This window comes from Schistocerca piceifrons, chromosome 8, assembly GCF_021461385.2.
Source record: "Schistocerca piceifrons isolate TAMUIC-IGC-003096 chromosome 8, iqSchPice1.1, whole genome shotgun sequence".
NCBI classification, from domain to species: Eukaryota; Metazoa; Arthropoda; class Insecta; order Orthoptera; family Acrididae; genus Schistocerca; species Schistocerca piceifrons.
Window position 1 is genome coordinate 152138935 of NC_060145.1, and position 144179 is coordinate 152283113.

A 144179-nucleotide genomic window follows, 5' to 3' on the forward strand; every position below is an offset into this window, starting at 1 on the left:
CATTACCAACAAAAACTGTCTGCCTGTGTCCATTCATGCGAATGGACAGTTTGTTGCTGGTCATTCCCACATAGAATGCATCACAGAGTAGGCAGGTCAGTTGGTAAATCACGTGGGTGCTTTCACACGTGGCTCTGCCTTTGATCGTGTACACCTTCTGGGTTACAGGACTGGAGTAGGTGGTGGTGGGAGGGCGCATGGGACAGGTTTTACACCGGGGGTGGTTACAAGGATAGGAGCCAGAGGGTAGGGAAGGTGGTTTGGAGATTTCATAGGGATGAACTAAGAGGTTACGAAGGTTAGGTGGACGGCGGAAAGACACTCTTGGTGGAGTGGGGAGGATTTCATGAAGGATGGATCTCATTTCAGGGCAGGATTTGAGGAAGTCGTATCCCTGCTGGAGAGCCACATTCAGAGTCTGGTCCAGTCCCGGAAAGTATCCTGTCACAAGTGGGGCAGTTTTGTGGTTCTTCTGTGGGGGATTCTGGGTTTGAGGGGATGAGGTAGTGGCTCTGGTTATTTGCTTCTGTACCAGGTCGGGAGGGTAGTTGTGGGATGCGAAAGCTGTTGTCAGGTTGTTGGTGTAATGGTTCAGGGATTCCGGACTGGAGCAGATTCGTTTGCCACAAAGACCTAGGCTGTAGGGAAGGGACCGTTTGATGTGGAATGGGTGGCAGCTGTCATAATGGAGGTACTGTTGCTTGTTGGTGGGTTTGATGTGGACCGACGTGTGAAGCTGGCCATTGGACAGGTGGAGATCAACGTCAAGGAAAGTGGCATGGGATTTGGAGTAGGACCAGGTGAATCTGATGGAACCAAAGGAGTTGAGGTTGGAGAGGAAATTCTGGAGTTCTTCTTCACTGTGAGTCCAGATCATGAAGATGTCATCAATAAATCTGTACCAAACTTTGGGTTGGCAGGCCTGGGTAACCAAGAAGGCTTCCTCTAAGCGACCCATGAATAGGTTGGCGTACGAGGGGGCCATCCTGGTACCCATGGCTGTTCCCTTTAGTTGTTAGTATGTCTGGCCTTCAAAAGTGAAGAAGTTGTGGGTCAGGATGAAGCTGACTAAGGTGATGAGGAAAGAGGTTTTAGGTAGGGTGGCGGGTGATCGGCCTGAAAGGAAATGCTCCATCGCAGCGAGGCCCTGGATGTGTGGAATATTTGTGTATAAGGAAGTGGCATCAATGGTTACAGGGATCGTTTCCAGGGATAACAGATTGGGTAAGGATTCCAGACGTTCGAGAAAGTGGGGGGTAAGGAGACATTCCGGTCCCGGGAGCGGGGGGACATGCCTTGGGGGGGAGGAAGGGACGGGTGTGCGCTCACACACACACACATGTCCATCCGCGCATGCGCGGACGCAGGCGGACATTTGCAAAGTCCATTTGTCTTTGCAAATGTCTGCTTGTGTGCATGTGCGGATGGATGTGTGTGTGTGTGTGTGTGTGTGTGTGTGTGTGTGCGAGTGTGTACCTGTCCTTTTTTTCCCCCTAGGGTGGGTCTTTCCGCTCCCGGGATTGAAATGACTCCTTACCCTCTCCCTTAAAACCCACATCCTTTCGTCTTTTCCTCTCCTTCCCTCTTTCCTGATGAGGCAACAGTTTGTTGCGAAAGCTCAAATTTTGTGTGTATGTATGTGTCTGTTTGTGTTTCTATCGACCTGCCAGCGCTTTCGTATGGAAGTCACATCATCTTTGTTTTTAAATATATTTTTCCCATGTGGAATGTTTCCCTCTATTATATTGAGAATAAAATTATACGTTTTCCGTCACTAATAAAGAACATAACAGAGCTAAGGGATTTTAGAATAAATCTAAGATCATTTCTGATAATCCACTGCTTATAAAAAAAAAAATTACAGACATTCTCAGAAGCATTTGCACTTCACAGAAGAAATCAATATTCATTGCCAAGTGACAGACAGCATATGCTGACGTCAGAACAAGAAAAATTTCATGTTCTGACTGCTTACAGTGTCATAGTTTCACCTGATGTCAGAAAGTGGTGTAACTATGTTTTTTTTTCTGATAGTTATTTACTGTCTTAGCTCTTTTGCATTCATTTCTTCTTAGAAAGTACATCATGATATCCAACAGGTCAGGGTGACTGATATGATTGTAGACAACAAAGAGCGCTGTGATGGCTACACTTAAGAATAAGAAATACTGTACAAGCTTCAATAGTGGGCCTTAATCTGTGAGAAAACACATACTAAAGAGCTCATAAAATATATTAACTAACGGATACCTTTAAAAAAATGGTTCTAAAGCTACATTGCTTCAGATAATTGGTTTTAATCTGAGAAGAGATGTGTACAAAGAAATTCAACTAACTAACAATATGTAAAGAAAGGAACATACACACACAAATAACTAAATAAAATCTGAACTCCAAAGACAGTATCATTATCATATTGTTCAGGTAGGTTACAGGCTTTAAGCTACTAAATTTGTATTCATTTGTTCATTTATACACACTCACATACACAAAATGAGTGGATAAGTTGACAGACATATGTCTCACATTGTTCAGACATGCTGCAGTTTCTAACAATTCCTGTCTTCTGTAAAAGCAGTAGTTTATTAGAAGTAGTATTTGATTTATTGTAAAATCCTTTAGCCCCATGATGTTCCTTGTTTGCACTGGAAAACTGCATAATTTTATTTTTATATATCTAATTCCTTTGCCTGGACAACCAGTCCATCAGAAATAATCTTCATTTAGTGCCTTGTATCAAAGTGTAGAAGCCTGATAAATAAAAAGACCAAACTTATTATGTTGACACAGGAAAGTGAAAGGTCACACATACCAGAAGAGGAATCATGCTTATCAAGAAATCACTTGGAAAGTATTGAAACATTACAGGTATGTCAAAATAAATACAAGAAAATGGTATACTATTGCAGATCCCTCTCTCTGCTGCACCTTGTAAATCACTTTTTCTTCAAATTTGTTGATTGTATTTTTTAGCCCATTTATTGACATGGGGCCCTCTTTGTAGCTGTTTCTGTTGGGAACACTCCCACAATGCAGCAGTGCTATTGCTGTGTTGTGATAAAACAACATTACCAGCAGTGTGCAGTCTTTTTTCTGAACAGCATTGAATTTGTTATATCAAACTTCAACCTGCAGTATGACTGAACAATGTGAGCCACATGTGGCACATGTCTGTCAACTTATCCACTCATTTTGTGTGTGTGAGTGTGTCTAAATGGATAAATGGGTATGAATTTTGTGACTGTAAGTCTTAGAGCCTGTAACCTACATGAGTAATGTGATAATGATACTGTCTATATAGTTCAAATATTCTTTAGTTATTTATGTATGTATGCTCTTTTTTCAGCATATTCAGTGAATGCATGGATTAATGAAGATACCTATGATGTTTCAGCATCCTGTGATGTATGTAGCTTACACTACAGCACTCAGAATACCATCAGTTTAATTATATCCACCTGGTATATTCTGTGAATATTAACCTGAATGTGCTATATGTGCCATTTACTCTAGAGAGAATATGACAACCAATGCATGTCTTATTTGTTTTTACACTTGTCTCTGTGTCTATGTAGACTACACAATACTGCCAAAATTACAATAAGAACTATACCTTAAAAACTGTATGATTCATTAAGACAGTTAAGTTGTGTATAGAATAAACTGGTCTGAACATCAGTTATCAATCAATACTTTAGTGGCAAACAACTTAAACTTAAAAAATGAGAATGTAATAAATATGGTCGACTTGAGATCAGGATGCAGTACTTCAACATTAACTACATTTGAAGTCATGGATGTGAATAGAAAAACTGTTGTGTATGACAAAACCTAGACATTACTGAAGTCATGGTGCCATTCATTTTGAGATGATTTCTACATCTATTGTATCATGTGCCCATTGTGTTGTTATTTTATTGTTCTTCCTCAATCAAAACCAATAGCATGAAACAAAGAATATTTAAAAGTGATGTTTTTAAAAAAAATCTGTTACTTAGTGTATTTTTTGAACTCTTTGGTATGTATTTTCTCTTAAGTTAGTACCCACTGTGTGAAGCACATACAGATCTCTTAAATGTAGCCATCACAGCACTCTCTGTCATCAGCCATCATATCATACAATCTCAGTTGTTGGATGTCATCAGTTGGCACCATAATGTAAAGTACATATCGTGCATACATGATCTTAGGCTTAATTTTTTGGGTATACAAGTTTTGAATTTTAATGTTAGTTTAACAACATTATGTTGCTATATTAATAGTATACATGTGTATTAGTGTTCCACATAAATTTAGTCACTTTTGTGATCTGTAGTTAGTAGAATATTACTGTTATTGCCTAGCTAAATTTTGTAAAAAAATATTGTAAACAACCATGTGTGAGAAGTGTTTGAGGTGCCATAGGAAAGTCAGTTCTGGGGTTCTGTGCAGCTGTTGTGGCAGATGGTTACATTGGGGGTGAACGTAATGGCATGGGAATCGGGGAGTAAATGGGTCTCTTCTGTGGTATTGCAGATTACGTTCAAGGGATAGCAAAATAGTGGAACAGGAAGGGAAGATTAGAACCTTCCAGGCTGAATTGGGTAGTGCTAGGAATGAACTGATGAGGTTAAGCTTAAGGTGAAGACAGGTGGGAAGTGGTAGCAAGGGGCAGGGGACACAGAAAGAGAACAGTATCAGACAGTTTCATGATTGGCACAAACAATATATTTGTCTTTCTTCCTCAGTCAGCTAAGGAAGAGGCTCAAGTAGATGTAAGTGTAGTCATCACTCAACAGACTTTCACTAGGAAACCAACTGTTGAAAAAAAAAGTAGAAAGTAGGAGGAAAGTTCTGTTGTTAGGTAGTAGCCATGGAAGAGGTGTGGACCAGATTTTGCAGGAAAAGTTGGGTGACAGGTATCTGATCATAATTATTTTTGAGTCCAGTGCATGTCATAGCCAAATGATAGAGGATGTAGGATCATTGTGCAAGTGTTTTACAAAGCAGGATCATGTTGTGGTAGTGGGTGGAGCAGGATACAGTACTGATAGGGATCAGGGCTACAATATTGAGTGTGACATGGTAAAAATAGCATCTGCAACAAACCAAACAAATGTTGGTTTGGCTCTTGCTTTCATGTGGTAATACTGGCCACTATTGAACATCTCTGTCAGCAGGGTCAATATGGAGCTAGATCAGCTGCTTCAGGCAGCTGCTTTGTCAGGCATAGGTTTCGTTCCTGTTGAAGGTATTGGTAGGCAGGACTTCACAAGACATGGCCTGCATCTCAATAGGAAATGGAAGGGTAAATGGCTGGAATGATAGCAAAATCTTTAAGGGGGGCACTGAAACTCATGGGAGTACTTTTTTAGGCTAAGATTAGTGTCCAGTCACCCTACATTGATTGAAATTAAGTTTAATGAAAAGTTCAGACTGGCAGGTACTAGAGATGTGAAAGTATCACAAGATTCTCATAAGTGAAAACTAATGTTAGTATCTCACAAGATTCACATAAAAGCACAGTGAAAAATGATGTTCTTATGTTGCATAAGAATGCCAGGGGATTCAAAACAAAGTAGATGAGCTTCTTGTTTCTTTAGAAGATTTAGAAGCTGAAGGTGGAACAGATGTACTATGTCTGTCTGAACACCATATAGTCACAGGTATGGAAATGGTAAATGTAGGTGGATATAAGCTGTCAGCACATGTAAGTAGAGAGACTATGGAGTGAGGAGGAGTTGCCATATATGTTAAAATCAGTCATAGGGTGAAAAATTTCGAAACTAAAAAATTTTGCGTAGAGCAACACATAGAAGCATGTGCATGTGAGCTTAAATTAAATAATGGCACTTTTATAATTGTAACCATGTATAGGTCCCCACTGTGAAATTTTCAACTATTTTTAAAAAACGTGGCTTCTTAGTTGTGTTTCCTGTCAGACAAAAGAAAGCAAATTATTGTTTGTGGGGATTTCAATGTAGATTTTCTGAAAGAGTCTGATAGAAAGCTTTTCTTGAAGTATTACTTGGTTCTTTGAATTTGACATCAGTTATTGATTTTCCTACTCAGGTGGCACAGGAAAGCAGCACACTGATAGATAACGTTTTCATAGACCAAGATAAATTTAAGCAAATAAAAACTTTTCCTGTTAAGAATGGTCTGTCTGATCATGATGCACAACTAGTTACAGTATATGATATAGCTCCATACAGTAATGCAAAACAGTCCTCCAAAATAGTTCATTCCATTAACGACTTAACAAATTAAAATTTTAGGGGAAGCTTGCAACAGTTAGACTGGGATGAGGCATACAGGGAACATGATGCTAATTGAAAATTTAACCTATTTCATGATCCCTTGTGAGTATATTTGAAAACAGTTTCTCTAAGAAAACAGTGAAATATAATTGTAAGAAACCTTATAAAAAGTGAGGGCTTAATAAAGGGATAAAAATATCTTGTAAACAGAAAAGGGAAATGTATCTTGTAGCTAGGAGGAGTAACGATCCCAAAAAATGAAACATTATAAAAACTACTGCACTATATTAAGTTTATTTATTAAGAAGTCCAGAAGTATGTGCATTATGTCTGAGATTAGCACATCTGATAATAAAATTAAAACAATTTGGAATATTGTGAAAAGGGAAACGGAGCAACTGAGAGCACAGGGAGACTGTATTTCTATCAAACACAATGAAAAGTTTGTTAACAAGCATTCAGAAGTAGAAAACATTTTTAATAATCATTTTTTAAGTGTTGTAGAGAAAATAGGACCTAGCTATTCATTAGAAAAAGCAAGGCTGTATGAGGCAGTAGCTATGCAATTTGATAAAATTAAAATTCAACCCTCCTCTCCAACTGAAATAAGGTAAATTATAAATTCACTCAAAAGTAAAAGCTCACATGGAATTGATGGCATTTCCAACAGAGTACTAAAAGCTTGTTCCCAACTAATAAGTAGGATTCTCAGCCACTTATGTAGTAGCTCACTGAAACAGGGCATTTTTCCAGATGGACTGCAATACGCTATTGTTAAACCATTGCATAAAAAAAGAGGATAGATTTGATGCTAAAAACTACCGCCCAATCTCACTTCTGACAACTTTATCCAAAATTCTTGAAAAATTAATGTATTCAAGAGCAGCATCACATATTTGTAAAAATGAAGTACTAACAAAATATCAGTTTGGTTTTCAGAAAGGCTTTTCAACAGAAAATGCTATATATGCTTTCACTGACAAATATTAAGTGCAATGAATAACCAAATATCACCCATTTGGATATTTTGTGACCTCTCAAAGCATTTGGTTGTGTAAATCATGAAATTCTTCTAGATAAGCTTAAGTATTGTGGTACGAGTGGGACAGTGCACAAATGGTTTGATTCATACTTAACTGGAAGAATGCAGAAGGTTGAAATTAACAGTACAGATAGTACTCTAACTGGGGAGGTATCAAGAATTGTGTCCCACAGGGTTCAGTCTTGGGTCCCTTATTGTTCTTAATATATATTAATGACTTGCCACTCTGTATTCATAAAGATGCGAAGTTAGTTCTTTTTGCTGATGATATAAGTATAGTAATCACACCCAAGAAGCAAGAATCAGCTGAGGAAATTGCAAATAATGTCTTTCAGAAAATTATTAAGTGGTTTTCTGCAAATGGACTCTCACTAAATTTTGAGAAAAAACAGTTTATACAATCCCATACAATAAATGACATAACATCATTGATAAATATAGACTATGAATGGAAATCTGTTGCTAAGGTAGAATACTCAAAATTTCTGGGTGTGTGCATTGATGAGAAATTGAATTGAAAGAAACACATCAATGATTTGTTGAAACAGTTAGGTTTAGTTACTTATGCTATTAGGGTTATTGCAAATTTTGTTGATAAACATATCAACAAATTAGCCTGCTATGCCTATTTTCATTCACTGCTTTCATATGACATCATATTTTGGGGCAATTCATCATTAAGAGAGAAAGTATTCATTGCGCAAAAGCTTGTAATCAGAATAATAGCTGGAGCCCACCCAAGATCACCTTGCAGACATTTATTTAAGGAACTTGGGACATTCACAGTACCTTCGCAATACATATATTCGCTTATGAAATTTGCGATTAATAACCCATCCCAATTTTCAAAAATAACATCGAAGAGCATAGCTACAACACTATAAGAAAGGATGATATTCACTATTTTGGATTAAATCTCACTTTGGCACAGAAAAGGATGAGTTATGCTGCCACAAAAATCTTTGGTCATTTTTCCCTGTACTATTAAAAGTCTGACATATAGCCAACCAACATTTAAAAGTGAATTAAAAGAATTTTCTATTCATGATCTATGGACCAAGGATTAATGTATGTAACTTCAGAAATGACTGTGGTTTGTGTTACTTAACAGTATTTCTACTCAGTTCTTTGATTTCAAGTGCAGTTAATGTTGAGGTACTGCATGCTGCTACCATGTAGACTGTATTTATTACAGTCTCATTTTTTTAGTATTGTTAAGTTGTTTATCACTGCGTACTGATTGATTGCTGATATTCAAACCAGTTTATTCTACACACAATTTAACTGTCTCAATAAGTGATAGAGTTTTTAAAAGTATACTTCTTATTGTAATTTTGTGGCATTTATAGGTTGTGTAGACTTGAAAATTGTCAAATGTAAAAGCAAATAATATAGGCATTTCTTATTATATTCTCTTTAAAGTAAATTACATGTATAGCACATTCAAGTTAATATTCCCAGAATATACAAGGTAGTTATTTTTAAACTGATGTCGTTGGAGTGCCTCCAGTGTGGGCTGTATACATCATAGGATGCAGAAATAATATTTAGATTAGATTAGATTTACTTTCATTCCAATTGATCCATGGTGAGGAGGTCTTCAAGAATGTAGAACATGTCAGAAAAACAATAATACTTGTCAGAAAAACAATAATACATGACAAATATTTACAACTGAAACAAATAAGCTAATGTACCTTCCACAGGTCCCAAGTGGAATGATCGTCATTTTTTTAAATGAGCACTATATGAAAGAATCATTTTACAAACTCTAATGCACTGAATTTAAAATAAAAAAGGTTTTTTTTATTTATAAGGTAATAAACATGTAATAGAGCTACTATAATACTTATTTACAATGAACACATTACTGCACTGAAATGGTGCAGAAGTTAGATTGTACTTACACACACACACACACACACACACACACACACACACACACACACACACACACACACCATAATGACACATTTAATTAAGGAACAAATATATTGGAAAACAGTAGTTAGCATTCCTAGTTCCTAAACTGGCCTCTGCAAGATGTTCTTGAGTTCACACCACATATAACTCTTACTGCACGTTTTTGTGGCCAGAAAACTTTAGCTTGGCCTGATGAATAACCCCAAAAAATAATCCCATATGATGTTTATGGAATGAAAGTAAGCATAGTATGCCAGCTTTTTCATTTGTATATCCCCTATATCAGACACAATTTGCATTGCAAATAGAGATTTGTTAAGACACGTCAGCAGTTTTGTGGTGTGCTCCTCCCAGTTGAATTTATTATCAAGCTGTAATCCCAAGAATTTAACACTGTCCGCTTCTTCTATCTGCTTGTCATCGTATGTTAGGCATATACTCGTGGGACATGCCTTACAAGTTCTGAACTGCTTGTAGTGTGTTTTTTCAAAGTTTAGTGACAAAGAATTGGCTAGGAATCAGTGATTAATGTCCACAAATATTTTATTAGCCAATCTTTCTAAGACTACATTTGATTTGCTATTTATTGCAATGTTCGTATCATCGGCAAAAAAAAACAAACTTGCTATTGCTATCTGGTAATGTTACTGATGAAAGGTCACTGATATACACAAGAAAAAGTAAGGGCGCTAAAATGGAACCTTGTGGTACCCAAAATGTAATTAGTTCCCGGTTGGATGATGCCTGATAGCTTAATAAATGTCTCTTTCCTAATAGCACAACTTTGTTTCCTGCCAAAGATATAAGATATGAACCATTTTGCAGCATTTCCTGTTGCACCATAATATTCTAATTTACTTAAAAGTATATTGTGACTTACACAGTCAAATGCCTTTGACAGATCACAAAATATATCAGTTGCCTGCAATTTTTTGTCTAATGAATTAAGCACAACTTCATTGTAAGTGTAGCTAGCCTTCTCGATATCAGAACCCCTTACAAATCCAAACTGCGACTTTGACAGTATGTTATTCAAGATAAGATGGCTATAAAGCCAATTGTACATTTTTCTAAAATATTTGAGAATGCTGAGAAAAGTGGAATTGGATGGGCATTTGATACTATTTCTGTATCTCCCTTTTTAAACAGTGGCTTAACTTCAGTATATTTCAACCATTTAGGAAATATTCCACTGATAAACACAGATAGCTTAATATGTTACTTAACTCAGAATCACATTCTTTAATTAACTTTGTTGATATTTCATCATACCCACTAGATGTTTTTGGTTTTAAAGATTTTATGATGGAAATTATTTCTGCTGGGGTAGTGAGGGTCAAATTAATATTATGGAAGTTACTTGAAATGTCTGGTCTGAGGTATTCCATAGCAGCTTCTACAGAACCTGACATCCCCATCTTTTCAGCAACAGTTACAAAATGTTTGTTAAAAGTTCTGCAACACTATATACATCTGTCACCAATGTATAATTACTCTTGATGCTATTTGTCCCTCTTCATGTGTAGTTCTACCAGTCTCCTCCTTCACTATATCCCATATTGTCTCTATTTTGTTATCTGATATGATAATCTTTTCCTTGTAATATATTTGCTTTGATGTCCATATTACAGTCTTTGATATTTTGCAGTAGTTCTTGTAATGTGCTATAGCACCAACATCAGAACTGTTTTGGATTGACAGATACAGTTTTCTTTTTGTTTTACAAGACACACCTATTCCTTGAGTAATCCATGGCTTCTTTGTAGACTTTGCTACCTTGGTTAGTTTTGGGGGAAAGCAGTCTTCAAATAAGGTAAGCACTTTATTAGCAAAAGTGTTATATTTTTCATTCATGCCATGAGCACTGTAAACATCATTCCAGTGAATGTCTCTGAGGGGTTTCCTAAAATAACCAATTTTTGGCTTATTGATTACCCTCTTGAGCTCAGATTTAACAGCTTTTATATCCTGTTCAGTATTAACATTTAACAGAAGGAACTGCATGTCATGGTCTGAGAGGCCATTGACTATTGGTTTTGTAATATAATTTTGTTCATTGGACTTTTCTATAAACATATTATCAATGGCTGTTTGTAAGCAATTGGCTACCCTAGTAGGGAACTTTACAGTGGGAATTAAGTTGAAAGATAGTGTTACTAACTCAGATAAGTTCTTATTGGGAGAGTCTTTAAGGAAATCTACATTTAAATTACCAGCAACCACTACTTCTTTGTTTTTGGTTGTTAAAACATAGACCACACCCTATTGCTGCAGAAGCTTGAAAGAGGTATGCCTAACAACTGGCTTAGATCATATCTTACTGGCCACAAGCAAGTAGTAGAAATACATTTTCACAAAGAAAATAAATCAACAAGACACTATTCTGATTATAAATCAGTAAAATATGGAGTACTGCAGGGCTCGGTACTGGGTCCCATCCTATTTTTGATATATATAAATGACCTAACATCAACCAACCAGTACCATAGCACTATCCAGTTTGCAGATGACACAAGCATATTAGTCAGTGGGTAGACTGCAGAGATACTACAGACAAGACTGTCTGAGGCATTAACAAATGTTGTAAACTGGTTCAACCAAAACAAACTAATAATAAATAAAAGTAAAACAGTAGCATTAAATTTTCATGTCAAGAGAAACACTGAAGAGGATATAAAAATTCAGATGTCAGACACAGATATTGCAAGTGTGCCTAATACAAAATTTCTGGGGGTCTGGCTACAGGATAATCTTAGATGGGAAACTCACATTGACAACATATTAAAGAAACTAATTACCATGTGTTATTTAATGAGAGTGCTAGAGAACTGCTGTCATAAGGACTGTTTAATGACAGTTTACTATTCTAATATACATTCTGTCCTAAAATATGGGATCACTTTCTGGGGTAACTCACCATCCTGCCTAAAACTCTTCAGGATGCAAAAAAGAATAGTGAGAATCATGGCTGGAATAAAAAGGAACAAACCATGTAGACCATTATTTAAAAGGATGGGGATTCTTCCCCTTCCATGTATTTTCCTATTTGAAAGTGCAATGTTTATAAAGAAATATATAATAACAAATCCTAGTATCCTCCCCAAAAATGAAAATGTTCATCATCATAATACAAGACAGAAAACTGACTTTCATGTACTCCATACAAAAACCAGTTTGTGCCAAAAAGGAACATTACACGGTGGAAAAATTATCTACAATAAACTGCCAAGAGAAATTAAAGTAAAGACTGATGTAAAAAATTTTAAAGCAGCATTAAAAGAATATCTGTTGGCACATTGCTTTTATAGTGTGGAAGAGTTCCTCCAAAATTCTCAAGAGTCTAAGTGATGATTATGCAAAGACTGTAACCATTAATACTGGCCTATAAATACATTCAGATGTAATTCTCAAGTTTCTAATGGGGTTCAAGTATAAGTTGTATACTGACTTGCCCAGTATATGAAGTAAAATTCTGTGAATGTAATTCTCTAGTATACATGTCAATTCATAGTGTAGAAGAGTTCCTCAAAAATCCTTAGAGCTTAAGTGAGGATCATACAAATACTGTAATCATTAATATTGGTTTATACATGTATTCCGTTGTAAACTTCAAGTTTCTAATGTGGTTTATTTATAACTTACACATTGACTTGGCCAGTATATGAAGTGCTGTAAAATTTTGTGAACATAATTTTCTAGTTTCTAAAGTGTTTTAATTGTAAGATATACTTTGACCTGTCCAATATCTGATGTGCTGTACTGTACATGTAAGATTTACTGGACCAATAAATACAGTACAATACAAATGGGCCAGTACAGCTTCAAGGTGGTTTGTGAACAGATTAAAGTTACCTGCAGGTGCTCGATATACACTTAATATCATGAAGGACTTTTTGTGAAATTCTGCTTCTGTTGAACATGCTTCCATATGCTGTTCTATGCAAAATTTATGAATGTCTATGTTCTTAAATTTATGACAGCTCCTGATGAATGTGGCAACTCCTCCTTTATCCATTTCTGCGCTACAAAAGTAAGATGCTAACCTAAACCCTGTAACACTTAAAAGTTCTATACCAGTGGTCACATGATGTTCTGAGAGGCAAATTATGTCAGCTGGGTTTGAAGACTCTAATTCATCTGTGCAGATAATTAATTCATTAATTTTATTTCTCAGTCCTCAAATATTTTGATGCAATAAAGATAGCTGACATTTCATATGACTGAGTTAAAATTGGATAGAGTTGAAATATCCACTGACTGTTGAAAATCCTTAACCAACATCTGTTTATGCTGATGCAATAAGCTATAATTATGTTTTTTGGTTTCTTTCTCAAACTGAAGGTTTGTCTCGGTCCTAACCTCTCTTAAAATTTGGTTTCTTTCTGTCCTCCTTACCCTAAAAAAAGGGTCTTTCCTCAACCCAATAACCACTGGTATTTTATCACTAATGACAGTGCCTCCCCCTTCAACTTTCCTGCTATTTACCCAGACAGTTTATCCTTCCCTTTCCTGTTGAGGTGAAGGTCATGCCTAATATAATCCCACCTATTGAAATAATCAACAGGAACCACACCAATGTGTGACCCTGCACCCAAAATAAGCAGCTGTTCCAACTCCAAATTAATTCTCTTGACAGAAGAGTTCAAATGAGGTCAGTCATGGCACTCAAGAAAAGATACAAACTCAACACTAGTATGCTTCCACTTCCTGCCACCACTGAAAATAGAGTGCATTAAGCAGTCAGAATGTGAAATTTTTCGTGTTTTGATTCAGTATGCTGTTTGTCATGGGTAGTGATTTCTTTCGTGAAGTGACTGTGGGTGTAAAAGGTTATGGAGGTTGAATGCAATATCTAATGAGAAGAAAGACTGTGCACTGCTGGTAATGTTGTTTTATTAAAATAGCAGCTGTTGCATTGCTGCATTGTGGGACTCTCACAAGCAGAAATAGCTACAAAGAGGCCCCATATCAATAAATGAACTAAGGAATATGCTGAAGAAATTTGAAGAATCAGGTGAAATAGTTGGTGCAGCAGGAAGAGAGGGTGTAGCAGTTCCACCTGCTTTAATTATCTCTTTGTTTGATGTACTTGGTGTTGATGTACAGCATTGCTACACTGGCTGAGAAATGGGTTGTGGATTCCAACACTGTCTACAGTAAATAATGTAGCCAACATATGCACAGTTGCAGTTCACAGTCTTTTACTTTCACTTTGAACAGCCCCCCAATAATACACAGTTATATATATATGGCCAGTGCATTAATGTGTAAACTTTCCATAAGCCTCATTAATAGTTTAAAGGCAAACCTCCACATACCGCTACAGCAGTTTCCTGTTGAACATCTACAAGCAGTAAAACCTAACCACAAAGTTCACAGTTCTTGAAGAATAATTGGGTACATATGGAGCAGACATTATCATTGCTTTTACATGCAGCATAGTTGTTTAACACTTATTCCACAGTTAAGTTGAAGCATTGTTGTCGTTCTAACCAACACGGGTTACTTGTCTGAAACTCGGACGTGGACTAACTGTCTCGTGACAAAAAACTGGTCCCTTATAATCATATCCTCACAAAATTAGATCTGGTGTTACATTCTTTAAGACTAAGGGCCAACCTCCCTCTTTTATGAAAATGCAGATTCTATTTATGTGTGTTAATAGTAATTGGTTAAAATGGAAAAAATGAATTTTAAAGAGGCAGGTGGCAAAACAAGAAGGGAATTAAAATTATCCCTACGTGCTTTGCCACAAGAGGCAGCCCATTCCCATGTGTAATGGGACATCCTCCTCTAACTTTATTTTCCCCCAACAGTAGTTGTCGATACCAGTATTATTTATCAAATTTTGTACAGGTCAATGTTCTCTCAGTTGATTTTCTGAAAACTTCCATATAATTTTATTCACAGTATGTTTATATTTCATGCTTAAATTTATGAAAAGGAACTTCTTTATAAAATATTTTGGTTTCAATGTCATAATTGATAAGTACTAGTTCTGCATGTACAATTAAAATTATTTTTTTAGAAACATTTTGAAATTATGAATTATTGGCACACTTAAAATTTCTATTATTGAATGCGCAATCCTGTACTGTTTACTATGCTTATTTCTGGACTCATATATGAAATACTAATCAAAATTAATGATGTAACATAAAATAGTAAGAATTCATTTGTCAAGAAAAATTGTGAACCATTTGGAATATTGTTATTTCTGCAGAGTGTGAAAGTCATAAGCTTTCTTCTGATTTGATCAGATGTATCTTTGTATAACATGTTGAACAATGTAATTTCAGCTTTGTTAATGTGAAAAACCAAATTATTGTGTGATATAATTAAATGTGAGAAAGTATATTTATGTAAAAAAAAAAATGCTGCAACAACAGTCTTCAGATTTATTTAGTTCAAACCAACTGTGAGGACCTAATGTGAGATTTTCAGCTTCAAGAATTGGACCCCTAGACAATAAGAACTGGAGCCATCTCAACACAACAAGCTAAGTAAACTTGAAAGTTTATTGTAATCTTTGCTCCTCTCAAATCTTCATAAAAGACTTTGCTTATTAATTACTTAGACTAAGCATTATTTAATGTGGATGATAGATGGAAGAAGGAAGGTGTGGGGAGATTACACATGGCAGTTTATGCTGAAGTTGCTGTAGGTATAGCTGAACATACAAATTCTGCAATCCAGTGCTCGAGCTGTGTCATGAGAATTATCTCTGCCCTGGTCAACATTTCGTAAGATTTTGTAGTGCATTTTACTCTGGTAGCCCTACAAGATTCAGGATGTGCACCAAATGAAGCCCCAAGACAGGCTACAACACCATGACTTTGCTTTCATGTTTGGGCATGCATGGAAAGAGATGGCATGTAGCTGGGGAATATACTTTGGATAGAAAAGGCGTGTTTTACTCTGCATGGTGCTGTGAATACACACAATTGTTGTACATCAGATTCTACTCCACCACATGTTGTGCAGGAACATCTGCTGCACCCAGCTTATGTGACTACATGGTGTTGTTTCATGAGCACCTGCATTCTCAATGCACATTTCTTTAAGTAGGTGACACTTCATGGGCCTGTTAGGTGTACACTGACATGTGCATCTTATGAGGACCTCCTTATACAAATGTGATTCCAGCTCTGCAAGAATACAACTGTGTCCACATAACTATTTTCTTGCAAGATGGGGTGGCAGCACATGTTACTTGCCAGGTGCAAGATTTGCTTAAAAAAATGTTCAGTAAGATGCACACCATCTTTAAGCAAGTTCAACATATATGGCCTTTCAGATTCCCCCCCCCCCCCCCCCCCCCCCCACATAAACTGATGTGTCTTGTGGTTGTGGGGATGTCAGAAAGGTGGTGTCTATCAGGACTGTATCTAGACTCTTACTGATCTGAAGGATAGCATACAGTGCTATATCACTCTAATTACACTGCATATGCTGCAAGCAGCTGTCAATCATGGTCTCATATGGATGCAGTATGTAGCTGACTCAAGAGATCATACTGGACACATTGTGTAACTTGTAATCAGATTCCAATAAATGTGCTAGAATCACCATCATCAGGTATTTGGTCAATACTCCCCATTTTCAGCTCCACACCACATTCTGACTGCTTACAGCATAATGATGGTTATTCCTCTTTTCCTGCACCCACACCGTATTGTGACTGCTTACGGCTTCATATTTTCACCTGTTGGCGGAAAGTGGGAGAATTAGTTTTTCAGCATACTCCACATGTACACAGATTAATGAACATACTGATGATATTTGAACATCCTGTGATGTATATACTGCAGCAATCAGAACACTATCAGTTTAATCATTACCACCTGGAATAAACAGAAAGGAAGACTGTGTTGTGACAAATTGTGCCAGACTTGGTCTCAAGCCCAGATTTCTTTCTTATTTCAACCAGTCCAAGTCCTAGTCTGGCACAAATTTGCAATTGGCTGCTACATACTCATTGCTATAGGTTTAGCATATCAGAATGGTTTGTACTATCATAATACAACCAATATCATTGCATCACCGCTGATATCATCCCCAGCACTTGATTCATTTTATTCAGTGCATTTAATTCATTACACAGAAGGAAAGAAGTTCAGTTGCAGTAAACAATAGTAAGGAAGGGAGTTCAGATCAATGAAGACAGAATATTTTTATATTGTAAGTGTATTAACACCTAAATAACCAGTAAAGCATAATACTTATTTGAGAATCATGACTGCAGATTGTCTTCTAGTAATGTAACAATCTTGTCTTTTATACATAATATAGAGTGTACTACCATGGAAGAAAAGAAGATTGTCACATTTTTATATTACAGATTAGTTTATGTATGAAAATGTTCTGATAAGTCTGAGTGGGAGGTAGAAAATCAGTATGTGTCTTAACAATGAATTTGTTACAAAGTTTCTCATTATGCTATAATTTATATCAATAATTCTGGACTGCAGTATTTCACGACTTCAGCTTTGCATTCTTCCCATGTCATGGATGTTCCTCTCAGTGAAACCTAATGAATATGCTTCATGGAAATGTAATTTTACCCAGTTTTCTTGTTATTCAGAACATTTTTCTTTGCTGTAGATAAATGCTGCACAAATCTCATATACAGTATTGGTTCCTAAACTGATAAGAACCTGTTATCAGCAATCTGTCTTCACAGCTGTGAAACATTCTTATCAGCTTGCATTAGTCAGAGCTGATGACAGGCTCGAACAACAGTGAGTCAGATGGAGAATCACGTATGTATATAGTGATTGTTTTATACATATACATATTATGTTCAGTTTGTATGGGATAATATCAATCTTGTATGTAGACTGATTCTGCACCCATGCAATATAATTAGCACACAGCTGGACAAATAAGTAAATGATAACCAACAAAATATTTCATTTACATTTACTTCAATACAACCCCTGTTGGAATATGCAAGAAACTCTTATTGGTACTAGTAAGGATTTTATTTTTCTCATTTTTCACAAAAGATTGATCTAATTTGCCACAATGAAAATATGTATGAACTTTGTTCCTGAGTTTTTCATATAATTTTGTATAACTGATTCATATTAACCATAAAACAGATATTTATTATACAGGTAAACTTTTACAATTATTTTGAACTAATACAACACATATACTGTTAATGAAATGTTCTGTCCATTTCAAGTTAAAATACATGTTACATTTCAATTTCCCTCAGATTATGAAAGGTATTACTTTTTGTTTATTTGCTTGGTAAGACATATCTGTCTTTGCACAAGATTTCTTGCGTTGTCATTTTTATTGACATAATGCTATTCTAATCATATCATGTAACTTTAGAAAATACTTAAGTAGGTGAATAAAGTCTGTATGTATGTCTCTCTCTCTCTCTCTCTGTCTCTCTGTCTCTCTCTCTCTCTCTCTCTCTCTCTCTCTCTCTCACTCACTCTCTCTCTTCTCTCTCTGTGTTTTGTGTGTGTGTGTGTGTGTGTGTGTGTGTGTGTGTGTGTGTGTGTGTGTGTGTATTGGATTTGGATCTCAGGTGGCTAATGATGTGATACAATAGAACTATCTTTTGCTCCATGTAAATTTATTTCTAGTGGCTCTTAAGGATACAAAAGATGCAGGAACTCAATAATTTGTAATAAAATATGTGGATAGAAAATGGACAGCAAATGCATGAATTATAAGCTATATTCCCTAATTATTGTACTTGTAACTGCTCATAAAATCCCACAGTCAAATATCATATCTCTATTTTTTATTTACATACACTACTCTCTCATTCTGTGGTCCTCAAAATTTAATAGCTGTAGTAATTTGCTAACATCACAGTTGGAGAATTCTTCTGATTAAAATATACCTTTACAAAGACTTATTATAATTACTGTAAATAGGTGACAACTGTGAATGAAATAAGTGTGCGCGTGTGTGTGTGTGTCAGTCATCTATTTTTGACGAAGGCCTCACTGGCCGAAAGCTTATTTGTGATAGTCTTTTTGTTGTGCTCATCTTCTACTCTGCATCTCTGCTGTATGGTGAGAAGTAATTTTCCTTTCCATAATATTGTAACAGTAACCAACTGTCTGTCATAAAAATAGTGAATGCAACTAATGAGAACATTCAATACAGAATATAGATAACTAGATAATATGTAGGGGTGACTAATAGTGTACATTCTTAATTTTCTTTTGAATTTACAAACATCATCACTTTCTTGCTTTATTTCAAATGGAAGCTTCCTTAATACCTCTGCACACAATTCCACTCTGAACCCACATCAAGAAGCCAGTGTCTAGATGAACATTATTTCAGGGCTTTGCATTGAGGTCGTAAATTCAAATTCAACTAAAGCTGACTAGGTAATGCTGCTTTCTTTTTCTGAATGAATGCTTCCTTTACTTGGGGAGCATTTCCCCAGAAGATGAAACAGTAAGTACTCAAAATAAGCTGACCCCATAGTTTTTAAGTCAACAGATTGAGAAGCACTTTTAAGTGTAAATTACTTTGGACTGAGGTTCTTGATTTCAATTTATTATCATGTGTCTAGTTTTTTTCTCACATCTTGAAGAATATCATCATTTGTCTTATTGAGTTTATACATTTCATATCCAATCATCATTGTCATTGTACAGTTCCAGTTTCCCGGATACTGCTAATGAGCCTCATCCATTTCTGCCTGTCCATTTAAAACCTTGTCACAGAGAATATTATGCATTGTGCTTCCTCTGGCAGTGACAACATACTTGATCTTGTCCATTCATTCTATAGGACATTTTCTTTCACTTCTCAGAGTTCTTGAGTCTGGCTTTCTTCCTCACCTCCTCTTCCTTAACTTATCCATCTTGGTCTTCTGGATTGTGGATCTAATGAATTTCGTTTCATTTCCAAAGCCCAATAATGATATAAATTGTTTTTGCTTTAGTCTTCAAAATTTTTGTGTGTAGTACATAGTTTTGCTTTTTTGATAACAACATGAAGAATTTTGCACTACCATTTGAAGCATATTTTTGACTAACACTAGTCCTCTGTATTAAATAAAGTTCTCTCTTCCCAGAACAAGATACTTTGATTCCTTTTTCCTCACTTCTATTACAGTTTTCCTTTATCTTCTGCAAATGACATTTGGTTTCATAATGTTGTAAGAATATTTTTTAGGAAATAATTAAATTTCTGATTTAGCAGCCTTCCCTTTAGTGAGGAATGTCTTCTGAGCCAGTGCTAGTTTTCTATTTATATCTTCATTGTATCATACATCAGTCATTATTTTGTTTCCAAGATATCAGAATTCCTTCACTTCATCTAGCATATTCTTCCCAATTCAGATGTTGAGTTTATTGCTAAACTTGTTATTTTGCCATTGTTTTAGATTTACCCTGAGTCTATATTCCATACTCCTTATAGTGTTCACTCCATTCTGTAATTCTTCTTCTCTTTCACTAAGAAAAAAACTAGCACCTGCAAATTTTATCATTGATATACCTTCATCCTGAATTTTAATCCTGCTCCATTACACATTCTTTAATATGCAGGTTGAATAAGAAGTGAGAGCAGCTGTATACGTGTCTTATGCCCTCTTTAATCTGAGCACTTTCATCATGAATTATTTTATTATTATTTAGGAATCAATTATAACAATAAATAAAATACACATTTAAACAAAAAACACATATACTTACTTGGGATAAAAATTAAATGATCCAGACCATACACAAATATAGTAAATCCCTTCTTTCATGTGTGTCTCCAAAACTGATATCCATTTCTTGTTCTGTTACATCAGCAGACACTTCTCTCCCCCCCCCCCCCCCCCCACCCCCCTCCTCATAGAAGTTCTCAATGTACTCTTTCCACCTATCCATCCTCTACTCTGCACTTAACAGTGGCATTTATTTTGCAGTTTTAATGTTGACACCTATTTTTTTTTTATTTCCCTGAAAACTATTTTTGCCTTTTCTGTATGCTGAATGACTTCTTCCAATGACCCTTTCCATTTCAATTTCACCATACATTTTTCTGTAGCTATTTTAATTTAGCTCCACTGTACATCTATTTGTATTGATTTCATTTCCATATGCTTTATACTGCAGTATTCCTTCTTTTCTGGGACATTTTTCTGCTTCCCTCTTTCATTGATCAACTGCAGTATTTCCACTGTCACTCAAGTTTTTTTGTTTTTTAATTACCTTCCTCATGCATATTTATTTGTCCAAATTCCGTGATTTCAGTACTTCAACATTCCACCACCTTACACATAGATTTTTATTGACAATTCTCTTCTTCATTCTACTCTTCATCATCATTAAATTGTGATCTGTCTATATCTGGTCCTGAGTACACCTTGCAGTACAATATCTGATATTGGAATCTCTGTCTAATCATGATGTATCCACCTGGCATCTTCCTGTACCACCACACATTTTACTAGTATACATCCTTCTCTTTTGATTCTTGAACAATATCTTTCTCCTCTCTCACATCTATTACTGAGCCCAGATTCTATCATAACTCCATCTTTTATCCCTTTCCCTAAAAATCTGTTCCCCAATATTATTAGATTTTCATCTTCCTTTACATAATGAGTTACTCATTCAGTTCTCATGAATTCCCTCTCTCTCTTCATGTGACACTTGCACATATAACTGAAAGATTTCTGTTGACACTGAGATTCTGGCAATTCAAATTAGAGTAATTCTATCACTGGATTGCTTAAAGTAACTCATTTTTCGCCCCGTCCTCCCACTTATAAAGCCGGCCGCGGTGGTCTAGCGGTTCTGGCACTCAGTCTGGAACCGCGCAACTGCTACAGTCACAGGTTCGAATCCTGCCTCGGGCATGGATGTGTGTGATGTCCTTAGGTTAGTTAGGTTTAAGTAGTTCTAAGTTCTAGGGGACTGATGACCACAGATGTTAAGTCCCATAGTGCTCAGAGCCATTTGAACCCACTTATAAAGAATCTCTCTCCCATTATACTGTTTTCTGTCAGTGTTTATATTACCTTGTACTCATTTGAATGGAAATTCTTATATTCTTTCTATTTTAACTCACTGATTTCTAGCATTTCTACATTCAGCCTTTGCATTTATTGCTGTGCTTTTTTGCTGCCATCTGACCATAGCAGTCATATAAACCTGTGGCGATGCAAACAGTCAGTCATTAAGACAAAAATTGTGGAATGGTTGATTTATTTACTTTGGAGTTCTTTCCAGTTCCCACCTTGTCTTTGTGTAACCTGTTTGCTTAATGTGTATGCTTTTGATGTGTTACATGTCTGTTATCAATAATATAATATAGCATTTTGTATTAACACAGTTCTTATTTAATTATGGATTATCGTATACACAACGACAGATGATAAAAACATTAAAAGTGATATTCCCTTAATGGTGACTGTGGATACCACTGCTTGAGAAGAGCTATTGCATGCATCAGAGATAACACTACAGTTCCACTGCTGATGCTGAATTTCAGGCAAGTGACAGGCACTTTGGACGATATGGAGCCTGCAAACAGTCCGCTAACAAGCTGCATTGTTTTTTACATTCTGCATGTAAAATTCATCACCCTGCCATGCCTCAACAACCCAATCTATTTTTACAGCTCCTAGAACTTTCTTTAGAAGACTAAACTGTTTTGGATAACATCGTGCAATTCGTTGTGACGATCAGAGTACTAGACAGTCATACGTTGTTATTATTGTGTGATGTCATGCACAACATGCTGAAAGTGAACAAATATACACACCTTAAGGATGATGTGCTTTGATGGTTGTGTAAACTGACAGACCTTCTTGTACAACAAGTTTTAAAGACTGAAGTTATCAGTGAAAAATCACCCGTAACCTGGTGTCATCTCTGGGGTCCGATTTTTGAAGCTGAAGTGTTGCATATTAGCTTAAAGCAAATGTGAATTTACCAGTTACCTTTAGCAGCTAAGAGTGCTGTGGTTGGAAGCAACTCCTCAAAATTTGATTTAATGTAGGCTTACAGTTACTTGTAGTTGATCAAATGCACAACCTGTTGCTGTGTAATAAAGCAATCAGGGCCCCAAGAACTTGACATGGCACTGCAATTGTAGTTACAGAAGATGCTGGTAGAGGAGGGCAGCTTCCACTTATAGAACTAGGCAGATCATTACAACATGACCTCAGTGGACTCACACAACAACTCCGACAAACTCCTGCACCTCTCAACACAATCTGCATGCCAAGCAATACAGCGATCACTGTGTTGTCGCCCAGCACCTCATAGAGTGTTGGTATCACTTCTGTCTTGGTCAGCTAGCTCAAAAATGCACCCCTCTGTGTAATTACTCAAAGGCAGACAGCAATAAAAAAGTTATGATTGACTGTTTTGAAGTAAAATGCTGACACATGACTGCAAAGAGTTGTTCGTCATATGACCTGATGTGTGCAGTGAATCCTGCATCTTTAAAAAGAGGATCTCATCCCTGTTATTGCCATTGACACAGCTGACAGATGCTGTGCTGTTCACATCTTTCCTATATCACACCACTTTATCTTCAGAACACCTGCAGTGCCCCAAAAGTATTTAATCAATGTAGGATTTGATATTAGTGTCCTACCAGCAATGTTCAAAGACCTGCAATGAGGCAGTGTATTTGGGTTTCATAAAAAAGTTCTGGTGGATCTTCCTGATTTGGATGTTGCCAAGCCTCTCCTTGGTGCAGACTTTCTATTTCATTTCCTCATTGGAGTGTCCACACAAACAGTACAACTCAGACTGAATGATGAGACTATTTTTGGACATTCTGCATATTCACATGACATGCACAAATGAGCACATACTTCTCCTGTTTGTGCCTCTGTTGGCATGAAATCACCATTATTAAATAGTCTTACCATATTGAACACCATTAATAACTTACTGGGAAAGTAGCAGCCATGGAAGAAGAGAAAACTTGCACTATTCCAGACAATAATGCGTTGCACACACACTAAAGACTGCATCACTGCAACTGAGACAGCCCAGTTTCACATAGGTAAGCTACAGAATGATATCACTCCTGCAGCAACCTTGGATAAAACAAGACAGCTGTCTGTGTTACTGCCTGGAATATGGCAACATTGCCCACCACATCACTACTATGCCGGGACAGCTGGTTGCATTGAAATAGCCTGTGAGCACCCCCCCCCCCCCCCCCCCCAGGTGAGGCATAAAGCTTTGTGTCATGCAGTCATAAGGAGTATACAAGTGGACTTTTGGCTCCGAAATCCCATACAAATTATGTTCTTTAAATGGTGCACATGCTGAAACTTGTTGATGGCACAGCATTGAAATCTGCAGCAATTTGTGGAAGGGCTGCACTTCTGTCACAATGAAAGATTCTCTTCAGTCATCGTTGGACCTGTTCTTGCAGGATCTTTTTCCAGCCACAGCTATGTCGGGGATTTGATGTTTTACGGGATTCCTAATATTCACGGTACACTTGTGAAAAGGTTGTATGGGAAAATCCCCACTTCACCACTACCTCAGATATGCCATGTCCCATCACTCGTATGCCTACTATAACACCATGTTCAAACTCACTTAAATCTTGGTAACCTGCCATTGCAGCAGCAGCAAACTTAAATTTTGATGACCTGCCATTGTAGCAGCAGCAACTGATCTAACAACTGTGCCAGATACTTGTCTTATATATTTGTTGCTGATTGCAGCACCATATTCTGCCTGTTTACATATCTCTGTATTTGAATATGCATGCCTGTGTCACTTTCTTTGGTGCTTCAGTGTATATACATACTCCATGGATCACCATAACATGCATGGCAGAGGGTACCTTATTCCACTACTTGGCAGAAACTGTTTCACAAACATTTCTAAATGCATGGATAGCATCATTTGGTTGCCCTATAGGTGTGACAACAGAGCAGGGCTGACAATCTGAGTCAACCTTGTTTTGCAAACTTACAGAAAAAATGTGGTTTTATACATCACTGTACCAGCTGACCAGCAATGGCATTGTGGAACATTGGCACCAGAACTTCAAGTTAGCCCTACTATGTTACAACTCGTCTTGGGTGACTCCCATGCCCCTTGCATTATTTTGTTTACATGATGCATTCAAACTGCACTGTGGTGCATCAGTGGCAGAATTTGCAAATGGTGAGACTGTCAGGCTTCTGTCAGAATTTTTTCAGTTGGAAATGAGGCTACCCTTCTTGAGATGCACCCTTCATAATCCAGCTTTTCAGAAACTAGATTTCCAATTTCTGTCCATCCTTAGAGTCACCTCACAAAGACCCTCCCATTTTTACGCACGAAGATCTATCTATGTGCACTCATGTGATACAACACACAGATTTCATCTGGCCCCCTTTACAAGCACCTCATATGGGTTGCTACCTGGTTTTGAACCATATTAGCCACATTATAATGGCCTTAATTAATGATAAACCAACCATAATTTCTGCTGGGCATGTAAAGCTAGCCTAGCTGTTCCAAGTGGACAATGTTGTGGACCATCCCATCCACTGTCATACAGCACCTACATTGGAACATGCTGCAGCCACCCTACCTACACCATTGCCAGATGGAGCCATTCTCTCCTACCTATGCCAGCAGATGCAGCTTCTGACAATGCTGTGCCATGACAGGAAGAACACTCCCAGGACACTCACTCCGTTTCTCCATCACTACACCCAGTGTGCACCAGGGCTGGGAGAATCATCCAGCACAAATATCCATTTATCTTGGAAGCTCCACTCTGTGGGAGGGGGAGCTGCATGGCAACACAATGGTTGAACATTCATATAAAAAGTGTGGAATGTCCTCACTTTAAGTAATATACTAGTCTTTTTCCACCTTACTTGCTTAAGGTCTATGCTTTTGGTGGGTTACATGTGTTTTATCAATAATATAATAAAGTGTTCTGTGTCAATACAATTCTCATTTAATTGTCAACTGTCATACCTACAAACCATTTGTTATGGGCCTCACATCTACTTCACAAAACACAGCTGGTCTCAGAAATAAATTATCAATCATTGTTGCACTATGTCCTTTTATTTCCACATTATTAATGTATACGTATTAACAGATCATATCTATCTATTTGTTTAACACTGAAAAGTAGGAGTTTTTGTATGTTTAAGACTTAAACTGTTCACTGTGGACCATTTCCAGACCTGAACCTTCCTGGCAGATTAAAATGGGGTGCAAGACAAGGCACTTAAACTTGTAACATAGCCTTTCACAGGCAGTCTCCTGGCATTTTTAAGGTAATAGAGATGTACTGGCAGGATTGAAACTGAAGGCAGGTTGTGAATCATGAACCATTACAGAGCACAAGTTCATTTTGAAGTTGTAGATCTTTTTAGATATTGCATAGGCTGTGTCTGGTAGAGACCTGGTCCTTGATTAGTTAACTTCTATTTGTATATCTACGTCTATGTTTACATCTATACTCTCCATACCCTTATGAGATGCATAGCAAAGTGTATGTCCCATTGTGCCAGTTATTAGGGTTTCTTCCCCTTCCATTCATGTATGGAGTGTGGGAACAATGATTGTTTGAATGCCCCTATGTATACAGTAATTATTCTAATCCTATCCTTACAATCCCTATGTGAGCGATACACTGCGAATTGTTGTATATTCCTAGAGTCATCATTTAGAGCTGGTTCTAGAAATTTCGTTAATGGACTTTCTCAGGATAGTTTATGTCTATCTTCAAGAGTCTTCCAATTCAGTTCCTTCAGTATCTCTGTGACACTCTCCCATGGATCAAACAATTCTTTGAACAATTGGGCTGCCCTACACTGTATATGTTCAATATCCCCTGTTAGCCCTATTTGGTATGGGTGCCGCACACTTGAGCAGTATTCTATAACTGGCCACATAGGTGATTTATAAGCACTCTTCTTTTTAGACTGATTGCACTTCCCCAGTATTCTACCAATAAACCAAAGCCTACCAGCAGCATTTCCCACAACTGAGCCTGTGTGATCATTCCATTTCACAACCCTACCAAGGGCTACACCCAGGTGTTTATGTGCGTTGACCGATTCCAGCATTGATTCACTGATATTATCGTCATAGGATACTGTGTTTTGTCATACTTTGAAGTGCACAATTTTACATTTCTGAACATTTAAAGCAAGTTGTCAATCTTTACATCACTATGAAATCTTATCAAGATATGACTTAATACTTATGTAACTTCTTTTAGATAGTACTTCATTATAGATAACTGCTTCATCTGCAAGAAGTCTGAGTTACTATTAACACTTTCTGTAAGGTCATTAATATATAGCATGAACAGCAAGAGTCCCAACACAGTTCCCAGCAGCACACCTAAATTTACTTCTACATCTGATGTTGACTCTCCATCTCCCTACCAAAAAGTCCTCAGTCCAGTCACAAATTCCACTTGATACCCCATATGATCATACTTTTGATAATAAGCATATGTGTACTGAGTCATATACTTTCTGGAAATCAAGAAATACCACATCTGTCTGGCTGCTTTGATCCAAAACATGCAATATGTCATGAGAAAAGAATAAGTTCTATTTCACAAGGTTGATGTTTTCAGAATCCATACTGGTGGCATTGAGGAGGTCATTCTGTTCAAGATATCTCATTATGCTTGAGCTCAGAATATGTTCTAAGATACTTCAAAAAATTGTTGTCAACGATATTGGACAGTAGTTTTGTGGATCACTTCTCCTACCCTTCTTGTAGACAGGTTTGACTAGTACTTTTTCCCAAGAACTGGGCACAATTTTTTGGTCAAGAGACCTACAATAGATTGTAATTAGAAGAGGGGCTATCTCAACCAGAAAGCGAAGTCCATCATTTTTTACACAATTTTTTCAAAAACTTTAGAAAAGAAGGATGAGATTGAGATAGGCCTGTAGTTATTCATATCTTTATTATCACCTTTTTTGAAGACAGGAATTACTTCAGAAAGTTTCAGAGCTTCAGGGAAGATACGTGCCTGGAAAGAACAGTCACAGAGGTTGGTTAATGGTTCAGCAATTGTGTGTTCACAATTTTTGATTACAGCTGCTGGGATACCATCAATTCCAGGTGAATATGAGTTTTTTAACTCTCTGAGGGCTTTTGCAACATCATTTTCAGTGACTCTGGTAATGAAAATTGACTCTGCATATGTGTGATATTTTTGGTTTGCTGGTTGGTAATTTGTGTTAGGATTATTTTTGACCAATCTTTCAGCTATGCTCATAAAGAAATTGTTGAAAGAGTTTACCACAACTTCGGGATTAGATATAGATTCATTGTTGAGTTTTATTTCTATGTTCATGTGTGAAGCTTTCATTTCCCCTTTTTCCCTTTTTATGATATTCCACATTGCTTTTACTTTATTGCTGGATTTGTCAATGCCATCCTTTTTGCTTGTCTTATCACTCTTCTTAGGATACATGTGTAGTTTTTATAGTATTCTGTTAGTTGGGGGGAGACACTACTTTGTTTACATAACATGTGGAGTATTCTTTTACGTTTGCAAGAGATTTTTATAGCTGGTGTAATCCAACTCTTGTTTCTATTATTATTATTATTATTATTATTATTTATTCTTACTGGTTTTTTTGGAAAGGCCTCTTCAAAGTTGTGGATCATTTTGTCCAGATTCATGTTGACATAATTGGCTGTGTACATCTCTGTCCACTTTTCTTTACTAATGAGGGCATTTAGCTTGTTCAAGTTCTCTTGGGTGAAAATCCTTCGTAAAGTTTTAGGTGGGACTGGGTTTGAGGCATCTTTGCTAACATTGACCTTTAGAATGACAGCTTGGTGGTCACTGAATCCTGCATTGTATACTTCTAGAGTTGGGTTAAGTTTATTTCTATTTGCAAAAATTTGATCTAGAGCTGTCTTGAATGTGGGTGTTATTCTAGTGGGCTCATTTACAAGGCCTTGCAGATTATAAGTTTTTGCAATTTTAATCAATGTGTCCCTGTTTCTGTTGTGGGTTAGAAAGTCTATATTAAAGACACCACATATAATCACATCCTGTTTCCACTGACTTATTTTGGATAGAAACAAGTCCATTTGTAACAGAAAATCATTAATGCTACTGGAGGGGGGACGGTAAATTGTAGCTACAATTAGATTTAGATCTGTAAGCTTTATGGCTGCACATTCAAAGATCTTGTCTGTTCCTATTTCCTTTAGGGTAGGAAGTGGGCTATATTCAACGTGTTGTTTGATGAAGATGGCAACCCCACCATGTCCATCATTAGATCTGGAGTAGTGTTCACACAATTTGAGGTTTGGTAGTGAGATTAACTTAACTACATCAGTGCAGAGCCAGTGCTCTGCTAGGCATACTACTGAGATATCATTGAGTTCACTGGTCAGCAAAATGCTTAAATCATCAGTTTTGTTGCTCAAGGATTGGTCATTGTGATAATAGATTTTCAGGTCTGAGTGGGGTTTACTCAGGCTGCTCGAAGTCATATTTACTGTGTCACAGACCTTTAGTTTAAATTGTGCTGTATTCCAGGTATGTTGACTTCCGAGCAGTTGTGCTGGTTCTGTTGGTCACCCTTGGCAGCTGACTCATCTTCCAGGTGGGCCTGAAAAGTATCCACATGCACTTCACACTGCTGAGGCATCACATTGACATTTTGGAGGGATGTCTCGATAATGTTCACCATCACATTATTCATCCTTTCAGGTCCCTGACCTTCTTGAGGGGTCAGGGGGTTTATGTTTTGTCTCTGTGACTTTGTGACCCATTTGTCTAGTGTAGTTTCCACAGTATGGCCACTATTACTCTTTTTATTTCCCATCTTGTTTGTCTTTATCCAATTGCTTATTAGCATCTGTTTATGATTTCTAACTTTTGGTTTCTTATTTTCCCCCATAGTTGTCAGGAAGGCCAGTCAATTGCAGATAATCTTCTTGCCACATTTGTTTAGGTGTAAACCATGTGTTGTGAAGTGGTTTCTGGCTAGTCTCCCTATTTCAAAGTTCACAGCAATTCTTTTTTGTATGCATGTTTTGCTAAATTCAGTGCCTATATCAGGTGGAGGTTTGCAGTATTAATTTTACTATTTAAATTTTGAACATCATATCTCCTGGGTACAGGATGGATAATGATATTCATTTTGTGACTTAGAGCAGGTACTGGTTCCAATGGTTCTACAACATGTTTCAACATTAGATTGAGAGGTTTGTCTATGTCATTAGAACCCCCTATTACAATCAAAGTATCACATGTACTGAAGCTTCTTGTCAAATTTTCTGCATTTATTATCACCTCTTTTAGTGGGGCACCAGGTTTTACTATGCTTTTTACCTGGTATGATGGCCCTAGTTTGTCTTGCAGTATTTGCACAGTCTCTTCCATGACTGTCACTTAATGTTAGTACTTTCATTTTTTCTGAGATTTTCTTACTATGTAATGTTCTGGAATTTCTTTCGTTTTTGTCCTGCACATATATTGGTGCTTGAGAAATTATGTTCGTTGGCAGATTACTCATACACTTGGAACTTTGGCGCCACTAACAGCCTTTAATATAACAAAAATTTCTCTTGGTTTTCTAAATTATCATTTGACAATATTCTGTTACAGTAGTCACTGAAGGCAGCACACATTGTTCTCTTGACAGCCAAACACATTTCATTTAGCATCTCTTTGTCTGTAGACCTATGCTTCATTGTGAACCTATACATAGTAGTCTCTGTTTCAATAGAAATATATTTATGTTGATTGTATATCATGGAGGCATCCTCCTATTGTGCATAGTCAACTATTCGTTTAAAGAGACATGGTTCTTCTACATGCTCCTACCCTGTGGTGAAAGTTTCAAGTTCTTCATTGAAATATGACACTTATGATTTTTTTTATCTAGTTTATTGAACATATATTTCTTTCTGCTTGTTTCAGTTGTTCTGTGTGTTTTGGTACTCATTGTTGCAACAACTGTGTCATGGTCACTGATACCAGTTTTGACATGAACATCCTCAAAGAGGTCAGTCTATTGCTGCCAATAGATCCAATATGTATTCACATGAGTGAAGTCCATAACTATCTGTTCTAAGTAATTTTCAGAGAAGGCATTTAGTAATGTTCCATAGGATGTCTTATCATGCCTACTAGTAACATAGCTGTAATTTTTCCAATTAACTGTTGGATTATTAAAGTCTCCACTCATGATTACAGTATGATTTGGAAACTTACATACAAGTGAACTGAGGGTTTCTCTAAAGTTTTTGGCTACATTAAGAGATTAGTTTGCTGGGAAATAGAAGGATCCAATTATCATTTTATGCCCATTGAAACTGAGTCTTGCTCAAAAAATCTCTCATGTAGCTTCAATTTCTATCTTGATGGATTTGAGTTTCTTGTCTACTGCAACAAATAATCCACCTCCATTTCCAATTTGCCTATCCTTTTAATATACATTTAAATTTTACCCAACAATCTCACCAGCAGTTAGTGTCTGGTTTCAACCAACTTCCTTTACCTAGTATTATGTGAGTTTCATTGCTTTTCATGAGAACTTCAATCCCTGGAACATTATTGCAAATGATTTGGCAGTTTACCATTAGGATTTTAATACTCTCACTTATGGGAGACATTTCTTTCAGTCTTATACTGATACTTCTCAGTTTCTACAGATTTCATTATCTGGATTGGATGGAGGGTCATCTAATTTAAAAGACCTAGTTTGCCCGCCATACCCAGTTAGTTACCTCATATGTAGTGCACACCTGGTCCATTTAGGGGAACCCTACAGTTCTCAGCCCTGTGGTGCAAGTCCAGGAAGTTGCACCCTAGCTTGTCACAAAACCTTTGAAGTCCCTGGTTCAGTCCTCCACTCACCTTAGAACCAAAGGGCCTCGATCTGTTCTGGGGGCAATGCTGCAAACTGTGAGCTTCGTTGAAACTCCATGCATAAGGCTGGTCTTCCCAACTTCTCTGCCAGTTGGTGGAATGACTGAAGTATGACTTCAGAGCCCAGATGACATGCATCATTTGTTCCAATGTCCACCATGGCCTGCAGTTGATTGCATCCTGTTCTCTCAATGGCTGCTGGAATAGTCTCTTCAACATGGTGAATGAGACCACCAGGCATAAACACTGAATGCAGCCGGTGTCCTTTTCTGTTCCTTGCTGCCATTTCCCTAAGGGGTACCATCACTCACTGTATGTTTGAACTGCCGGTGATTAATGGACCTGTGCTCTTTTGTGCTTGTCTGCTCTTGACATTGGAATAAAACAGGTTTCCCCAAAACAAGTTAAGTGAGTCCCCAGTTTCAATGAAAGACAGCACCTGAAACTTGTTGGTTAGGGGGATTGATACAACACCCTGAGTCCACCTCATACAGGACACCCAGATCTAACACTGAGATGCCATTTGCAGCCAAGTATAAAAGTAATGACAAATCCTGTACTTTCGGTGAAGGAGACAGGATACACAGGAGAGGATAGTACTTGAAGTATCTCTGGTACCGGTATCACAGGTACATGACTCACAGGAGCTCTTACAACACACCAATTCACAGCAGCTGCCAATTGTTTGACACTAGTCTGGGTGATTTCCAGCTGTCTGAGAACATAAACCAACTCATCCAGTGTTTGAGAACAGCATTCAAAGTGGGGCTGCATTTGACTGGTGCAACATATTATGCCATAACATTATCAAATTACTGTTTTTACTCTATTATTTAAAGTCATTGAAAGGTCATTTATGTACCAAAGGAATAATAATACACTAAGTTCTGAACTTTTTGAGACAGTGCATTGTATGTTTCCACATTTCTGAGATTAGGGTCATTCATGTGATACAGTTAGTCAATATGTCTCTCTAATTTCTGTTATGAACACTTCCATGCAAGAGGAACATCATTAATGCCATATAATATTAATTTCTGAAGTATAGCTTACATTTCTCATAATTAAGGACTACATCAAGATAATAGAGCATAGGAACAGGATATTTTCAGTTATTTAGTTCTACCAGCACTTAGCATGTGAAAGTGTATACAGCTTTCTGTACAGACAATCATGAACCTAAACCCAAATTGAAAGGCAGTGTACAAGCTATATGAAGTCGGTACCAGTAATGAATTGTAAGACATACTCTCTCTCTCTCTCTCTCTCTCTCTCCTTCTTTCTGTGAAATCTCAACAAGGACTGAAGTGGGCCTGTAATTGCTTATCTATGTCTTTTATAAACAGATTTCACTATTGCACATATAAGGCAAACAGGAATATAAAAAAATAACATTTTCCCAACAGATTAAGCTTCATGTGTTAAAGACATTTGCAATCTGTTTTTATCTAGAAAACCAGTGACCAAAAAAAAAAAAAAAGAAATGTATTCTTACAGCTTTATTGATAACTCAGATACAGGCATCAACTTTGCATTTTGCATTTTAAATTCAACTATGCTATTTTTTGCCACTACAATAGCAGATATTGATGAGTCAAATTTAGTGATATAACACTTTGGAAATCATGAATTACAAGAACACTGAATACAGGAATTTTTGTGCCATGCTGTGGATGTTTAATGGCCTGCCACCCAGAAGTCTACATCAATTCCTCAGGGAAACTTGCACCACCAGGTTAAGAAGCAATGTCACTCTTATGCATTACATTTTAAAATGGTTTACACAGGTTTTGTACCAAAGAAAAAGTTATATCACTGGAAAGTCATTCAGTTAGGGTTAGGATGAGACTGTGGCAGATTTCCCTAAATGGCATAAGGAGATGTACCATTAATGTAGCCAACACAATATAGTGTGATACATCTTTATTGATACAGAGAGCACTACAGCATCACCACATTACACCAAGCTCAAAACCAAACTGTCTTGCTCATACTGCACACAGATATTCCACACTGCCATGGAAACTCTAGTGATGATGTCCCCACACAGCTTCCCCCCAACCCCCCCCCCCCCCCCCTTCCCTTCCCCTGCTCCTTGCCTTAGTGCAGAGCACTGGTGGAACTGATGATTGGATGGTTGATAAATGTCATCAGTCATATCAGTCATGGGAACCATGTGCAGATGGGTGTGACCAGTCATGTCATGGCCAGCTGCAAAGCAGGATATAGTTGGGCCATTTCTTGGTGTCTGTTACCTTGTGATGTTTGTGTAGAGATGATATTGTGCCAGTTGAGATCAAGGCCAATGGGGATAGCCAAAGTGAGATGTGCTAGGCACAGGCAGTGACTTTGGATGAACCACTGGGGGTGGTGCTTCGGAGCATGGTGGAGGTGGAGTCAATGGCATGGTGTAAGGAAATAACCAAAGAGAAGCATATGCTGGCATAGTAATGGTGAGCATACCATTTACTGACAATCATGATGATATAGCTGCATAGTCCATATGTGGCAGCAGTTGACAGACGTGGGTGAGAGGCCAGCGATCGGTGCAATAACTGCATCATGAACATCACAGCATGTTATTACTATGATGTCACGGTCATCAATGAGTTTGACATAGATACCTTTAGGATCACAGTCGTGGACATTGAGGGTGATGACTGTCAGGTCACTGGTCTGTGAAATAGCTGGTTGACAGTTAGAACTTTGGTACAAAACATGTAAAAACCATTGTGAAATGTACTGCATAAAAGTGATATTGCTTCTTAAGCTGGTGCCGCAAGTTTCCATGGAGAGGTGGTGAAAATGGTGTGTTGACAGGAGAGTGGTTGTCCTGATTCTTGTGCGGGTGTCAGAATTCATGGGGCATGCAGTGAAAGGGTCACGATGAACCCTTGCCTGTCTGAGCCTGTGTAAGGAAACTGTAGTTGTTTTATCACTGAGCAAGATGTCATTCTCGACAATGTTGTACAAGGTGGCAGTCAGTCAAGAAACATTTAGTGAATTGGTTTCAAATAATATTTCAAAGGTCCTAGTTCATATCTTTATAGGTTTTCTCCCAAGTGATTTTGGCTGTCCCTATGTGACCTAAACTGCCTGCCTTTCAGAACTGAGGTCTGGTTAAAGCTGCCGACAAGAGACACCTTCAGCCCTCTGCTGAAGTTGCTGGTGAATTCACACTGTCAGTTTAGCTAATAGTGTGCTTGGAAGGAAGGTCATGTGAGTCGGTGCTGGAGGCATCTGCAGAGCAGAACACAGTCACTTCTCTCTCTTGTAATCAAGACATTGAGCACAACAGATGTTTTTCTTGGGAGGCAGTCAAGTCTTGACTGCTTGACCACTTGTACGATGGTTACCAAACCAGAATAGAGCAGTTGTTAGATTGGTTGGATTGTGTCATCATACAGCATTTAGTAGTTGCAGTCCAGCAGAGACTTGTGCAGGAAGGTTCTCAGGGCAGTGTGTACAGTAGGTTGTGACACCTGCAAATTGTGGATGTGACACTTCACCTGCTGCACTAATGCTGGCTGGACTGCTGGGCTGGGAACTGGTGTAAGAGGAGTTATGAACTCCATGGGGGGGGGGGGGGGGTGAGGGGGGGCGTGCAGTAGCCCCCAGAAAGATCGTGGGAGGCACACATCGGCACGGTGCGTCACGGACAGTAGTTGCCGCAAGTAAAGTCCCATCCACCAGAGGACACGCGAGAATTCGGTCGCACCCTCTGCCGGTGGAACAACAACAGCTCAGGCAGCACGGGCCGTGCCCAGTCAGTTCACATCGGGCATGCCTAGCAGACAGTTCCCAGTCTACACTAGGTGAAGTGCGACAGAAACGTGAGTTGTGTTACTACACAATTGACAACGAGTAAGATCGTTCTTTCGCGTGTTGCATCATTGTTCCGGTTTCACAGCTTATCCACAGCATGGAGGATTTAGTGCGGGTTTTGGTTGAGCAGCAGATGGAGCTCATGGCAACCATGAAACAAGTGCTTCTGGCGTTGCTCTCCATGCAGTCTGCTCCAGTGCCGTTCCCTCCTCCCTTTCCCCCGTATGATGAGACTGAGGAGGATTGGGACGCATATGAACATCGCCTTCGGCAGCATTTCCAGGCGTTTCATGTTTCCGATGCGGTGGTATGTCGTGCTCTTTTCTTGTCTTGGATATCTCCCTCGCTGTATCAAGTTTTGCAGCAGCTAGTGCTGTTGCAGGAACCCTCATCCTTGTCTTTTGACGCATTGTGTTTATTGCTGTCTTCGTATTATTGCCACTGCACGTATGTTGTGGTGGCTAGGGTCGAGTTCTATCAATGCAAGAAACACCCCCATCAGTCTTACCAGGCGTGGGCCGCTACCCTGTACGGTCTTAGTCGCAAGTGTCATTTTGTCACGGAGCAGTCGCGAGAGTCGTATGCCCACATTATGGTGCACGACGTCATTGTTCGTTTGGCCCCTGATAGGGAGGTCCAGCAACGGGCCCTGCAGTTGGAAACCCTTCCCTTGAGGAAGTCCTGTCCATTGCTCAATCGTATGAAGTCTCTCACACCGCAGGTCAACAGTTGGAAGTGTGGTGCAACGTCGCAGTAGTTCAGGGCGGCGCGGCCGCGTCCACTACGTCCGGGATGGACGACATGCGAGCGGTACAATCCGGCCGTTATGGCCACTCCCACACGGCACATAAACTGAGTTCTGGCTGCCGGCCCCTGTTATCATCCTGTGCGTCGTGCTATATGCACAACCTTTGAACCCTCTTTCTCAAATTCAGGTCCATTGGTCTGTGCTGCGTAAGTCGAACTTGTTCCAACTGTCTACTGAGTATGTGGGCTACACCATCTCGCAGCACGGTGTCCAGCCACTAGGAAGTTTGGTCCAAGGTATCGTTGACTTTCAGTGGACCACTTCGCTGAAAGAGTTACAAGCTTTTTGAGGCAAGATTGCTGGTTCATTCCCAGGGCTTCCAGCATAGCCCGCCCCCTGTACTGCCTTCTGCACGAGAGTGTTCCTTTTGATTGGTCACCTGCATGTGAGTGAACGTTCACCTCGTTGAAGCGCCTCCTCACGTCAGCACCTTGTTTGGCTACTTTTGACCGCAATAAGCCATCAGTCCTGGCTATAGATGCTTTGCAGCATGGGGTGGAGGCAGTCCTGGCCCATTGCAATGCGGATGGCTCCAGGCGTTTGCATCTAAAACTCTTAGTCCCGTGCAGGCCCATTACTCCCAGGTGGAAAAAGAAGCTTTGGCCATTGTCTACGCTGTTACCAAGTTTCACCCTTTCTTGTATGGCATGAAATTTCAGTTAATCACTGACCATAAGCCATTCATATCATTATTTTGTCCCACCTCTCAGATTCTGGATAGGGTGGCCCACAGACTGCAGCATTGGGCCTTGTTCCTCTCTAAGTACCATTATGACATTCATTTTCGCCCTACCGGGCAGCATGCCAATGCCGACACTCTTTCCCATCTTCCGGTGGGCCCGGATCCTAAGTTCGATCAGGAGGAGATTATGTGTTTTCATTTGGATGTGGTGTCCCGCCAAGCGGTTGATGGCTTCCCGATCACTAGTTCTAGAGTCGCCAGGGAAACGGCAGCAGGGGTGGTCATCCCAACCTCCAGGTTGGGCCTCGGACCCTCTTCGTAACTATTTTGTTCTACGAAACCGCCTCTCAGTCTTGGAAGGAGTTCTCCTTGTGGCTACCGATGATACAGCTCCTCGCGTGATTGTTCCTGCAAGTTTGTGAAGGGAGGTCCTCACATTATTACATGAGGGGCACTGGGGTGTCTCCCATACTAAAACCTTGGCTCACAGGCATGTGTACTGGCCCAGTATTGACAGAGAAAATGAGAACTTGGTGGCCGCCTGTTCCCAGTGTGCAAGCCAACAGGCATCTCCCAGGTCAGCGTTCTCTTCATGGCCACCTGTAACCCAGGCATGGGAACGTGTTCACATAGATTTTGTAAACCCGTTTCTCAATGGCTTTTGGCTCATTGTCATTGATGCTTATTCCTGATTCCCATACGTGGTTCACTGCTCCTCAGCCACTTCAGAAGTTGCAATCCAGGCACTAGCAAAAATCTTTTCTGTGGAAGTTCTGCCAGTCACCCTGGTGTCAGACAATGGACCTCAGTTTATTTCGCACAAACCTTCCAGGATTTTTGTCGGTGCTTCGGTATTCGGCACGTTTGCTCTCCCCCCTTTCATCCACAATCGAATGGGGAAGCCGAGCACATGGTGCGCACATTTAAAATGCAGATGAAAAAGTATGTGCATGAATTTCCTGCAGAGGAGGTGTTGACCTTTTTCCTGACAGCATACTGGACCACACCAATGGGAGAACGCAGCCCTGCAGAGTTCCTCCACGGGCACCAACTTAGGACCCTGTTCCACCTCCTCTGGCCTGGTCCTCACCAGTCTTCGCAAAACAGGGTACCCGGCTTTCCACTGGGTATGGCGGTCTGGGCACGGGGGTTTGGTCGCAATCCACATTGGATACCGGTGGTGGTCCTGCACCGCAATGGCCGCTCACTCTATACCTTGCAGGCAGGGGACTGGGAGGTGCGTCATCACCAAAATCAGCTACGTCCACATTTGGCCACCCACCCTCCGACCCCTCGGGCGCCGGCTTCCCCATTGAGGCACCCATGTTGTTTTCTCAGGGGATGCTATTGCCCCTCCCACCTGTGACTCCGCCACACTGCTATGGCTCTCAGCCTTGGCAGCCTCCAGTAGCTCCAGCACTGGCATCGCCATCATTAGAGATGCCCCGGCAAGAGCCGGCCCCCCTCACAGGCCTGGTTTCTCAGGAGGCTTGTTTCGCCTGTGGTCGTCCCTTCCCTGTCATCCCCATCCTGAGTCTTGCCCCTCCTGAGGTGGACTGGGATCCAGAGTTCGACGGCTTGTCACCCTTTCTGTCCCTGGCTCTGGTGGTGGGACGGCGGGGGCCTCTTCATGTGGGTCACTTCCAACCATATTCGAAGGTTCCGGCTCAAGGGTTGGCAGATCCCCCCGACTCCAGCTTTGCAATGGATGTGGAGGTCATTGCTACTGCACGACACTCCACCTTATGACGCAGTGGATCACAGTGGCTTCACCCCCCAAAGGAGGAGGAGTGCAGTAGCCACCAGAAAGATCATGGGAGGCGCACATCGGCATGGTGCATCATGGACAGTAGTTGCTGCAAGAAAAGTCCCATCCACCAGAGGACACGCGAGAATCCATCCGTGCCCTCTGCCGGCGGAACAACAACAACTCAGCCAGCATGGGCCATGCCCAGTCAGTTCACATCGGGCATGCCTTGCAGACAGTTCCCGGTCTACACTAGGTGAAGTGTGATGGAAACGTGTATTGTGTTACTACAGGGAGCATTAAGGATTTGCAGTGCAAGATTTCCACAAGGGTAGCCTGTTGGTTCTCCTTCAATTCCATGTGAACACTGAGCAGCACCCATAACAAGGCCTCCGTCTATAACCTACCATAGCACATGAATGTAGTCTTCAGGGTGTGAAGCCAATTCTCTATGACCCCATTATTCTGTGTGTGGTTCACAGTTGTACAATTCTGGGTAATGCCCTGGAGGTGGCAGCATGCTTCAAACAGATAAAATTTGAATTCTGCCCTTGATCTAATGTTATTGTTTCCTGACAACTGATGCAAGATGTCCATATGTTGATGAACACTTGGATTTCACTGTGATGTCTTTCAGAGGCACAGCTTTGCCCCATCATGAGACTTGATCAGTTATTGACAGTAGGTATTTGTAACCTTCTGACTCTGGGAATGGATCAATGGGGTGAAGGCACACATGTCAAAATCATGCCCTCAGAACATCAAAGCAACTGAGAGGAGGTTGCATATGATTGCCAACCTTGGTGCATTTGCATGCCAGCAAGCCTGCAACCAAGCATAGCAGTCACATTTGATGTTCAGCCAAACGAATCATTTTGATATGATATTGCAGTGCCTGTGTTAATCTGATTTACAATGTGGGACATCTGGGTTTGAGTCCCTGCCTGGCACAAATTTTTGCTGTCATTATCCCATATGTCCTTAATATTTGCAACTGTGAACACATTTCATATATTTCATAATGGCTGTAGTTACCTGTTCATTACACCACAATTCAGAATAACACAGCATTGCAATATATTTATCCACTGATACCAGAGAAATGACTTTCAAATACAATGTTTCCTCTGTATGGGATAATACATAATGGATGTTTGAGTACAGTTTGTAGACACATAGTTGACGGCATGTGTAATTTTGAGCCTGGCTGTGAGTTGCCTAAAGGTTAGGTGATTGCTTGTGGAAAGCCAGAAATCCGGGTTCGAGTCAAAGTCCAGCACTAATTTTCATTGTTGTCATCCGATTATACAGCTGATGGGTGTTCATATTCCAAGGGTGTATACATTTCACGTAAATGAATAATTTGGTTATGAGCCATACCACTGGTCAAATCCCCAAGTAAGCCAGGTTGCAAAGCTGGTGAAAGATAGGGCTGCTCATGGACATGGGGATGAGAGGTCAGATTCTGTTGTATGAGACATCAAAGAGGATGTGGGCATCAGTGCTGGAACTCACTCACTGTTTGATGTGGAAATTGGAGGCATAACTGCTGAGTAAGTCTGTAATGAATGGATTGTGGACTTGTTCATCTGCCAGCTTGGAGTAGTCAAGGCGGAGTGAAATAGTACTGTTGCATAAGAGGTAGTCAAATGGTATAAAAGATTTACCTAAATGGCATAAGAAGACATGCCATTAATGTTGATGACTTGATATTGTGTCTTACACCTTTACTGAGACAGAAGCACTACAGCACAACCACATTATTCCAGGTTCTAAACTGAAATGTCTTATTCCTCATCAGCATGAAAACTCTGATCACTGATATCGCTAGTACTGATGTCCTCACAAGACAATTTCTTTTGCTTGAAAAGGAATGCTTGTTAAGGGCAAATTTGTTAAATTTTGAAGATAAATTTTATTATTTTAAATGGAAATCATTTTTTTACAGATGCTGTGTCATTTGCACTCTGGTAAAAACATAATGACTGACAGTATTATGAAAAGGATAGTTGCTATTCACCATATAGCAGAGATGCTGAGTCGCAGACAGGCACAACAAAAAGACTTTCGAACAAAGATTTCATCAAACCAACAGGCTTTCATCACAACAGACAACATACACACATACACTCAAATAAATCCAACTCACATACATATGATCACAGTCTCTGGCTGCTGAGGCCAGGCCTTGGCAGCCAGAGACTGTTGTCATGGATGTGTGAGATGCATTTGTGTGTGTGTGTGTGTGTGTGTGTGTGTGTGTGTGTGTGTGTGTGTGTGTGTGTGCGCGTGTGTGTGTTGTCTCTTCTGACGAAGGCATGTTTGGCTGAAAGCTTTGTTTGACTGTCTTTTTGTGGGGATTATCTGCGACTCAGTATCTCCGCTATGTGTTGAGTAGCAACTATCCTTTTCATTATATTGTCATTATTCCATCCTGAATTTTCCATTGTTTAAAATACTGACTGAAATAAATAAAACCAAATATTTTGAACAAAACCAATCAGGACATTATTATGTGCTATCATACTGATGTTGGTAAATTTTTTTAAAAAGAATGTTCAAAGTGAGAACCATTTGCATCATGAAATTTTTATATATGCTGCATCATTGATGAACTCACTGCAGTCAACATACTTGCAGTAATCACTTTACATGCAGCAGTAATTTTATCTGTCATGTCCTCCACAGTAACTGGAACATCCTTATAGATCGTATTTTTTGCATGACCCAGAGGAAGAAGTCTAATGGCATCAGTTCAGGCAATCACACCAGATACCTCTGAACAAGACTGCCTTTTCCCATCCACTGGTTTGGAAATGAACAATTTACTGCATCTTGAGCTACTAAAGTATTATGGACATGATACCCATAACGTTAATACTACATCACTTGATGAGTTCTTTGTTGTGACTCGCCGATCTTTCAAACTGCTGCCGCGCAGTTACGTGTGTCCTCTACATGCGGCGCTGTCTGCCAGCCATGCAGCAGCCGTGCCACCTAAGCACCCAGCCAGCCAGTGGCCGCTAGACTTGGACTCAGTGCTGATTTGACTGTTACAGTGTACACACATCTTACTTTGTTTACTTGATCTGTGACTTACATGTATTGTGTCGTCCTAGAAATATATTTGTTCAACTTGACGTTATAACAATTGGTGACGAGGTCATGAATTTTTCTTTTTCATCGTTGACAGACAGGTTTCCATTCTTCTTTAGAGCAACTATTGCAAGGTCTCATTGAACAGCAAATGCTTCTCACCTCTGTGATTCATGATTTCATCGTCGCATCCAATGCGAGGCATCTATCATTGTGGTCTCTACCTCCTTTTCCTCCTTACAACGAGATGGCAGAAGAATGGTCTGATTCCGAAAAACATCTTTGACAGCACTACTTGGCATTAAATGTCACGGATGACCAAACATGTAAGTCTCTGTTCCTTTCATGGATTTCACCTCAAATGTATTGGTTGTTGTCGCAGTTGGCTCCCTTGAAAGATCCTGTGTCTTTGTCCTTTGTTGAAATGTGCTCACTTCTGTCCATATATTTTCAAAAGCATATGCATGTGGTAGCCTCTTGTGTAGCCTTTTATCGTTGTCAAAAACAACCGAATCAATCCTATCACGCTTGGGCTGCTGAACTTCACAGCCTCAATCGAAAGTGTCAATTTGTAACTGACGTTCACAAAGAATCCTATGCCGATTCCACGGTACGGGATGCTATTTTCCGGTCAGCACCCGACAAAGAAGTTAGGCAACATGCCCTTCAGTTGACAAATCTGACTCTAGATGAAGTCCTAATCATTGCTCAGCCTTGGAAATTTCTCACACCACTGGAGCGCATATAGAGGTATTGGGTGACGTCGGGGAAGTTCAACCTCTGTGTGCCATTGACGACATGTGCGGCATGTCCCTGCTGGCCGACGTGGCTGCAGTATGCTCCCAAGCACAGCCTCGGCCTAACCATAAACAAACCTCTAAGCAACTGCAGAAAAACCCACGGCAACTTCCTTCATGTCCGCGGTGTTTTGCAAAACATTCAATGGGAGGATTATCCCCAACATTGGGCCGTGTGTTACAAATGCAAAAAGAAGGGTCATGTGTCATCCGTTTGCAAATCTGACTGCATACCTGACATTCATGAACGTGACACTGATTCTGCTTCTGTGTTGTCTGTCAATGGTACTTCTTCCCTTTCAGGGAAGTTATTCCTCACTGTCCAAATCCTTGGTTGGGATGTTCGCATGCAGGTGGATACTGGTTCTGCTGCCACTATCATCAATTCTCAGACGTATCTTCAGTTGGGTTCTTCAATCCTATCACCTGTCACTAGGCAATTACGGACGTACAATAAACAGAAGATTTCTCTCTTGGAACAATTTAATGCTGAGGTATCTTACAAATCCATTGTTCGCACTGTTCCCATATTTGTGGTCGACCATAGTAATGCGGAGAATCTTTTTGGTTTTGATGCCTTTTGCGTTTTTGGGTTCTCCATAGATGACTCTGTCAATATCATCTCTGATGCTATTCGTTATGGTCAATTGGATTCCTTGTTGACGACATTTTCGTCCCTTTTTCTCCTGGGTTAGGCTGCGCAAACAACTTTGAAACTCATATCACGCTCAAACCCACTGCTTGGCCTAAGTTTTTTCGGGCTCAGCCCATTCCTCTGGCCCTTCATGATTGGGGCAAATGGGAGCTGGATTGTCTCACTACTTCAGGGGTCTTGCTTCCTGTCACTTTGAGTGAGAGGTCCTCTCCTGTCATTGTCGTTGCTAAGCCCAATGGTGATATTCGTCTCTGTGGTGATTTCAAAGCCACTGTAAGTGCTCAATGCCTCATCGACACTTACCCTATGCCCTGACCTGAAGAATTGTTCACTAAACTTGCTGGAGGCCAGTATTTTTCTAAACTTGACCTGTCAGAACTTCCTCTCAATGCTGCTTCCCGGCAATTCCTGGTCCTTAACACGCCTTTCAGCCTCTATCATCAATACCAACAATTGCCATTCGGGGTTGCCAGTGCCCCTGCTCTCTTTCAGCGATTCTTGGAACAATTATTGCTCCCTGTCCCTGGGTGTATAAATTACATAGACAACATTGTTGTCACTGGCTCCACCACTGAAGAACATCTTCAGAATCTCCGCACACTTCTTCATGTCTTACAGACTGCCGGTCTTAAGTGTAATCTTCAGAAATCAACATTTTTTCAGGCATCCATCACTTACTTTGGTTTTCAACTCTCTCGGGATGGCTTTTGTCCGCTTCGGCAAACTGTCACTGTGATCGATGCCCTTCCCTGCCCTACATCTGTTAAGGAACTGCAGGCCTTCTTGGAGAAAATAGCATACTATCACAGGTTTTTACCATCTGCGGCTTCGGTGACTCAGCTGCTGCATCACCTGTTGCATAAAAACATCCCCTTTCACTGGTCTGCGTCATGCGATGCGGCTTTCCAGAAATTGAAGACTATGCTGAAACAGGCCCCGTGCCTGGCTATTTATCGACCTGGCCAACATCTTGTTCTTGCCACAGACGCCTCTCAGTATGGGGTTGGTGCAGTCCTTGCTCACCGTTTTTCTGATGGTTCTGAACAACCCATTGCTTATGCCTCCAAAACGCTCACGGATGCCCAATGAAAATATTCTCAAATTGAAAAAGAAGCTTTGGCCATTATTTATGCTCTTCATAAGTTTGGTGTTTTTATCTATGGATCCAAATTTCATATTGTTACGGACCACAAACCACTTGTTTCCTTGTTTCATCCATCAATGCCGCTTCCCAACAAGGCTGCACACCACCTCCAGCGTTGGGCTCTTTACTTGTCTCGTTTCAATTATGAGATTCATTTCCGGCCGACGATTCAACATGCAAATGCTGATGCACTATCTCGCCTTCCCATGGGTCCTGATCTGGCATTCGATAGGGACGAACTTTTGTGTTTCCACATGGATGTTGCCTAGCAGTGGGTTGTGGATGGGTTACCCATCACCAGGGACCAGCTGGCGGCTGCTACGGGTTCTGATCCTACCCTCTCCCAGGTTTTACACTGTATTCACAAGGGTTGGCCAGATCGTCCATCCGCTAAGACTTCTGATCTGTTGCGGAACTACTACGCTTTGTGTTACCGCCTCACGGCTAGGGATGGTGTTATCCTCCTTTCCACCAACAATGCTTTGCCGTGTGTTGTGGTACCGGTATCTTTGCGTGCTTCGGTCTTGTGCCTCCTTCACCAAGAGCACTGGGGTGTCTCTCGCACAAAACCTCTGGCATGCCATCATGTGTACTGGCCCAGCATTGACTCTGAAATTGCACACATGGTCGCTGCCTGTGGCCCTTGTGCGGCACAGGCCGCCGCCCTGAATTCATCTTTGTCACCGTGGCCTTCGCCTGAGAAGCCTTGGGAGCATATTCATGCTGACTTTGTGGGAACCTTTTTAAGTACTTATTGGCTACTCTAACTTTCCTTTCATTGTCCGTTGCATGTCGCCTACCACCGCGGCAACCACAAATACTCTAGCTCGCATTTTCTCTTTGGAAGGCCTTCCCTCTACTCTTGTTACTGATAATGGTCCACAATTTGCCTCTTCTGATTTTGCAGATTTTTGTGCCCGTCACGGCGTCATGCATGTCACGGCCCCTCCTTTCCATCCACAGTCAAATGGTGAGGCTGAACGACTGGTCCACACATTTAAGGCTCAGGTGAGGAAACTCCTGACTTCTTCTGCTGCTGATGATGCGCTTCTCTAATTCCTGGCTTCTTACCGTTTCACCCCCATGGGCGACCACAGCCCGGCTGAGCTCTTACATGGCCGACAGCCCTGCATGCTACTTCATCTTCTGCAGCCTTCCACCTCATGGCCGCGGGTGCCTTCACTTGGCCAGTTCACCATCAGCAACCTTGTATGGGTCTGGGGATACAGCAGGCGGCCAAAATGGAGTCCTGGCCACATCTTACGACACAGTGGCGAATGCCTGTATGAAATCCAGACTGACATGGGTGTTGCAGTGCGTCATTTGGACCAGCTTCGTCCTCATGTGCCAGCAATGCCTGTTCCGAATGCTGCTACACCACCTTTGGCTCTACCTGATGCTTGAGATCTTGGAATCTCTCATTACTCACAACGCGGCCCTCTCACCATCATCTCAGTGCCAGCACAAGAACTGACACCACCAGGAGACATGCCCATGCAGGAACCAGATGACCATCATCTGTCGGAGCAACTCTACTCGCCTCCTTTCCTATGGATGCCGACACATCGCCCATGTCTCCTGTTATAAGAACTGGACTTGCCGCAATGGGCAGATTGGGGCATGGGGCCCCAGCAGATTCAACCGCCGCATCTCCTGTCATTTCGACCTGTTATCATGGGGGACATTTCCGTCTGTACGGGAAGCCTCCTCCTCCAGATTTTATGGCAAGTCAAACAACACCTATGGACATTAGCAATCTACAGGCCACCATTGCAAAAAATTCAAAGGGGGGAAAAGTGTTGTGACTCGCTGATGTTTCAAAGTGCTGCCACACAGTTACATGCGTCCTCTACATGCGGCGCTGTCTGCCAGCCATGCAGCAGCCATGCCACCTAAGCGGCCAGCCAGCCAGTGGCCGCTAGACTTGGACTAAGTGCTGATTTGACTGTTACAGTGTATACACATCTTACTTTGTTTACTTGATCTGTGACTTACATGCATTGTGTCATCCTAGAAATATATTTGTTCAACTTGATGTTATAACCTTCTTAAGGGCACATTTTCTAATAACAAGGGTAAAGTTATCAAAAATTGTGTCTCGTTTTCCAGGTTTAATGTACCATCAATTAAAAAAAAAGCCATTCATGCATTGTCCAGTTAGACACTCTACACATTAACACATCACTGTCATTGGTTGGATGCATAATGAAGCCAATGTAGGTGTTACATTAATTAACTGTGCAAGTTTTACAAATTTACATTCCCATGATTTGTGAATGCAGCCTCATCATTAATTAATAATTTCCCATAAAATTACTGTTTTCCTGAAGACCACTCTGACAGTATTCAAAACACTGTTGAAAATCACTGTCAAGTAGCCCTTGACATAGAGAAATATGGAAGCAGGAAAATATGTAATAAGTAATATTTATATGTATACAAAATATGCAACTTCTTTGGTTGAAACTAACCTCTCTTTGTATTTGACAAAAACTGGCATGCAGATTTACTTCACCAGCTACTTCTGTAGCTCTTTTGGCTGCATTCTTTCTTCACATACACTTTCTTTTGCCAAAACCTGGAGTCTTGTAAACTGTTTTGTTAGTTTGAATGAAATTGGGACATGTTGGACGGTGTATACTTTGAAACCATTCATCTTACAGTTGTGCAGCTCTTGATACAATCTGATGATATTTACCATAAATTAAGAGCATTTTTGCCAACTCTTCATTAGTAAATGGCTTTGCCCTCATGAAAAAAGTTTATGCATTGCTAACAAATTGATTATGTGGATGTTTTACAAGCAACATTCTGTGGATTAATTGCAGCATTCATTATAACAAACTTGATCTATGCAGGGAGTCGTTCCACTGCACTTGACTTACAGCCTATAAAGGGTAACACATAACTGATGGCGTATCTCTTGCCTAAGCGACACAGGTTTTATTAAGAATAGTGTAAAAATTATGTATCTATTGCATCAGTGATGCAAGTTTCTTGGGAGAATAGGATAAATTTCCAGATTGCAAGCCATTCAATGGCCACAAAAGCATACAAAACCCCAATATTCAATGTATTTTTCCTCTGTGACTCTTTGTTTGATTTATAAAAGTATTATATCACTGAAGTTGCCTGTATCTCAATTATTAATGAAATGTGAAATTGCACTGCTGTTTTGCTTCATGTGTCACAGGCCACTGTCCATCTAGATGAAAATAGATTACAAATGTCTTTAATGGCTCAAAAGTAATTTGAGAACAAAAAGTTAGGCACTTAATCCTGCTTCGATTCAAGATAATGACATGTTAAATAGTTTCAATGAAAGGAAAAGAGCATTGATTTTATGTATACAGTAATTGGTATTATTTTGTAGACATTAGAGGTTAATATATATTGAGTTGTACAAATTTTTCATTGTGTGCCACAACAGTGTCTGCAAACATAAAACCTTACACTAACAACAAGTTATAGACCACTAGCAATGAACATTTTAAGTTTCATCAGGCATTTAAGTGGCAGTGTTGATAAGGTTATGCAGACTCAACTGGAGACTGATTAATTGTGCTTACTTAAATATCTATTCCCAGGCAGACAGTTTTATAAGCATGCTCCTTGAACACACAGTTCCTGACTCTTCTTGAAATACACTCAGCAAAATACTTCTGCAGCAGGTTACCTGTTGGTCAGGTTGAGTTTTGTTGAATAACTTACAAGTTACTGCAGGAGAATACTGCTGTATATTCAACTGGGAAGCACTGGGATATGAATTATGCTATCAATGCAATGATGTGCTGTCAGTTCATTTGCTGAAAACCAGCTGACAGCTGAACAGTGAGTGAAGGCAGTACCATACTGGGCAGACAGGAAATTCTGTGCGCTAGCCACACATCAGCGGTAAGTAGCAACAAGGTCCAAATCACAGTCCAGGAAAAAACACACTTAGCATGGGGTTATCAAGAATAAGAACACTGGAGAGCATACTATAAACATTGTCTGATTTATAACAAGTCATGTCTTGACTGTCTTCAGCAGCCCTTAAACCTATTGCAGATGTTTTGCAATATGGCTGAGTGCCAGTGAATTTATCCTAGCAACCTTGCTGTACACATCCATAACTATATCAATTGATTTATCAATATATACAGTGGGATTTGGGATTACAAGATATGTCTCCCCTTTAATCAGTACATAAAGCCAGAACCATACTGGTTAGTGCAGGGGATGAGATGGTCATGATGTGGACTACAGCAAAGGCTTGTGTGCAGCTTCAGATGCTACTGGTGGTAGAGAAGCTGCTCCCAGCTCCAAGGTTGGAGAGGCAGGAGGCAACAGTGCTTCTAACTTGTTACTTGTTGATGGTTCTGAGGACACTTTCTGTGTATTGTCCAAGGCCAGATCCATTTGGGTGATGTATGGCAGCTGGAGAACTGGGAATGCCAGGTGCACACAGTTTGAACCATACTTCACATCTGCTTTTGTTGTTCTTTGAAGGGGATGAGGTAGGCTGCCACATGTTGGCGTGGAAGATCTGGAGGTGGAGTCTGCCCTGGGTGGTGCAAACATAGTTAATTTAGATGCCTGCAAAATATGCTTATACAGATGCCAGCAAAAGATGCTTAGATGTGTGGCCACCTGAACCAGTTGGCAATGTCAGTGGGTGATGGTGGAGTCACATATCCAGCCAGGTGTGTGTATGAATGTGTGTGGCCGGATGGGGTCAACCACCTTAAAAGATGTGGCTGATCCTCTTCTTGTACTGAAGTAGGATGCAACAGATCTAAAAAGGAGCGATGAGGGCTTCCACAGAAAAGCTGTACCAGGCTTTGATTGTGGATCATTGTTGCCCAGTAAGAGAATAAAAATGAAAGTAGTGCAGAATCAGTAGACATGGATCTCAATTGTTTTTTCATCTCCATTTTAAACTTCACACTTTACATTTGGCCATGTGATTAGAGCCAGGGTGAAATGGAGGTACAGTAATATGTTCGATTCCTCTCAAGGTGCAACACCATTGAAAACCAGGGTGTTAAGAACTGTGGTCCATTATTGGTGACTAGATAACCAGGGGCTCCTTCATTAGAAAAATATAGTGCACATGGTCTTTGTTGTATCTCTATCATGGGCTGTTGTAGTCCTAATAATGTACGGAAAATGACAACATACATGAATTAAAATCAACCATGTGGCCCCATGGAATGGACACACTATCCACATGCACCCATTATCATGGCTGGGTAAGTGTAGGCCAGGGCTGGTAGACTTGAAACAATGCCTCTAGCTGCCTCTGACAAGCTTGGCAGTGTTGAGCCATGTGCATTATATGCTCACTGATTCATAGCCATTAGACATGTTGCCATACCAGATTCTTCATTGTGGAAATTCTCACTGGAGTGAGGCAGGGGTGACAATATATGGGAGCACAGAACCTACAGAATCACCACTCAATACTCTATGTCACCTTGATTCAATAATAGGTAATTGTTTTATGTCAACTAACAAGCCTGTCTCAAGAACTGATCCATATGTGTGGCTGCTGCAACCTGGAAGTGATGTTAAAAATTCTACTGGCTGTTAAAATTGTGAATCAATGTGAAAGCAAATTTCTCCCTGGAATCCTTAGGGAACCATGACAGTGTGTCTACATTTGTGTGCTATGCTGATGTACAATAATGAATGAACTGCAGGTAATTTGAAGGTCCAAATGTCAACAAAAATTAACTGTAACCAGATAAAATTTGTTGTCATATAGGAAAATGCAGAATTTCTGGATACCAAATAGAATTACCAATGCCATCTCTATCTGGAAATAATTTTCTTGTGATACAGTGAGGATTTCAGAGGTGAATGGGATAAGCTGCTGTGAACTATTCAGGTACTTACCCCCCCCCCACCCCCCCCACCCCCCCCAATACTTACCCCCCCCCTCCCACCTTTATCTTTTTTTTTTATTTGCTTTTTGCGTCATCATTGTTTTGACTGGTCTGATGCGGCCCACCACGAATTCCTCTCCTGAGCCAACCTTTTAATTTCACAATACCATTTGCAACCTACACCCTCAATTATTTGTTGGATGTATTCCAATTTCTGTCTTCCTCTACAGTTTTTACCCTCTACAACTTCCTCTAGTTAGATTGAGGCTATTTTTTGATGTCTTAACAGGTCCCAACAGCCTGTCCTTTCTTCTTGTCTTCACTGATCCTGCAGAGCAACCTCCTCATTCCTTACCTTATCAGTCCATGTAATTTTCAACATTATTCTGTAGCACCACATCTCAAATACTTTGATTCTCTTCTGTTTTGGTTTTCCTGCAGTCCATGTTTCACGGTCATACAATGATGTGCTCCAGACATACATTCTCAGAAATTTACTCCTCAAATTAAGGCCGGTGTTTGATACCCATAGACTTATGTTGGCCAGGAAAGCCCTCTTTGTGTGTGCTAGTCTGCTTTTAATATCTTCCTTGCTCCATCCACCTGAGTTTATTTTACTGAATAGGTAGCAGAGTTCCTTAATTTAATCTACTTCATGACTCCCCATTCTGGTGTTAAGTTTCTCATTGTTCTCATTTGTGCTACTTCTGATTACTTTCATCTTTCTTTGATCTGCTCTCAATCCATCTTCTATACTCATTAGACTGTTCATTCCATTCAACAGATCCTGCAATTCTTCTTCACTTTAACTCAGAACAGCAGTGCCATCAACAAATCTTGTTACCAACATCCTTTGACCCTGAATTTTAATGCCACTCTTGAAACTTTCTTTAATTTCCACCATTGCTTCTTTGATGTATAGACTGAACAGCTGGGCCAAAAGACTGCATCCCAGTCTTACACCCTTTTTAATATGAGCACTTTGTTCTTGGTCTTCAGTATTAATGTTCCCTCTTCATTGTTGTACATATTGTATGTTACCCATCTTTCCCTATAGTTTACCTCAATTTTTATCAGAATTTTGAAGATCTTCCTCCATTTTACATTCTCAAATGCTTTTTTTCAGGTTGACAAATCATATGACTGTGTCTTGATTTTTCTTCAGTCTTGCTTCCATTATCAAGCACAACATCAGTGCTGCTTCTTGGCAGCTTTACCTTTCCAAAAGCCAAACTGATCATCATTGAGCACATCCTCAGTTTTCTTTTCCATGCCTCTGTATATTATTCTTGTCAGCAACTTGGATCCATTGATTGTTAAGCTGGAATCTTCCCATACCTTCCAGCTGTTCCCAAGTATAGTTACAGATCCTTTATGTTCTTTGGTACAGGAGAATAGGAAATTGGTGCTACATTCTCTGACATTGGTTTAAGGCCTCTCAATAAGGATATAGCCCATATACTTACTGGAAAACTTAAAAGAATATTTGAAAGAATCACACTTTACTTCAACTTGCAAAAGGGTGGAAAATATTCATCTGAGACTCAACATATGCTTCTGTTGAATCTGTCCTATAACCACTAACTAAATCGTCCAGATAAACGATGTACTGTTGAATGCTTGCAATTGTTTGTTAAAAATTTATGAAAGATTACTATTACCATGGTGATGACAAAAGGTAACCTATTAAATTGATATAGACCATAAGGCATATTTAACAGCATAACAGTTTTGGAAGTGCCTTACATGAAAAGTAAAAATAAGCTTCTGAAACAAGTTTTGGAAATAATTCAGAGTTACATAGAAGGGGGGTATGAGTCTACAATTGACTGAATGTCTATCATGTTTTTGAAGTCCTCAGATTTGTATAATGCACTAGCTGGGTTGTGAACAATGTCTACAGGTGATGCACATTGACTAAAGTGACTGGGTGAAAGTATTTTTGACTCCTCTAAGAGATCCAGTTCTACTTTATCCTTGTCTCACAAGTGTTATTGATATCAGGCCAACTCTTTTAATGTAATGTTGCAAAAATTAGAAGCCAGTCACAGGCCTAGAGAAAATAAGAGAGAATACTGGAGATACAAGGAATCCACTTCTGCACATGGACAGGCATTCTGAGTTGGTTGACTAGCCATGGAAAAGAAGACATGAAGGCTGTATACTCATCCAGGCCAAAAATATTTTCCAATGGTGGTTCCACTACTACAAAGAAAGGAAGGGTTTGGTTATTTACTTGCATCTTAAGTCTGTAACTATCTGGTCTAGTATCAAAATTTCATAATGAGATTAAATCTACAGCTTAGTTGTTACTGATTTTAAGGGTGGAGACCCCCAACAGCAGGTTTGTAGGCTGATTAAAAATTAAAACTGAAACCCTTGTATCAAACAGGAACACAATGGGATACCACAACCATTAAAACAGTGTATGACAATGTGGTGGTATCCTTGACTCTGTGATATTTACTCGCATAAATGCTTTCACAGTTGACAGCACAGCTGGCTCTGACAAAATTCTGCTACATGCTCCTGATGAAAATACTTTTGACAAACATAATTATAATGTGGAAAACTTCATCTATCATGTACAGAAAATTTCTTCAAGGTTGAGTGGAAAACTCTTATGGCATTGAGTTTGACTCCAGTCTGGACAAGCAGGAACCACTCCAGTGCAGACCTGGACTGTGCGCAGTTTCACCATCAGATGGACTAGATCAAATTGCATCTCTGATGTCTCTCAGTCTGCAGAAATGGAAGCCTGATCTTCTTGAGAAATCTAGGCATAGCATACCCAAAATTTCAGATAAAGAAGAATCTGACTACTTTAATACTCGAGCACACACTTCATTGTCTGGTGCTAATCTAATAACCATATCAAGCTCCAATGATTCTGCATGTGATAGTCCACATGTAAACTTGCATTTTCTACTCAGGCCTCACAGGTCTGCAATCTGCAATGTACAGGTATCCAATGCTGTCCTACAGTGTTGAAGTACCTCTAAATAAGTGGCCACTATTTGAATTTTTGTAGAAAAATGTTCACTTAAAAGCAAATTAACAGTGGTGAGGGGCAGCACTGACAGGTTAGATAAAGGAGCCAATTTTTGCACTAGGTAACAGAGCCATGGGTTTGTAGACAATAGAAAGGCTTGTGTCACTCAGGGAACTTAACAGCACTTGCCTGGAAATGAAGGACTAAACGCTTTTGTTTCACTTTCCAGTTCTCTTGAGCTTCTTTGAACAGGTGGAAAGCCAGAATTGCCAGAAAAGAATGTAGATGTACCAGATCTATCATTTTCTGCATGAGCTCATGCTGCTGTTCAAGCTGCTGTTTTCAGAGCTTGATAAACGCTTTTTCCACTGTGTTTGAAACATCCATCAAAAGGGTAAGACAATTACTATTCTGGGAAGAGGTTGGTTACAGTTCCAAAAAATCCTTGTCACCTCTTTTGTAAGTGTACTTCTTCAACAATGTGGAGTTTATTAAGCACAAAGTATTTAAAAATAAACCACAAAGTGTAATAGTTGCTGACTCTTCTGGAAGTATATAAAATAAAAATCTTCTGTTGGTCAATACCTCTTGTCCAATACAGTACTCTGGAAGTTTGTTGAATAATTCATAAGCAAGTGTAGGAGAACACGGTTTGGAAGTTTGATTGGGAAATACTCAAATACAAACTGCACTGTTGTTGCATCCGTTTGCCATTGATTCATTCATGGAAAAAAGAGCTTGTGCTCGAATGGTGGTGAAGACAGTACCATATTAGACAGGCAGGCAAATCTGTGTGCTAGCCAAACATCAACAGTAGATATCAACAAAGTTTTTATTTCTTTATTCTTGTGTTCCATAGATGCTTGATGCAAATGTACTGCTAGGATGTAGAACTTGTCAGATTATTACTCTAATAACCATATCTAAATGGTCATGTGGCTTACAAACTGAATCATATATAAACAGATACATGATGTTCAAGTGTTTAAGCAACAACACAGATTACAATAGTAATAATGATTATACAAACAAATTATAAGTCTTACATTCTAATACATACAAAAAGCATTCTGACATCAACTGATATGTCAGTGCTACATAATCAGTTCTTATAGGAATGATTTAAATTAAATACGTTGCACTAATTGTTCCACATCATCAAAAAAATTGTGCAAACAATAGAAAGAACTAGTCAAAAGACAAAGTTTCAGCTTTTTTAAAAAAAATTTAGTCACATCTCTAAGGATTGTTTTAATATGAAATAGAAGTTTATTGTATACTTTTGTGCTTGAATAATGTACTCTTTTCTGTGCCATGCTGAGATTTTTTATAACTTTCTGAAGATCATGTTCACTTCTTGTATTATGATCATGATATTCACTGTTTGTTTTGTAAATTGTATTATTATTGTACATAAAGCACATTAGTGAAAAAATGTACTGATATGGTATGGTGAGGATCCTGAGCTGTTTGAATAAGTTTCTGCAAGAGCATCTGGGGTGCACTCTAGCCATAATTCTGATGACTCTTTTCTGCGCAATAAAGACTTTGTTTGCTTATGACTGGTTACCCCAAACTATGATGCTGTGTGTCATAAGTGACTGGAAATATCCTAGGTATGTAGCTTTAATTGTTTCCAAGCCACAAAGAGTTGAAATTGAGCGAATGATAAATGCTGTGGAATTCAGTCTTTTATATCCTGTAGGTTGTTGATGTGAACTGACCAGTTTATATTGTTGTTTATGTGTAATCCCAGGAATTTGGAAAACCCAACTCTCAATATTTCTTTGTCACCACATTTTATTTCAATATTTTCCTGTTTTTTATTTGCTGTTTGAAACTGTATGAATTGAATCTTGTTCATATTGAGTGACAGACCATTTGAAGTGAACCAATCTAGAGCTTCTTTGAATACAGTGGTTGCAGTGTTCTCCAGGCTGCAATTGGCTATTTTGCCAATCGTAATGGTTGTGTCATCAGCAAATAGGGTGAAGAGTTCTTTTCGTGTCATACAGCATGGCAGATCATTGATAAAGATGAGGAAGAGTAAGGGACCCAGCACTAAGCCATGTGGCTCCTCACATTTTACTGTTACCCAATTAGAGCAGGCAGGTGCCGTTGCAGAATAGTTCAGAACTACCTTCTGCCTTCTGTTGTCTATATATGACTCGAGCCACATCCTTACTTTATCATTTAATCCATAGTGCTCAGCATTCGTAAGTAAAATTCTGTGATCTACATAGTTGAATGCTTTAGACAAATCACAGAAGATTCCAACTGGTAATATTTCATTGTTTATGGATTCAAGGAGTTGGTTGACAAATGAGAAAGAATGGAAATGTTGTGTGGCTAGAGCCTCCTGTTGGGTAGACTAGTCGCCTGGTGCACGTCTTTTGAGCTGATGCCACTTCGGTGACTTGTGCATCGATTGGTACGAGATGATGATGATGAAGTCAACACAACACCCAGTCCTTGAGTGGAGAAAATGCCCAACCCAGCCGGGAGTTGACCTCGGACCCCTTGGCATGAGAGTCCTTTACGCTGACCACTCAGCTATCGGGGGGCACGACAAATGAGAGAGAAAGAATGGTGTGTTTAGTTGAAGTACCCTTTCTGAATCCAAACTGATTTTTAATAAGGATTTTATTTTCATTGAGATGATCCACGATTCTCTTGAATATCAGTTTCTCTAGGATTTTAAAGAGAGTTCTTAACAACGAAATTGGCTAGTAGTTGGAAACATCAGCTCTATCACCTTTTTTGAACAGTGGTTTCACAACTCCGTCTTTGAGTCTATTACGGACAGTAACTTTTTTTAAGGACTCATTAAATATATGACAAGAAGTTCAATAATAATTTTGCAGCAGTGCTTCAGTACTTTGATAGCTACAGTATCAACACCAGTGGAATTTTTATTTTCCATTTGCCTTGTTACCTTCTCAGATTCTTCAGTTTTAGTGTAGGGTACATGCATCTGAATAATTTTCTTCTGCACTTTTTTTTTTTTTTGTTTGTAGAAGACTCATAGCTTCAAATCTAGACCCTTTATAACCAATTTGATCTGCTACCAGCAAAAAATGGTTGTTGAATATATTAGCAACTATATCACCTTCATCTACCATGCTTCCATTATGACACACTTCGATACTGTCTGTATCTTCTGTAATTTTTCCAGTGTCCCATTTGACTACCTTCCAAATAGTTTTTATTTTATTATTTGAATTGTTAATTTTAGATTTAAAAACCATGCTCTTGGATTTTTCGATGACATTCTTTGAGATGCTACAGTATAATTTGTAGTGCCCCCTATCCAGGGGTTTGATAGAATTTCTGACTGAGACATAAATCATTCTCATTGTTTTACAGGATGTTCTGATTCCTGCAGTGAGCCATTGTCTCCTGTAATCAATAAGATTGGAGTTTTTTGAAATTCTCTTGGGGAAAAATTGTAACGAATTCATTCAGGAATATGTTAAATTTATCATTGACATCTTTAGCCTGATATATTGTATTTATTTATTTATTTATTTATTCATCTGTGGAACAATATATATTGTATGGATGTCATCAGTTTATAATAATGTTCCATTCCAACTGCTGCAAATGTCTGCTAAAGTTTTCCAGATTCTCACTATTTCATTTCATTTCATTTATTATCATCCTTTTCATCATTTATATGATATAGGAATTGTCATAATACAGTCCAGAATATGCACAGCAGAATATTACAAATTTCTATCAAACACATAAAATTAACATTACGTTGAAAATTAAAACATTAAATTAAAATACATAAAATTAACATTATATAATATGTTGAAAATTAAAACATTAAATTAATGTGTTGTTCTTTTACATGCTCCTTTAACATGTACTGTATGTGATGGATTTATATATATTTAGTACATTTTGGAAAACACATATTACCATAATTTTAGAGTTAAAAAGAGTATAAATGAGACATAGAACTGACAATGAGAACATGATATTGACAACACAACTATCAGTTAGTGATTTAAGGATTCAAAATATTCCTCTATGCTATAAAAACATTTATTTATCATAAACTTTTTTAATTCTGACAAATTTTCCTTCATCTTCTGTTCCCCTGATGCAGAGTGGTAGAGCATTATAAAGCTTTATTCCATAGTGGCTATCAAGGAAAAAGTTGTAAATGACACCACAAACTAAGTTCTGACTGAGATGTCCATAGTCATATCCATATTCATTCATCAACTATAGGTCGCATACATGAAATAGGTTTCATCAGATACTCTCTGCTAGGTCATTTATATATATTGTGAATAACAGCAGCCTTGTCATACTACTTGGAAGTACAATGAACTCTACTTTTGCTTCTGATGATGCCTCTCTACATATTGCATTCTTCCTGTTAGGAGGGCTCTAATACAGTTGTGATGTCAACAAGTACAAATGACATATCTCCACCATCTCAAGTTCTTTGACTCTGTAACCTAATGGCCCACACCATCTTACTTATTCAGTTCGCTGTATGACTTCTTGTAATGTTGATCTTTGTTCAAAACATACCGAGTCTTACAGTATTGAGTGTGTTTTCCTTAGGCTAAAACCCACCAGAAATCTCACAGTGGTGACCCTGAGTAAGAATTCACATGCCGTTTCCTTGTAGTGCAAGTATTTTCGCATCTACTGCACTGACTTTGTTTACGCCTTCATTCTCTCCGCTTGGTCATGCATCCTGATGTGCAGCACATGGAAATCAAAGCTCCTGCACCTACAATGGGACATTTCATTGCTTCACCACGACCTGGATTCTACAACATGTTTCCATTTCATCACCTCAACACTTTCTCCACTCGAAAGTGCAACATGTGATTTCATACTCAGGCTTTTGCCTCTCCAGCAAGTGTGCATCAACATACGCATTTTGAATACGATAATGAAGAGGACAAAATTACTGCATTTCATCATGCTAACATGGGTTCTGCATATTGTGCACAAACTATGTATCAGACGCGAGCTGCCTGGGGAACCATTACAACAGTGCCATGTACAACTTGCCTTTGTTAGGACAGACCATGTGTATCAATCATGCCCCCGCAATGCCAGAGTGCTTTACTGCTTCATTGGTTAACGAAGTGAACAACGCCCAGTGTATATCACAAACATTTCTAGGTACGTTTCGACCCCCAGTGACCGTTCAGCACATCAGTGCACTTTACAGACCACCACCTAATGTGAACAATGTGCTGTGTAGTGATACTAACTGTGGTTTCTGCCCCTCCAAACACACCCTGGCTCATAATGTTGACAGCCCGGTGGGAACATTTTACTGTGCTCCTCCATGCACATCTGCTCTTCCACCAACCCCTGCCACCACAAGTAAATTTTCAGGGGGTTTCAGCTGCAGCCGTTCACCTGCTCGCTTTTCAAATGGCACCGGCCATGTCTTCTGTGTTGGACTTCTGCACCATGAATGTTGCATCAGACAGTTCTACAGCATCATTTCCTAGTGCCCTTCTCATCTGTTCTGACAGACTGCTCACTCACACCCTACTCAGTGCCGTCTGTGTTGACCATGCTGGTCCAGTATTAACATCGTACAAGTGATATGAGGGTCTCAGATACAGAACTAACTGCATCACTGTTGCCACCACCAGGCTGCTTACTGACCCTGCCCCCACTATCTGAGGACAACCCAGCAATGTGGTTTGCACTGGTGAAAAACTTGTTCAAATTGTACCACACCATCAATGACAATTCAAAATTCCTGTGTCTCATGACTCATCTGCACAGGCACACAGACCTGTTCTGTGACCGACTTCTGATGCTGCTGCTAACTTTGTAGTAAGATTTCACAAAATAGACTATCATCAAGCACCTCCCACATTCCCCATAAGAGATTATTCCATAAATACTGCATGAGGAACATCTCGGCGACCACATCACGATCCAAGCTTTGGTACTGGCAGCACCACCTGGTCAGTGAGCAGATGATGCCAAATGAAACCATGTGGTTGGTGCGGTTATCAAAACTGCCTACAGATCTCCAGATTCATCTCCTCCCCTGGAATCCATTGCTTTGCATCTGTGGATGGCTGACCAGTCTATTTGCTCAAACACCAGTGGCACCAGCACGAGCTCATGCAGCTGGTTTGCACTCCTGCACAGGTAGTTCACCGGGCCGCAGGCAGGGGGGCATGCTGTGCTCCACCCCCCCCCCCCTTCCCCCCCCCAGACTGCTGCACCACCTGTCACCCAACATGCACGCTCTCCTCCCACCGAGCTACTGCATATCATGCCTGCACCATCTGCCCTGGCGTACGAACCCGAACACATGGAGGATGATTGACCACCTCTTCTCCCAACATACCCTCACTATTGGTACCACACCATATTTGGCAATGATACAGAAAAGTTCTGCCCCTCGTGACCAAAAAGCCAATCATACAATAAGCGCAAACCCACACTGCATTCTGTTCATGCCTCTGTCCCGCTGTGCAGTTACCTTTACATCAAAGACTATTCTTCGAGTTGCAACTTCCGCATGGACACCTGCGCTGACATCTCAATTGTACCTAAACCAATGGTCACATGCCCCCTCACATGCACAAGTGCTCTCCTGTGACCTGTGAACTCATCTACACTTCATACCTGCAGCTCCATTGAGCTTCACCTCCACCTCCCCTGGATCTTCCACGTGGTGGACATTGCAGAACAGGACATTGACAATGAAGGGTGGCTGAATACCACAGTGCTTAACTAGGCATGGTTCTGCTGGAGTTGGTCTGCCTTGGCTTACTCCAGCCTCCAAACTGACTCACCCAACTGATTTTAGGGGACCTCTAGTTTATTGGGGCCACAAAGCCATAGCGAAACTCAGCATTTTTCACATTATCAAACACTGCCATAGCTGAAAGAAGTGACAATTGAGAGATAAAAATTTTAGGACTGGCAAGAGGATTGAACTCAATGTGCTAAGATTTGTAGTTCGGCACTTTATCACTGAGCCACTTCCTTTTTCCCCATGATACTAAATAATACTGAAATGTTAAGTACATCTCACTGAATGGCAGAAACACTGAATCAACTACTTCTTCGTTCAGGGGAAGACATATAAACCACTCTGTGGCATGACTATGGACACTTGCATGGCACCCTTCTGTATCATTTTGTTTCTGGGCCATCTAGAGGAAACTTCCTTAGTCTCTCAAAAACCTCAAATCTCTTGTCTGGCTTAGGTTCGTTGCTCAAACAGGATGGAATGTAACACTATTATGAAAGGGATAGTTGCTACTCACCACACTGCGGAGATGCTGAGTCACAGATAGGCACAACAAAAATACTATCACAAAATAAGCTTTTGGCCAACAAGGCCTTTGTCAAAAACAGATGACAAATGTACTCACATACTCATGCAAGTGCAACTCACAAACACATGACCTCAGTTTGTGGCAGTTCAAGCCACACTATGAGCAGCAGCAGCAGTGCATGACGGAAAAGGTAACTGAGTGGGAGTAAGAAGGAGGGTGGGGCTTCCCCACCCTAGCATCCTCGTTACACCTACCCAGTTGCCTTTCTTATCATGCACTGCTGCTGCTGCTTGTAGTATGGCTTCAGCTGCCACAGACTGTGGTCATGTGTGTGAGTTGCACTTGCCTGAATGTGTGTTAGGTTCATTGATGACATTTACATAATCCAGGGCCAAGGCACACTGTTATCATTCCTCCACAGCCTCAACAACTTCTCCCCATCCTCCTCACCTGGTTCTACTGAGCCCAATGTGCCACCTTTCTGGATGCTGATCTCCACCTCTCTGATGCCTCCATCCACACCTCTACCCACGTGAAGCCCACTAACCATAAAGAGTTCCTACATTCTGACAGCTGTCACCCTTTCCGTACCAAAAAATCACTCCCTTTTAGACTGGTCACTTGTGGAAAACATATCTGCAGTGATGAGAATTCATAGACAAATATTATTCCCCAAACTAATCTACAAACAGATTTCCCATGCCATATCATCATACACCTAATCCTCCTCCACCTCTCAAAATCAACTGCGAAGAAGCTACCCTCTCTTCAACCATCATCATCTTGGGCTGGAGCAACTGAACCATGTCCTTTATTAGGGCTTTGACTATCCATTGTTGTGCTCAGAAAGGAGGGACATTCTACCCACAATCCCTCCAAACCCTTCTAAAAGTGGTAGTCAGCCACCCACTCAACCTACTCAACATCTTGGTCCATTCCTATGACACCCTGACTCCCAACCCTTCACCACATGGGTCACATTCCTGTGGAAGTCCCAGGTGCAAGATATGTCTGATTCAACCACCCAGCACATGCTAGCCTAGTCATGTCACAGGCTTATCCTATACCACCTGAGATTGAGCCACACATAAAAGCAGCTATGTTGTACACCAGCTCTGATGCAATTTCTGCACAGCATTTAACGTGTGCATGACAACCAACCAGCTGTCTATCATAGTGAATGACCATTGTCAAACTGTGGTCAAGAACCAACCATTACAAGAATATACTGCAGAGCACAACATGTTTGGGTTCAATGGCTGCTACACTACCTGTGCCACTTGGGTCCTTCCCAAAACATCTACTTTTATCAACTACAAGGTGTACAACTTTGTTTCCGCCATTTTTTCCCAAACATTTGAGGTTTTAATGAAACACATTAGTTACACATGTATCATTCAAAGTATTTTCCATCGTTGGCCACTACTTTCTCCCATCTTTCAGGCAGTGTACAAATCCTGTGTTGAAAAAATTGTTCATCTTTTGAAGTGATCTACAAATCGATCCAATTTGTGACTTCTTCATGAGATCAGAAGAGTTGGTCAGCCAGGCCTTGTGCATTGATCTAAACAGGTGATAGTCAGAGGGAGCAATGTCTGGAGAATACAGCAGGTGGGGTAGGACTTCCAATTTTAACGATTCCAAGTATGTTTTTATCTCTTTCGCTATGTGGGTTTGAGCGTTGTTGTGTTGCAAAATCACTTTGTCGTGCCTCTTGCTGTATTGTGGCCATTTATCTTTTAATGCTCTGCTCAAATGCATTGGTTGCATTTGATAATGAGCATGTGTGATTGTTTCACTTGGTTTTAACATGTCATAGTACATGATGCTGAGCTGGTCCCACCAAATGCAGAGCATGATCTTGGAGTCATGAATAATCAGTCTGACCATCAATGTGGAAGCATGGCTGGGATATTCCCATGATTTTTTGCATTTAGGGTTATCATAATGAACCCATCTTTCATCCCTGGTCACAATGCAATGCATAAATCCCTTCCGTTTTTGCCTCTGAAGCAACTGTTCACAAACACACAAACGTCGTTCAACGTCTCTTGGTTTCAGCTCACACGGGACCCATGTTCCTGCTTTCTGAATCATGCCCATAGCCTTGAGACATTTTGAAATGACTTTCTGTGTCACTCCTACTAATTGTGCGAATTATTCTTGAGTTTGATGCGAGTCTTCACTCAGCAATGTCTTTAATTCTGCATCTTCGAAAACATTCTCTCTTCCACCACTATGCCTGTATATGACATTAAAATCATTGTTCTTGAAGCGTTGAAGCCACTCATGACATGTTCTTTCACTAATAGCATCCTTACCATATGTACTTGAGAGCATTCGATTAGACTCAGCTGCTGTTTTCTTCATACTGAAACAAAACAGTAACACCTCCCACAAATGATGAGAATGTCATAAACTGACATTTTCAATCAAGAAGAACTTTATGATGCAGACACAAATTGACTAATGTTTGAATGAGGTTATGTGAGGTCCAAGCTAACTACCTGATGTCTGCGATCTGTTTCTTTTGACTGCTACTTACCGTTGTCACCACCTATCAGCAAACGGCGAAAGCAAAATTTTACACCTCATACATACATGCGCATTATCCTTGCAACACATCCTATATTGCCATAATTGTCATAGTCTCAATCTCAACAAAGCCATTGCTTCCACACCATCTAACTTACAGTAGCTCCTTCGTCTATCCTGTCATGCCCTCCCAATCCACTCCTCCACCCCTTCATCACCATGTTCCACATAAACTCAGTGGTTCTGGTGCCCATGTGTTGCATTCCTATCCCATATGTGTACAGCCTCTCCCTCCTACGTTCCTATCCTGAACATCTGTTGCCTCCCTCTGAACCATGAGCAACACTTCCCCCACCCCTTCTCCTACTTACCACCTCTTTCCTTTCTCTAGCCACACTATTTGACACAAAACCTCACCCCAGTCTACCTACTGAACTGTAGTCCTATCACTGCATATTCAGCTGCCACAATGTAGCTGCACAAGTGTGTGACCTAGTTTGTTAAAGCATTTATCCAAAAGCTAATGAAGTTTTAACTCTTTTTTGTGTGCCAGACAATGACTCAATGCTTCTATTAGTCAGTGAGTTGTCTCATTTATTCCTAAATCATTAAAATTCTGCTGTAATTGTACTTACCATATTTGAAATGTTAAATAATACAGCAGTGTAAAGTTAGCTTATTATGCCATTTTTTGCTTTTTTTCAGATGAAGAAAGTGATTTAAGAACAAGAGGCAACAAAACAGCACTTTGTACAAGGGTGCATTTTTTTATGAAGATTACTGAGCTGGTTAGTCCAAAATAACTGTAATTATATTCCTAACAATTTTGCTTAATGAAACATATGACTTTTAATGTGGCAGCATTAGTAGTTTCCAAAATATAATGTGCTCACACGGAAAGTATGCTCATGCACTATGTTGAATAGAGATGAGTCTCCAGTCCAGCTATAGGTTGTTATTGATTTATTAATTCAAACTAATGCAGGCTTAAGTGTAAATCTAGAAGAACATTAATAAACACAAACATTACTTATAAATTAAAGCTGTGCACTGAACTAGCACCCAGTCAAGGACTATACAGTTTTTAAGCAATGTTCTTACCATTTGAGCCATCAAACCATGCCACATGATTTGAAACTTCACTATGCCCATGTATATTTATTATAAATGTGAAAGAGAAGATTAGTTATTTTTCCCGACAAAACAAAAATTATTGCATACTAAGAAAAGAGGCATCATAAGAAAAATGGTAAATGATATTGTTGTTGAAGCTATTAACTGGTTTCACACAAATGGTCTAGCTTTAATGTTCAAATAAATACAGTAAATCCAATTTTGTATGTCAAAAATACTTCACTTATTATCAACGAAGTATACCAACAAAACATAATATAATGGGCAGAAAGTTCTAAGCTTTAGGTTACCATAATGATGGAAATCTTAACTAGAAACTCCACATAGTATACAGATCAAAAGGTTTATGTTCATCTACCTTTTCCGTAAGGATAATTGTGAGGTTTGGAGGTAAAGAAATCAGTAGCATGTTTTCATTCACTAACTTCCCATTTGATGATATTCTGGAATAATCCCTCATTCAGCCAAAATTTATTCATTACATGGAGAAAATAATTAGAATTATTTGTAGGTCTACAAACATACAGCTTGAAGATATTCATTAAAGCAGCTGGGATTATTTAACCACAACCTCACAATACATATATTCATCGATTAAATTTATTGTTAATAACCCACTGCAATTTGAGAGTAATAGAGGTATTTACAAGTAATTTACTATGACAAAAAGGTATCTGTACTTCTAGACGCTAATTTTAATGCAGAAATGAATGAAATACAGAAATAAAACTCTTTGATGATTTGTGCACGCAAAAAAAAAGTTTTGCAAATAGCATATGTGTATTCAAGTGAAAACAATATAGTTGTACTTGAATAGCAAACTGTACCATCAGCCTGATGGCCTAGCGATGGGTAACACACTGGCAGGCATCTTCACTGATATTTTCATCAATCTGCTGGAAGAGAAATTCTTTAGAAGTTTTTCAACTGCTGATCTGAGTATTTTATCATATTCTTGGTATGTAAACAACATTTTGATCACATAAAGTGGTTCCCAGGAAGGAATTCGACATTTGTTTGAAATTTTTGATAGTATTAATGAAAAATCAGTTTTAATGTGAATTAGAAAATAACAATCATCAGCTTAATTACTTGGACCTCAGTATTGTTATTGACAATGACAGACTTTCTATCAGTATTTTTTTTTAAAAACCACTAATACAGATCAAACTGTGCTCAATAGTTCAGTGCATCCGCATTCACGTAAGAAAGCATTTTTCCATTCAGCCATTCATCATGCAGTAATTGTACCTTTATCACCTGACACGCTCAGCAGAGAGATGAATATAATAAAAACTATTGCAGTTAATAATGGCTGTGATCTATGGAGAGTTGACAAGATCTTCAAAGTTAAAACTGACTCTTAAGTGACCACTTTAGGCACCAATGCTGTTTCTGATACTAACAAGTAGAAAAATGTTTTCTTCATTCCATCTCTAGACTTTATTTATTATAAAATTCGTTGTCTTCCAATTAAAAGATATGGATGCAAAATTAGCTTTTCCGCTAACAATAACTTGCAAAAAAATCTTATTTTCAATCTTAAGTCCACAGCTGCTCCTATACACCATTCAGGTCTTTTTAGAACCATGTGTGATACATGTCCTGTTCCTTATATAGGACAAACTGGAAGATCTTTCTGAGAATGATGGTCTCATCCTCAATGAACTGATACTGTTATGCAACAAAAATTTTTCTACAATTTTCATTCACCACTCACAGAATTTTGATTCCTTTATTTTTTACTGTATTTTCCTGCCTCTATTTCCAAAACATTATTTTCTTTGAACCTCATAGATGTATGCTACTAAAGTTACCTTCATGCAGATATTTTTTGGATTTTATAGATGTTTGCACAAAATTTTCTATATTATTCTGTCCTTTAGATAATAGTAATTTCTGTAAAGCCAGATAGATGGCTCTTAGTTATCCTTCATCTGCTTGACTGCTGTGTATTTTCAAAAATATCTTAAGTTCTCTTCCTTTGTATTTTATTTTTATAATTAACTGTTGTTTTTTCAGTTATTTATGTTATAATGTTTCAAATGGGCACTTGTTGCTGGCCACGTCCAATAGCTTGTGTTGTTTTCATGGCAGCAATGTAAGCCTCTGGGCCAAACAGTCTGATGTTGTTCCTGCCTAGGAATATGAGCATATCTGCTTGAAAATCTGACCACTGCCTTCTTGCAATGCAATTTTATGTAACTAATCATGACAGTTTCATCTTGTTTAATATTTTTTGTCATAGTTAATTTCCTATGTATTATTTCATAGTGTATCTCAAAATTTTGTTCTGATGAAGATATCCTTAGAGGTGTCCAAAGCTAGCTCAGTGTACCAAACAGTTATTTGCAACCAGTTGGCTGTGTGATTCCTATGTTTGAAAATTTGTGAAGTGTACACAAGCTAGTGTAGAGTGTGTATGTATGGTGTAGTATTACATGCAAGTGATGGTTCCATGCAAGACCATTTCTGGCTCAACCTGTGATGTATGTTTACTCTTTGTTTTTTCTGAGATATTTTCTTGTTGTTTTATTTCTGGCTCAACCTGTGATGTATGTTTACTCTTTGTTTTATCTGAGATATTGTCCTGATGTTTTGTTTGCTTTGTCACTTTAATGTCATTTTGTGTTATGGGTTATTTTAAGGCTAACAAAACGAGTTTTATTAACCTGAAGCAGTTGGCGACCCTGACATGATACATGACGGTCACAGGCATTAAAAATGCTATGTTTTGCACAGTTAGAAAGCCAATTTTCCTGTCATGATTCACTGTGGCAAACACAAAATATACTTATTTATTTACATTTTCTTTGCATGGAGCCATCGTAATGATGGCTTTTGCAAACGTCAGACTTAATACTATGGTTATATTTACACTTATAAAATACACTATGTTTTGTAGCTGTTGCTTCTTATGTCTATTTTTTTATATTTATCACATTACAGCTGTTACAATCACTACCTTAAAATTCGGTGAAAGAATATAAACATTTTTCTATTAGAAAAGATTTTAATTTTGTTTTAAAAACATTTGCCGTGTACGTTCTTAGAGCATTTGGTAGCTTGTTATACCAGATCAAACCACTGATATATGGACTTCTATCAGTCATTTTTAATGTTGTTCTGTTACGGAAATAGTTACACTTTGCTCTAGTGTTGTGATCATGTACATCACTGCCCTTGATAGCTTCTGTTCGTTGACTTATAAAAAATACAACTATTTTGAAGATGTACAGAGAATATATTGTCAGATATTTGTGCCGCACAAACACTTCATGACAAGAATCTCTATGTCCCATCACATATATATGTCTTATTGCTCTTTTCTGTGGTAGTAGTAGTATTCTTTTTAAATGTACATCGGCTGCACAGCCCCATAGTTCAATTCCATAATTGAGGAAGGGGTAAAGTGTTCCATAAGATACTAATTTCAGTGCTTGGCTAGGTACTATCGTTGCGAGCTGGTTGAGTAGATATGTGGCACTACTGACTTTTCTGCATACAAAATTAATGTGGTATGTCCACCACAAATTTTCATCAACATACACACCAAGGAAATTACAGTTACCATTTCCTGTTGCAGAGATATTACACACTCTATTCATATTGTTGTAGTGAGAACTGTCTGTTTCAAATGTCAGTAGTTGAGATTTGGTGACATTCATCTTGACTCACTGATCATTGAAGTATTTTGTTACTTCTGTTACACCACTAGTAGCAAGAGATTCTAGCTCATTAGATTCACTTCCATAGAATAAGATTGACGTGTCATCTGCATAGCTTACAATATGGGAGTTAATTGGTTGTGCTATGTCATTAATACATATAAGGAAGAGAAAGGGTCCAAGGATTGAGCCCTGTGGTACACCTGTGTATGCTGTGACAGCACTCAGTGAAGAAATGGCACTGAAAGTGTAGGGTGTTCTGTCATCACTGCCAAATGTCGACCAATATTGAGCAATTAAGGACACCTTAATCATTTGGCTTTCACAGTCTGAGGTGAAGAGACTGGAAAAATTACTTCGTACCAGAGACTGGGTGACTGCACATCATCATTGCTGCTGCACCAATTACATACATTGGCAAGCAATGCAGTAAGTAAGAAAATTTGCAAAGCATTTGGCTACATGGGTACCACCTGACGCTCAAAAGATTTTAGCTGTGTGCACCAGCAATCTAGATGAGCTAGTACAAACTGCCAATAGAATATCTGAAATATATCCATCTGTGTGTGTTGCAGCAGTTAGCCCACAACTTCTGACAGACAGCAATTTAGCTGTGCTACAAGCTCAGATCATCAAACTCACCACACAAGTCACTGCACTGTGAGCTCAGGACAACAGTTGCCAATCCCATCACTATCACTCACCCAGAAAATGCAGCTATTCATGTACAGCTATGAAAGTACCACCACCAATTTGGATCCAAGTCATTGAAGTATAGCCCACCTTGCAAGCAGGTAAACACAACAGGAGTTTAGTGATGACAGCCACTGACACTCTGAATGGCAGCCATCAATTGTTTATCACAGACCTGGGTACAAAACTACAGATCTTAGTAGGTATGGGTGCAGATGTAATGTTCTATCCATTCACCCATTTGCCACCTTGTAAGTATTGTAGTTACCACTTCTTTGCAGCCAATTGCTGTAATGGCAGGCGCTACACATACTATACTGGGAGCAGATTTTTCTATCATTTTATGGACTTGAGCCTGACCTTCAGCTTCAGTGCCACTGGACACTAGCACTACTTATCTAGCAGTGTACTAGTTCATGATGTGTAAGATGCTGGCATTGGAGTGAAACAAGATTTTCTGATTATCAAACTTTTGGAACAGTTCCCAGAGATCAGGTTTCAAGCTCCCATGTTAGCTCCTGTGAAGCATTCCACAGTCCACTATACTTGACCACACCTGCACCACCTCTTCATGCTTGACCACTTTGTTTAATGCCATAGAAACTGAAAGTGGTTAAACAGGAGTTTGCATTGATGCTCGCTCAGGGAATCTGCTGTCCATCAAGTAGTAGTTTGACATCTCTGCTCCATATGATACCAAAAGAGAACAGTGGATAGTGTCCTTGTGGAGACTATTGACAGCTAAATGCAAGAACAATTCCAGACTGGTATCTTATACCACACATCAAGGATTTCAAGTCCAATGTCTATGGTAAGAGCATATTTTCTATGCTGGATATTTTTAGAGCTTTTACCAGACATCTGCAGCACCAGACAGCATTCCTAGGACAGCTGTTTGCATGCCTTTTGTATTGTTTAACTTCACTTGCACACCGTTCAGGCTGTATAATGCTACTCAAATGTAACAAAGATTTACAGATGAGATTATTCATGACTTGATTATTGCTATGTATATATAGATGATGTTTTGATCCTGTCGCACTCAGAAGCAGAGCATCTGTCACATCTATGACAACTCTTTACCCATCTACATGACCATGGCCTCATTATTAATCTGTCGAAACGCGTCTTTGGGGCAGATGTTCAATTTCTTGGATATACCATTAATCCTCATGGAATTTGGCCATCAAAAGAGAAGGTAGACATAATACATGTTTTTCCATGACCTAAAACAATCAAGGAACTACAAAACTTCTGTGGTGTCATGAACTATTATTATCATTATGCACTCCTAGCTGCGCTACTGGACAAATTCGTACAAGTCAGACCAAGACCTAAGGATAAACTTCAATGGAATCTGGAAGTTGATATGGCAATGTCTGATTTAAAGACTGCCACACTGAAGCAGCACTCTTGGTGCACCCAGTACTGTAGGCACAACTTGCACTGGTGGTTGATGCATCTGCCTCCACAATCAGTGCTGCAATACAACAATGCATGGATGGACGCTGGCTGAAGACAAACTGAGTGTGCCAGTTGATGGGCTCCCAGACATAGAATCTATTTCTGAAGTAATTCACTTTGAAGCTCTCACAGCAGTGCAACAATCAGATCATTAATTACTTCATTTGTTGACACAACCATCAGGCATGCAACTCTGTCACATCACACTACCACTGTCAGGTGTCCAGTTATATTGTGACATTGCTGACAACAGACCATGGCCATTCGTGACTGCCGAGTCCTGACAAAAGGCAATCACCTTGCTGCACAACATGACACACCCAGGGGTTAGAACCGCAACACAGATGCTGAAATGAGTACTTGTCTGGCCATATATGGACAGAGACTGTAAGCAGTTTGTACAAAATGCATGGCCTATTAATGCAACACAGTTAGCAGACTTGTCAGATCACTGCTGGGAAGCTTCATCCTTCTGAATCTACAATTTGATCATGTCGTAGAATCTCTTCTACCATTGGAAGGATGCACTCACTGTATCACAGCTATAGACCATTATACATGCTGGCCTTAAGTACTCCCAATAACTGATATAACTGCTGAAACTGTCACAACCACATTCTTTCATGGTTGGATCAGCCATTTCTGTATACCCCTGTGGATCACAATTGACCAGGGAGACAGTTTGAATCATATCTCTTCAAAAAACTTACTTTCTTACTTGGCATGAAGTCAATCAGGCATACAGCATATCATACAGCAGCAAATGGTTTAGTTGAGAGTATGCATTGAGAGCTCAAAGCATCACTGTGATGCCATGATTTGTATCAATGGACAGTGACACTACCTATCATTCTCTTAGGTCTACATGCGTCCCTGAAGGAAGACCTCCAAGCAGCTACATCAGAGCTTATGTATGGTCAACCAGTATGTCTTCCTGGTGAGTTCTTCACCAGTGTTCAAGATGAATCCATTGACCCATTAGAGTCTGTGAATAAGCTGTGCACGCAGATGTGACAACTGCATCCAGTGTTGCCAAGGGATCAGCCAAACTGCTGCCCATTCATGTTTGACAAGCTATGCTCACACACAGAGAATTCCATAATTTCTCCAAAGTTTGATAAGCTAGGAGCAAAGGTGTTATCATTAGCTACATCAGATTTATGTACTAGAAAGATAGTGACACACCAAAAAGAGAAATTCTATATGTCAATGGTAGCAAACTTAATGCTAGGAATAAACCCCATATTATGACACATGAAATGCACACATAATATGCCACCACAGAGTAGTGTGCCATATTTCATGCTAGTTTATCAAAATGTTAAGTCAATGCCTAATAATATTAGAATAGTACTGTCAGATAAGATGGAAATTATGTTTATAACATATTTTAGTGAATGCAGTTCAACCAAAGATATTCTAGTGTTGACAATGCATTGAGGTTTTTTGTTTAACTTTATGTATCTGTAGAAAAGTCTCTGCTCATTGAAGAATACGTATATTTGTTAGGACATGATCTGAACACTATCAGTGTTCATTGGAACTCAATCTATAGAGTATGACTTTGAAGTATCTGCAACAAAACTTACCACATTAAAAATAATTATTTGTTTATTAGGCACCTAAAAAAGACTCAAAACATTGCTGAGCCTTCAAACAATGACCTTTTTTGGAACTAACACCAAATGCACATACGTAAGTGTGTCTACATTGTTATGTCATATTCCTCGTCATGGCACAGCAGCTTGATCCTCTTGCCTGGCTGCCTCTCCCTCCCAGCCCTCAGCCACTCTTTACATCAATCCTCCATCCTCCTCTCCATCCCCATCCCCTTTCTCCTCTTACCCACTCCACTTGTACTTGTAACATGTCACTCATGGCAACTGTGGACACCGGAGCCAGTTTCCAGTAATGTCTTTCCCATTACGATGCATTTTTGAAGCACCTGTTGAAACAAACTTTTGGAAAACCTGGAAGGAAGCAGCAGTTTGCTGAGGACTGCTATCAGAGGGAGAAGGAAACTGGCAATAAAAATGCATGTATTTTGCTCTTGTTGTCAACTAGCTGAAAAGTCTGAGTATTGAAACATTTTTGTTGGGTGGCTGGGAGTTTGCAAAATTGAGTACTTGGCCAACAGCCCTCACAGCTGTAGTAGGTGAGTCATGGGCCTTTTGGAGTGGAGGTGATGTTTTGATAGTTTAAGTATATCACATCAGGAGTGAGTGGTCCTCAGTGATCATAAAAGCTATTTTTCCATTTCATAAAGCCTGCAAGACTTAGAGAAAATGCATTCCATTGTGCCAATGCTTGAATTTTGAAGCAAGTGTTGCAGTTTAGTGACTGTGCATGTTTTTAATAGAAAGTCTTCTCAACAGAGCACAGCATAAATCGCCAGAAACCAGATGGAGGCAGTGTATCGACTATTTGTGGTATATGTATTCCAGTACAGTGGTCACATCTCAGAATCTTGCTGAATGTGGTTAGATAGCGACAAGGCAGTAATTATTTATTTAGGAGAAGTGAAAAAACTGTCTTGTATGTTAAAGCAGGGCAGAGAAATAGATTGGTTCCACCAATCAACATTTATGAGTAAATCTGCAGAACAGTAAGTTGTCTAATTTGTCTCGACTGAAATACAGGGTTTGAATACTAGCAATGTCTGTGAGTAGAACTTCGCACAGTGCCACCAAGGCTGCAAGTAAGAGATGCAAGGAGGTTTTCACACTCAACACAGTCTCTCATCTCCAGTCAAGCTGAATGACAGATCAAGGGTGTGTATGTTTCTGTGAATCTATATTTTGTATTAGTCAACTCTGAAGAACAACATTGTTCCAAAGCTCGGCATGTATTATGAGCATTCAATAACTAATGCAACACTTTTTTTCCTGGCCAATTTCAGTTAAAAATATGTGGAATTTGGTGTGGGACATTGAGCAATATTCATGCATAAACCTCTATAGTTTCATGAAGTTCTAATGTGTGGAAGCCCTACATGTAGCCTAGAAAATGGTGTCAATGACAGAGGTGCATTCCAAGCAGAAAGACGTCATTGAGGTTATTTTGGTGGAAAACCAGAGTATTGCAGATATTCATAGGCACTTGTAGAATGTCTACGGAGACCTGACAGTGAAGTGAAAAAAAGCACGGTGGTCACTGGGTGAGGTATCTATCATTATCACACATACTTGTCCTATGTCCTGTGTGCCAGTTGACTGCAAATCAAACACCTTGCTGCACAGCAGGACATCCCTGTTGGTAGTGCTGACACACTTGTCCACCAGCTGCGGTAGTCAAAGGTGTGAGTAAACACTAAGTTCCTTGCCGCTTAACACAAGAACATAAAGAGCAACAAAGGACCATATGTGCTGAATTGCTTGATCATTACAAGGCTGATCATGACAATTTTTTATCAGACATCATCACAGGTAATGAAACAACTTTGAACCAGAAAGGAAATAGAAATCCATGGAGTGATGCCTTTCCTTTGAAGAAGTTTGAAACAGCACCCTCAGCCAATAAAGTCATGACAGTCTTCTGAGACGCTGATGGGGTTATTCTGTTCAGTGTTCTCCCTCATGCTGCAATCGTCAGATCAGAGGTGTAATGTGCTACCTTTAGGAAATTGAAGAATGACTTCAGTGTATTTGTTGCCAGAAAAATGCAAATGAACTTCTCCTGCTCCAAGCCAATGCACGGTCTCATACAAGTCTGCAGACCTGAGAGAGCTCATAAAACTTAATTGGACTGTTCTTCCTTATCCACTCTATAGTCCAGGTCTTGCATCTTTTGACATCTGTCTGTTTGGCCCAATGAAGGATGCACTCCACATAAAGCAGTACATGGATGATGAGGAGCTTATTGATGCAACAAGTTATTGGTTGTGTTGTTGACCAGTAAAGTAAGAGGCTATACACCATTTGGGTATATAGGCCCTCCCAGTAAGGTGGCATTAGGCTGTTGCATTGAACAGGGATTATGTTGAAAACTAGGGTTTTGTAGCTGAAATATTGGGGAATAATATGTTGTATTGGAATCCTGAATAAAACCAATCTAAATAAAATGTTCTCAGGTTTCTAAACACGTCAATTGCTTAAAACTCCACGAGCTTTCAGCCGAGCACTCCCTGGCCATTGTCAAGTGTTATGACTGCCAGTGGGCTGTTGGTGCACCCTTATATATGCTAGCTGCCAGCTGAGATGTCACTGGTGCCCATGACATTGCCATATATATGGGTATGTTTTGAGTCGGCGTTCGATGTGCCCTCTTCAACCATGTGATCGCTGGATCCCACACAGCGTTGAGCTACAAGCCACTGTCTCTGTTCAGGGTGTTTGCGATAATTTTTATTTCAATAGTTTCCTTTATTAAACTGTTCCAGAAGCCATTAGTGCAAGCCATGACAGAGATATTGTCAAATTTTATGTATTGACCGTTTTCTAACACATGCTCAACTAAAGCAGATTTCTCTGGATAGTGTAGGCGATAATACCTCTCATGACCTTTCCTGCATTGTTCTACAGTGTGCACTGTTTGTCCGATGTACTTCTGGCCACACTCACAAGGTATTTCGTAGACCCCAGGTGTTCTGAGACCTACTGCATCTTTAACTGGTCTCAGTACTTGATGGATTTTTGTTGGAGGCCTGAAGATTGATTTGATCTTGTGTCTTTTCAACAGGCGGCTTATCTTGCCTGACACAGAGCCACAGAATGGCAGCAAATCAAGTTTCTTTTCCTGCTCTTCATCGGTGGTCTTATTCTGATATTTCCCAGAAATCACTTCTTTCACTTGATGGGCACTGTAGCTGTTATTCCTGAAAACCTTGCATAGGTAGCTCAGTTCATGGGGCAGGTTATCGTTGTCTGATATTACTCTTGCACGATTCACCAAAGTTTGTAATACTATGCGCTTCTGTGCTGGATGATGATGGCTGGTGGCATGCAGGTACAGGTATGTGTGTGGAGTTTTAAGCAATTGACGCAGTTGGAAACCCAAGAACATTTTATTCAATATTATTGCTGCGAGACTCTGCATTCATACAAAACCAATCTGCTTTCAGAAAAAAAGTGTTACATTACTTGTTGAATGCCTCTTGTATTTATCAGTCACTCAAAAACTCAACTACAGGGTGACAAGTTACCTTTCCTTCTTATGCTATTTATAAGTATGAGATAGAATGTAAGTTCTTCTATTGAAAACCTAGATCAGATGTCATTAATAGTTAGGAGGGCCAAATGAACTTTGGGATTTCGGTCTTCAAAATAAACATTTCAGTATCTATAGGGATAGGAACATTCACTTGCCTACTTAGCACTCCGTCTTCAGGCCACAAGTGGCCCATCGGGACCATCCGACCGCCGTGTCATCCTCAGGTGAGGATGCGGATAGGAGGGGCATGTGGTCAGCACACCGCTCTCCCTGTCGTCATGATGGTTTTCTTTGACCGGAGCCGTTACTATTCGGTCGAGTAGCTCCTCAGTTGGCATCATGAGGCTGAGTGCACCCCGAAAAATAGCAACAGCGCATGGCGGCTGGATGGTCACCCATCCAAGTGCCGGCCGCGCCCGACAGTGCTTAACTTTGGTGATCTCACGGGAACCAGTGTATCCACTGTGGCAAGGCCGTTGTCCACTTGCCTACTTAATGTGCTTTAAATTAAAACAATGACAATGAAAGGTAGAAGGATGAAATAAACATTAGTGTTAATACTTGGTATTGTGGTCCATTTCATATCTGCATATATTCAAGTTTTTTATTCCACAGCCTCTAGTTACTCCAGCATTGACAACGGCTTACTTTAACAGTCAAGAGATTAGTGATACAATTACGTTTGTATATGGTTTTAATGAAAGATGCTGCTCCTATTTACAGATGTCACACTTACTGGCTTGATGTTAAGAAACTTGATAAAACCTGTAATTTAAGAATCATTAGACATTTTCTACATCACTTTGCACAAGGATTTGCTTCCTGTAAGTGTTCACTTGTTTTCCTCCTATTTTTTTAAGGTTTTCCTCAAAGAAATGAACTATTTTTTGGTGTTTTAGTACCACTACCACTGTTATTTGCATGTTTTATGGATATAAACCCCTTGAACATCTGATCTGTTAATTCATTCATATATTCATCATGTTCTGTAATACTTGTCAAGCAATGATACCTTGAAGGATGTGCAGTGATCCATGTATACATTAACAAAAGACAAGAATATCATAGAAACTTAATCTATATACTGTATTGACAATAAACTGTCACCATACTGCTTAATAGTAAGAAGGCTGCCTTTTAAATTTTTAGCAAAACAATTAAAGAAAATCACTTTTTGCACAAATCATTTTATTGTTTCTCAAAATATTTCCCTTTAAAATATTTTTCCCCCCTTTGATATTAAAGACCAATTTTTTTATATTTCTATAATTTTTTTAATTGCCTAAAAGTCTAAAATATTGGTTGCAACATGTCCAATGCAAGCAAAGAAAAAAATGGTCATGTTTTTGGAAATTCATTTTGATTGAACCATTTATTTTGGTTTTGGTTCACCTTGGAATGCCCAAACAGTTTATTGCTGCTTAGTTTCTGGATCATGCAGACATCTCCAAGTTTTGACTCTGCTGTTTTACTCAGGTTCTGAATTTTCTCAGTTGAATTTATTTTAGCATTTACAACCCTGTTTCTGAGTGTCAGTTAAATTGCACAGAATCTATTAGGAGTGGATCTTTGCATACATAAATATTAATGCAAAATGTTCTGCATCTTCAGTCTTCCATATCCCTAAAGACTCCTCTGTATTGTGGAAAGCTACATACAGATCCTCCTTAATCATGCTGCATGTAGAGCTGATTTGTATTTATTTATTTTTTGGAGCACCAATAAGTTCCCCCCACTCTCACAAAATTCACTACTCTTGGAAGCAAGACCACAAAATAAATGCTGCAAAACAATTATAAACAGTTTCTCCTGAAGGTAAGTGACATTTAAAATTGAAAAAAGTGTTTGGAGATATTCTTAGATTAAGCCTTTATGAGATCTGAAAAAAAATCATCAGATGAAAAATTCCTTGTGAAATTTTCATTTTTTTGCTACACTGTTACTTTACACATTCACTGTAAACAAACTACTTGGCCAATTTCTTCGCTGCCACTTTTGGAACAATAACAAATGACAAGTTTTAAAACAATATCAATGTCACATCTCACAGTGTTGTCTACTGGCCTTCTGTAATAAGTTAAATGGTGGCTGTCATATTTGTGCTTATACCAACTAAAATTGAGCAAGTAAACTAGTGAAAGTTGTTACTTCGGGGGGGAAAAAAAAGATGGATTTAATTTTAAAAGCTTCTGCTAGTGGTGTATATTTAGCTACAGCATTTTTTCTTGAGTTACCAGCCTCTGTCCACAACTACCAAATATGTGATAACAGAAAGTACACACATCTATCTGAATAATGCCTGCCTGGCACCAAAATAACATGTAAATACAGCAGCAAGGGCAGCAGCAGCTTCCCCCGCCCACCCCCAAATCCTACAAAAATAGAATTGTGATCTTGGCAAACCAAATTTGCATCCTGGCCTACCCCACAATGAAAGGTTTAATGAAGTATCTGTTTGAAGAAAGCCAGGACAAATAACGAACACTGACTAGTAGCAAATGTACCCATGGCCATTATTTATGAATCTCAAAACTATTTTGCGATTTACTACCATTCCATTGCAATACTGTCTCTTTTGTGCTGTGTAGTAATATAAGTACAAGAATTGCCGCCACTTACAATCCTGAACCAAATGCAAAATGTTCTTACTCCCATGGGTACTCCAACAGCCAAAAGTTTCTTTTGTCTATAACAGTGATTTTCAAACTTTGTGAGTCCACAGCTACCTTGACCTTAACATTACACACATGACACCCATTAGTTTACTCATATTGAGCTTGAAGGGGTGATCTGTAGTGATTACTTAGGAGAAGAAGAACTACTTAGCTGACATCACCATAAAACTTTATTGTAGATAACTGGTTTTGGTAAAACTAAATTACCATTTTCGTATCTTCCATAAACAGGGTGCCAAAAGACTAACTGTCAATAGCCAATGCATGAATTTGTAAGACTAACTGTTAATAGCCAATGCATGAGTTTGCCTCTTGCATTAGCTATTGACAGTTAGTCTTGTGTGCCCTGGTAGGCAAGATATCTTATATGCAGGGAATGATGTTTTGGTGAATTGTGATTCACATAGTAATTGTTAATTTTTTAATTTTTGATATGACAATACATTGCTTATTTCATATTGAAGTACCTGGAAATTCAATGAAAAGATTTTCTGTGTAGCTGGCACAAGATGTTTGCAATAATCTTTATGAAGATCTGAAGATGGTAACTTAGTTTTACCAAAACCAATTATCTACAATGAAGTTTTTATAGCGATCTCAGCTAAGAAGTTCTTCTCCTCCTAACTACATGACACCCAATATGAAGGGGGGGGGGGGAATAAACTTAACCTTAAAGAAAATGATTGAGAGTAGATATTTATTTCTTGATTGCTGACATAACACATTTGAATCTATTTTTAATGTCATTACATCTTATTGTTGCAATGAAATCAATGCAAAGGATTAACTTGCTTCTTCACCATTAGTTCTTCATCATATTGGCACAAGTTTTGATATTGCAACTTCTATCTATTTCTCTACATTCCACCTTCTACTCTTGTCATAACGATAGTTACTTGCTAGCATGCTAGGAGTAACTACTAGTGCACAAGTTGTTCCTTCACTCAGAAAGCAAATAAACCAAAAAATTTTTGTTATGAAAGCACCACAATGTCCCCACTGCCAAGTCTGCAATGTCCCTACTGTTAAGTCCACTACATCCCTGGGAGCCACAATTCACTGTTTGAAAACCCCTGGTCTATAAGTTATATAAAGGAATGCACATTATTTACCCTGATTTCTAGACTGTAGAAGCAAGAGTGTACCCAGGACCTGACTGGTGAGGTGGCTTGAAGGAGGCAATTTGTATTAGATTCACAGAGAAAGACAAAGTAAGGGGGGGAGGGGGGAAGAGCTGCAAACATAAAACTCAGTGATTGTTTTAGTCCTCCAATGAGACAGATTTATTTTTCCCAATGGTGAAGAAACTGTCAGTGATCTAACGAGTAGAAGTCTTCATTTTGGCTATTCAGGAAATATTTCACCTAGAAAAGCGCTTCACCATCATTCTGGTAATATTTCTAATGTAAAGGCATCTTCACCCAATGAAGAACTCATTGAGTGACTTGTCACATTTGATAGTCAAAATAAGTAGCAGTCCAGTGGAGAATGAGCTAAGACATTGTCATGGAGCAAAAACATCCCCCTTGTAGCTTCTCATGCCACTTTGTTTCGAAAGCTTCCTGTAGCTTCATTGGGTGAACTTGGCAGTATGCTCTTGTGAAGGTATGCCCATTATGGGCATAGTCACACCATGGCAGTCTGAATCACCTTGCCCAATGATGGTTGGGTCTTCACATTCTTTGGTGGTAGTGAATCCATGTTGCTTGCTTTGATCTTTTTTTATACTGGTGATGGGACAGCTAAAGAAGTATTGTTCTGACACAGGTGAAATATTGCCACTGCTGCCTCAGTACAGCAGGCTTCTTTAATGGGTGTGAGCAGTTGCAGACTAGAGTGGGAAGCTTTGTCATCTTCAACATGTCATGCAAGATGCTGAAAACTGATCCATGCCTGATTTTTCATGTTTTCTACCTTATCTTGATTGTGGTATGTATGTCTTTCTGCACCAGTGACTCTACTTCTCTTGTTATTTATGGTTCTTCAAAGAAAGACGTGTCAGCTGGACTTGTTTAACAACACCTCATGCATCCACGTCATCCAAGCACTGTGCCATATGATTAAGTGTGTTGATGTCCCTAACTTCCACCAACTTACTGTGGATTGTTGCAGCATTGATCCTCTTCAAAAGAAGAAAAAAATTACTACACAATACTTTATCGAAGGGCTGTGCTACTTTATGTAGGCTTCTCTAGAAACATGGTACAGTAAGAGGAGGCATGGGGATTTCAGTGTGTACCAGTACTGAAGACATGTACTTGCAAATAAACAGGAGCTTAATTATATAACTTTATGATTTTAAAATCACAATTAAAACTTTATGATGACTGCTTGCAGTTTAGATATTGCTGAAGGTGAACATACTACTAGATCAATATGCATTAGATGTTCTGGCTTTCTTTGAACTGATACACACTTAATATGTCTATTGGACAGGGCAAGATGCAAGTTCAATCTCTGAAAATTTAATTTAATGTTTTTTTTTTCCTGGGGGGAGTTGGTGAGTACACTCTCCTACTTCTGGTGCAGTAGAAGCAGGTACAATGTAAATCTGGATAGAACATAACACCAACAACATGCATGCTATGAAACTATTTTGTTTTTTTACTGTGCTGATTGCTAGCCTTACAGGTACAACAGTTTATTTACACATAAACAGCTGATATTGACCAAATTGATGCATTTCAGGTGTTTGCATGCTTGGCTGCTGGATTGCTGTCTGAAGCAGAGGATATAACAAACACCATACTGAAAACAGAAATAGTACATGGAACAACAATTGGTTTTATTATGATCAATGGACTCATAGTTTTTGCTGAACTTACACAGCCAATAGGCAAAGCACCGGTACAGTAATAAGTTTTTTGAAACAGAGATAAGGGATAATGCTTTTATAATTAATAAACTTGACAAAGTTATATACTTATAAGTATTTAAAAAAAAGTATTTTACCTACCACTATGAGGATTCATTACCTTTTTGTTATAAAAAAGAGGGAAGTTCTATTAACAGAAAATTTTATGAAAGTTTCAGACTGTTTGTAAATTAATGCAAAAAGTTCCCTTAGGAGATGAGTACTCTTCCCAATTAAAATATTAAAAACATGAATAACAGTTTTACGTTTTCCTCTAAGTTTGTCTTTGCACAAAACCAACAAACAACAAACATATGTAATCATGCCATTTTTATATAACTTTTCACAATAGTATATCAATTTTATATTTCTGTAAGTTAAATATATCATGTACAAACACATATTCGTATACTATTAGAGATGATATTGTTCATAACTGTACTTCATGAGTTATTCTCTTCTTAAATCCAAGTGTAACAGATGTATTCAATTGTATGTATGTGCTTCAATTAAGAAATGTTAAGTAGCCTGCATAGAAGAATATCACTGGGCATATTCATCAAGGAAAAGCTCACTAACAACCAAATACAAGCACTGACTAGCTTGTTAGTTAGTGTGATCTCGTTACTCAGTAGACAAGCAGCTATTAAGAATTAACATATAATATATCTGTTATAATATTTGCATCCCCAAACATAAACAACAATTCAGATTGTGTAATCCTAATACATATGAGGTGGATGTTTGGGTGAGATGCACCAAACAACACCTTATAATCAGGAGTTCACTTATTTACCCTTCACACAAGTAAGGCTTACAGAGAACTGGTTGGTGGAACTACACAAAGATAATGTTTTGCTTAGTTCAAAGATGATGCTCAGATTGATACTGGTGTCGATCTCATCAGCACCACGCGTACTTTTATTTCTTTTTGTATGCAGTCATCAAATGATGGCTTTTGCAAAAGTAATAATGCTACAAAGATATAATACATATCACATTTGTGTACAAAGGTTTAGTAACAACATATTTAACTACAAAGGTTAATAAATAACAGTTATAGCTTAGAATTCTTTCAATGAACCCAGATTTACTTACAAGAAAAGTTTTTTAAATTTGTTTGAAATGGATCCCCAGCACATAGTCCTATCGATTCTGGCAGTTCGTTGTACAACATTGAGCCACTGATATATGGATGGTGATCTATTACTTATAATTTTCTTCTTTGTCTGTAATAACTGTTCTTATTTCTTGTGTTGCAATTATGTACATCATAGCACAGTGAGATATTTATTTTTGACAAGAGAATCACAACAGGTTTACCTATATCCCAGATCATGTACCAGCCTAACATCTCTCTTCAGTTCAAGTGCACAACAGTAGCACACCCCTACAACTCTATCCCACAGCTTATAAATGGCATAGTACACTGTTTTTTAGTGTTTTATTACATACAATTTTGGACAGTTGGCTAAACAAATACAATGCACTGTTTATTATCCCGCATATGTAGTTAACATGGTTTTCTCACCAAAGACTGTCATACAAGCGTAGACCAAGAAATTTACTGTCTTTGAGGTCTGTAGATGAAATTCCACAAATATCTCCCATAAGTTTTACATGAATTGCCTTATTTTAACTCCAGTACCTCTGGTTTTGTGCTACTTGCTCTTGGGCCTTGGTTACTAAAATATTTAATCGCCTCACATATCCTGTATATAGAAAAATATGTTATATCCATCTCATGGTCACCATAAAACAGTAGAGATGTGTCTTCAGTGTGAGTAGTTATATGGGAATTTGAAAGATGCATATCATTTACATACACAATAAAAGCAAATAATCATAATATTGACCCCTGTGTCACGCCCTGCATTACTGTTTCTGTCATATGCTGAGGTGATAAAAGTCATGGGAGAGCAGTATGCACATATAAAGATGGGGTAGTACTGCATACACAAGGTATAAAAGGGCAGTGAGTTGGTAGAGTTGTAGTTTGTACTCAGGTGCTTCATGTACGAGGTGATTATGGCCACACGATGGGAACTAACAAACTTTGAAAGTGGAATGTTAATTGGAGCTAGGTGCATTGGACAGGCAGTTCAGAAATCATTAGGGAATTCCATATTCAAAAATCCTCAGTGTCGAGAGTGTGAATACCACATTCAGACATAACCTCTCACCATGGACAATGCACTGGATGACAGCCTTCACTTCATGACTGACAGCAATGTTTATATAAAGTTGTCAGTTGAATTGAATTGAATTGAATTTTATTTGATCCTGTAAGATTACATCGTATACAGTAAATGTACGTGTAATATAGGACATGTCAAAGTATTAAAATTCTTTATCAATTATTTTTCTACACCTTTAGCTTACATTTTTACATCACTGATAATGAGTAACAATATATACAAATTTAATGGCATAAGTATTCTGCAACACTGTAAAACTCTTTTTCAATGAGATAGTCTTTAAGTTTCTTTGTAAATTCATTGTGAAGTACACTATCTTGCAGGATTTTGGGCAGACTTCTTAGTAGTCTGATACCAGAGTACTGGGGTCCTTTTTCTAGCATTGCCAGTCGGTGGGGTATGCTCCGTACTTCATTCTTCTTTCTTGTATTGTGGGTGTGTATACTAGCATTTGTAATCCAGTCCTCACTACCTTTTGTGATGTAGATTATTGTTTTGTATATATATAATGATGAAAAAGTTAAGATACCTAAATTCTTGAAACAGTTTCTGCATGTTTCAGAGGTCTTTCTTCTTAAAATGGTCCTAATTGCTTTTTTTTGTAATGTGAACACTCGTTTTGTCTCTTGTTTGTTTGAGTTTCCCCACACCGTCACTCCATACTGTAAGTATGGTTCGAAAAGTCCATGATACACTGTACACAGAAGGTTCTTGTCTGAATACTGTGATAGCTGCATCATTAAGAATATGACAGAGCTCAGTTTCTTACAGACATTATTAATATGTTTTTTCCATTTCAGTTCATTATCCACAAGAATACCTAAGAATCTAGCAGATTCTACTTCTTCCAGCCTTGTTCCGTCAACCTCTAAATCCATGTCTACAGCCTTTTCCTTGTTTTTAAACACTGCATACATAGTCTTTTTTAGATTTATAACCAGTTCATTTTCCAACAGCCATTGAGCTGTGACATTTGCAGATATGTATGCTCTTCTCTCAAGCTGTTCCATATTTTGGTCACTATTTAGTATTGTCATGTCATCAGCATACAATATTTTCTTTTCTTCCTCCTCAACACCTATATCATTAACAAATACATTAAATAACAATGGCCCCATTACCGAACCCTGCAGCACTCCATATTTGATGGATTTGGTTTCTGATTGGTACGAGTTTCCTAATGATACATACTGCTTGCGGTTGCACAAGTATGATTTTATCCATTCACCTGGTTGCCCCCGAATGTCATAGTTGCTTAATTTTTGTATCAGCATTTCATGGTCAATGGTGTCAAATGCCTTTGAAAGATCCAGAAACATTGCAGAGACAACCTTTTTCTCATCTAAGGACTGTAAAATGTATTCTGTTAGACTGACAATTGCTGATTCTGTAGATTTACCCTTTCTGAAACCGTGTTGTGAGGTCATGAGAATGTTATGTTTGTCCAAATAGTTAACTAATCTGGTATACATAAGCATTTCTAGGATTTTTGAGAAACCTGATATCAGTGAAACTGGTCTGTAGTTGTTGGGATCATCCTTACACCCTTTCTTGTACACTGGCACTACCTTCGTTATCTTCAGTTTTTCTGGAAAAATTGCATCTCTGAAAGAACAGTTTGCTATGTTCAGCAGTGGTGTTATTATCTCCTCACATACCAGCTTTATTACATGATTTGATATTTCATCATCACCAGCTGATTTCTTGGACTTCAGTTTCTGTATAGTTTTCCGCAATTCATCTTCCGTGACTGGTCTTAAGAACATAGTACTGCATGATCTTTTTGGTACCTTAATACCCTTCTGTTTTTGACTATTTCTTTCCAATTTTAGGTTTTCTACTACACTGATATAGTTATTATTCAGAATGTTTGCTATTTCCATACCATCTGTGACCACTGTGTTGTCTACTATAATTGACCTAATACCTTCTTCTTTGTTTGACCCATCTTTTTCCTTTCTTTCAGCATTGATTGCATTCCAAGCTGCCTTTGCCTTGTTTTTTGAGTTCGCTATAGTGGTGTCAATTGCTCTTGCTTTCGCTTCTCTTATTGTTTTTCTATACTTCTTTTTTAACATTTTATAGTTTTCAGCTTCGCCCATCCGTCTCACATCCTGAAGCTTCCTTCGCTGTTCTAGTATTTCACTCGTAATCCACTGTGTTTGATCTTGATGCCTTTCTTGTCTCTTTACTTTGGGAAATGCTACATTAAAATGGTACTTAATTGTTGAAATAAATGCATCATATTTTTCATTTACACTCTGGGCCTGTAGGATTTCATTCCAGGTTTCCTTACTTAACATTGTTCTAAAGATGTTGCTATTTTGTTCACTGATGATCCTAATTTCTTTGGTTGTTTGTTTTGGTTCTGATACTGTGTCATTACTTCTGCAAAAGCTGATTAGTTGTCCATGATGATCAGATATTTCTGTCTGAACTACATGTGACTCATAGTTACACATATTAGTAATTATGTTGTCAATAATTGTCTCACTTTGTGAAGTCACTCTTGTTGGTGCAGTTATTGTCACTTTCATGTTATGCTGTATTAACAATTCTTCAAAATCCTGTCTTATTTTTGTGTCTTTTCCCATGTCAATGTTGAAGTCTCCACATATAATAAGATTTCTCTTCATATTCATTCTCAATAAGCTAGCAACTTTTTTTAGAAAGATGCTAATATTGCCACATGGTGACCTGTACACACAAAACACTCTAAAATCCTCTGCCACTATACCAGTAACTTCAAAGTCTTTTTCTCTAGCTATGGGAAATGTAGCAGCTTCACTGTTTACATTCTTTGAAAGAGTACCTGTTTTAATATATATACAAACGCCACCACCCTTATATTTAGATCTGCAGAAGTAACTAGCTAGTTTGTAGTCCTTTACTGCCACATTATGTATTTTACTTTCAGTTAGTCCATGTTCACTTATGCATAATATGTCTGGTCTTACTTCACTCAGGAGTACTTCTGCTTCTAATTTTTTGTTACCAAAGTATTGAATATTTTGATGAAGTACTTTTATGTAATTTTTATTTTGTTGGTTTACATGTTGTGAGCTGTATTCTGGGGCAAATTCTTTAGTATCGTCTTTTTTTGTATGGTGCATATATTTTTCTTTCCCAGCTGGGGTGTATAATTTTTCATCCCCTTCAGGCCATATTAGTTTCCCTTGCATCTAATGATTTTGCAGACATCTGCAAACATTCTGCTGAACGTTACAGACCCCAGTCTATTTAAATGCAAGCCATCCTTTTCTAGTGAGTTTTTACATAGGAATTTGTTTGGGTCTATAAAAATTGCCCCAAGACGATCACATTGTTCTTTAAGAGCACAGTTTATTTTGGCGATATATTTTTCACTCACCGACCTTCTGTTTATGATTCCGCTAAGTATCAGACGAGATCCTGCATACATATTTCTTGCAGTACGAATCATGTTTCTTGTTTCGCTTGCCATTTCTTCCTCACTGCTGCTCCTTAACGAATTCGTCCCATCATGTATAAACACCCCATTATAGTTATGTCTGGTTTCAGAATCTGGTTCTGTAGTATCTTGTCTTGCATTTACCATATTTTTAAAATGTTTACCGAGTTGATGCGTTCTAATACCAGGTCGTACGTCGATCTTGCAATTGGGGACAGCGATATTCTTCAGCAGCGAATCGCCAATTATTAAAAAGTCATTTTCCTTTTGTTGCGTATCTGTCGCCTTGTTTTTCCTTTTGCTGTATATCACCACCTTCCATTTATATTTATCTTCCGGTTTTTGGCTTACTGAGTTTACCAAGACATCAACGGGAACACTTGAAATGTTGTTTTTAAAGTACGATCGGTCATTCGTATTTCCGCGATCTTCTTGCTTTTCCGTTTGATGGCTTTTACACACACAGGACTTCTTTTCTTGTATTAATGTATCGTTTTCTTTCTTGATGGTTGAAAGTTCGGTTTTTAATGCCTCAATGTCACTTCGTAGTAACTTTATAATTTCGTTTTTTGTATCAACTGCACTTACAAGATCGGCCGTTTCGTCACGTAAACAACCGTGACATGTCCACGGAAAATCATCGCTGACGAACTTTAAATTTACTTTCGCGCACTTTTCGTGTAACCAGAAGTACTAACAGAGAAGCATCACTTCATCAAATAATCACAGGAAATAATGTGGGCTGTGTGAAGAACTTATACATTAGGACAACGAGGCAAAATCTGAAATTAATGGGCTATGGCAGCATATGCACAATGCGAGTGCTTTTGCTAACAACATGACATTGCTTACAGCACCTCTCCTGGGTTCATGACCATATCAGTTGGATCATAGATGACTGGAAAACCATGACCTGATCAGATGAGCCCTGATTTCAGTTAGTAAGAGCTAATGGTGGGGTTCAAGAGTGATGCAGATCCCACGAAGTCATAGGCTCAAGTTGTCAACAAGGCACTTTGCAAGCTGGTGGTGGCTCCATAATGGTATGAGCTGTGTTTATATGGACTGAACTGATCATTGACTGGACATGGTTATGTCTGGCTACCTAGGAGACCATTTTCAGCCATTATAGAATAATACAATACATGTTGAACAGACACTATCATTGTTTTAACACATGGCCTATTTGTCTTACACTTATTTCACAGATAAGCTGATGCATTGTTGTTGACCTAACCAGGATGGGTTCTCATCTGAAAATCAGCAGTGGGCTGACTGTCTCGAGCCCAAAAATTGGGCCTTTATATATCATTACAATAATAGGTACTGGAACTAAACATTGTTCAATGTTTAAGTTACAGAAATTACAACTGAAACATACTTCATTCAATTAACTGAATATATAACAAAAGATACTAACTAGGAATAGTCAAAATAAATTAGGAAATTGATGACATACACAAAAAACTAAGCACAAAATTTGATCTGGTGTTATATTCTTTGAAACTGAGGGCCAACTTTTCTCTTTTATGAAAATGCAGATTACATTCACATATGTTAATCATAATTGGTTAAAAAATGAAGAAATGAATTTTAAGGAGACAGATGGCAAAACAAGAGAGGAAGTAAAAAGATCCCAGCTTGCTTCATCACAAACATTCCGGAAAATTTGAGGAAATGAATTGCCCATCCAGATTGTACAATATGAATCCCATTGAATATTTATGGAACATAATCTATAGATCAGTTTGTGCACAAAATCCAGCAGTGGTGACACTTTTGCAATTATGGATGCTGTAGGGGTAGCATGGCTCAATAATTCTTAGAGGAACTTCCAATGACTTGTTGAATCCTTCCCACATCTTGTTGCTGCACTACACCAGGCAAAATAAGGTCTCATATATTATTATCTACATATTATTACATTTGTCACCTCAATGTGGACTGAAAATAATATCTACATATTATTACATTTGTCACCTCAATGTGGACTGAATGTTGATTTTTCTGATCCCATTTTGATTATTTTGTGTTTGTACAAAGTTTACAGTTTTTTAGGTAAGTTGACAGGAGTTTAAGAGATGTGTGCATGACAGTGTATGCCCTAAGTTTCTGAAAGAGATGTGCATGATTGATGAGGTCAAAAGCCTTTGTGAGACCTAAATTATGCCTATAGTATGCTTTCCTTCATCTATATAGCTAGAGTTGGTGCAAAAATTCTGTGACAGCTATTGTGGTGTTGAGATCTTTACAAAATCCACGTTGGGTCTCTGCAAGGACATTCTTTGTAGTGGAAACACACTAAGATGTCCTAAAATCACTGATTCAAAAATCTTACTAAATGTAGGAGTCAGAGACATTGGTCTTCCACCTTTAATTCTTTTTAATGTATTGATCTGACAATGCTCCTTTAAAAGCATACCTTCTTTGATGCTACAACTGACAAGATATGTAATTGATTTAACTACAATGTTTGTGCATTCTTTAAGTTCTGTGCTGGAAAGACCATCCCAACAACCTGAGTATTTGTTTTTTAGCCATAGAATTATTTTGTTGATCTCTTGTTATTTTACTTCCATCAATTCTGAGTCCTTATCTGCTATGTAGCAGAGTATTAGGATGTTGAGTGCATCTGTGTCTGGAGTTATGGTGCCATTTGGGTAGGTAAAATGGTTGTTAAGAATGTTACAAATAGTTTCTTGGTCTTTTATCAGTTGTCCAATTTGCTGGTAATAATGATCAGAGATGTGAGCCTAATAATATCTTAATCATATTCGCTATTTATTGCATGGTCCATCCTTTTGGAGGTTAAATCTGTTACTACTCTGGTGTCTGAAGTTGCTACATTTACTACAATATATGAATTCAATAAATTTGGTAATTTTAAATTACCCATATAACAAGCATTTGCATTATTATTTAAATCACCCAGTATTATGAGGTTATTGGGTAAATTCCAAAAAAGATATATGATTTTTAGTAAAGAAGTTATTCTTTCAGCACATAATAACTGGAAGAAATGATGATTTGGTGACAGTGACTTGGGAACATGCACTAAAAGTAGTTGTTTAAATCACTATTAATCAAATAACACATTAATTTCTTTCTTTGCCTCAGATTTCTAATAGCTGGGGGTGACACAGTGAAACATGGAATAAGAAACACGGAGTGTTTGTGCATTTTTATGTACATAAACATAAACTATTGAGCATTTAATAGGCATATTAACAAAACTGAAAACATTACTGAATCAGAAAAAAGTGTAATGACAACAGGGAATCGAAACCTTCTGATTAAATTTAAATGAGAAATTTGTCTAGGCATCCACAGCTTGTCTCTCAAATCCAAAGTGATTAAACAGATTATCATATTATGTGAAATGGATGAAGCACAAAATACTGTTTCTAGTCATAAGAAAATTGGCAATGCATGATGCATATGTAGTATAAAAATTTCAACTATTAAAAAAAGTTTTGTGTTTCTCTCATAACTATGCTCTGATTTTAAAATGCATAATCTTACACAATGTAGTTTTTAGAAACTGTGGTGTTAATTCAAGAACTAAAGTTAATTCTTACTTTTATGTGTTCCAGATGGTACTGTCATCAGTATTTGGTTGCATTATGTTCATTACTTCTGGAGTGTGTCTGCTACAAGTGAGGAAGACTATTGGTGCTGTTTGTGCAGGAATAATCTCAATACTAGAAGGTGTACTCTTCTTCAGTGATATTTTTGTTGCCTGGTGCTATAGAGAGGATGTCAAGATACAATGGTCACGCCAGAGCTTGCGTTCCAGAGCTGTATTTGTCTAGATGGTCATGAAAATCAACCAAAAGTTCTTCTACATAGACTGTCTCACATCACTGTTAATGCTACTTCACTTAGTACATTCATTTTATCTGAATATGCCATACCTGCCAAAAACTGAAGGAGAGCAATAAGTGTTGAAGCTGACTGTGTTCTTCCAAATATTCCAATTTGATTGACTGAAGCTCTGAAGGAGTCATCACAGTTGTAATATTTATATGACACAGAACAAGATTCTATTCTGATAACTTTGTAATACAGTACTGGTCATGGACCCTCAAGACACATTAACGAATTTATGCAAGCAATACATATATCTGCAGGGTTAAAGGTACTCTACAGGAGGAAAGCAGGTAATATGTAAATATAACTTATTAATGTATTATTTACAGTGGAAAGTTGAAGAGCTGTGAGTTCATAATTTATTTTGTTATATTTATTGTGAATAAAATGCATAAATATGCAATATGGTAATTTATTGTGTAAGTTTGAGTAGCTGTGTTCTCATCATTTTTTAAGAATTACATCTAATAGCGAAATCTTATGTTTTCATTTGTGATTATTTATATGTATGTCCCAACTCGATTTTCATAATTAATGTGTAAAAACCATTGAAGGGTAAGTAAGTTTCTGTTTTCTTAGAATACGCTCATGATTAAATCTATTGCTGCACCTGAGAACTCCTTATTCATTGGGGTTGAAAAATGAATAAATGTGCTTACAAAACAAGGAAACGTTGTGCTATATTCCAATATTCCATCAATAAAGGTATTTTTCTCTTTACGTAGGATGTAAGGACAGTATTCCTGTAGTCTATGCCTGTAAAACTTATTTTGCAGCATTTGCATCACAGTATTGGCATCACTTTTTATTTTATACTATTTCTTAAATTTCTGTTGCAGTTGCATTCATGTTTGAGTTAATGATTACCAATTAAAATGTACTTGTTCATTTTCAAACTACTTCCTGAGCTGTTCTTGTGTGACTAATGAAATAACTTCATAGTATAACATTACCACATATCAAACTGTTATTCACATTTGAACATTTTGTACCTTTATGCCACTAACTATTATATGATGAGTCATCTCTTAGTGAACAAGTATTAACATTTATTGAACTGTAAAGTTCCTTGTGTTAAGTATAATATTTTCCTTTGTATGGATGTTACCATGATTTTAGCTGGTTGAGGACACTGTTGATTATGGAAATGCAGAAATTTGATTATTTTTCTCTTTTTACTTAAGTCTCTTTTTACTTAAGTCTCTTTTTACTTAAGTCTACAATCTTTCTAGCAAGATACACAAAGCTGATTTTGTGTGCAGTGATAAGGGGAAAAATACTTTTGTAAATGCAGTAATCTTCTCTGAAGTATTTCATAATCTTTACTTGAATGAAATTTCAGGAGGAGGAGGAGGAGGTGAGAAAGAGAGGGGGGAGGGGGGGGGGGGGGGGGGGGGGGGGGAGAGATCAATGAGCAAAGCAAGCTCTGGCTTGCGTATGAAGTCTGCTCAAAAAATTTTGGAACATTCCTAATTTTATTCTAATTGCATGTTGGAGCGAAATGCAGTTGGCATACCTAGACACACCTACGTTTAATGTGTAATGGGCAGAAGAAATGCATCTGCATTAAATTTTCCATGAAACTCAAAGAAACCTTTATAGAGACACACTAAATGATGCAGGAAGCTTGCAGTGATAAGTGATTAAGCCATATTAGGTGTTACAAATGTTTCACATGGTTTAAGAATGACCCCACAAAAGTTGAAGATGACCCTCATTCAGGATTCCCTTCAATGCTTGTCAGGTTGGCTCACATGTCAAAGCCATGCTGATAGTTTTCTTTGACTTTGAAGGATTATTTCATCATGAATTCATGCCACATGGACAAACTGTTAATCAGTGGTATATCATGATGTGTTGCAATGCCTGCAAGAAAATGTGAGAAGGAAACAGCCTGAAATGTGGCAAGCCAATTCATGGCTCTTGTATCATGATAATGTGTCCACACATTCATCCCTGTTGGTGCATGACTATTCCACAAGAAACGAAATCACTGTGCTGCCTCATCCTCCATACTCTCAAGACATGGCTCCTGTAGACTTTGTTTTTACTTGCAAAGTTGAAAACCCCATTAAAAGGATGAAGATTTGCAATGAAGATGAGACAATAGAAAATTCATAGATGGTGCTTCACATAATCCAGCAAGAGGCTTACCAAGACTGCTTCCAGAAGTGGAAACAATGTTGGGAGCAGTGTATTAGTTGTGGTAGAGAGATTTGGAAGGAGACCATGCACAATAATTAAAAGGTAAGTGCAGAAAAATTTTTTGAATGAAGTTCTGGAATTTTTTTAACAAACCTCGTATATGTTATAGGTTGTCACAGGCAAAGGAGCAAAGCATAGGACATAATATTAGATTCCTTCACACACTGAACCACAAAAACATATTTTTCACATCATACCAATCACCCATTATAGTTGAAGTAATACACAGAGGTAACACCACATACAGCTCCATCGTTATCCTAACCCAAACAATCTAATCACAGTACATTGAAATGAATCACAACATTCACCAAAGACTGTTACAATGATATTATAAAACAGTTTTTAGTCTTTGATACTGAATTACTCTACACTCTTGTGCCGAGGTTGCTGCCTGTGGGCTCTCAGAATTTCTGCTATTCTACAACTTTGCATGCTATTGTTCATTTATCTTTAGCTCACCAATGTCTACCACAGAAAATATATTTGTATGAAACCTCTATCAATGTGTCTGATTCGTAGACTGGAGCATCATATACAGGGCCAGAAGTTACCCACAGAAATAGATTAATATCTTCATAAATTTAGAAGATGCTGTTAGTTGGAATTTCAGATAATGCAGTTATTGATTTGGAAGTGTTATCTGATAAAAATTGTAATAGATCTTGACACAATATCAATCTGAAGCAAAGACTGGAAACATTCTGATAGACAAATTAAATTGTGCAGTTCATAAAAAGTAGAAGAACAGTGTCTTTGAATACATGAATAATGAGTCACAATCAGACTGAGCCATGTTATGTGGATACCTCAGAGTAACTCAAATATGAAGTGTAACTATAGTTGAAGTTGTAACAAAGCAGGTGGATCCCCTTCATCTGTTATATTTCTCTCACACACAAAAATTATTATTGCCATTTTAAAATATCTTCAATATTATCATTTGTATGGAATGGGCACAGTACCTAAAGACTTTGAATATTGATTCAGAGCTTATTCAAATTAATTTTATTATCTATGACATTTGTTCCATTATCTCTTAGTGTGATTAGTTTATATGAAAACTGTGTTAATTACACAATACTCATAATCTCAGTTTTTGCTATCATTGTTCATTTGTAAACACACACCTGATTACTAACTTCCTGATAGAGTAGCTGAAAAAGGCATATAAATAACTATAGCACTTATACAGCTAATAGTGAGAATATGTTAGCAACTTTTGCTCTCATTTAGTTTCAGTGTAATTAGTTTCTTAGCACAAACATTGTTACAGAAATAAAATTCCATATTTAGGTAAACTAGCTTGCATAATTCAACATAAATTACAATATATAAAAGTACTAGTTAAAATGAATATTCCCCCCCCCCCCTCCCCCCCAATATTCAATTACTTAGAAATGTAGGTCTACAATTGTAAACTATGAAAATCCAGCAAACAACAATAGCCAGCTTATAGGTATAATTAGTGTAAGTTTGTATAAGAGGTAGGGTGGACACCATTTTAATTAAATTTTCATGTCCAGAAGTTTATTCCAGGATTTTTTGACTGTTTAAATGATTAATTGAATTGTGAAGGTGTAACTGTTATAATGCTCACAGTGGCAAAGGTATCAGACATGAACTATGTTATTTCCCAATTATATATACAGGTGCACATCATTTTCATTCTGATTTGACTGATAGTGTAGTACAGATATAGTTCTGTGACTATGTTAAATATTTGTTTGCCACACAAGAATTTTTGTGTCATTTTAGTGTTTGCTTACAGCAATCAAAAAATCAGATTATAGGACAATAACTGAGTGTAATATGTGCCTAACTGATTAGATGTGCATAATTTAAGTAAATGAGACTCAATCTTCTAATAAACTGTAGCTTGGTGTGAAAATATAATTTAAAAAAGCCTTCTTTCAATAATCACTTTTCAGCTAGATTCAACAGAGGTGCAGCTATGAAAGGCAAATGCGTATGCATAAAAATAGTTACATTTCAAAGCAAGTGGCACAGTTTATCAGTGGGGTAGATCCGCTGGTAAACTACAGATTCCCTATAAAAGAGGACTGAAGCTATAATATTTTCTTCTTCATAAACTTATAAACAGGTCCTTCTACTGACCACCAGACTCACTCTGAGATGAAACTGAAGATTTTAGAAGGAACCTCAGTTTACCAATACATATATTCCCTAATCAGATTGCAATGATTAGAGTCAACTGTAATCATCCAACAATTGGAAGAGATAATCACAGTTTAGTAAGTGGTGGGCATGGCAAAACATACTGCTAAACAATGCTAAATGCTTTCTCTGAAAATCCACTAACAGCAAATAGTTTGGAAATCTACTAATGACAGAAATATATTAGATGGCAATAAATAGTTCTAACCTCTTTGAGGATGTCCAAACCAAAAATCAGTGACCATGAGGCAGTTGCAGCAAAAATGACTGCCAAAGTTCAAAGGGCATTTAATCAGGTAGAAAGACTTAGGTGTTCAAAATAGTAAATAAAGAGGCAGTAATGTCATATCTCAGGGAATAACTTAAAACCTTTAGTTATGGGCATGGGCATGTGAAATAGCTGTGGTTCAAATTTGGAAATGTCAAACCTCATAAATAACAATGACTGCTGCCTAATAGATGCAAATCAAGGCATGGGACCATATGTGTAGAAATGTTAAATGAAATACTTTCAGATGTCAGATGGACAAGTGTGATTATGTGGGAGAATCTTACAAAGACTTCTCACTACATTCAAGGAAATTGTGATCGTATGTCAAGCTCATCAGTGGCACCAGATGTAGTGTCCAGGTACCCATGGATGAAATAGATACTGAAATTAATGGCAGCAAACAAAAAGGACGAACTTCTCCCACACAGAGAAAAATTTAAGGATATATATAATTTCTGAAAAATAGTTATACATATCGGAACATCAGATGGAAATTACTGAAATTTAACAGATTCATCTTGACAGAAATAAGCTAGTATCATACTACTATACAACCAACAAGAAGAAAGAGGGAGTGGCTATAAATGAAAAAAATCAAGTCAAGTTTCAGGCCCTTGAAATTAATGGGTGTTGTGTTGAACAGCTCGTCACAATAGTGAGGCTGTATCACCATAGCGGATCATGAAACATACAGGGATTGGACAAAAATATGGAAACACCAAGAGAAATGTATGCTTGAACATAAATACAGATCCCAGTGAAGAGCTGGTTGTGCTGTTTTATTTGACTGTGACTGACTCCTGCGCAATGTCCTAAACATGTTGCAAGTGTCATTCATGGTCAGAATAGTGATCTGTGCAGCTGTGAATGCATTATGTCAGATCTAAGTGAATTTGAATGTGGACAAATTGTTGGTGCCCTTATGGTGGGGGCTCCTGTAACCAAGAGAGCAGAAGAGTTTGGTGTTTAAAGAGGCACCATATCAAGGATTTATGCTACATACAGAGAAAGAAGAAAAGCATCCTTTGCCAAGACACTATACAGATAAATGTGTTGAGTGGTCATGACAGTGCAAAAGCCACAGCAGAACTGAAACTCATACTCACGAAACCTGTCAGCACCAAAACAGCATGAAGGGAGCTGAAAACTGCAGGGTGAGCTGGAATTCCAAAACAACTTATCAGTGATGCAAATGTTCCATAACAGGAAAATGTAGTGACAAAGCCATAAAAACTGGACTATGGAACAATGGAAGATTGTCATTTGGTTGGGGGAGTCTAGTTGAACATTGTTTTCAACTTCTGGCTGAGTTTACATTCCAAGAGTGAAACGTGGTGGGGGTTTAGTAATGATTTTGACAGCCTTATTGTAGTATTCCTTGGGCTCTGTGGTTACTCTGCAATATCTCAGTACTGCTTAGTATTTTGGCTGATCAGGACAATCCTATGGTTTAATGTTCCAAGATAAGAGGGCTCCTATCCACCCTACTCACATCATCCATCACTGGTTTTCTATGAGCATGAACGTTGTATCTACCCTGGCACCACAGCCATCAGATCTGAATATTATCGAGTGTTTGTGGTCTACTATGGAGAGAAGGGTACATGATTACTATCCAACCACATCATTGTTATCTCAAGTTGTCACTATTTTACAGAAAGAATGGTATAAGAATCCCCTGAAAACCATACTGCACCTGTATTTATAAAGTCTGAGATGACTGGAAGCTGTTTTTAATGGCATCAATGTTCTTATACTGTATTAGGCATTGTAATGTGGTGCATTTTTGGTGTTTTGATATTTTTGTCCACCAGCTATGTAAGCCTGAGTACCAACTGTTTAAAGGCCATCAGAAGGAAGTATCAGGTTCACAAAGCAGATGAAACATTTTCAGTAAGATTATGCAGATATAATTGGAGAATCACTGTTTGTAGAGACTTTAATGTCAAATAGTAGCATATTGGCTATGTGTACATAGAGCTGTTACTGTTCAGCCTTGGGTTATTTTTCACAGTAAAATTTTATATGAGAACTGAATGACATAGGGTAACATCTATCGACAATTTATTTCAAGCTCAAACCACCTGCTGTGGTTTTGATGTAAACCTAATTCTCAATAGTTTATCTGAATATGATCCTCAAATGTTAACAATAAAATATACTGATCAGTTAGGACAGATCATAGAAGAAAAATAATGCATCGCACAATCATAAACAATGACTCAATGACAGCGTTTAGAGAGAAATTAAGGGAAGTTTCTGGGGAGTAATTTATAAAAGAGACAGTGTTGGAAAACTGAATTCTTTCTTAAACATATTCTTACAGCACTTAATTTCTTCTAAAACAAATAGCAGCAAGAATAAGAAGTGAATAATTCCTGGGAATAAAGTACATTTTGTGCTAGAAAGAGAGAGCTCTGCCTAATTCAGGGGAAAAACGATAGTCAAGTTTTGAACTCAACTACCATCTGTATTGTGAACTTCTCCATGTGTTGTTAAAACAGAAAGATACATGCAATATGCCCCTAAAATGAAACACTAACAATAAGGGAAAAAGTTTATGGAACATCATTTAACAAGAAACAAACAAAAACAGTGACTCAAATAAAATGGAGTCCCCAGAAAATAGCTATGGCAGAAATTATGACACTGTCAAAATATTGATCACCAAATGCAATGATTAATTCCTGACAGTGGCCATAAACACTGGACTCAGAAATAAACAACCAAATACAAATGTGTAACATTTGTTTGTGCAGACACTGTGTGCACCACCAACAGGTATCAGTTACAAAAACACAAGCCATAAGGAGATTACAAATTTTATCAGTTCACTCAAAAGTAGTAATACTGCCCTCAGCCCCTGTTGGTGGGGAGGCTTGTGTGCCTCAGTGATACAGATAGCTGTACTGCAGGTGCAACCACAACAGAGGGGTATTTGTTGAGAAGCCAGACAAATGTGTGATTCCTAAAGAGGAGCAGCAGTCTTTTCAATAGTTGCAATGGCAACAGTCTGGATAATTCACTGATCTGGCCTTTTAACATAAAGCAAAATGACCTTGCGTTGCTGGTACTATGAATGGCTGAAAGCAAGGGGAAACTACAGCCATAATTTTTCCCAAGGATATGCAGCTCTACTGTATGGTTAAATGATGATGGGATCCTATTGGGTAAAATATTCTGAAGGTAAAATAGTCCCCCATTTGGATCTCTGGGCAGGGATTATTCAAGAGGACATCATTATCAGGAGAAACAAAACTGGCATTCTACAGATCGGAGCATGGAATGTCAGATCCCTTAATTGGACAATCAGGTTAGAAAATTTAAAAAGGGAAATGGATAGGTTAAAGTTAGATATAGTGGGAATTAGTGAAGTTCAATGGCAGGAGGAACATGACTTCTGGTCAGGTGAATACAGGTTTATAAATACAAAATCAAATAGGGGTAATGCAGGAGTAGGCTTAATAATGAATAACAAGATAGGAACACAGGTAAGCTACTAAGAAAAGCATAGTGAATGCCTTATTGTAGCCAAGATAGATATGAAGCCCATGCCCAACACAGTAGTACAAGTTTATATGCCAGCTAGCTCTGCAGATGACGAAGAGATTGAGGAAATGTATGATGAGATAAAAGAAATTATTCAGGTAGTTAAGGGAGACAAAAATTTAATAGTCAAGGGTTACTAGAATTTGATAATAAGGAAAAGGAAGAGAAGGAAAAGTAGTAGGTGGATATGGACTGAGAGAAAGGAATGAAATAGAAGCCACTTGGTAGAATTATGCACAAAGCATAATTTAATCATAGCTAACACTTGTTTGAAGAATCATGAAAGAAGGTTGTATACATGGAAAAAACCTGGAGACACCATAAAGTGTCAGATTGATTATATAATGGTAAGACACAGATTTTGGAACCAGGTTCTAAATTGAAAGACATTTCCAGGGTCAGATGTGGAGTCAACCACAATTTATTGGATATGAACTGCAGATTAAAACTGAAGAAACTGCAAAAAGGCAGGAATTTAAGGAGATGGGACCTTGATAAACTGAAAGAACCAGAGGTTGTAGAGAGTTTCAGAGGGAGAATTAGGGAATGATTGACAAGAACAGGGGAAAGGAATACAGTGGAAGAAGAATGGGTAGCTTTGAGAGAGGAAAGGCAGAGAATCAAGTAGGTAAAAAGACAAGGGCTAGTAGGAATCATTGGGTAACACAAAGGGTATTGAGTTTAATCAATGAAAGGAGAAAATATAAAAATGCAGTAAATGAAGCAGGTGAAAGTGAATCAATGGGAAGTGCAAAATGGCTAAGCAGGACTGGCTAGAGGACAAATGTAAGGATGTAAGGATGTAGAAGCAGATGTCACTAGGGGTAAGATAGATGCTGCCTACAGGAAAGTTAGAGAGACCTTGGGAGGAAAGAGAACTACCTGTATGAAATTCAAGAGCTCAGATGGAAAACCAGTCCTAATCAAAGAGGGGAAAGCAGAAAGTTGGAAGGATATTGGAACAAATAAGCCCTCGGTCACAAATATTAAGTCAAAACTGACCTGGTTTCGATGCTACTAGTCGTTTCTGCGGTTACTAGATGGCGCTCATAGCAACACCATGTTTACTTGCCCACACTTTCTAAAGTGGGCACCTCAGTCTCGTTGCAACCCTTGTTCACTGTACGAGGAGCCCTTAGCAGCTCGCCATCTCATAACTGTTCATGACGTCGCCTTTCCGGCTCAGATCTTTTTTAATATGTGACTTGTAAGTACTGCATCTTTTCCAGTCAGTACAAACTTTAATTTTATTAGTGTACTATATACCTAATATGTTTTAGAACAGTTAGTCTAATTCTGAAGACAACGCTCATAGTAGCGTCAAAACCAGGTCAATTGTGACTTAATATTTGTGACCAAGGGCTTATTTGTTCCAATATAATTCTGACATGGTCACTGAACCTTAGCAGCTATGTTCAAAGTTTTAAGGTGGAAGGAGTATATAAAGAGTCTATACATGGGAGATGTACTTGAGGGCAATATTATGGAAATGGGAGAGAACATAGATGAAGATGAGAAGGGAGATATGATGCTGCATGAAGAATTTGGCAACGCACTGAAAGACTCAAGTTGAAAGAAGTCCCAGGTGTATACAAAACTCCATTAGAGCTATTGATAGCCTTGGGAGGGCCAGACATGGCAAAACTCTTCCATCTGGTGAGCAAGACGTATGAGATAGGTGAAATACCCCCAGACTTCAAGAAGAATATAACAATTCCAATTCCAAAGTAAGTAGGTGCTGACATGTGTGAAAATTACCAAACTATCAGTTTAATAAGTCACAGTTGCAAAATACTAACTTGAATCTTTTACAGAAGAAAGGAAAAACTGGTAGAAGCTGACCTCAGTGAAGATCAGTTTGTATTCTAGAGAAATGTAGGAACACACAAGGCAATATTGACCCTACAACTTCTCATAGAAGATAGGATAAGGAAAGGCAAATCCACATTTATAGAATTTGTAGACTTAGAGAAAGCTTTAGACTATGTCATTTGGAATACTCTCTTTCAAATTATAAAGTTGGTAAGGATAAAATATGGAGAGGGAAAGGCTATTTACATTTCATATAGAAACCAGCTGGCAGTTATAAGAGATGATGGGCATGAAAGGGAAGCAGTGGTTGAAAAGGGAGTGAGACAGGGTTGTAGCCTATTCCAGATATTATCCAATGTATATACTGAGCAAGCACTAATGGAAAAAAAGAAAAATCTGGAGTAGGAATTAAAGTTCAGGGAGAAGAAATAAAAAGTTTGAGATTTGCCGATGACACTGTAATTTTGTCAGACAAAACAAAGAACTTGAAAGAAGTGCTGGCACTGCTATAAAATATGTTATTCTGTTGGTATGATCTGTGAGCTTACCAAAGCCATTAACCATGTGGATCACAAAACTATATCTGATACACTGAAGTCCACTTTAAGAAAAACAAAAAAAATGCACCATGAAGATATTACCTAAATGGGATAGAAATCAGAAGATGCGATGTGGATGTACAGACAGACAAATTATTACAGTTTCAGAACAAATGGATGATTTATTCAATAGAAAGAACTTCACAAACTAAGTCAGTAATGCATTGGTCCACCTCAGCCCTTATACAAGCAGCTATATAGCTTGACAATGATTGATAGAGTTGTTAGATGTCCTGCAGAGGGATATCATGACAAATTCTGTCCGACTGGTGCATTAGATTGTCAAAATCCCATGATGGTTGTTGGGCCCTACCCATAATGCTCCAAACGTTCTCAATTTCTACATCTACATCTACATGATTACTCTGCTATCAACGACAAAGTGCCCGGCAGAGGGTTCAATAAACCACCTTCAAGCTGTCTCTCTACTGTTTCACTCTCAAATGGCACACGGGAAAAACGATTACTTAAATTTTTCTGTGCAAGCCATAATTTCTATTATTTTATTGTGATGATCATAATTTGGGAGAGACTGATGAACTTGCTGGTGAAAGTAGAGTTTGGCAAGCATGAAGACAAGCAGTAGAAACTCTTGCTTTGTGCAGTATATATCATATACTGATACATAGTGAAATTCTGACTAAAAAATTTCAGGAACCATCTAGGGTGGAAATTATGAATATTCTTCAGCTGTCTCTGTATCAATCACTTGAATACTGTGAAAATAAACAGGTTTTTGTTTACAAAACACCTACCATAACATTCATTCATTTGTTCACACATTGTGTTCCATCAATCCCAGCATAAAAGAGAGCATTCAGGGATGCAAACATGGTCCAATTTATACGTGGACAGGCAGAGGCAACTGTGATAGCTACTTATGTGGAGTATGATAACAACAAAATATGACTAGTGATAACATACTCAAAATGATAATTATTGTACTTTCTCCTCCAGATGTGAAAATATTTTGCTGATGTCTACCTACTTGGAGAGAAATGATCAGCATCATGAAATAATAGAAATCACAGCTCACACAGAAAGTTTCAAATGTCTTTTTTTCCCAGGCACTGTTCTTGAGTGGAATGGTAGAAAAATAATTTGAAGATGATTTGATGAACCCCCTACCAGGCACTTAAGTGTTGATTTTGACTTGGTAACAGGCATATGTGGATTGTGGAATTCATCCCGCAAACATCTGTAGAGCATGTGTTGCCACTCAATGTTTATTATTAAGATCAGACAATGCCAGTACAGCCTCAGTAGACTTGCTTGAAAATGAACTTGAAAGGGTTTGAAACTAGCTGCCTGATAAATACTGCAAGTGTTGACAGAATTGTAAAATAGTTATGAACATGTACATATACAGGGTGTTACAAAAAGGTACGGCCAAACTTTCAGGAAACATTCCTCACACACAAATAAAGAAAAGATGTTACGTGGACATGTGTCTGGAAACGCTTAATTTCCATGTTAGCGTTCATTTTAGTTTCATCAGTATGTAGTGTACTTCCTCGATTCACCACCAGTTGGCCCAATTGAAGGAAGGTAATGTTGACTTCGGTGCTTGTGTTGACATGCGACTCATTGCTCTACAGTACTAGCATCAAGCACATCAGTACATAGCATCAACAGGTTAGTGTTCATCATGAATGTGGTTTTGCAGTCAGTGGAATGTTTACAAATGCGGAGTTGGCAGATGCCCATTTGATGTATGGATTAGCACGGGGCAATAGCCGTGGCGTGGTACGTTTGTATCGAGACAGATTTCCAGACCGAAGGTGTCCTGACAGGAAGACGTTCGAAGCAATTGATCGGCGTCTTAGGGAGCATGGAACATTCCAGCCTATGACTCGCGACTGGGGAAGACCTAGAATGACGAGGACACCTGCAATGGACGAGGCAATTCTTCATGCAGTTGACAATAACCTTAATTTCAGCATCAGAGAAGTTGCTGCTGTACGAGGTAACATTGACCACATCACTGTATGGAGAGTGCTACAGGAGAACCAGTTGTTTCCGTACCATGTACAGTGTGTGCAGGCACTATCAGCAGCTGATTGGCCTCCACGGGTACACTTCTGTGAATGGTTCATCCAACAATGTGTCAATCCTCATTTCAGTGCAAATGTTCTCTTTACGGATGAGGCTTCATTCCAACGTGATCAAATTCTAAATTTTCAAAATCAGCTTGTGTGGGCTGACGAGAATCTGCACGCAGTTGTGCAATCACCTCATCAACACAGATTTTCTGTGAACATTTGGGCAGGCATTGTTGGTGATGTCTTGATTGGGCCCCATGTTCATCCACCTATGCTCAATGGAGCACATTATCACGATTTCATACGGGATACTCTAACATGTGCCTTTACAAGTACGACACAACATGTGGTTCATGCACGATGGAGCTCCTGCACATTTCAGTCGAAGTGTTCGTACGCTCTCAACAACAGATTCAGTGACCGATGGATTGTTAGATGCAGACCAATTCCATGGCCTCCACGCTCTCCTGACCTCAACCCTCTTGACTTTCATTTATGGGGGCATTTGAAAGCTGTTGTCTACGCAACCCCAGTACCAAATGTAGAGACTCTTCGTGCTAGTATTGTGGATGGCTGTGATACAATACGCCATTCTCCAGGGCTGCATCAGCGCATCAGGGATTCCATGCGATGGAGGGTGGATGCATGTATCCTCGGTAATGGGGTACATTTTGAATGTTTCCTGTAACAAAGTGTTTGAAGCCACACGGGTACGTTCTGTTGCTGTGTGTTTCCATTCCATGATTAACGTGATTTGAAGAGAAGTAATAAAATGAGCTCTAACATGGAAAGTAAGCATTTTCGGACACATGTCCACGTAACATATTTTCTTTCTTTGTGTGTGAGGAATGTTTCCTGAAAGTTTGTCCGTACCTTTTTGTAACACCCTGTAGATGTAGTTATTTCTATTTCATTTTATATCTGTATGTTAGGGGAAAAGCAGCTACACTGAAACAAACCACTGCTGCTTCCCCTATACTACTCATCAGCTGTGATCTCTCTATACATAAATTTAAGTTGCCTCCTTGCTTCCATCTGTATGAGCAGGCTAATCTCAGGAAATGCTGTTGTGATTTTCATCTGGTTTCCACCAATATATACAATGTTTCAGAAGAAGGTTTTTTTTTATATGCTATATAAATATTTCATACAAAGTATCTGAACTGTAATGACTTAAATTGTGAAAACAGTGCCACTGCCACCATAACTTGAGAGAGCAGCAGTTCCTTGGGGTAGAAGAAAATGTGACCAAATTTGTATTTGGTGTGATGGTTTAGTGGACCAGTGTTTGGGTAGAAACTGAAAGACTGTGGGATTGAATCCCAGGTTGGTCACTTTTTATCACTCTGCCTTTTAACCTAGCATTACCTCTCAATGATGTGGATATGCACCAGGAGGAAACATGGCTTGGGTTCCACATTACACTATACCCACCATTTTCCTGGCAGGATAACTAGTTAGAGACAAGCAGGTCACCTTGGCGACATCCAGTTGCCTGCAGTTGTTTGAGAACAACTCCAAAGCAGAAAAACATGTGAGTCCAGAACCTGTGGTTTTCATTTGCCTGTGCAATGGTTGCAGCTCTGCTTTGATTATGCAAAGAAAGTTTTGCAGCAGTGCAGCAGATGTCTCAATCTTCCCCATTTTCTTTCCTTGAGTCAAACATAAATACATGGTTGAATGAAACAAATTATTTGTTTGGACATTTTCATTTCCATTTGTACAGAAACTGGCAAATGAATCTCCACTGACAAGAAAGAGACTTAGGCCTTTTAGAGATCATAAATACATGGGCATGGTTTTATTATCAGAATTCTCTTGCTAATGGATACACAAGATTTCAAAATACTTCTGCAGATGGCTGAGGGCTGAATTTTGAAATGTGGTGACAATTTCAAACTGCCGATACTATTTCCTCCAGATTATCACTCACAATACACACTCTTAATTCAATACAAATTCTTTAAACTATGGGCAGCAAGTTACTCAACTTTGAAGTACTGTAATAACTATCATCAATAACAAAATGATAACCACTTCATCATCAGGCTGTGATGTGAGACCTGCAGCTTGAAATAATCAAATATTTTCCCTGGAGTTGTTTGAGAATAACCATACTGCAAAAAATAATGTTAATACAAAATATGTGATGTTTAATTTTTTATGCTTCAAGTAAAATGTTTTTTGAAAAAAGCACTTCAGCAACTTTGCTTCATTTACATACAATACTAGTACATTCTGTCAGCAGTGCAGCAGATGGCTGAACTTTCAGCTATCTACTTTCTTTGAATCAAACCTAGATGTGGTCATGATTCTTTGCATGGAATGGTGAAAAAGTCTGCCATAAAGAGTCCATGACAAAGAATTGTTGCAAAGAGTTTTTAATGATGCATCACAGTGCATACTATGCTTCATAAAGGAAGTTGTGTAATTTGAACTAAACATGCAGATCACACGTTTTTTCATATCTTTTTCCTTTTATTTGTGCCACATCATACAGCCTCTTATATACAGGGTGGTCCATTGATCGTGACTGGGCCAAATATCTCATGAAATAAGCATCAAACAAAAAACTACAAAGAACGAAACTTGTCTAGCTTGAAGGGTTCAACCAGATGGCACTATGGTTGGCTTGCTAGATGGCACTGCCCCAAAGGTCAAACAGATATCAACTGCGTTTTTTTTTTTAAATAGTAACCCCCATTTTTATTACATATTCGTGTAGTACATAAAGAAATATGAATGTTTTAGTTGGACAACTTTTTTCACTTTGTGATAGATGATGCTGTAATAGTCACAAACATACAAGTACACTCCTGGAAATGGAAAAAAGAACACATTGACACCGGTGTGTCAGACCCACCATACTTGCTCCGGACACTGCGAGAGGGCTGTACAAGCAATGATCACACGCACGGCACAGCGGACACACCAGGAACCGCGGTGTTGGCCGTCGAATGGCGCTAGCAGCGCAGCATTTGTGCACCGCCGCCGTCAGTGTCAGCCAGTTTGCCGTGGCATACGGAGCTCCATCACAGTCTTTAACACTGGTAGCATGCCGCGACAGCGTGGACGTGAACCGTATGTGCAGTTGACGGACTTTGAGCGAAGGCATATAGTGGGCATGCGGAAGGCTGGGTGGACGTACCGCCGAATTGCTCAACACGTGGGGCGTGAGGTCTCCACAGTACATCGATGTTGTTACCAGTGGTCGGCAGAAGGTGCACGTGCCCGTCGACCTGGGACCGGACCGCAGCGATGCACGGATGCACGCCAAGACTGTAGGATCCTACGCAGTGCCGTAGGGGACCGCACCGCCACTTCCCAGCAAATTAGGGACACTGTTGCTCCTGGGGTATCGGCGAGGACCATTCGCAACTGTCTCCAGGAAGCTGGGTTACGGTCCCGCACACCGTTAGGCCGTGTTCCGCTCACGCCCCAACATCGTGCAGCCTGCCTCCAGTGGTGTCGCGACAGGCGTGAATGGAGGGACGAATGGAGACGTGTCGTCTTCAGCGATGAGAGTCGCTTCTGCCTTGGTGCCAATGATGGTCGTATGCGTGTTTGGCGCCGTGCAGGTGAGCGCCACAATCAGGACTGCATACGACCGAGGCACACAGGGCCAACACCCGGCATCATGGTGTGGGGAGCGATCTCCTACACTGGCCGTACACCACTGGTGATCGCCGAGGGGACACTGAATAGTGCACGGTACATCCAAACCGTCATCGAACCCATCGTTCTACCATTCCTAGACCGGCAAGGGAACTTGCTGTTCCAACAGGACAATGCACGTCCGCATGTATCCCGTGCCACCCAACGTGCTCTAGAAGGTGTAAGTCAACTACCCTGGCCAGCAAGATCTCCGGATCTGTCCCCCATTGAGCATGTTTGGGACTGGATGAAGCGTCGTCTCACGCGGTCTGCACGTCCAGCACAAACGCTGGTCCAACTGAGGCGCCAGGTGGAAATGGCATGGAAAGCCGTTCCACAGGACTACATCCAGCATCTCTACGATCGTCTCCATGGGAGAATAGCAGCCTGCATTGCTGCGAAAGGTGGATATACACTGTACTAGTGCCGACATTGTGCATGCTCTGTTGCCTGTGTCTATGTGCCTGTGGTTCTGTCAGTGTGATCATGTGATGTATCTGACCCCAGGAATGTGTCAATAAAGTTTCCCCTTCCTGGGACAATGAATTCACGGTGTTCTTATTTCAATTTCCAGGAGTGTACATAGTATCACATAACATTCCACCAGTGTGGACGGTATTTGCTTCATGAGTCATCACCTATGTTAAAATGGACCGTTTTCCAACTGTGGACAAGGTCGATATCGTGTTGATGTATGGCGATTGTGATCAAAATGCACAACAGTTGTGTGCTATGTATGCTGCTTGGTATCATGGATGACATCATCCAAGTGTCCGTACCGTTTGCTGGATAGTTACGTTATTTAAGGAAATAGGAAGTGTTCAGCTACATGTGAAATGTCAACCATGACCTGCAACAAATGATAATGCCCAAGTAGGTCTTTTAGCTGCTGTTGTGGCTAATCTGCACATCAGTGGCAGACAAATCGTGCAGGAATTGGGAATCTCAAAAATCTCGGGGTTGAGAATGCTACACCAACATTGATTATACCCATACCATATTTCTATGCAAAAGGAATTGCATGGCGATGACTTTGAACATCGTGTACAGTTCTGCCACTGGGCACAAGAGAAATTACGGGACGATGACAGATTTTTTGCATGCTTTCTATTTAGCGAGGAAGCATCATTCACCAACAGCAGTAACGTAAACCAGCATAATATGCACTATTGGGCAATGGAAAATCCACAATGGCTATGACAAGGGAAACATCAGCGACCTTGGCAGGTTAATGTATGGTGCGACATTATGGGAGGAAGGATAATTGGCCCCTATTTTGTCGATGGCAATCTTAATGGTGCAATGTATACTGATTTCCTACTTAATGTCTACCAATGTTACTACAAGATGCTTCACTGCATGACAGAATGGCGATGTACTTCTAACATGATGGATGTCTGGCACATAGCTCGCATGCGGTTGAAGCAGTATTGAATAGCATATTTCATGAGAGGTGGATTGGTCGTCGAAGCACCATACCATGGCCCGCACGTTCACTGGATCTGACGTCCCCGGATTTCTTTCTGTGGGGAAAGTTGAAGGATATTTGCTATTGTGAGCCACCGACAATGCCTGACAACATGCATCAGCGCATTGTCAATGCATGTGTGAACATTACGGAAGGCAAACTACTCGCTGTAGAGAGGAATGGCGTTACACGTATTGCCAAATGCATTGAGGTTGACGGACATCATTTTGAGCATTTAGGCCTTTTGCACTGATGTGGTATTTACAGGTAATCACACTGTAACAGCATGCTTTCTCAGAAATGATAAGTTCACAATGGTACATGTATCACATTGGAACAACTGAAATAAAATGTTCAAACGTACCTATGTTCTGTATTTTAATTTAAAAAACCTACCTGTTACCAACTGTTTGTCTAAAATTGTGAGCCATATGTTTGTGACTATTACAGTGCCATCTATCACAAAGCGAAGAAAGTGGTCCAACCAAAACATTCATGTTTCTTTACATACTACACGAATATGTAATGAAAAATGGGAGTTCCTATTTTTAAAAAAAAAACACAGTTAATATCCGTTTGACCTATGGCAGCGTCATCTGGTGGGCCAACCATTCCCCCTTCGAGCTAGACAAATTTCGTTCTTTGTAGCTTTTTTGATTGACGCTTATTTCGTGAGATATTTGGCCTGGTCATGATCAGTGGACCACCCTGTATGTTGAATTACTCTTACACACTTGCACACATGATTTGTGCACAGTATTTATTTTGATTTTAGACACATTACTTATATCACAGTGTATTCTCATCATTGCCACAACATCTAATTCCAAATGCTAATTCAGTGGGGTATCACTACACCACCCTGGCCCAGTTGCTTTGCACAACTATATGTACTAATCTAGCATGGCTCAGGATGTTGCTATTGTTAGTGCATCTGTCTAGTTAGCAGGAGACGTGAGTCCAATCCCTGCCTTGATACTAATTTTCATTCATTGCTTCAGTTTGCATACATACATCAGAGATGTCTGAGACTTGAAAGGTCTCCCAAAATGTATAGTTTCATTTGATAAAGCAGCTATCCCAAGGTTTCAGGCAAGATCCCACATTTAGGTCGACAGAAGCGTCCGATCCCATGCGTCGGCTTTGACCCGTGACGTAAGGGTGTTGTGTGTGACGTCATGACGGCACGGAGTTTGGTTGGAGTGTGGCTGTCTCCAGTTCTGTTTTATCTTATTTTATTTACTTTTCTGATCTGTTCGTTTTATCTCGTGAGATTTTTTTTTAAATTTAAAAACTGTTATTACTTATTTTAATTATCTGTTTCCTCCAATTTCTGTTTTAGTTTACTATATTTATCTTTCTGATCTGTTCATTCTATCCCATGAGATTTTTTTTTAAAAAAGACAAAAACACTAATCAGCTACTAAAGCATCTTCATCTTCTATGGGTTGCAGGGGTTACGACCCCTGGGGAGGTGGGTGGGTATTCATGCATGGCTGTCTTCACTTACAAGTTGTAGCTACACAAGGCGTCTAAATTTGTTTATATTTAGTTTGCCCCCTACCCAAAACACCCCATTTCCCGCGCTTGTCCCGTTAGTGTCATTAGGCTTCTTGTGGAAAGTGTGTGTGTTTGTTTTTGTTTCCGCCATATTTGTGACGTCATGGGTCAAAGCAGACGGGCGGGATCGGACGCTTCCGTAATTCCCCACATTTCATTTGAGGTGCTATTCCAATACAGCGGAAGAGTCTTTGCAATACTGCTAGAGTATAGAGGGAATACAAAGTGGGCTGAGGTGTGAATGGGAATCTGGACTGGGAGGGGGGCATGCTAGGGTAGTCTGTGCAATTGTGCAAAGCCCATGGGCCGGGGTGGCATATTAGTTATTGCATCTGCTTAGTGAGCAGGGTACTAGTTTCGAATTCTGGTCTTGGCACAAATTTTCATTCCTCGCTTCACTCTGGATATATACATCATGCATTTATAAGTTAAAATTTGATGCCAGAAGTTTCTACAACATTCCATTTTTTAATTAGAGCCATTTGATAATTGAAACATAAATATAGCAGAAGTGCACATTTTCTTTTACAGAAAAATCAAACAGTGAGAAAAATTATTTTTAATAATTAGACTGTGTTTTTTGGTTAGAACTTCCAGAAAACGTGAGTTTTAAAGTCCAGTTACTTTTGGACAATACAATAATATGATAGTAATCTTTTAATTTCATGTGTGACAGTTAATTTTAGTAACCTTTCTATTTTGTGTAAATCTTACGTAATACATTGTGTTTACTTTTGATTTTCATTCTGATTGCTTTAAAAGCAAGCAATCAAAGCTCCGTATTCTTGCCCACATGCTCAATCAAGCACAGACTGACTGCCTTGTCATCCTGTGCCAAAGTCGTCATTTAGATGCAGTATGGAGGGGCGTGCTGTCAGCTCACCACTGTTCTGGTCACTGTCAGCTTTATTGACTTTGGATCCTCTACTTCTCAATCAAGCAATTCCTGACTTGCCCTCACAAGGGTGAGTGCACCCCCCCACCAAGGAAAAATGCCTGACAATACTGGGAGTCGAACACAGATCCTCACAGAGCTGCCAGACGTGCTGACCACTGAGTAAAGTAATACAAGGACATAACTGGGACATACAACTATCTTCCCTCGAGGTCACTGATAAGGAGTTCTGGTGTCAAGTTACACACTTGGGCGACATAATCTAGGTCACCCCCATGAACCCTTCCCCTAAAACCACTGAGAATTGACCAAGGTCACTGAAGGGAACCCCAACCCCTTCCCTTTCCATCTGGACCAATGAGATTAAAGCACCCTTCACCCCATCTTCATCTTTTATAACTGTGACACTTGAGTAGGTGGTGTTCACCTTGGAGTGGGGCAGCACAGGGAGAAGATCAAGCTTTATTTATTTGTTAATAACAAATTGTTGTACTTACATTAAGTTGTGTTGGATAATAACAATTTCAGTATTTCGCCATTAAAGGCTCCAGCAGAGACCACACCTGGTAGTTTGTAGGTACTATCATTCACTCACAATATTACAAATTTTCCCACAATTTTTCAATACTTGTATGTGTTTCACACTCATTTCCGTAATTTCATGTATTTTTCCACATTTTCCAAATTTTTCCAAGCTTTAATGCAGTTATGAAAGTTCACCACACTGCTGCTGGTGACATGTCAAGGTCACGATATTCTCAGCCAGTTATAATGTAGCACATTCCTGAATTATTTATCACTGTTAAGCCATACCTACATTACTAGTGTGTGTATGACGTCATAGTGTACGTATCAGAAACGAACCTGCTGGTACAAATAATGATGCCATAGGTAATTCTATAAGCACTATCGACTTCCAGCCAAACACGCTGTATGTAAAAGAAATACCACACTGCAATAGATAATTGCTAAGCCACCACTAAATTATCTGTGTGTGATGTCATAGTTTATGTATTAAATGAGTGTGTTGATGGAAATAATGACATCAATAAATTTATGTTGTCATAGCAAATATGTGAGCTTTAGTGATTTCCAACCAAAGTTACTGTGCCTGTAAGTATTAGTACATCGCTGCAAAACACACACCTAGAGAGGTGACCAGTATGTCCAACCACTGAGAGTCATTTGAGGTAGATACATCTAAGCAACAGAAGGACAAGGTGTATACTGCAGGGTAGAGAACTCCTGTAACATGGACCTGTTGAATATAGTCGTGAACATTGGTAAGACACTATGACAGTGTCCGCGCCTCGTGGTCTTGCGGTAGCGTCCTCGCTTCCTGCTCACGGGGTCTTGGTTTCGATTCCTGGCGGCGCAGAGATTTTCTCTGCCTCGAGATGACTGGGTGTCGTGTGTCTTTTATCATCATTTCATCCTCATTCACTCGCAAGTCGCCATACTGGTGTTAAAGAACTTGTGGAGCAGCGGCCGAACCGCCCAGCGAGGGGTCTCTCGGCCACCAATGCCATATGCTCATTATCATTACTATGACAGTGCTGTGTGTGGCCAAATCAATGACGTCTCAATACATAATGCAAAATGGCTGGAAATACTAGCGTAATGAAGTGTGTGGTAAATTAATGATGTCACGACATATTACGCAAAAATGGTGTAAAAATGTGTCCAGGAAGGTAGAAGACTAAAATATGTTCATTACAATGGAAGACATTGTTTCTAAATTTGGTTCTTGCTGGTTATTAGACTTTTTTTTAGCAAAGTGACAGTCTGTCCACGCTTCCAGCTGAACTGTGTGTCTGTCAGCTTGATGAGGTTAACTTGTTGGGATTGATATAAATAATGATGTCACGGCATATTCCGGTAAATATTAATAAACTATATGACATCAGGACGTGGCGGTCAAAGGAAAATTCTTAAGCACCGCAGTTTTACTGATTTCCAAGCCTTTCACCCAAAGACAAGTGTAAATACGGTAAGTATAATTGACACACTGCTAGAAACGCACACCTAGATTATGAGGAACTCTCCCTTGCATGTGCCGGGCCAAGTGAGATGCCGAGCCAAGTGAGTTGTCGGCACGGTTATGGAACTTCTCAGGCAGCTGCGGCCGCCACCAAATCTCTAGGCGCGAACAAGAGTGCCCAACGTTACACCAAACTACCTCTCCAGGAATGGCAAAGAAATGTGAATTATCAGTATGCATGAACAGTAAGCTTAACAATTTGTTCCAAAACGTCGCTCATAAAAACGAGATTTTCCGGGGCTCATACCGCGGATTCTTTGGTGGTAAAAAGGTAGGGTCAAGTGTTTAGGACAGCCCTTAGGCTAGGGACCATTTCTATATCCAACAGAAGGTTTGTCTTAGTGTCACTATCCTACAGTGAAGGTTCAAAGTACGAATATTACACACTTGTTCTGTTTAGGCAAATGGAACAAATCGATTGGTTCTTTTTGTATGTGGCGTGTTCTGTTGTTGGACTGATGGGATTTATCGAGGCACCATCAATTCATGGGCGGTTCCTCGGAAAAACCCTAAAAAGGGTTTTTTATCATATTTTCGTCGTCACCAGCGATCCAAAACCCACCAGAGGATGCACAGGAAATGGCTGAAATTTTTACTGTGTGTTCCTAAGATACCGATCTCGAACAATCCTGAAAACTTCCCAGATGCTGAGGTTCAAAGTTACCCTACTCTACATGTAAGACATGCACGTAAAAGTTAAACAGATTGGTTGATGATGGGTATAGCCATGAAAAAATCCTGATTTAATTAAACAGACAGGTATACCCGTGAATGAATGAATAAAAGAGTGATGCATTTACGTAAATTCATGGGTAGTTCCTGACAAAGCCGCCAGAAATATGCTTTTCACCATTCTTCCGCTGTCAGCAGCAGACCACAACCCAGGCGCAGGTATCAAGACGGCTATGCACAGTAAACGATTGAAATTGCTACAATGTGTGGTGTCACCGCCAGACACCACACTTGCTAGGTGATAGCCTTTAAATCGGCCGCGGTCCGTTAGTATACGTCGGACCCGCGTGTCGCCACTATCAGTGATTGCAGACCGAGCGCCGCCACCCGGCAGGTCTAGAGAGACTTCGTAGCACTCGCCCCAAGTTGTACAGCCCACTTTGCTAGCGATGGTTCACTGACAAATTACGCTCTCATTTGCCGAGACGATAGTTAGCATAGCCTTCAGCTACGTCATTTGCTACGACCTAGCAAAGCGCCATTACCAGTTACTATTGATGCTGTAAAACATGTACCGTCAAGAGCGATGTTCACCATTTACGGATTAAAGTTAAGTATTCCAACAGCTACGTCCTTTTTTGCTAAAGTTTAACTTCCTTGTCCTGTTCCAGACCTCACGCCAGCCTGCGTGAGCTAAAACGCGTGCCTTTCGGCTTCCTCTCATAGTGGGTTGGCTCTCTTGCCAATCCACAACACAATGTATACCTAAGATCCAGATCTAGAAACGTCTTGAAAATTTTCTTGATATCTTTATCCGTTCCCAAGATACAGACGCTCAAAATTACACTACTTGTACGAGTAAAATAAGCACGTAAAATTGCTAAATAAATCGATTGGTGATTGATGGTGACGGCTATACCCATGATATCGCGTAGTTTAAATTGACGGGTATACCCATGATGAATGAGTTAATAATGTATTTTGCGGAAACCATTCGCCAAAGTTGTATTACCTGCAGGCTTAAAAATTTGTTGCAATGATGATTTTTGGATACCAAACCCCAGCCTCGGATTTCAAGATGGCTATGCACAGCAAATAGCTGAACTTCTTACGATGTATTCCTAAGATCCCGATCTCTAACAACCTTGAAAATTTTTTTGCTATCTTTATCCCTTTCCCAGATATAGAGGTTCAAAGTTATCCTACTCGTACATGTAAAATATGCATGTAAAAATTAAATTGATTGATTGATGACAGATATACGTGTTATAAACCCACGATTTAATTAAATTGACGGGTATACTAGTGAATGAATATGTGAATAAATGAATAATGCATCTGAACTCAAGAGATCTTCTTGAGGAAATAACCAAAAAGTGTTTTTCGCCATTTTTTCGCCGTCAGGAGCGGCCCAAACCCCGGTCGTGGATACCAAGATGGCTGTGCACGGCAAATTGATGTTATAAATGATGGCTATCAACAACACCTGTCGGCAGCTGAGGGTTTCAATCAGTCATCATTTATTCCAGAGAAAAGCTGCACGGTCATCTACAGAATCTGTTCTTTCGAGAACAGTTACTGTCTTCATATATATAGTTAAAGGCTACCCAGCCATTGACCTTCGAATGCGCACAGGTTGCCCAAACTCTTACGGGAATCGCCAAAGCGTGCGCGAGTAATGAGTGAACGGGCAAATGTCTATAAGGTACATTACATAGGTATAATTGTGGACAGTTGGGAATGTCTCACGGGAAGCGTGCAAGGAATAAGCCCCTGCAGTCGCGCTATTCATCTGTGTCCTCGGTGGCTCAGATGGACGCCGGCACAGTAGCTCAGCGTGTTCGGTCAGAGGGTAACGTGCCCTCTATAATAAAAAACTGAGTTAACAGATCAACAACTAACTTAAATGGATGTCTTACAACGTCCGCTCCGAGCAGATACAACGAACTAAAGCGAACAAAATGAAAAAAAAAAGATGGATAGAGCGTCTGCCATGTAAGCAGGAGATCCCGGGTTCGAGTCCCGCTCGGGGCACACATTTTCAGCTGACCACATCGAGGTATATCAACAACACCTGTCGGCAGCTGAGGGTTTCAATTAGTCATCATTTATTCCAGAGAAAAGCTGCACAGTCATCTACAGCATCTGTTCTTTCGAGAACAGTTACTGTCTTCATATATAAATTGATGTTATTTTTATGATATACTCCTAAGATTCCGATCTAGAATAAATTTGAAAATTTTTAGATATTCGTATCCATTTCCGACAGATAGAGGTTCAACGTTACGCTACTTGTGAACGTAAAATATGCATGTAAAATGTGGTGTGAGGCTTAAACGTAGTTTACAAAGTGACACAGCACGGAGGAATGTCAAGTGTCTCAGTTATCATCAGAAGGGTTATGGAAACTCCACGCTGTAAAATCCCGTCTGAGTTGTAAAATTAGTTTCAGCTTCAAGTAGATAAACTATCAAAATTCTACTGATACATCAATTTTTTTTAATGAGTGCCATGCCCAACTGTGGCAGAGAAAAGAGGGAGACTAGCGAAAAAAATGCCCCTATTGTAACACACGTTGAGAGGGAAGGTGACAGTGGCAGCAGGAAAGAGATGGAGAGGTAACAAATACTGGAAGATAGTAGACAGTGGTTGTTTTATAAAAAGAGCGAATGAGACAATAGCAGTATGTGAGAGAGAGGGACGTAGCGGCAGCAGAGTGTAGCAGATAGTGAGAGAACAATTCTAGGAAAAAAGTGAGGGAGACAGTGCCAATGGGAGAGGAATAAAGGGAAGGAGAAAGTAGAGGTAGGTGAGAACCAGTGATAATGAGAGACAGAGTCTATGACAATGACAACGAGGAAGAGAGATATAGTGACAGTGAGAAGAGACATCAGCAGTGGGACGGAATGAATGAGATAGTATCAGTAAGAGACAGCAAGGGGGAGACGGGAGGAGGAGGTACTAGTAGTAGGATAGAATGAAGGTGACTGGTGCTGTGAGACAGGAGACAGTAACAGAGAGACACAAAGAGATAATTACAATGAGTTGGGCCAAATGAGTGAGTGAAAAGCAGCAACTGGGAGTGGATGAAAATGAGAGACTTGACAGTGATGGACTAGGGAGTGTGAGCGAGTTACAGTTAGGGGAGCTTGTGGGAATTCGAGGTGAGTTGCAAGTTCATTCATTCATTCATTCATTCTTTATTGATCCGCTGAATCATTTTGTGTACTGAGAGTACTACAAGTCATTATAGCAGCTAAACATTTAAAAAATACAAAACACCAAATTAAATACACCTAGACTTACACAATTGTATAATAGTTATAGATTACAAGATATAGTATTCGTATACTCACAAGTTGTCCAAAATTAAGGTAAACAAGGCCTAATTAAAAATAAAATTTGTGGATACATTAAAAATCAAATTAAGTACAGATAAGCATAACTTATAAAAATAGTTAAGATTTACTAGATACATTTAATAAGTACATACAGGTAGATCAATGATAACAGTCTGTTAGGCCTTACAGAAATTTACATTTTGAAGATGAATTATAGTACAGAAAGATAAGTGTGCAAATCTATTACATAGAAAAATCACATTCAAAATATTCATGTAAGTTATAAAAACAATATTTTAATAATATCGATTTAAGCCTTATTTTTTTAATCCCCATGCATTTTACACTAACAGCACGTAATTTGGAAGAATGGGGAAACTGTGTCATCAAGTATTTCCCTGTAGTGTCGTGCTGGTGACAGTCCAGATTCTGCTACAGGCTGCCAATATTTAGCTTGGTAAAACTTAGTATCTCCCATATGTACTTGCATGAAAGTGGAAAAGTACCTAGTTTTCGAAATAGTTGTTTATACGAGTCTCTCTGCTTTTTAAATAACATTATCCTGGCAGCTTTTTTTTTTTTGGATCTTAAATATTTTGTTGGAGTCAGGACTGTGGCCCCAGAATATGAAGCCATATGTTATGATTGAGTGAAAAAGAGCATGGTACACTGACTTTAGGATATTTATAGTCGTCCTTTCCCCGACTGACAGAATCATAAAACATACTTGTAAAAAGAGTGCGACTATGTTTGCATGCCAATATTTTTAAGAAAATTTTTGAAGTTGCTGGGGAAGGTAGAACGAGGTAGCTGGTACCCCACTTTTCAGTCAGAGTGTTTTAATAAAGAGGAGCGCATTCGCATTTTTGTGCTCTGATTCGGGCATTTTTCCGCTGCTTTTAACAAGATGTATGTGTAATCGTGTCCAACTCTGTGGCTGGTGCAAAAGGCTCTGGACCAATAAGAATGAATCTTTCAAAACAAACGATTTTTCGCGGGCATGTCAGTCTCGGCCAGCCAGAGCTACACGCGAGACAACATAAACACCACAGATAGTCAAATGTTCCATAAACCACTTGAACGCTTATTTTACCAAAATGATGTGGAACGAGTTAGTCTACAGGATATGTTTACATGATTAGTCTTAACATCAATGAACTCATTATTTTTTTAATCCTACATATGCAATTACACACTTTTTTTTTTTTTTTTTTTTTTTTTTTTTTTGCTGTCTATCAGTTTTGAAGTAGAAATCTGCCAGTGGAATAGGAAGTGTTTTTCAGTAGAAATAATTTTAAATTATATTTAAAATTTGCTTCCCTACCTTTGAAACATTTTATGCTACTGTGCAAATGAGCAAAAAATTTTGTTGCTGCTTAACGCACTCCTCTCTGAGTCATTGACAGCTTAAACAGTGGGTAATACAGACAATTTTTCCCTCTAGTGTTCTAGGTGTATACATCACTGTTCTTCTTAAATTGTGATGTGTTATTAATGACGAATGTCATTAGCAACTATACGCACCGTGACAGCGCAGTTAAAATGCACTGTAATATTTACAAATTTATACAGAGTACATAACCCCGCCATCCAAAATGAGACTGAACAAAGACCATAGTGCAGAAAAAGTAAATTATTTCTACATGCGAAGTCATCGACACACAGGAGCCTCGGTACATCTCTTGCTGTAATATAGAATGCGATCTTAGAGAGCTACAGAGACTGCGCAACGTCTGTCGATAAATCTGTTCTCCTAAGATTCACCCCCGCACCCCTCCCCCTTAATAACAATTATCCTTCCACCAACGTCTTAATCTGTAAATAACAGATGCGCTATGACTACTGAAAAACTGTCTGCTCATACCTGATAACAATAGAAGAAGCACAGCCATTTCTTCTCGATTCTTCGAGTGAACGCTGCCTGTACCACCACAAGGCTCCAGGTAGCTCCGAAGAATAAATCTGTCATCGCAACGGTGCTCGTCGCGTGAATGAAGCGTTTATGCCCGGGAAGAAGCATCACAGCCTCAACGTGCAGGCACTGGTAGACAGTAACCACTGGGAAATGTCTTGCCCAAACTGATAGATGGAGGGCAAAATCACCGACCTATGCGACTGTCTTTTTAATGGTTCAGAATTCCTTTCAACTACTTGGAACTGCCTACGCCAGATCACTCACGCCGCCTCTTAAGAAGGCTGCCAAATGGTAGAACCCGCAGACTTAAAGGAACTCCTTGAGTGCGAGGTCGCAAAAGGCCAGTGATGCTTACGGTATTCGACGCCCCACATATTGCCTACCGTGCAACCACAGTACTGGTTGACAATGACAACAGTGGGAGGGATGGAGATTTCCAATGGCGTACTCAGCATGAGACCATGAAGCGTAGTTTCACTGTTTATTTGACGAACTGTACACAGTTGTGCTACATTGTTAGTGTTGTTGATACAAATCAGAGCAATGGCAAACATTGCAATGGTATATCTACAAAAACAAATGCCGAAGTCCGTATTTCGTCTGAAACTAACTCAACGAATTTCGCATAGTGTGAAAGCAGTGGACGATGAAATATTACGTTTCTGCAAGATGATTCAGTGAAGTGTGTGTTGTCGTATACGCTCGACTGCGCAGACAACATACATGAGGATTACAGCGATGACGAACCGCAAGACCGCTACGGTCGCAGGTTCGAATCCTGCCTCGGGCATGGATGTTTGTGATGTCCTTAGGTTAGTTAGGTTTAATTAGTTCTAAGTTCTAGGGGACTAATGACCTCAGAAGTTGAGTCCCATAGTGCTCAGAGCCATTTGAACCATTTGAACAGCGATGACTGTAGGTGCTTAACAAGTGAAACTGATATTGGAGCATGTGTCGACCCATGTAATTCATCATCCTTGTCGGACAGGTAGCCACAGATCCCGTCTCCAGCGGTTACTAAACATAATTACGTACATGGAACATCATTCGCAGCATAGTAAAAAAAACGAGTATGAACAGATTTCGAATAAATCCGCAGCAACATGACCGTGTGGTGTTTAAGGAAATCTACGGATATTCAAGGGAGCACAGGGCGCACTTGTTACAAAAACTGGTGTTTGCACGTTTCAAGGATGCTCGATATAATTTACATGATGTGCACGTTAGTGGCCAACTACGTTATGCACACCACACTGCGCGCGACATAGATTACAGTGAAACAATTAAGGCTTTCACGACCGGATGATACTGTTGTTCATCATTCTTCCGGGTTATATGGCCGTGGTCCACGGAATTCTTCTATTCCTAACGTTCCGTCCAATACTACGTTTGACATCCTCAGAGGTATAGCTGGTCCTGCTGAGTCCTGCCGACTGACGGGTCGGGCATCGGACAGCGGCCTAAATACCGAGGAAAGTGGGCGTGGTCTAGCTTGCACATAGTAGCAGAGAGAAAACTAGTCAAAGATAAAATGTAACTATCGATAATAGTCCGTCATAGATAAAAATCACTTATCGATTCTGTAACGCCACTGTCCATATCTCGCTTAATTTCAAGGCCTCTTCTTTTCCATTAAAATTATCTTCGTGTTTATAAATTTCAATAGCCTCCCTATACAGTCGTGGATAATAGTTCGTGGATTTGTACGCCGAAACATCTGGATACGAAACTGGATCATCCGAAACAGGCCTTCGAAAAGAATGGGTACTCAAACAAAGAAATTAATAGAGTTTTAAGACCTAATTACAGCAGGCCAAAGGACAAGGATGGTACACAGCAGTGGAAGAACACGGTGTCTTTACCCTTCATTAGTAAGGTTACAGATCGAATTGGCAGAATTTTGCTGAAACATAAAGTGATCCCGGTATTCAAACCTACCAGAAAAATAGGACAAGTACTTCGTTCCGTTAAAGATAGAAGGCCACCATTATCATCATGCGGTGTGTATAAAATTCCGTATACTTGTGGCAAGGTCTATATTGGTACTACGAAAAGAAGTGTGAAGGAGCATAAAAGTCTTTGCCGACTGGGAAAAATAGATAAATCGGCTGTTGCGGAACATGCACTTCAGTCAGGTGATCATGTAGTTAAGTTTTCTGAAACTACAGTTTTAAGTGCTACCACGAACTATTATCCACGACTGTATAGGGAGGCTATTGAAATTTATAAACATGAAGATAGTTTTAATAGAAAAGAAGAGGCCTTGAAATTAAGCAAGATATGGACAGTGGCGTTACAGAATCGATAAGTGATTTTTATCTATGACGGACTATTACATTTTACTTCTGACTAGTTTTCTCTCTGCTACTATGTGCAAGATAGACCACGCCCACTTTCCTCGGTATTTAGGCCGCTGTCCGACGCCCGACTCGTCAGTCGGCAGGACTCAGCAGGACCAGCTATACCTCTGAGGATGTCCAACGTAGTATTGGACGAAACGTTAAGAACAGAAGAATTCCATGGACCACGGCCATATAACCCGGAAGAATTATCAACAATAGATTACAGTGATTTCGAGGGAAACAGTGGATGGTTGCATAACTTCAAAGAATGCTACGGAATTGGAATGAAATTTGAAACGAAGCGTCAACTTGAATATGCACAGCAAACGGCGGAATCGGCACGAAAATTTGTAGATGAGATAAACGAACTTATCCCGTAGTTCAGTAAGGAATTTATTTTCAACTCCGACCGATCGGGATTTGAAGAGGAACTGCTTATGAACGGAACCCTGGAAATTAGAGGTACCAAGACAGTTGTATCAAGATCAGCTAACATCAGTACCTTCACTCTTTCGTATACAATTATGTCGACTGTTAATCTAGATGATAAATTGACGGGAAAGTTATTTATTGTGTTGCGAGAAGTTGGAGGTGCTCTAAAACTACAGTTCTTTCTCGTGTACGTGATCTTGCAAGGACAGAAGGAAATATTTGCGTCACAGCAAACAGGGATGGGAGAATGGACGTAAGAGAACTACAACTATGACATGTGCACTGCATTTGGCCAATTGCTCTTTCCGTGCCTATAAAACATTTCATCGCACTATAGCCAGTTATAATCTCCACGAAAGCTGTTCTGTATTCCGTTGCATACCATCGTATTCCATCAGTATAGATAAATGCAAATGTCATGTGACTAGGGCCTCCCGTCGCGTAGACCGTTCGCCGGGTGCAAGACTTTCGATTTGAGGTCACTTCGGCGACTTGCGCGTCGATGGAGATGAAATGATGATGATTAGAACAACACAACACCCAGTCCCTGAGCGGAGAAAATCTCCGACCCAGCCGTGAATCGAACCCGGGCCATGAGGATTGACATTCGTTGTTGATCATTGTGTTTGGTCGTTGCGGACGTCACATGGCATCCGTTGAAGTTCGTTGTTGATCCTTTAGTCACAAGGGGAGGCCACGACGTTTGGAACGCGGATTTACTGCAAACTTCGTATACTCGTAGTACTCCAAGAGGACAACAAAATGTGTAAGCAGTGGCGCGTACTTCTCAAGCGTTATTGAGAAAATCGCAAGATAATTTCGGTCGTCATATATATATATATATATATATATATATATATATATATATATATCTGAAAGTATTCGTATGGAGTGTAGCCATGTATGGAAGTGAAACATGGACGATAAATAGTTTGGACAAGAAGAGAATAGAAGCTTTCGAAATGTGGTGCTACAGAAGAATGCTGGAGATTAGATGGATAGATCACATAACTAATGAGGAAGTATTGAATAGGATTGGGGAGAAGAGAAGTTTGTGGCACAACTTGACCAGAAGAAGGGATCGGTTGGTAGGACGTGTTCTGAGGCATCAAGGGATCACCAATTTAGTATTGGAGGGCAGCGTGGAGGGTAAAAATCGTAGAGGGAGACCAAGAGATGAATACACTAAGCAGATTGAGAAGGATGTAGGTTGCAGTAGGTACTGGGAGATGAAAAAGCTTGCACAGGATAGAGTAGCATGGAGAGCTGCATCAAACCAGTCTCAGGACTGAAGACCACAACAACAAATATATATATATATATATATATATATATATATATATATATGCGTGGCCATTTTTACCATGAACCGCCAGCAGCCGAACGGTTGCGGGCACGGTAGCTCAGCGTGTTCGGTCAGAGGGTTAGCTGCCCTCTGTAATTAAAAAAACTGAGTTAATCGATCAACAACGAACTTAAACGGATGTCTTACGACGTCCGCCCCGAGCAGATGCAACGAACGAAAGCGAACAAAATGAGATTAAAAAAAAGTGTTTAGCGTTCAAGCCCTGTATTCGCTGGGTCGCTGGATTGAGTCCTGCTCGTCAGTTTTTTTTGTATAATTCTAACACAGTTCTTTCTTTACTATTTATATTACAATTGATGTAACGGGAAAAATACGTAAATGTATGCTAGTACGTGATTTGAGGAATCCCTTATACCTGGAAGGAGCCCGAAACGACTTGTTACCTTCAAGTTTTGACCGGCACGGACGGCTTGCGAAAGATGTACAATAAATCGTCGCTTTCGACATTACGAGTACAAGTTGCCGGATGGTATTTTTCGTAAAAAACATGAAAAACAAAGTTAAACGGAACCAACTGCATTGAATAAATGCTATGGTTCTGCACACGCAAGGTCTTTTGAGGTTTTTTGGAAAAACAAACCTCGTCAACATTTTCAAAAACCTCCCTTTCAGCCGATAATTTGGAAGAAAACCATGTATAACGCAGCATTTCCTTAAATATCGGCGCTGATCATTGGTCATGCGCTATCGAGTGTATTTCAACAGCGTCTTCACTAGAAGAAATTTCTCGTTCTCTTTCGATTAAATACGAACAATTTTGAAGACAGGGACAAGCATACATTTTCAGTATCACTTTGTGCGTTTGGTCGTTTACTAGTCGGTAGTTATGAATATTATATTATTTGTGATAATAAAAATTGTAGACTGCCAAATAACATTGTAAATTTAATAAAAGTTCATCCAATTATACGTATTTTTCCCATTACATCAATTGTAATATAAATAGTAAAGAAAATGACTGTGTTGGAAATTAAAAAGAAACTGACGAGCAGGACTCACCCAGCGACCCAACGATTACTGGGATTGAACGCTAACCACTTTTCTCTCTCTTAAATCTCATTTTCTTCGTTTTCGTTCGTTGTATCTGCTCGGGGCGGAAGTGGTAAGACACCCGTTTCAGTTCGTCGTTGATCCATTAACACAGTTTTTTATTACAGAGGGAGATCCACTCGGCTGCCGGCGCTTCATGGTAAAAATGGCCACGCACAGGTACATATTTGACGACCAAAATTATCTTGCGATTTTCTCAATAACGCTTGAGAAGTACGCGCTACTGCTTACACATTTTGTTGTACTAATGGAGTACTACGAGTGTACGAAGTTTGCAGTTAATCTACGTTCCAAACGTCGTGGCCTCCCTTTGTCAGTTTTCTATTACAGAGGCCAACTAGCTCTCTGACCGAACACGCTGAGCTACCGTGCCGGCACCACTCAGCTACCGGTAGCGCACTGTATACCAGTATGATTATATACGTTGTAAGATGTATGCTTTGCCGGCGATGGGCGAGGCATGACAGAATCTCTGACCAGAGAGTAGTTTATCGTTAGTTGTTGCTTGTCGCTAGTCTGCGCTTGACTGCGCGAGTCGATAGTAGCGAGTGGACAGTAGTAGTAGCGAGTCGGTAGTAGTCTGGTGGAGTCGGCATGTGTCGGCTGTGTGCTCTGCTCGCGACTCCGGTCAGGACTCTGGAGGATGAATATTGTTGTAGAAGGTAAAGAAGCAGCCTTGCGCATATTTAATAATGTATGTTAATTGTAATTTAATTTGTTCAAAGAAATGCCCCAATAATAATTTTTATAATATAAAGCAACTCTTTTAAAGAAAAGCATTCATTTCAATTTCCAACGCATTATCATTGCATCCAAGAATAAACAAAAAAAAAATAAAAAAAAATATACGCCAGCATTGCACGAAGCTGTGTCAAAAAAAATGACTAATTAAGAGCAGGTATAATTGCGGTTTTATTGAGGTAAGAATTTTTGCTTTTTTTATTCGGAATACAGGGCCGAAGGTCAGCGCTGCTGTCCTCATAAAAAATTCATCAGGTTACAAAACTTTTTTTATTATTTTGGTGCTTAGGAATTTTTCTGTTTCGAACTTGACATTAAATGAGAAAAGGATTTTGTGGGAATATTAAGTGTGAATGCATTTCTGCACACAGACAATAAATAGGAGCCAGTTTTGTTCAGAGGTTACAATATTATTTAAAATTCATTTAATTATTATTGTATGGGGAGTTTACGCTTGGCTCCATTTTCATTTAACATTTTACGTGGGGAGGTTACAACGTCACTGAACAATAACTAACAGACATGCTGCAATGAAACCAGCAGTTGTACATTAAACACAGGCGTGTGCTGGGATGTCAACAGCATTTCGCCCCAGCACACCATTGGCGCGAAATTACAAATGTTCCGGAACTTTTTGAACAGATCTCGTATGAATTCTTTAAGAGTGGGTACCTAGTCGAACGTCCTGCACGTTGTAACTCCCAAGGACTTCGCTTTCGACCTCGATGGCGTGAATCTTTGTGATCATTATGCCGTGCCATTTTTCATTCGGTATTCACGGTGCAAGTGATTGGTTGGTTTAGAGCATTTCTTGAATATCGACGACGTCCAGTTTGTGATGTGTAATACATACATCCCATATAGTGTTGATTTCTACACCTCCCGGACACTCATTTTCTGCCGTCCTCCTGACGCACATGGTGAGTCATTAGCAGCTAATATTTTCCTGTCGTTATTGTTAACACAACACTTTGAAATAAATCTTACTGAAGACTGAACTTGCGACATCGCACTCAAGGGATTTCTAGTTACACTACTGGCCATTAAAATTGCTACACCATGAAGATGACGTGCTACAGACGCGAAATATAACCAACAGGAAGAAGATGCTGTGATATGCAAATGATTAGCTTTTCAGAGCATTCACACAATGTTGACGCCGGTGGCAACACCTACAACGTGCTGACATGAGGAAAGTTTCCAACCGATTTCTCATACACAGACAGCAGTTGACCGGCTTTGCCTGATGAAACATTGTTGTGATGCCTCGTGTAAGGAGGAGAAATGCGTACCATTGATGTGTTGGTAAATGTGCCAACACCTTGTAGATAGAGGCGGCCTAAATGCACGCTATCTAACGCAGACGGGCGTGAATTCTGGAACAGGATAAGTAGTGAATTCTAATAAGAAAAGTATGCAGCTCCTCAAATACTTAACTTTATTCCATGTTGTGGTACATCGCTGTTGATAATACAAATAAGACTCTCTTCAGATACGATTAATGGCGCCTTGCTAGGTCGTAGCCATGGACTTAGCTGAAGGCTATTCTAACAGTCTCTCGGCAAATGAGAGAAAGGCTTCGTCAGTGTAGTCGCTAACAAAGTCGTCGTACAACTGGGCGAGTGCTATATCGTATCTCGAGACCTGCCTTGTGGTGGCGCTCGGTCTGCGATCACACAGTGGCGACACGCGGGTCCGACATGTACTAAATGGACCGCGGCCGATTTAAGCTACCACCTAGCAAGTGTGGTGTCTGGCGGTGACACCACAACCATCACGTTTCCGACTTTGATAAAGGTCGGATTGAAGCCTATCGCGATTGCGGTTCATCGTATCACGACATTGCTGCTCGCGATGATCGAGATTCAATGACTGTTAGCAGAATATGGAAACTATGGGTTCAGGAGGGTAATACTGGACGCCGTGCTGGATCCCAACGGCCTCGTGTCACTAGCAGTCCAGATGACAGGCATCTTATCCACATGGCTGTAACGGATCGTGCAGCCACGTCTCGATCCCTGAGTCAACAGATGGGGACGTTTGCAAGACAACAACCATCTGCACGAACAGTTCGACGACGTTTGCAGCAGCATGGATCATCAGCTCGGAGACCATGGCTGCGGTTACTCTTGACGCTGCATCACAGACAGGAGCGCCTGCGATGGTGTACTCAACGATGAACCTGGGTGAACGAATGGCAGAACGTCATTTTTTAGGATGAATCCAGGTTCTGTTTACAGCATCATGATGGTCGCATCCGTGTTTGGCGACATCGCGGTGAACGCACATTGGAAGCGTGTATTCGTCACCCTGCGTGATGGTATGGGGTGCCATTGGTTACACGTCTAGGTCACCTCTTGTTCGCATTGATGCCACTTTGAACAGTTGACGTTACATTTCAGATGTGTTACAACCCGTTACTCTACCCTTGATTCGATCCCTGCGAAACCCTACATTTCAGCAGGATAATGCACGACCGCATGTTGCAGGTCCTGTATGGGCTTTTCTGGATTCAGAAAATGTTCGACCGCTGCCCTGGTCAGCACATTCTCCAGATCTCTCACCAACTGAAAACGTCTGGTCAATGGTGGCCGAACAACTGGCTCTTTACAATACGCCAGTCACTACTCTTGATGAACTGTGGTATTGTGTTGAAGCTGCATGGGCAACTGTACCTGTACACGCCGTCCAAGCTCTGTTTGACTCAATGCCCCGGCGTATCAAGGCCGTTATGATGGCCAGAGGTTGTTGTGGGTACTGATTTCTCAGGATCTATGCACTCAAATTGCGTGGAAATGTAATCACATGTCAGTTCTAGTATAATATATTTGTTCAATGAATACCCGTTTATCATCTGCATTTGTTATTGGTGTAGCAACTTTAATGGCCAGTAGTGTAGATAGACGCGCTTGCGGTCTCTCCAAAGGCTGTGTTAAGACGATCTTAAAAGCGATCTAAAATTATTTTTATTACACAGCTCGTATATCTTGTTGAACACCTTGGAAAATAGTAGTGATTGATATATCACATCTCAGATGCGAAACGGCTGTTGAGTAGTGTAATGTGCTTATGATATGCGCAAATTACACTAAGACAATAATAACTCATGAGGGTAAAATATATATTAAAAAAAACACCTTTGCAAAGCAAGCACTTGGCTGAAATAGTTCTGGGTCATGGTGTGGGTTTCGGAAGGCATTTATCAATGACGAAACTGTCATCCATATGTAACGATGTTAGTAAAATGACTTCATTGCTAAAAATATTTTGTACGAAAAATCTGAATGAAAGTTACCTTCACATAATTTGGGAATGGTTATAAAAATGTTTTTGCAGAAGTAAGAGTCCTGCAACTTGTAATGCAGGATACTGTAACACCGTTTCAGGGGCACAGCAACATTCACAGTTAAAGCAATTAAGGAATTAGCGATGGACGTTGGCGATAACATATTCACTACACTCGTCACTACTGACGAGGAGCATTTTGCCAAAGCAGACTTACTCGGTAAATGATACGAAACACTAGAGCTAAGACAAACCAGATAGCCGGCCGCGGTGGTCTCGCGGTTCTAGGCGCGCAGTCCGGAGCCGCGCGACTGCTACGGTCGCAGGTTCGAATCCTGCCTCGGGCATGGATGAGTGTGATGTCCTTAGGTTAGTTAGGTTTAAGTAGTTTTAAGTTCTAGGAGACTGATGACCACAGCTGTTAAGTCCCATAGTGCTCAGAGCCATTTGAACCATTTGAACAAACCAGATAAACAAAAAAATAAGAGGAGGTGTTTTAGAGTAAAGACGCCTCTCATGCTGGACTGACCTGACACTAAATGAGTTAAACGAACTCTTGTACATAATTCAATTTCCCGAAACTTTGATATGCAGAGTTTCAGATATGATTCTTTCCATAACTATTTGTGATTGAGAGCTAGAAAGATATGTGTGATATTTTATACAGCGACATGCTTCAGAATGAGTGGAGTAGTTTTCCATTAATATTTTATAAAGTTAGAAAAAAGTATAACAGCCCAATTTTTTCAGAAATTTTACATACCAGTACAATATATCTTGTTCCTCTTGTCATTACAAGCATAAATGAAACGTTAATGCTGAACTCATTTGATTGGTTTTTAGCTGACAGACCCGGAACTGGTCATGCATTCATTTTTCCAGTTTTAAATTAGAAACTAAAAGAGAAAATGAACAGTTTTTGTAGTGAAGTTTCGAAAAAATTTCATTTCCACCTATTTATGAAAACACCTTGAAATTATGAAACTCGTGCAAAGGAATATGCATCACGTACAAGTGCATAAGTACAGCATCCAAATTACGAGTAATAAGCACATGGTCCTTATCAATTGCTGTAGGCTTGGCGCAGCTGCATCGCGTTTCTACAACGCGATTTTGTAAACGTCTCTATGGCAACGCTTCTTCATAGCTCTGTAGACGGCTATTGTTTTCGCCTGCAGCCGCTTGCGCTTCGCAGTTGAAAGCTGTCAAAAGCGTGTCAGCGATTTTCTTAATTTGACTCGACTGTACGAGTCTGCTAGCAGCACAGAACTAACGTATTAAAGCTCTATGCATGATGCGGAAATCTTTCACGTATTGCAGTGTTTATGACATCATATCTCTTGAATTATGTGTCGTACAGTGATCTATTTGAGTAGCTACATTCAGTGGCATATGAGGATACTGTCTGCGAAATATGTTGCGATAGAGTTAGTAGCATAGGAGTAATAAATTTGAACTTCATGTATGATGTACTAGTTTTTTACGCGTCTTAGTGTTTATGACATCATATCTCTTGGTCCGTGTGTCATACAATGACCAATTTTGTAGGTACATTCAGCGACACATGTAGATACAACATGCAAAATGTGCCGAGAACAGAGTTAGCAGAAAAGAACTAATGAACGTCACACACAATGCATCAGTCTTTCATGCATCTGAGAGTTTATGACTTCATAACTCCTGATCTATGGTTGGTACCACGGTACACTTCTGTATCTACTTTCAGCAGCATATGTGGATACTGTCTACGAAATTTATTGTGAATACTGTTAGTAGTACAGAAGTAATACTTCAAGCGTCATGCATGATGCGGCAGTTTTCCCCGCATCTCGTTGTTTATGACGTCATACTTCCTTAACTACGTTAGGTAGATGGTTGTTACCCCCACAGCGATTGTTGCCCGACAGTAAAGGATATGTGTACTAAGTTTGGATGACATCGCTCCACTAGTTAGGAGCAGATGTGGAACATACACACGAACAAACACATACACCAATTTTTATAATATGTATGGATTTGCGGGATTTTTATAATATGTATGGATTTGTGTGTTACTACCCTTGTGTAAATTTCTCTTTGTTAAGAATGTAGCTTTTCATGTAATGTGTATCACAGTTACTGTTTGCAATAACAAAAACTAATAATTTTTTTCATTCCTCATATATGCACCAAAGAGGCCTGTCCGTGAGATCTAAGAAAATTGCTGTTCCTTACGGAGACTGCTAGAAGTGACAAATAAACTAGACTCACTCATCATGTGTCCATTGTCAACCTGCAGCATTGTTCCAAGGACTGGATGAGTTCTTTGGTGTGGGCCAGAGTCGAGAGACTAAACGGCTCTGGGTAGACACTTTTGAAGTCGCCCTCGGTAGGTCAGGTGTGTATTACACATTATAAAAAATCACTCACAGGCAGAGTGGGTGTAGAATGCACGATTTTCATGTTAGGAGAAACATCGTGAGACGTAGTAGACAAAGAAATTACAACAGCAGGCCATATAGCATGCGTGGAATTTTAAAATATAGGTTGTTAACTTCCGAAGCATTTCTATCGAAGTCTCTGAACTCAGAAAGCAGTCACCTCTACAACATATCAGCAGTGGGAGTTACTTGAAACCAGAAGTAACTATAACGTGGAACATACACTATCTGATCAAAAGTGTACGGACACCGCTACATAATGCGAAATTGATCACCAGGTGTCACTAGAGGCAGACCAGTAAGTGTAAAAGGAAGTGGGGAAAGTTGTGTTGTCGGTAGAGAAACAGTAAACAAGAAAATAGGTCGGTCAGGAGGGATCAGTGGCTTGGCCGCTGTGGACGAGCGGTTCTAGGCGCTTCAGTTTGGAGCCGCGCGACCGCTGCGGTCGCAGGTTCGAATCCTGCCTCTGGCATGGATGTGTGTGATGTCCTTAGGTTAGTTAGGTTTAAATAGTTCTAAGTTCTAGGGGACTGATGACCTCAGATGTTAAGTCACCTAGTGCTCAGAGCAATTTTAACCATTTGGATCAGTGGCTTCTGTGTGGACTAGTCATTGTATGCCACCTGAATGACAAATCCATTAGTGACATTTCAACTTCTCTAAAGTTTCCCAAGTTGACTGCTGGTGTTGTGACTGTGGTGTGGAAACACGAAGGAATAGTTACAGCTTAACTAAGACCATTCATATCTCATCTACAAACAGAGAGGGACCGTCGAACATTGCGGGGGGTTACTGAAAACAATCGCATGATATCAGCAGATGTAATCATTTTTTACTTCCATAGTCCTACCAGTAGCCCTGCTGGCACAATGACTGCACTTAGCGAGTTAAAAAGAACAGGGTTCAGTGGCCAAGTGGTACGTCACATTTCTGTTGTTAATGTTAAGTGACACTTGATGTGGAATAAAGAGCAACGTCACTGCACAGCAGAATGCTGGTGGTGAATGATTTAGAATTATGAATCATGCTATACCATCTGAAAATCCTATGGAAGGGTTTGGGTTTGGCAGATGCCTGGAGAACCTCACCTGCCATCATGCGCAGCGCCAACAGTGAAGTGTGGAGAAAGTGGTGTCACGGTATGAGGATGTAGTTAGGATGTGATCCCCTTATTGCCCTTATGAAAACGCTAAATGCGTAAACATTTGAACACATTTTACAGTAATGTCTACTGCATACAGCAGAGGAAGAGTTCGGAGACGATGACTGCTTCTATCAGCATGACTGTACACCCAGTCATAAAGCAGTAAGTGTGAAGCAATCGTTTGTGGACGACAGTATTCCTGAAATGGACTGCCCTGCCCAGAGTTCTGACACGAATCCAATGGAACACCTTCAGGACGTCAAGCTCGCTCTGGACCCCACTATCTAACATGGCTACCTTCTCTGCTTTGAGTCTTGAGCTACAGTGGGTTGCCGTTTCTCCACACACATTCAGACCCCAGTTGAGTCCACGCCATCATAAAAACGAAGGGTACACAGGCCCACTTCAATATCTGCTAATAGGTACCCGGTATTGCAATCGACTTCTGTGAGTAAGAAAGATAAAGTGCTCAAAAAACAGTTTAGAATCTCTCTCATGCCTTACACACTTTGTTTTATGATCAGGAACATCTTTCTCATTGCAGTTTTTATAACATGCAGTTACTTAGTACAGCCAGTTGTATATTGGAGGCAAAAGTAAACTTGCACCCTCATTGTCGATGCAGTTCAGTAGAGCACACCATGTCTCCTGTCGTGGATAGGATGGTATGTATGCCTTGGGTATAGTCTTCAGTCTGTTAATAAGCCTCGAAAGGCCATTTAAAGCACAGACTATGTACGCATTGTCACTCTAACTAAAGGAGAAGTTGCCTGCCAAAGTGGCGTGCACCATTCAGAGTTTCGACCACTGGTCGTGAGACAAGACATTGGGATCTGCGTTGTAGATGTCACACTTGGTCAACGACAACAGCTAATGCTCATCATCTGACACGGCTGTCACTGAAATGGAAGTAGATAATTTGCACCGCACTGGTAGTCATACTAGATATACTATTTATTTAACTATAAATATTATGACAACTTATTACGTCTGATAAGTAATCCAACACATTTTTTTTTCTGGAAGCAGGTTGATTTTTCTTCAGGATTCCAATACCCTATCGTATTCCTCACTATTTTTGCTACAACACCCTGTTTTTCAAGATAATGTCCATTCACTGTGTCCGCCTTTAGCCACCTTACTGGGAGGGTCTGTATGCCTGCATGGTACCACTCTACTGATCGACGTCAGAGCCAACGCCTTGCTGCATCAACAACCTCCTCATCATCCACTACTGCTTCCTGCGGAGAGCAGTCTTCAGTGGACCAAACCGATGGAAGTCGGAAGGTGTGAGATGCATGCTGTAGGGTTGATGAGGACGAACAGTCCAGTGAAGATTTTCGAGGTCCTCTTCGGTGCGCAGACGTGTGTGAAGCCTTGCATTGCCATCGAGAAGGAGAAATTCGTTTGCACTTTTGTGGTAACGAACACGCTGAGGGTAGCTGTTTATCGTTTTCTGTTAGGTTCAAAATGGTTCAAATGGCTCTAAGCACTGTGGGACTTAACATCTGAAGTCATCAGTCCCCTAGACTTAGAACTACTTAAACCTAACTAACCTAAGGACATCAAACACATCCATGCCCGAGGTAGGATTCGAACCTACGACCGTAGCTTCAGCGCGGTTCCGGACTGAAGCGCCTAGAACCGCTCGGCCACAGCGGCTGGCTTCTGTTAGGTCTCCGTAGATATTTTACAAGCACCTATGAACATCTGCGACGCTCTGGTTTTCCACCAAAAGAAAAGCAATGACAGATGGAACTCATCTATGGTACAGACGCAATTTTGAAGGCTGAATATAGTTTCCCCACCTATCGGAACTTAATGGAACTATAGGGGCTGAAGCGAGGATATTACAATATGTCTCACGACAAATTCCGCAGTTTTTCAACCGAACATGCCTGAGGAAAACAATTTGTTGCATTACTTATTGGATGCCCATCGGATGTAGAGACGTGACGCTAGAAAAAGAGAACCATATCCGGGAAGACCGGCAGATGGTCTACGCTTGGTTCAGCGATATTGATCCTCAGCATATACAAATGTAGTGTACTGCACATAAAGTAGTGCGTTTGATTACATGGTCACCGAATAATCCTGGAAACAGTCACATCCATTAATCATACTTGAGATGAAGTGTAGTACCGTTTTAAGTGGATCGATTGCATAAAACTAATTGTAGGAAAGCCAGATGTCTGACAGATTTATTGGAAGAATCCTCAGGACTAGTTTGTGAAACACTTGTTCGATTGATACTTGAGAATTTCTGCTCAATCAAGGACCCTTAACAAGTAGGATTGGTAGAGGAAACAGGGAAGATCCAAGAATGTCAGCAATTGCATGGATTCGTTTTGTGAGTCTTCTTTAGAAAAATGGCATGTGGCACACATAAACGCACAGCACACAGCACATTGAAAGTGAAATTAATTTATTATTTATTTATCATATGGCAACACATACACAAAGATTGCAACCCACTACATGTCAGCACAGTAGTAGAGCTATATACGAATACCAAGGTCTTTAATGTGTTTTATCACAACCACTTGTCGCTGTCAGGAAACCTTGAAAAGGACCCTTGTAGACATGTACAGGGAGTGTTGATGTAACATGGACACCTGTCTGTCGTTCCACACCACAATCACATGAGTAGTAGGGCAAAGAGAGCATCACCCCACACTGCAGGTTGCTTACATCAGGGGCAAGTATACATTAACCTGTTCTGCTAAGACTATTATGATGTCCTGGAGATAACCCATCCTTCTGACTGACAGCTCCTTAACCTGTTGTTCGGTTTAGTGATTTTCCATGTCACCCCTACCCCTCCCCCTCTTCCTCATCCTGCTCTCCTCTCCCCTCCTCCTCCCCACCCAATCCACTTGAGAACTCTCCTTGACGATACAAGCACACTTTTGATATAAATTTGATTGACTAATTAATTAACCCACTAGCGCCGTGCGTTCCCATATGGCAACTTTTGTAACACTTTTTAAAAATTGTCGATTCCACGACTTCAACAAAGCGAGAGTGTTGGCAGCACTGGATTCCGTTTCTGCAAGACTGTAAAGATCACTACAATGCAACAGTTTTAACAACAGATTTAAATTCTGTGGCGTAAGCAGTGCTGGAAGTCGTTGTTTGCTGAATGACGAAGAAAAATGGAGTATAAGTTCGAGTAAGTATGTTTTACACAGTAACTTACGATATATAATTTGGTTTTTTTAGAATGGTTGTGCTTTAAATACTCAGATATATATTCCTTGGAGGTTACTGCTTGCTGATGGCTCTGAGCACTATGGGACTTAACTTCTGAAGTCATCAGTCCCCTAGAACTGAGAACTACTTAAACCTAACTAACCTAAGGACATCACACACATCCATGCCCGTGGCAGGATTCGAACCTGCGACCGTAGCGGTCGCGCGGTTCCAGACTGTAGCGCCTAGAACCGCTCGCCCCCCCCCCCCCCTTTCTGGCTATTACGTTCATTTAGGCCGTTTGAACGTCGTTGTTGCCTATGGCAATACTAGGCGCTTGTACTCAGTAAAAGGACGAATATTCTCTTTTTTGTTTTAGAAGAGGTTTCTCACTTGCCGAGGCGCTGGAGATTCTTTATAATTCCAAGAAAGATCGGGAATATTTTGAGACAGCAATAGAGAAGAATGATGGATTATTGTATGTGCAGTGGCTGGACAACTCAGTTGTCACAATGATCTCTTCTTCATGTGGTGCACAAGAAGTTGGCCAAGTCAAGAGATTCTCGCAACTAAGAAAGCGAAATATAATGATTCCCAGACCAAAACTGGTAGCCAAATATAATACACATATGGGAGGTACTGATAAGATGGATCAGAATCTAGCATGCTATTGCATTGCAATAAGAAGCAAAAATGGTACTGGTGTCTCTTTACATGGATGTTAGATGTCGCCATACAAAACAGTTGGATTTTGTATAATAAAGCAAGAAACCAAACTATTTCTCAGCTTGATTTCAAGAGAGAAGCAGCAACAGTGTACTTGCAAAGACACCAAGCTTTACCAAAAGCAGCCGGGAGACCATCTGCATCAAGGGCATGTTCTGACAGCCGCATATCAGATTCAGTTAGGTTTGATAAGACTGACCACCACGTCCAGCACACAGAAGGAAAGAAGAAGAAAATGTATGCACACAAGGACTGTAAATCTATTGCGCAAACAATGTGTTCAAAGTGTAATGTGGGATTGTGTATTGACTGTTTTCTTCCATTTCATGTAAAATAATGCTGAGTTCAAGGTTTGATTTTTGATTATTAATTGTACTGTGCTATAAAGTATCAATTGTACTTTGAAGACTGAATAATAAATTTGCACAAAACTTGTACATGTGATAAGAAATTTCAATAACCTACTTATTTTAGTTGAAGTTGTAATCCATATAAATGTAGGTAGTGAAAGCGCCTAGTGTTGCCATATGGCAACATCAAATATCTCGCTAATGGCGGTAGGGACTATCGTCAAAACAACTCTGTTGTGTAATTTATGCCTTTCACAGACATAATAACGCAATTTTTTTAAAAATCACGAAAAAATTAATTCCGACACTAATGGGTTAATTCGTCCAATAAATTAAACCTGCCCCATCTGGGCAGCCCTTCCCTTCCCCCCCACTACCTGGAAATTGGTGGGAAAACGACTCAGTTGACTGACAATTTGGTGGGGAATCGATTTCAGTGTATAGTAAATTGTCTAAACAATTCAGACAATGAGTGGAACATTGTTTATTTAAGCAATTTCTGGGATAGAAGGCAGTGTATGAAAGGTATATTTATTTCAGTATAGAAATTAGTGAGAAATCGATTGCAGTGTATGGAATATTGTTTAAACAATTTAGACAATACGTTGAATATTGTTTATTTAAACAATTTATGGGATACAAGACAGTGTTTGGAATATAGTTTATTTATTTATTTAAAGAATTGTCAGAAAATTTACTGTAGTATATGGAATACTCTTTATTTAAACAATTTACAGGATACAAAGTGGTGTATGGAATATAGTTTATTTAAAGAATTTGTCAGGAAATCGATTGAAGTGTGTGGAATATTTGAACAGTCGTGGCGCTTCTTGGTTCTGGTCATAGAAGGAAACATGTGCGAGGGTTATTCGGAAAGTAAGTAACGATCGGTCGCGAAATGGAAACCACAGTGAAAATCCGATGAAGTTTTGCTCAGGTGTACTGGGCAGTGTCTCTAGTATGCCCGTCGATCGCGTTACGTCGTTCTTTTTAGTTCTGAGCACACAGGGAGCACATAAATATACCTAGAACAATAGTGTCTTCCGCAAAGTACGAGGGACTGGCGAGAAATTACGCCTGAAGCTATGCAGCCAACATTACATAACTGTCGTGCGGTTTCTTCTTCAAGACAATTCTCAGCCGCATTCTGCAGGGGCAATGAAGATGCTCCTGCATCGTTTTCAATTAGAAATGTTTGATTACCCACAATACAGCCCGTAATTGTCTTCCTCTGAGTTTCATCTCTGCTCACATAAACCGCTGGCTATGAAGACAACATTTTGGCACACAACGAGCTGTAGGCCAACGTAGAGAATTGGCGGAAAGAATTGGCAGCTGCCTTCTACAACGATGGTATTGGAAAGTTGGTACAACGCTACAAGAAACGTGTAAATCGGACCGGCGACTATGGAGATAAGCAGCTGGAAGTAGAAGCTCACTGTTGCAAATAAAACAATTTTGATTTTCACTGTGGTTTCCATTTCGCGAACTATCGTTCCTTACTTTCCGAATAGCCCTCGTAATCAAACTGTCAAAGATTGCTTAAACTTATGTGGAAAATCCTCTCGTGTCTCACCATCTGTGCAGGCTGCCCAGAGTTGGGGCGCACCAGAGAGACTTGGAAATGTCAGCAGGCTCACTGCACTGCTTTCGGTCATCAGCTGCTCCACAGCTATGTGAAGTGCCGCGTTAATCCCCGAACAAAAGTGTCAGATGGCGGCACCCTTTCATGTGTATACCTGAGGCATTCCTGTTGAAACACATCGAACAAAATAAATTGATCAGTCGGAATTTGACATTGCGATTGGGTTTTTACAGCACTATAGAATTCCTCAACTGGTTCTCTCTGCTACATTCGGAAGGAGGTGGAAGGGTCTACCGCATGGTGGGAAAGTAACAACAACAATAAGTACCTCTGCAAGACAGAGTCCACTGCGATGTATTGAGAAGCACTAAACATGACACACTTAAACCTCTATCCAATATGTAGTAATAAGTTGTCATGGCTAGATGTCACAGATCTCCAGCAATCGGGAATTTGACGTCACGATCGGGTTTCTAAAGCGCTATAGAATTCCTAAATTGGTTCTCTCCACTACATTCGGCAGGGGGGATGGCCTACCATGTGATGGGATAGTAACAACTACAAATACCAATGCAAGACAGAGTCCACAGTTATGTATTGAGAAGCACTAAACGTGACACACTTAAACAGGGATCCAGTCGCTAGTAATAAGTTGTCATGGCTAGATGTCAGGGATTACTATCAATCGGAATTTGACATCGCGATTGCTTTTTAAAGCACTATAGGACTCTTAAATTGGTTCTCTCCACTACACTTGGAAGGAGGAAGGGAATACTGCGTGACAGGATAGTAACAGCAACAACAAATACCACTGTGATGTATTGAGAAGCAATAAACAACACACTTAAACCGCGATCCAGTCCGTAGTAATAAGTTGTCATGCCTAGATGTCAGAGTTCCTGCAGTCATGGATGTGCAGGTATGCCAGAGTGCACCACACCCTACCTAGGAGGGCATCTGGGGATAACTGGAGTGGTAGGAAATGTTATCAATACGTCCAGTTCAAACACGCGTCATTTTGAATCTTCTACACTACTGGCCATTAAAATTGCTACGCCGAGAAGAAATGCACATGATAAATGGGTATTCATTGGACAAATATATTATACTAGAACTGACATTTGTTTACATTTTCATGCAATTTGCGTGCATAGATCCTGAGAAATCAGTACCCGCAACAACCACCTCTGGCCGTAATAACGGCCTTGATACGCCTGGGCATTGAGTCAAACAGAGCTTGGATGTCGTGTACAGGTACAGCTGCTGCCCATGCAGCTTCAACACGATACCACAGTTCATCAAGAGTAGTGACTGGCGTATTGTAAAGAGCCAGTTGCTCGGCCACCATTGACCAGACGTTTTCAATTGATGAGAGATCTGGAGAATGTGCTGGCCAGGGCAGCAGTCGAACATTTTCTGTATCCAGAAAGGCCCGTACAGGACCTGCAACATGCGGTCGTGCATTATCCTGCTGAAATGTATGGTTTCGCAGAGATCGAATGAAGGGTAGAGCCACGGGACGTAACACATTTGAAATGTAACGTCCACTGTTCAAAGTGCTGTCAATGCGAACAAGAGGTGACCGAGACGTGTAACCAATGGCACCCCATACCAACACGCTGGGTGATACACCAGTATGGCGATGGCGAATACACGCTTCCAATGTCCGTTCACCGCGATGTCGCCAACCACGGATGCGATCATCATGATGCTGTAAACAGAACCTGGATTCATCCGAAACATGACGTTTTGCCATTCGTGCACCCAGGTGCGTCGTTGACAACACCATCACAGGCGCTCCTGTCTGTGATTCAGCGTCAAAGGTAACCGCAGCCATGGTCTCCGAGCTGATGGTCCATGCTGCTGCAAACGTCATCGAACTGTTCGTGCAGATGGTTGTTGTCTTGCAAACGTCCCCATCTGTTGACTCATGGATCGAGACGTGGCTGCACGATCCGTTACAGCCATGCGGATAAGATGCCTGTCATCTGGACTGCTAGTGATACGAGGCCGTTGGGATCCAGCACGGCATCCAGTATTACCCTCCTGAACCCATAGTTTCCATATTCTGCTAACAGTCATTGGATCTCTACCATCGCGAGCAGCAATGTCGCGATACGATGAACCGCAATCGCGATAGGCTACAATCCGACCTTTATCAAAGTCGGAAACGTGATGGTACGCATTTCTCCTCCTTACACGAGGCATCACAACAATGTTTCATCAGGCAAAGCCGGTCAACTGCTGTCTGTGTATGAGAAATCGGTTGGAAACTTTCCTCATGTCAGCACGTTGTAGGTGTCGCCACCGGCGCGAACCTTTTGTGAATGCTCTGAAAATCTAATCATTTGCATATCACAGCATCTTCTTCCTGTCGGTTAAATTTCGCGTCTGTAGCACGTCATCTTCGTGGTGTAGCAATTTTAATGGCCAGTAGTGTATAACACAACACACACGTCCGTTTCTATCGCCACTCACCCAGCACACTGGTAACTTCTCTAGCCCCCCTGCTGTAAGCTAGATCAGATAGGTTGGTGCATTTTTTTCCTAACTGCCCATCACAGGCTGAGCTAATCCGCAACTCCCAGTTTCAGAAGCCTCGTGACCACTTCTGCCGACAGCCGCGGTGTACAGTGAAATAAACACCGCCAGCTGCGGTGCAGTGCGAAACAAACACCTGATTCTTGGATGTACACAATAATTCTAACCAGTACCATTCCAACACAGACCCTCCCCCCCTCCTCCCCCCCCCCCTCCCCCCTCAGTTTAAAAAACCGAGACAGCAATGTTGTTGGCCATAAATCTCGAATTTTCCATGCAAAATGTAGCCTTCTCCCTTTTATACAACTTATTTTCGAAGACAGAAAAACCGGGGCATACACACGTTTTGACATCGCTAAAGTATTGTTACTTGTGAAAATCCTGTAACAGTATGGTATAGTCTACGTTTACTCTAAGTATTATCTCAGCAGATAGAAAAAAATCTGTTCTAATCACCATAATTTGTTTTATGTCCTGATTAGAATATTAAACTCATTTTTGGCCCATTGGCTCTGTGATCTAACTCTGTTGCAGAATGCCTCCTCACTTTCGAACTCCATTAAAGTAACCAAATGCTTCGCCACATACGAAGTCTCTTGAGATAACATCACAGAGAAGTTATAAATATATATATACTGTAGATTGCAAATGTAGATAGATGACTGCACAGTACATCCACTCACTGTTAATTCTTGAATACATATATCAATGTATACCACACAGCATCCTATACCGATCTACATGTTTCTCGTACTTCGATCACACTGACTAATTTACGATTACGATTGACCATCTTTTGGCGATTTTACGTATGTCATTGTATTTCCCTCAATTATTACGTATTTCACATCAATTTTTCGTGATTATACTAGGCTTTCCTCGAATTTTACCGATTTTATGACATTTTTCATATTTTTTCCACGGTATGATCATACCCATGTGCTGTTTGATATTGTAGGGGAATTTTTGCGCATCTTATGCACCAATCTACTAAAAAATCCGAAGACTTGCCCTATCCCCGATGATCTACATGCAAGCCTTTTGAATAGGACGAACATGAAATGTATAGTAACAGTCACTTCGTTCCTATATGAAACTGAAGATTCAATTTGTGCAGAAGATGAAACAGGGGAATGGAGTAAATCGCTTAAATCTTTGTTCGTCTAAGCGAGGCTACTGAAACAGGTTCTTCATAGATGGACCTGTTTCATCACACACGAGTTGGAAGTTCTCTTATTGTGGTTGGAGATGTTTGCTGTTAATGTCCTCAGGTAGATAGTGCTATAAGTCACACACAGAACACGCAATTTTATACGAGTCGAACACAGTTTATACCACAAAACTGAAACACCACGAGAGGACAACGGAAAAAATGGTGAAATATGTGATAAATGGCCTGCTTAAAATTCACCATCAGTCTACCATTAAATCATACCTCGTTACAACCCCACCTCAGCCGATCACTCCATCCATTTTCTAACATCCTTTAACGCAGATGCAAGTCAATTTAGAGGCAGACGGTTCTCTTTTCCAGGAAAGCATCAAAGACAGCAGTCAACTCGCTTGTATCACAATTACCTAAATAGAGTTACAGTAGAACGTTGTTAGAAAGACGATACAGCAACTGTTTGTGAGTTATCTGTTAGCTGGCACCACACGATTGTGGGAGAATACAGAGACGCACATTGTAAGTACTGTTTGTTAGGGTTTAAGACACCTAAACAGTCCAGCACAGAATCAAACATGCGATCTATTCTGTGGTTGTACATTGAAAACCCACAGCTGGTAATACAACGCTCTTTAGCTAAGGACACTTTATTAAAATCTATAAAGTGGTTGCTAATAATTTTGGGGTCAACATGGCTTGCGTTTCGACATATATAAATTTACTACTCTACATTTGGCACTCATCCACATTAAAACATTCTATTCCAGCCGTCTTATCCCTGTCGATGAAAAATGACTCTTTCCATGGTTCCAAGTTCTTCCAAGTCAACTTCTCGAATTCTTCTTACTGCCACATACTCGTTCCCATGTACAAAACTTTTGCTGCACCGAGCAAAACACATGCAAGTACTCCCTCAATTTCCCCCCCCCCCATTTTGGAGTATTTTCCTTCAGTTTATACGTATTTTCCGCCATTTTTCTTAACTTTATCTATTTCATGTCACTTCTGCACATGTGATCATGACATCACTTCTCAACATGTGTTATAAAATTGCTTGTAAATGTAGTACAGTTGTCAACACCTAGTTGAAATTCACAATTTTTCTGGTTGGACAGTATAGTATACTATAGTACTGTACTCAAATGCATCCAGTCACTTCCAGCCACATGTTCTACAGTTTCTGTGCGTTTAATCTGTTTTCTGTGTGTATATGTCTGTGAATGTGTCGTGGATGTCTCCCAAGACCAAGAGTAGGCCCGAGTTAGTGTTCAAGTGTGGATCCACCATGCGTTACATCCAGGGCAATGTTTCGATGTGGATCCACAATACACCACATCCGTGATAAAGTTCGAAAGTGGATCTGCCACGCACTAAATCTGGAGATGTTTCGTATGTCCGAAGATGGATCCACCAGCGGGAGGAACGGAGAGGGGGAAGGAGGAGATAAACTAATACAAGTTGGTTACTCAGCTAGTATTGAATAAAAGCTTCAGATACAGGTACAAGAAGCGCACTTAATCAGTTAATATGACAGTCCTGAAATTAGTGTGAGAAGCTTGCTTGAAATGTTTAACTTGTGTAATTATATGAGCAGTCTATGCTTGGTCAGTCACACATAATAAATGCTGGAATACACGAGAAAACACATGACGTTATTCAGGGCTGGGGGTGGAAGTTGGGTGATAACCAATTGTTCAGTTTAATTAATTCGCATATCAACTTGTTATGAAAACTGCTCTCGGAGCCCCAGTACACTACTACTGGCGTCAAACCCGGTGAACGCAAGGCCTTAAACGCCGGCTGTTTGATTGCCAATCCAACAGCTCGGTAGAGTTTCATTCAGGTATTCACGCAGTTGGCGACTTCAGCGAGGGAGTGCCATGTCGTGTTGAAAAATGAAGTTGTCTTCGTTTAGTCTTGGAAACAACCAGTTTTGCGACATAGGAAGATACTGCTGACCGTTTACCGCGATTCCATCAAAGGAGAATGGAGTGGAATATTGCAGACCCCAAATTCAAACATTTTGATTGTTTACTTTCCCACAAAGTAAAGTCACTTCATCACTGAAGACGATGCGTTGTGCGAAAGTGTTACCATCGTCAATATCATTCTATTTCGTGACTAAACGAGTTGGACTTTCCCAATGTCGTCCGTCAATACTATCGGCTAAGGATCTCATACCACAGCAGAGAACGCACAAGCGTAGTGTAGGCAGTTTCTTCAGTAGACCGGTTGCGTATTCCAAATGCTCTGCCCATAAAACTCAATTTTTGGTTTACTTTCCTCGCAACATTGTCTATGTAATCGTTCCAATGTAAGTGTTTCCAATACGGGACCGAGGGCGTTTTGATTACTAATCAAAGACGCTACTCCTATACCACGGAAATACAAAGTCCACCTAACAGGCTCTTATTCATAAATGCAGTTCATTCAGCTGCGACAGTCCGTCTGAAAGAGTCTACACACCACTTCCTCTTCGCTGACAAAATTTTTCTTGCGGCTGCACTCGCCTTTATATTCTTCTTTCATCTCTCTCGCCCGTCACTTTGCGGAGTCCGAAATGTTACCACAAATTTTTGAAACTCGACTGTAGTTAGACAAATCTTGATCTCTTCTAATCTACTCTTCTTACTTGAAATCTTCTCCATCAAATAAACTCAGCTTCTTCTTCTTCTATCCATCAATCTGCATTTCTTCCTTCTTCATCCATTTCCACAATATTTAAATACACTCCTGGAAATTGAAATAAGAACACCGTGAATTCATTGTCCCAGGAAGGGGAAACTTTATTGACACATTCCTGGGGTCAGATACATCACATGATCACACTGACAGAACCACAGGCATATAGACACAGGCAACAGAGCATGCACAATGTCGGCACTAGTACAGTGTATATCCACCTTTCGCAGCAATGCAGGCTGCTATTCTCCCATGGAGACGATCGTAGAGATGCTGGATGTAGTCCTGTGGAACGGCTTGCCATGCCATTTCCACCCGGCGCCTCAGTTGGAC

At 39.6% G+C, this 144179-nt stretch overlaps 1 protein-coding gene across 3 annotated transcripts; it reads left to right on the top strand.

The window, feature by feature from the left end:
• Nucleotides 1-17922: 17922 nt before the first annotated feature.
• LOC124711857 lies at nt 17923-91020 on the top strand. Of its 3 annotated transcripts, none has more exons than XM_047242087.1 (4): nt 17923-17966; nt 64192-64274; nt 80957-81115; nt 90344-91020. In XM_047242087.1, the coding sequence occupies exons 1-4, from the start codon at nt 17927-17929 to the stop codon at nt 90560-90562; spliced, it is 501 nt and encodes a 166-aa protein (XP_047098043.1). In that variant the 5' UTR covers nt 17923-17926; the 3' UTR covers nt 90563-91020. The 3 variants fall into 3 exon arrangements, with proteins under 3 accessions (XP_047098043.1, XP_047098042.1, XP_047098041.1); XM_047242086.1 differs by lacking the exon at nt 17923-17966 and adding an exon at nt 18024-18172; XM_047242085.1 differs by lacking the exon at nt 17923-17966 and adding an exon at nt 18025-18178.
• Nucleotides 91021-144179: the final 53159 nt, after the last annotated feature.

Excerpts from the sequence above, each read along its gene's own strand:
- LOC124711857 (XM_047242085.1), top strand. The coding sequence starts at position 18,097 with ATGATAACCAACAAAATATTTCATTTACATTTACTTCAATACAACCCC. Across the intron at positions 18,179-64,191 it reads AGAAACTCTTATTGGTACTA|ATGAAGAAAGTGATTTAAGA; the intron begins GTAAGGATTTTA and ends GCTTTTTTTCAG. Across the intron at positions 81,116-90,343 it reads AGCCAATAGGCAAAGCACCG|ATGGTACTGTCATCAGTATT; the intron begins GTACAGTAATAA and ends TATGTGTTCCAG.